Raw genomic sequence first — 123,516 nt, forward strand, 5'->3', positions numbered from 1 at the left:
TAAAGAGTAAAATTCTACCGACATGAATAATAATAAAAAATGCTAAACTACAATATATTATTATCACTGACTGAAATACAGTTCGGCTAGAAACTGTTATTCATAGGAAACCTGTTGAGAATGAAATTTTTGATATAGAGTATTGAAGCTACGTAATTTGTAACAATTACGGACCTATGACACCCCATAATATTAAAAACATGTAGTTTTTTATGCTGCATTTGGTTTCAAAGTAGGATTTTAAAATCATATTTTAATTTTGAAAAAGAGTGGTATAAATAGGGTACACCATTTGACTTTGTATGAGTTATTTTGTTTTGTTGTGAAAAAAAGTGATATAAATGGGGTTCACTCTTTGACTTTTTATGAGTTATTTTGTTTTGTTGTTGGTAAAATTAGGTTAAAATTGTGATTTTAAAATCACATTTGCAAACCAAACAAGCCATAATCATTGGAAAGCACATGCCGCGGTAATTAAACGAACTTATTCATTGTATATATCGTATTATTTCAGTCATAAATAATGGAATAAAATCTTGCGGCTAGCGCAATGAATTGCCATCGGGTAGATCTACCGTTGTATAAGGGAAGAGGTAATCAATTCCTTTCCTCTTGTTTACTTAGTTCAAACACCCACAACCTTCCTTCCAATGGGAGACTGTTCCTGGAATTGGAAGAAACTAATGCAGCTGAGAGCAATGATATCCCCTTATACTAGCTGCAGAGTTATTTCAGGTATTACTATATCTTTTTGGTATGATGCCTAGTTACCAGTTGGCCCATTGATTAACTATTGTTGTCGAGGACTGCAATGTTTTCCCTCACTAAGTGAACACGCAAAAGTTAGCGCAGTCCTGTTGCAAGGACAATGGCATTGGCCACGAAGCTCGGACCCACAAGCTGCTTTGATCCGGGACCAGGTTGTAGCACTCGAACTCTCCAATCATGATAGAGTCTTATGGACCCCCATAAATCCGGACAGTTCTCCATTGCAAATGCCTGGAAGTGTTTAAGAGTCAAAGGCCCAACACTGGAATGGAGTAACGCGATCTGGTTTGATGAACAGCTTCCGCGCTCTTCTTTCGTTAGCCGACTATGTGTACATAATAGATTAGTGACAAAAGACCGACTTTCAACATGGGGTATTCAACTTCAGTCAGCTGAATGTGAGTTTTGCAATACACAGTGGGAGACCCGCGAGCACCTCTTCTTTGAATGTCAAATCACCCAAGGAATTTGGAGGAGTTTGTTAGCCCGAGTTGGCTTGCATCGTCCTATGGTGAATTGGAATACGAAATTCTGTTGGATTTCTTCTCTTCGGGGCAGGAAACTCGATGTTATTTGTTTGAAACTTCTGTGGACTCACCACATATATTGTATATGGCATGAGAGGAACGCGCGGTTTTATCAAAGGCAAAGTTTATCTCCAGTGGCTATAGTTCAGAAGATTTTTGCAGATGTGAAGGCGAAGCTTTGCCTTTACCCTCGACTCTCCCACAAAATTATAAATGCTATCATACTCGGTCACATGTTTAACCCTCCTGATAGTTTCCATAGCTAATCGGTTTGGTAGTTTTATTGATGTGTATTGGGTAAATGGCCTCTTGATGTACGTACATTTTAATTAATGAAAGTCTCCACCATTTATCAAAAAAAAAAAAACTTTCCTTCCAATGAATATGATCCAATCAAACTACACAAAAAAACGATAAATTAGACCTGCAATAACATCAGAGATTCTGACCTACATAAATATTTTAATTGATTTTTACTCATTTAAAATAACCGAATAACAGTTAACTCTCATCAAATATTTAATCTGTTGGGACCCTCCGTTGGTGGGGCCCACGGGACTTCTCCCTCCCAGTCCCGGCTGCTGCTTAGATAAGCCACGCTGATCGACCCCTCCCAATACCTTTTCCCCCCCAACACTGAATTGAAGTCGTCACGGTTCTCCCAACCCGATTTCCTCTTTTTCCTCAACAAAACAATTCAATTCACCACATCATCATCATCATCATCATCATCTCCTCTTTCTTCTTCCTCTTCAAAAGCAGAGGCCTGAGGCAGAGAGGATCAAGCTGGAAAATGGGGAATCCCAAGTTCAAGCTATCAGACATAGTGCCACATGCCTGGTTCTACAAGCTCAAAGACATGAACAGGACAACGTCGTCAGGGTCAGTCCACCCGAACAAGAAGAACAACATGAACGGCTCTCTTCCTTCCTCCAACTCCAAGAAATTAGCCCACCAACAACCCGGCCACCTCACCGGCAGTACAACCACAGCCGCATCTCTCCCTCCTCTCAAGCCTCGAAAGTCCTACTACTTCCCCCGGGACCTCTCCCCGGGACTCCGTGACCCGCCCCAGAGGTCGTCTAAGCAGGGCCGGACCCCCAAGAAGTCCTCGAAGCCTAAGCCTAAGCCCAAGCCCGCTGCCCCCTTCCCTCCCTTGAAGCCTGCCCCGTATAATTCCTCCGCCAGCTTCAGTTGCCGTGCTTCAACGGACTCGGTCTGGACCAGGACCGAGGACGCCAACGCCTCCCCTGACTCCATCTTCGATAGCAGCTCCCCTGAGTTCAGGCTCGACCGGGTCCTCACACCCAAATCGCTTGGTAGCTGTGGCTCCAAGATCGATCCTGTCGCCGGTGATCCTGACATTATCATTCACGTGGATGAGAATTCTTTCGTCAGGAAACCTGCCAAGAGGCTGATGGGGCATCATAATTTCGACTCCTTGCCGAACGTCGAGCTGCCACCGATAGTAACCAAGCCTGCCAAGCCCAAACAGAATTACGGTGTCGATCACGTCCAAGTCATCGAAGACGACCGGTATACCAAGAAACCCATTAGGAAGGTCAGGGAGAACATTAGCAGTAGGAAAAGTGTTAGCAGAAGGTGCTCCATCAGCTCCTCCCCGAGGGTGAGGCTCAAGATAAATTCTCCAAGGCTTCCTAGCCGGAGAGCAGGTCAGGCTCGAAGGACAGTCAGTGGCGGGTCGGACTCCTCCTCGGCAGGAAGAAGGAAGCTGTCGGATAGCTTCGCAATCATGAAGTCGTCATTCGACCCTCAGAGGGATTTCAGGGAGTCGATGGTGGAGATGATAGTGGAGCACAACATCAAGGCCTCCAAGGACCTCGAGGAGCTCCTCGCGTGCTACCTGTCCTTAAACTCGGACGAGTATCACGAGCTCATCATCGAGGTGTTCAAGCAAATCTGGCTCGATCTCACCGACATTGATTCACTCCAAGTCGTTAATCAGTAGTGCCTCACCGAATCAAGATGCTGACTGTTTGTATATGGCATTGAATATGTTGTCAGAACAACAACAATTATACTATGTAGTCGTATTCTTATTAGTGCTTCAATTAGTGTTAATCGGGGCAAAAGGGGACATCGTAGTCCGTTTTTCCATTTTAGCCAACTGAGCAATATGGCCATTTTTCCCCTTGTATGATAAATCAACCTTGCCTTTTCTTTTCTTCTTTGGGCTGGGTATGTGAAAAATTGGTTCCAAATGGCTAAACATATATATATCCATTTTCAGCCATCACATAAATAGAAAACCACCGGTTCCATTTCGTGGCCTCAAAATAGACATTGATTGAGCGAATTTAAGAAGAAGAGAAATTAATTGATGTCATATCCAGACACATATAAAAACAACCTTCTTTCAATATTGTTTATGTTATTAAAAAGTTAAATAATTATATCGGTTGTCCGGCTTCATGATGGACGGACCAAGGGAACCTGAATGGGGCAGCTACCGCCCAAAATTTCAGGTTATAAGAAAATTCATAAATTAATCTTCAATTTTTTTTTTTTTACATTACATGAAATGGTACCTTAGCACCTACTCCGCTCCACCTTGATACAATTCCTGCGTCCGTCCCTGGTGGCTGATTTACTGTTCTGATTTTAATTATTACAAATTGGTTAGACTTGTGGAAACGTATTGGAGGGACTAATCTAGAGTAAATATTTTGGGTTGCAATCTAACATTAGATTTGGTGGTTAATCAAGCTTGATCAAACGCATGTATATATGTTGACCTTTCGGAGAGGTTGAATGCGAGAAATCTTTTGATGGGTGGGGTGGGATTTTCGACTTTATAGTGTAAGTGGTTGAGTGCTACAATTAATTAAATCTCATGGCAACCCCCCAAAAATTAAATAAATAAATAATAATGGATCAAAATTTCGGACAACCTGCTTGGATAAGGACGTTCAACCCTATTTCACATTTTCCTCCTCCGTCTTGTCACTTGAACATAATCTGTACAGGGACGAAAAGGATACTGTTAGTAATTGACATTACAACCTAGCTAAAACGACACATGCTAGCCTCGAATGATCAGTTTTCTTCCAGGAAAACTATATTGTTCTCATAATTAAGTGTACTAATTGTTCCATTTTCATATGGGTTAATTGCACCAATGATCCAAAAAGTTTCATAAAAGTTACACGTTAATCCAATTTTTTTTTTAGTAATTTGTTGATACATTAAGTTTCAAAACCATTTTAATGCAATGCATTCCGTCATCACTTGTTTGACGCGTTAGTTTGATGCTGATGTGACTTATTACGTGTCAGTTTCTAATTTAAAAATAAAAATAAAAATAAATCTTATTTTTTTAGAAACAAAAATCAAGTTAAAAAAATTTCCCTCTCTCCTCTTTCTCCGGCATCCCTCTCCTCCATCTCTTTTCTCAGAACCTTCACGCCTTTCTTTCCCCCATGGGCGACCGTGTATGTCAAAGCTCGAAGCGGTAGTCGGAAGGCTCGTGGTCGCTGGAGACCTCTCTCTCCTCCTACTTCTCCCTCTGCGATCTTGCAAAAAAAAATGTTTTTGAGTGAAAGTGGGGTAGGGTCACCGATCCCAGATCTCTCAAGATATCTGGTGTCAGGGTGGGGCTGCCCTCGTTGGTGACCCCACCCTCCGACCAAGCTTGCCGACAGAGTGAGCCTACCGGCATCCTCGATCAAAGGGTAGGGTCATGAGTAGGAGAGCCCCCATCCCTGACTCGAGAGATATCGAGTTAGGTCTGACCCGGGATCTCTTGAGTAGGGGGTGGGGTCTCCCCTGGCCACGACCCCATTCCCCGACTAAGCTAGCCGGTTAGCTCAAATCCTGTCGACAAGCTCGGTCGAGGGGTAGGGTCATCGGCGGGTTCGGCCCCACCCCGATTCAATCGCCCTTAATAATAATAATAATAATAATAAGGTGGAAGACAGCGAGGAGAAAGAGGTGAGAGGGACCGGACAAGCTTTCAAAGAGTCGATGAAAGCTCTGATAAGGACTTTAATGACCTAGGCTGATAATCTGTGATTTTATTTTGTTGGGTTAATTAGGGTTGGGGAATCTCTTGGAATCGGAGTTTAGAAGAAGAGGTTGGAGAAGGAGATCGGGGAGAGAAGTCAAAGAGCAACCGGAGATGGTTGAGATGGTGATGATGTGATGACGATCTAGGGTTTCTTCAATGGAGGGCGAGAGAAGAAGATGAAGATTTGATTTTTGTAGGGTAAATTGCATTAGTGGTCCAAAAAGTTTTACAAATGTTACAATATGGCACATATTTCACGGGTTTTGGCGCCCTTCTGTGTATCCACCTTGGCCACGTCAGAAAGGTACTGACACGTAGTGAGTCACGTCAGCCTCGGCTTGACGGCGTCAATCGCGAGATGACGGTATGTACTATACTGAAACAATTTTAAAAGATTGTATACCATTAAGTAGCACAAAAAACTGATTGTAACATATTTATAAAACTTTTTAGACCACCAGTACAATTTATTATTTTTATATTTATCACATGAAATAAGTTTTTGCACATTTGGATATGATTTTATGCGTCTAATTGGTATCGCTTCCCATTTCAGCCACCAACTCTGTCAGTGGCACCTCAGGGAACCTGATTGGATTGAGCAACTAAATTAACCACTGAAAGTTCGCGAAGTCATTTACCCTGCAAAGAGGGCTAATGAGAAATTTTACGGAAATGGTAGAGAATTTTCAGAATAATTGGCGTATGATGAACTCCTTTTTGACTCCAACCCCATACGATACAAGAAAAATCTGATGAGTTGACTCTAAGAGCCATATAGACAGAGGTTGTTCTATCAGATTTAATTTTTTTTTTGTCATTTGGCCAGCTAAAAGGCGAAAATGGCACAATGATTTTGTCTCGGTTACTTCCCAGTGAATTTCATTTCTGCCGACTCATATGTACGTGAAGATCAACAAGATGCATGCACGTACGTATAGTTTGTATGACTGAAATGAGAAAATATTGAGTGAATAATACACAACTACTTGATTGTATAAAATTTCATCCTTGAATTACACGTGTACTATAAGAAAAAAAATAAAATTAAATAGTGAGACACTTGTCATTAAGGAGCGAAGTTTTACACAACTAATGGTGTGTTTGGTTTTAGAGTTGAATTTTGATTTTAATTGGGTTGTAATGATTGTTTTGTTAAATTATGAGAAAAAAGTGTGAAGAAGTAATGAATAGTTGAGAAAATTTAGTATTGAAAATTGAATTTAGTATAATGAAGGTGTATGTGAATTGATGTATGGATCCCATCTTTTTTACTTTGAAGAATTGATATATAATTAAAGTTAGAATTAAAATTTTAAAATCCGATTACGAAACCAAATGAAATATAAGTGATTGTGTTACTCAGTCAATATTTTCTCCACTGAAATAACCAAACGGTTAGCTTCCTGGAAGGGATTAACCTCCGCGTGCCCCAACGTCGATGGAACCTACGTAGGGAAGTACTTGTTTTCCATGCCACAAACGAGCAAACAAATATTGTTACTGCGAAGAAAGTGCAGTCCTATTGGATGATTTTGTTTTTTGGGTAAGCGGCGATTGGATGGTATTGTAGGAAGAGAGTTTAATTAATTTTAGTGCATTAATCTGAGATATATATGATTGGTTCTTTCCAAGGAAATGTCGACGTACTCTTGATCATAATGATCGGGCCAGAAGATTAGGATGCTCTTGATATATGCCCTCGAAATATGGTCAGGTCAACGGTCATGTTCTGATCATATAATAATTATAGCATTTCGTAGCGGACGACGAGGGGATCCATTGACTAATAGGCAGTGAAATTCGAATCCCACAGTTGACTAAGAATATTAAACAATTCCATGACTGTGTCGGATTCTTCAAATTAATTTGTTTGAACTTTGTCATAACAAGACAATGTATTGCTGATATATCTATGGGAGGGTTTTCCTATACTACTGATCGATAAGTGACAACGAACCAACCCTAACCAACGTCCACGTCGTAATGGATGTTATTATATATATCGACAGTACCCTATGTATAGTTATGAGACAACAACTAGCTAGCCAGCCCAAATAATATATACACAATATATGATATTGTTATAATAGAACAACAAAGGACACCCTTGTATCAGAAATCAATCCATATATATATATTATATATTATATATATGATTAATTATTATTTTATTTTAGGATTTTTTTGCCATTTATTGTTGTTTCTATGAAATAAATTTACCCATTTCCGTTGTCTTCGGCTGTCTTTACATGATTCATTCATTCATGTATATAGTACTCCATTGCTTTATCCGTATCCCCTCTTCTTCTTCTTCTTTTCCGAGTAATTTGTTCACTTTCTTTATTGCTTTGAAGGGGCTTTTGTGCTCGTTAACCGAGTTAGGACCATGACTATCCACTATCTCAATTGCATCCATAGGATCTCGACAAGCATGTTCTCATCAATTGAATTATTAAAACAACGCCGCATGATCGAGCTGTTTAAATTGGACCACAAATGTAACTGCAAGATTTACATATACAATGAGTCCAGGCCCTACGAGGGGAGACCTTTGCACCCCGATTTTCAATACCAATATATATTTGTACGTACATGTCACTGTATTCTCTACATATATAACCGTGCCCTGAGAGACCGACTAATATATTTCACTCGATTGATTGGCACTCGGTGACGCGTGAGTTGCTTGTCTAGTGACTCTTGGTGGACCCGAGTCCAGGTGATTCTCTAGTGGCTATGGGGGCATCATTAACCGTACGTTTAGTAATTGTGAAATGACAAGGAAAAAACAAAAATCTGCATGATATTAATAGATATAGAGAGGTATGGGTTGGGACTTTAGGGAGAGCGTGTAATAAATCTATTGGGCCGTGGGCAGGCTGCCGCTGCTCTGTACGGTGTCCGGGGGGAGCCGCAAGTATTGACGGCCGGCGGGTGGAGTCAAACCAACATCTTCTGATCCCCAGGCGATCGTCCGTAGATCCTGGGTCCTGCAGTTTCTTTAGACAATACATATACTGATACACAATCGGATAATATAACAAAATTATACGACATTTACCATCATTTGTAAATTATTCTAGATCGTTGTTTTAATTTGGAAATCTCGAAGTGCATCGAAAATGAATGATCACCACGATAATAATTGGCATGCACGTTCCAGAGATCCGTCCCTCTCACCTCTCCATCGCAGAATGGCTTCTGAACCCTATGCTCGACCCGAGAGAGAGAAAAGATTTTGTCAATCAAATGCTTCTTAATCTCGTCGGCAATCTTAATGTATATCATGTTCGTGCTTTAATACAATGTTTTTGTCCACCAAAAAAGGAAAAAAAAGCTTCCTAGGTCACAACATCAACATGAATGAGGTGAAGATTTGATTGATATAATTAGCACGAATATTTTCTTCTTTATAATTTAATTCCTTCGCATATTTATCATACGAGACAACCTCTTCTTATTATTGTTCGATCAATTTTCGGTTTTTGATATATAGTGGGATAAGATAGAAGTGTGCAACCTACCAAATCACTCCTAGGCACTTTTTATTTATTTATTTATAAAGAAAGCATAAATTTTAGTACAATAAAAAAAATTAAATAATTAATAAAAAAATCACGAATAATTCTACTTGGATATCAAATCTACGACCTAAAAGTCCACAGGTAATGACGTGTGCTTACTATACTACTATATTTTTTTATCGCTACTTGGCACTCTTTGACGATGGGGAGGACCCACACGCACCGCTCTAATAATTGCCCTACTAGCACAGCTCCCACGTGTGGTCATAATTTTTAACTCAATTAATTCCTGATCTATCTCCTTCTGACATACGGAAATTATTGTCCAAACTCATATTAATATATTCTGAATTATGAATTTTTGCGACAACATGGTCATATGTCCTTTGCATAATAAATCTTCATGGAAATGACTATAGGGACAGGTTTTTTCTATATAGAACGTGCTTCGAGTTCAGTTGATTTTTAGGTCAAATATCCTTTGAAGTGGTGTACCTCAAAGATTCATGTTATTAGTTAATACTAATTATCTCTACCTACCCGGAAAAAAAAATTATCTCTTGAATTAAAGTCGGGGCTAAACTTGGGAGGGACTTTGTTTCCAGTACAAGGGTTTGAAACCTAATAAAATCGCCTTATGATTACAATCAAGTCAATACTCCAATAGGATTTGTCTAAGCAATAAAATGAGGATATTCGTGAAGTATCTAAATGAAAGAAAAAAAACGTTGAACCCGAGCCACATATATATCCCTCGTCTACTCTAATTTTCATGGAACAAATCCATTCAATAAAGAAAAATAAACCGATCAAGGAATTGAAGGACAATGTGAGAACTTTAGTGGTAGAAAGGAGACCGCGCCCGAATTCTTTTTTATTTATTAATGTTTTAAATGGTATTTAATTTGTATAAAATGTAATATAAGATCAGACTCAAATGTCTTGAAAATTAATAAAAATTTCACATGCTTTTACTGAGGCGACCCACGTACACATGGATTAGAAGGGGTGATCAGAAGTGGCTTAGAAGTGGTGATTTATCCTTTTTTTTTCCCGCTGAATAAAGCACTTTGTTAATAAGTGGTTGCGTTTACATTGAATCCTAGACTTACATCTGAATATTTCTCGAAAGTGCATAATGAGTGAAAAATTAATAATGAGCCATATTGACTCAAGTCATGAGTTAGGGAGTTATCAGTCTTAAGGGTCCATGAACATAACCAATATGAAAAGAGTTTTAGAGTTATAAAAATATCCGAAACTATACTTTTAATTTTTAATGGGGAGTTTTATGGGTGTAAAATGACGTCTACAAGTAGTAATGCATCGCAGCGTAACCAAATCTTCTTCATTCCTCTTTCTGCAGCTATATTTAGGCAAGCAACTGTTCAGACTTTTGCCCGAAGTGGTTTGTCCTCTTGCGATACTTGGAACCATGATAGTGCAGGTGGGCTGTTCAAGGGTTGTAGTATTCCCGCCAGGCATGATCTGCTGCTATTCCAGGATGTATCTGTATATCCCAAGGTGATTCCTTCCAGGCAACACGATAAAAGATATAATCGCCATAGAAATGTTCTAATTTATCGAAGCTGGTTAGGCAAAAAGGACATAGGATTTTTTTTCGATGAATCAGGGGAGGATTTCACTAGTTATTCACTGAAAATGGAGTTAATAGCGTTCATTGATTTTTAGGTTTCATATGGCTTTTCACACGACTCCACTAGGATTTATGAATCTATGCTTCTGGTCTATGAGGCTAAATGATTTGATAAAATACTTTCCTTACGTGTTTGGAGTTAAAATTGCTGAGTCTTGGTAGTCTTTTTGCGGTAGGTGCATGTTGAGCATCCTGAATCCTGAAGTGGTGATTTATCATGCATGCAATCCAATAGACAAAAATCTAGGGAGAATCCTCACCGAAAGATAAAATGAATTTAATATGTGTCAGTGCAGAAAAAGACAGCTTCATACACGTCCAAATCCGTTCATTTTCAAAGGTGCTATTACTAAATTTATGTTCTTTCAGATAAGTCGGCCGGTCGATGTCATTAAGAAGATATATCTTATTAGAATTAAGCACGGTGGGCGGGAGGAAAGATTTGTGGGCATGTGTGAGTAAATACATGATAAGATTTGTTAAAATTATCGAGATGATTTGTACAGTTTTGGAAAGAAGACATACTAATCGTGTTACACAGATCATCAAATTGATGTTCTTCCAAATAAGTCGACTGGCCGATCATGTCAATAAGAGTAGGTATTTTATCATAAGTAAATGTGATTGACGGGAGAAAAAGATTTGTGGGGCTCGGAGTGTTCAATAGCCCATGATAAGATATATGTGGAGATATTCGTATTCAATTTTGAGGAAAAAAAAGTTAATAATAATAATAAAAAACTTTTATATTTTTAAAATTTTAGCACGAATTTTATTTTTTATAAAAAAATTACGAACTTTGATTTTCTTGTTACATTAGGCATCCGTGCCATTTTCCATCCATTTTGCTTACACGGTGAAAAACAGTACTTGCGTTGTAAACAGTATCACGCCGCATCAAGAAATAGCCGGGATTGAGACCCTACCCGCCGAAATAGGAACAATCCCTAGTTTTTTTTTAAAAAATTATTATTTTTGCTGAGGTGACGTGACACCGTTTGTAACGTAAGTACTATTTTCCGCTACATCAAAAAGATAGATGAAAATTGACACAAATACTTAACGTGATAAAAAAATCAAAGTTCATGCTTTTTTATCAAAAAATAAAGTTAGTGTTGAAATTGAAAAATAAAAGGATCAAAAGTTAATATTTTTTGGATGATTAATAAAGAGAAATGAACATAGTATGTTATCCATATCAGCGAACTGATGTCAAACTTTACAAAATACAGTACATTGCCTTAAAAAATTATTAAAAGATGATTAGTTTTTCTAGAGAAAAGAGTGTATTGTACAAAAGTATGTGAAAAATTTTAGATTCAATAGTCCTAGTGAAAATATTCATCACTCTTTATTTATTAGGTAATAAAAATTTTATTTTATCATATATTAAGCTGATGTACCTCCTGTTCAATACAATCGAAAGAGAAAACACATATTCCATCATATTCACCAAATTATGTTGTCGACACTGACAGTACTCATAATTTTATTTTATTTTTTTCAGTGTACCACTAATTTTGTTATGCAACTCAATTATTTAGTTTTCTTCCTTTCTAGAAAATTCACTTTTATTTTATGGGAAATTCATCCACTTTTGCGCACGGGTGGAGGTGGGAGCAAAATCGCAGACTTGGAAGATCGATGTCCGGATTCGTTGTCTGTTTTGTCTGTCTGGCCCACCACTCCCCCAACATCCGCCGAGAGAGAGAGAGAGAGAGGAGGCAACAGTGAGACCAAAATTATAATTTATAATATTTAATGATTAACTAAAAAGTATCCACCAAAGTTTGGTGACCCAGTGATTATGGCTTGAATCAGTTGCCTTAACTTGTCATATGTTCGTTCGAGTCACCTTCTGTGCAAGAGTCTTGCGTATAGCCGTAAAGGTTTGTGAGAGAGCTTTCTCGAACTTAAGGGAGCTCATGTAAGTTTGATCCTTACAGCTCATGCCTGCTTGTAATTATCGGATTCAGAGAGTATGATTGTCCGTTATTCTAAACTTCTTATTTTTTAATATAATTTAAAAAAATAAAAAGAACAATTTCCTCCATAATTTCCACACGTACCAATTTATCAGCATATTGATTCAATAAATATGGATCTATTATTGTCCTCTGCTGACTTCGACAAATAAAAAATTTCCATAGATTAGATTCATAGGATAGATAGATTAGCCATAGGTGGGGTGGGGGCCTGACCTTTTGCGTCGGTGCGATGAAAGATTCTCATAACAACGCAACAAACAAGCAACACTGACTTATTACCAAGTAAAAACAAAACCAACACTGGGCTTGTATACTTCACCACAATTTTATTTATATGTCTCATTTCCTTCTCGACTTGCCAAAATTTTACATATTTCTTCCCCTTGTATAAGGAAAGAGTGTGTGTATGAACCTGCTAATCGATCCGATTCGAGCAGCCGGGAAGTCCCGATATGACGTCAAGAGGATGCATGTTCTTTTTTTTTTTTTTTATTACAAAAGATGTACAAAGCCTAGTACAATGAAGACGAAATCCTAAATAACTAATAAAGGGGTAAGGATGGTCTCATTAAATATCAAACTTGTAACCTCTAGATCGATAGGTGAAGATGTGCACCACCACGTTACACCATCTTGTGACTAAATAATTAATAAATGGACACGAATAGTCCCGTTAAATATTGAATTTGCGGTCTCTAGATGAATAGGTGAGAATGTACGCTATTACATTATATCATCTTTTGATGGTGATGCATGTTCTTTCGCGGGTAGTTTCTTTTGAGTGGAATTCTCAAAAGATTGTGACGTACATTAAGAAAATTTTACATGTTAATTGATTAAAGGTCTTTTTCATTTCCAATGAGATAACAGACATATCGGGTACATATGTGGCTGCATTGGTACCGGATATCCGATAAAAACAAAGTTGCCAGACATAAGTAATCAACTTGGAAGTGCTTGAACATCATGTCACATTGATTATATCTTGAATCGTGATTAGTGAAGCTTCAATTAATCTAGCCATTTTTCCCCTGAACAGGGCCCTATCAACCGGTCTTGTCACTCGGGAAATAAGAGATTCCTCTTCGTACGTACGTCGTCTGTATTATCTAATCTCATGATAATTACTTCACCCAGCTTTAGTATCAGTTGGAAATTGGAAAAACAGACTGCTTTGGGGGCCCACCGCCGGAGTCATCAAAATGGAGAAAAAAAATAAAAGTGGGCCTTTACCAAGCCCAACCATTGGATGTAGCCCATATCTGATTTCCATTTTTCCGGTAAAATCACGAAATGTCCGCGGCCAATATTAACTCCATCCGCACATTGGCTTTGTCCTGTCCACGAGGTGTGATTCCACCCTGTTGATGATCTTTCGTTTGCTTTATTTGGTTATTGTTGCTTTCATCTCGGAGCTTCGCAGTCATATCAAATAATTTAACACTGAGTTAAATGTAAATCGCATCCATTCGTAAAATTTTGAAGTTCTTCCGTCCTTAGTTTGAGTTTCTCTCTGTAGAGGCATTGCCAAGAGACTCCGCGAAATGTAACACAATCTTGATGAGTGACACTTGATCGACCTTCTCGGTTCGAAAAGGGAGTAGCCAGGAGTCTCAAAATAAGCACACCAGGTAACAGTTTTATTAACTTCACAAAATGCAATTTCAGACCCCTAATACATCGCATTTACACATCCGAGATATAATGGCCTTCTTCTTCTTCTCGGATTTGCCAACATATTAGACATATCATCGTATGGAAATGTTCGCAGAAGCATCACTTAAAGACTCACGAAACTTACATGTAAAAAGAGCAAACCGTTTGATGATGTAACATCATGTACTGACCAAACCAGCTTAATAGTTTCACCATTGGAAACGTTGCTTGTCCTTCTCTAGGCTCTTGCCCTACGAGATCAGCACGGGTCTTGAAACCCGATGTTCTCAACTGCCCCGACAGTCTTGAACATCCGCCTTTTGTTAATGACGTCCTCCACCAGAGACTTGTGGAGGAGCTGCCTCCGGATATCTACCATTGACCTGATTCGTGGTACTCCTCTGTGTTTATGATTCGAGCACGAATGATGGGCCCCGGATTGATCATCAGGTGGGCAATGGTATTGATGAGAGTACATTATTTGCTTGTTCAGTCTGGGACAGAACCGAGAAGCAGCAGCAGCAGCCGCAGCAGCTGCTGTAGTCTGGTGGGACTTTGAATTGCAGTGAGCATGACGATCCGGCCCCTTTCTCGGGCTGAGTAGATCAGGATCATCTAACTCGTTCGCTGAGAAGTAGTTGAAGTTCGAGTACTTGAAGGAGTTCATGGAGCTCTGAGAAGCCGTGTCATCATTTATGAACATATCATCTGCAACCAATATTCCGCATTTCATGTTCATCAGCATTAATTGCATCATATATTCTAAAAAATAATCACGATCCATTTGATTATCATTTCACCAGGAAAGAAGAACATATCCTGAAGCCAACTCCGGCAAGAGCCAATGTCGATTCCATCGTTTGAAAGGGTGATGTCGTGATATGAATTATGATTGATGAAAGCCGGAAGGGAGGCTTGGGACGACGAATGCGACGAGGAAGCGTAGAATGGATGCTGGCTCCCACATTCTGCTTCATCTTCTTCTTCACAGTTAAAGCTCTCTTGGCGATTGAAGTTGAATGGAAAGCTCTGTCTTTTCCAAGTCGGGACAAGAGATGCTATCTCCTTCTCGATCATTTCGGCGATCTCGGCAGGGTCCCAATCAGTTATCTCTAACTCCTTCACCATCTCGGTAGCTACATCCATTGTCGTGTCATTCACAATGTCGAACGAGAAGAATATGTTCCTGGCATGACCTGTGCGGCAGAAGGACGATAAAGTGTAAGTCCTTTTCACTTCGAATATATTGTGGCTTTCACTTTTCAACGATTACATACCATCTTTATCGGAGATCTGTACTTTGAGATAGATTATATCGTCCTCTGGGTTCTTGGTCCCCGTGATCATCATGTCCGTATCCCTCGTGGGTTTGGCCACCACTAGCGAGATATTTGCATCAATCAACGTCCGAGTAGGAGATGAGTTCTGAACTCTCTGAACACGCACCAGGATATCGCCATCATCAGTTGCGAGGAAAGGATCAAGCAACAGTTCATTAGCAGGCAATCTTTTTGAAGCAGTCTCCAAGCATCTGCCAATGATCTCCCGAGCTTCGTCATCTTGAATCCGGTAGAAAGCTTCAGGTAATTTTCCCTATATAGTAATTTTAAGAGTCAAGTCAGTTCTTGTGCAGGCACAAGGTTTAGCTGCATCTATAAATATCCATAATCCTCTAGGAATTTAATCGATTTGCCACCATCACGCCTGATTCAGTCAAGCTATCTGATGATGTATCTTTTTCGTACCGAGGTGACTTTCTTGTAAATCTGAGCCGGATTTGTACACTCGCTATATGGATACTCGCAAGTGATCATCTCCAGAACACACATGCCGAACGAGTAAATATCTACCAGCTCAGTGTACTTCTCTTCGTACAGCTCAGGAGCCATGAATTCCGGTGTCCCTGCTTGTCCAAAATCAATTGATCAGTTAGTGCATTTAATATGCAATTTGACAAGCCGCGTGGCAAAGAGGAACGTAATACTATATCACGTGCCTATGACACTGTGAGCGTGTTGGGAGCCACGAAGGATAGCCGCCAGCCCGAGATCGCCGATCTTGATCTGACCAAGATGGCCATTGACGAAGATGTTATCGCACTTGAGGTCCCTGTGGATCACCGGAGGGTCGTGACTGTGGAGGTAGGCAAGGCCCCTCAGGATTTGGCGCGCCCAGTTCTTTACTGCTCTAATGTTCACTCGTAGGTACTTGTGCCGGTACCTGCAAATTGTAATGACAACTCAATCTACGAAGTGATGGAAACGGGATTCTGAAGCAAACACCGCAGGTTCTAGGATAAGCCAATTATAAGAGGACATAGATCACTCAGACATGTTGATCAGTTAATGCGGAGCAAAAGTACAGAGATTTTTATAGAAGATGCAAGGCCAGACTAGTAACTTACTCGCGAAGGGTGCCAGAGGTGAAGAGTTCAGTGATGAAGTTGAAGGTACGGCGGTCAGGGTCGACCCAGGAGGAATGGAACTTCATGATGGAGGGGTGGTTGAGATCCTTAAGGAGATGAACCTCAGAGTAGAGCCGCTGCAGCTCCACCGGCGAATGGAACACGTCGTTGAGCCTCACTTGGTTCCATGCCACCTCGATCCCCATGACCTCATCAAACGCCTTGTACACCGTCTTCATTGCTCCTTTTCCCAGAACTTCTCGAAACTGCAATGATCAATCACCATCACTTAAATCATATTTTTCAGGATTACTGCATTCATACTTTCTCAATTTACAGACATCGAAGGTTACTTTTTTTGGTGTCTGACATTTATTGATGCATAATGTATGTTCAAATCGATATACATCTCGATCGAATATATTAATCTGCCGTGTTTTGAAGCTTAATTGCACTATGTGAAGGTTTCCTACGGCTTACGAGGTAAGGAGAATTCACATTTTACTTGTCAATTATCTCTCTCCAACCATACCTATGGTTGATACTAATTTCATTTAACCGTCAACTGGTCACTAGCTACTAGCCATGACATGTTTTTAGTGGATTTTGAATCATCAGGCTGCAAGTTAAATCAACCACCCACTGGAAATCTAATTACGGTTGAGCCACGTATTGTCAATCAATTCAAGATGAATTCAAGAAAAGATATGTACATCTACAAAGTAGTTATGTTATCATATACTGGCATTTATGTTTATTTATATAAGTAGTATAATTAATTAGTAAGAAATTGTTTAATGGGACACGATGCCTGCAAGAGCCATATATCAATGGTACCGTGAGGTTCACCTATGAAGTACTCCCCTTCAATTGTAAACGAGGGGCTCTACGCGTACTCGATAGTCAATCTATTTAATAATTTCATCGCACACGGTACGTGTCGGCAAGAATAGTGACGTGACTCTTAGACATTTATATGAGCCGATCGATCGAGTTGGGGGGTGGAGAAAGCGAATTGGATGGAGTGCGTCAATTGATGAGCCTATATGAAAGACGCAAGGAATATTAATTATAGTCGAGAGGCCACGTCAATTTGGGGCAGGCTGTTCTTATTTAAAATGTGAAAATTCGAATTGCCACCTTTCCATGACCGTTGACCCAACCTTATGCTAAATTATATAGATATTGGCGATTATAATGAATATTTGTCTATGATGTATATTTCAATTAACCAGAGCTTTACCAAAAGCATTGACATCATTTGAGGGTCCACCTGAATATCATATGGGCACGCTTCAGTGATATTCTAGCAGGTACTCCGGAGTACACATCTAGAAGCAACCAAAGAGTGGACTTACTTGATTAACTAAAACAATAGAGACTAATCATATGTATTTCTTTATGGAAAAATACATATAGATTGATATAAAATTTATGTTTTTCCTTTGGATTTGTTCGACAAATTCAAATCATGTCCATGTTGCATATTAGATTTTAGAGATACTGTTGCTACTTGTGTGTATGACTGGAACGCAAACGCAATAATCCCAAAACACAGGATATACACACTATATATGAACGGGCAATTGATCATGTGAAATGTGAATGAATATTTGCCAAACTAATTCCGATATTTCAATATCTTGAAACCATGAATCGGCTTACCAGATACCTAGCTAGCGAAAAATCCCAAGCTCTATATAAAGCAATTCTAGGGATGTTCATAGGTTTCTGTAAATGGTTTTTTATCGTTCTCAAACCCAAAAAAAAAAAAAGGTAAAGGATTTTGTCCATTGGGTCACAGGAAGGGTTTATGGATTCTTCATCAAAATCCTGGAGAGTTTGGGAACGATTTGGTATTTTGCATCAAAACCCATCCTAAACCAATTAAGTTATAATTACTAAAATTCTCCTATTCCTTTGTTAATTTTTATAAAGTAACCTTCAATTAGTGTTCATCCATCACCCTCGCCCTTGACATCTTCCACCCGTGCCTATCATCTTCGGCCCTCTTTCTCTGCTATTCCAGCCTCTCCACATCGGTCAAGTACCGATCTTTTCGAGCTATCACATAGTTCCATCGAAATCTATTGTTTCCTTTTCATTTTATTGATAAAACTCAATGTTATTGAACTCTTTCGAGTGCGATATTAATTTAATCGATGTTTTTTCTCTTGAAACTCATTTGATATAATATTTGCTTTGTTGTCGCTGCTATTCAGGTTTTTTTTTTTTTTCATATAATGGCTAAGAGTGTATATACGTGAAAAATATGGGCTTCCAATGGGAACCCGTTAACTTAGAGGGAAGGGTTTGGAAATTTTTCTCTAAATTCTTAACGGGTTTGGAAAGAGTTTGGAGGACGACCCTTTTTAAAGGTTTTGGATTTGGGAAGGATCCAGCTGTCCCAAATCCTGTCCATGAATAACTCCAAGCAATTCGATGCGCAACATATAGCAGAACTATGTGAACATCTTAACAATATGATATGGATACGGTACATAGACACACAAAACATGCATGCAAGCACAAATGGAAATGAAGAGAAACTTACTCGGCCATAACGACCCGAGGGGTCAGTCTCAGCATATCCTGGGGATGACTTTCCCCCATCAAGGCAGCCTCCTCTCGAACGAGGCCTCTGCATGGCTAATTCGCTTGTCAACCCGAACGAGTCGAGGACTTTTAAAAAACGGGCTCTTACGTGCAACTTATAACTATATGGAGAACTTGAAGTTGTGTAGCTATATGGAAAAGTATATAGTCTTGAGGAAGCAAACGTAACTTAGGTGAGGGAGAGGGGGAGGAGAGAGAGGGAGGAGAGGAAATCAATCAATCTCGTGCTAGAAGGAGATCCGTGGTTTTCCCTCATGATTTTCGTAGGAGAAGACGCCGAACAACAACCAGAAGAGCCTGGAGTAGTCGATGCTGAGCATGATCCACCCGATCATCTTCGCGCCAGCTGCCCTTGACCTCGTGTAGTTGTCGTAGTGAACCCTATTGTTCATTTGGTCCCTCAAGGAAGAGATTTGCAAAGACAAGCGATATAGCAAGTGAAAAAAAGAAAACGCCAATAAAAGATTTTTTTTGTGGGTGTTGATGGGATGGGATGGGATCGAAAATTTCCTAGCTAGTGTGTGCAACTGTGTGAGATACAGGTGGAAGGATAGCAATATTCCCTCTCACCCAATCAGGGAATTTTTTTTCCTTGAATTTGAGGAGAAATCCAAGCAAAAAAAGCTAATTAATGGATGAAATGAGAGAGAAGGAGATGTGAGCTGAGCTGATTCTGAATTTGAAGAACCTGTGGCCTCTCTTTGGTAGTATCATTTGTGGATGATGTGATGGCTTAGAAGAGAACAAAATGAAATTGAAGAGAAATGATAGGAAGAATCTCAATTTCTGCTTAGGGCTAAAAAGGATGAGAGAAAGAGACTTAAGGAGATGTTCTTGCTTTCTTTCTTTCTTTCTTCCTTTCTTATGCTTTGTTGGAGGCTTGAGAGAAAGAGACAGACGTAAGTGGGAGGAAGAAGAAGATGATGATGATGAGAATGGAAGGGCCAAAAGGGGGAATAGTGGTGGAGATTGTTTGCCTTTTGAAGAAATCAACAATAAATTAAAAAGATATAATAAGAGATTAGACATTAATACAAACTAGCCATTTCACCAGCGCGTTGCAAAGATTTATTTTTTGTAATATAAATTTATATATTTTTATTATAAAGTGTCTTTAAAAAATATTAATTAATTTATATTTATGGAGCTAATTCTTTGATAAATGTCAAAATAACGATGATTCTAAATCAGATTACTAAAAGCATGAATTACATTATTTTGAGTAATCTTAACCTTTTAGTTTTCTAAAAAGAATATGAATTTTCAAATCGATATACTGGAAGATGGATATATATCTTTTGTACAAAAAGCACACCAAAATGTAAATCACTCATAAAATTTAAATGTTTCAACTTTAAGTAAATTTAATAAAAATAGAAACAAATTGGTTTCCTTCATTTTATAAACTTCTAAAATAAATTCTTTAGCATCATTTTTTATTTGTAAGTGTAATTAAAATTAACACAGAACTCGTAATGGTTACTAAATATTTCAAAACTCCTTACAATTTAAATTTTGTAAGTAATTACTTGTGTGAAAAATTTTCAAAAAATATTTCAACATCCTTTTTGGACTAAATAATCCAATTACGATTTCAAGAATATAATTAAGCATTCATAGAATTTCAAAATGAAAAAATAAAATAAATTTAATAAATTGAATTTGAAAGATATTTCTTTCTAAATTGTATGCATTATTAGATTAATTTACTTATATTATTTTTTTAAGGTCCTCTTGATTTCATTAATGTAAGTAAAATTACTTGTGTGGAAATTTTTGAGAAATATTTCAATTTTTTTTAAACTGAAAAATTGAATTTGATTGCAAGAATATATTTAAGCTTGTGGAATTGAAAAATATTAGATTAATTCACTCGTATTATTTTTTTTCTATTTCAATTGCATTTAATATGATGCATTAAATGGAGTAGAGAAGATTCTAAAGTTTTAATATCAAAATTGTAAAAGATATTTTGATTTATATCTTTTATGCAAAAATGAATTACATATAGAAATCAAATATTTCAAATTTAAATAAATCTAATAGAATAGAACCTAAATTTATTCCATTCATTTTATGAACTTTTAAATAAATAAATAAATTATTTAGCATTACTTTTATTTTCTAAATGGATTTATTATTAAAATAATACTTGTAATAGAATTTAAATATTACAATTACGATTTCAGAAATATAATGAAGCATTTGTAGCATTGGAAATTGGAAAAAGGAAATAGTTTAATTAATTGAATGTGAAAAGATTATATTTATTCCTAAATTATACAAATTCTTCAATTAGTTTCCTAAATATTCCAATTACGATTTCGAGAATAAAATTAAGCATTTGTAGAATTCGAAAATGAAAAAAGAAAATAATGTCAGTTAATTGAATTTGAAAATATATATTTCTTTCTAAATTGTATGAATTGTTAGATTAACTTACTTATATTATTTTTTTCTAAGGTCCTTTGGATTTTAATAATGTAAGTAAAATTACTTATATGGAAATTTTCAAAAAATTATTATTATTTTAAACTGAAAAAAATTGAATTTTATTTCAAGAATATATGTAAGCTTGTGGAATTGAAAATTTATTAGATCAATTTACTTGTATTATTTTTTTTCTATTTTAAGTGCATTTGATATGATGCATTAAAGAGGGTAGAGAATATTCTTAATTTCCAATATCAAAATTCTAGAACATATTTTGATTTATATCTTTTATGCAAATATAAATCACTTATAAAATTCAAATGTTTCAACTTTAAATAAATTTAATAGAGTAGAACCTAAATATATTCCATTCATTTTATGAACTTTAAAATAAATAAATTATTTACCATCACTTTTAATTTCTAAGTGGATTTAATATTAACATAATACTTGTAATAGCCTTTAAATATTACAATTACGATTTCAAGAATATAATGAAGTATTTATAGCATTGAAAATTGAAAAAAAAATAATTTGATTAATTGAATGCGAAAACATTATATTCATTCCTAAATTATATGAATTCTTCAATCAGTTTATTTGCATTATATTGTAATTCTTTGAGTTTATTTGATGTTGGTGAAATTTTTTTAAAACGTTCTAGTCAATTTCAATTTTTCATTAAACCAAATATTGAAAAATGGAAATAATTTCAATAAATTGAATTTAAAAAATTATATTTATTCTTGTATTGCACAAATTTTGAAATCTATCAATTTAATGCATTAACTAGGGTAGAGAAGATGCCAATATGGAAATTAATTTGTTTGCATTAAAGAGGATTGAGAAGATGTCATGTGGCAAAATTTAGAGAAAACAAAAGTGACACATGACATATTCTGGTGAAGTCAAGAATAACACTTGGCAAAACTACGTTTATTCTGACTCTATTGTATTGGCATTTATGATTGCACTTAATTATATAGTGTGCTACAGTTGGTAAATTGTGTTTCTAATGGCCATAATTTATCTTATGTGCACCCTGCTGGTTTGAACTCTATTAGACCCCATCTGTTGGAAGTAAAAAGGAACATAGCAAAAATTGACGTCCGGGTAGAGATTAGTTACAACCAGTAGATTGAAAATCTTTATGCTTTCGTGGAAAATCAAAATTAAAAAGTACACTAGGATATATTATAAGAAGAAGAAGAAGAATAAGAATTCTCCAACTCTTTTAGTCCACATATAATGGAGGTGGGTCATGGATTCGACGCGTTAGGTGGAATATAATGGAGGTACCTCCATTTTTTATTTATTTTATTTTAGTTTTTCCCTTGTTTTAATTTGGCACAGAGATATTCTTCATTCTTATCTAAGATGCGAAGAGATTGCAGGATTGGCGCAAGGATTCGATTAGAACCCCGATTACACCGAAAAAGAGAAGAAAAGAGAACATTTTTCTCCTGGCCTTGAATGGTCTAATACGTTTCATGTTTAAAACGAGGGGCGAATAATCTTATTCTAAAGACCAGATTTATGCATATAATAGATAGATAGATAGACATATAGAGGAATCTGGATAATTTTGTATTTTGGATTAGCTTTATCTTGATTAAAATTTAAACGTATCTCATCCAAATAAATTTATATACATACATATGTGTATGTATAGATGTAAGGAAATCCCCATCTTTGTAAATTCACCCATAAGAATAATTAAAGCTTATTCATGGCAATCGTTTTCTATAATACAGTGATGATACGTAAACAAACCGCTAACAATTGCACAGATGTTCCATTGATTTTTATAGGACTTTGTCTATTGGGTGAAAATTTTTTATAAGATGTAAAATACGTAAATAAAGAAATAAAATAAAACATCTAAAATCGGTTCAATTTTGTACCCAAAAAAAGAAATCAAAGAAAAATCAATAATTTCATGGCCCACCAGGAATTTATATTGGTTTGTTTGATTGATTGTACTCTCTCTCCTCTTTGATTGCAAATACTAGATTTATAATAAATTGAGCTAATTGTACCAACAAGGTCAGTGCTTACGCTGATTGTTCAGTTTGTTTAATATGTTCACGGTTAAATATGAGAGTTCGAACATTGCGTAGTGGGAAACAGTAATGTTGTCATCACCGTTGTTCATCACCTTAAAAAAAGATTTATGATAAATTGAGCTATATGATCAAGGTTCTTTTTTTTTCCTTAAAGTGATTAAGTGGACTCCTTATTAATTCACAGCAAAAAGAAAATACCTAATCAAAAATTATAAGAACGGAAATAAACCGTTTATATACGTGCAAGTTATAAAAAGTAATATGAGAAACATCAGAAAAAAAAAATTGGTATAATTACAGCTTACTGTGTCAACTTGTTCGGGGATAGTTCATAATAAATTTGTCCTTTTCTTTGTCATATTACAATTCCCTTTCTCATATATCACAACGGGTGTTTTTTTACCTTTTCTTTTTTTTGGCCAAGGCCAAAATATGTAGCAGACCTTGTTATCAGTTTGCTATACCATTTCAACCTTCGGTATAGAGACGGTACAGTAGCTAGCTTGACAATATGCGGTAGCAAAGAATCACATTAAAAATTTGATGTTACGTATTTTCATAGCATAGGCACGAAATATGTGCAAGTATTTTTATTTTGTAATTATTAGTGGAAAAATATGGAAGTTGTGGAGTGGGCACTTTAGTAATTAAATTGCTCACAGTAGCATTATTGGAGTCAAATGCACTCAGACATTTGCGCACTTCTCTTCGCCTTTGAATTCTAATATGTGTATATATATATATATATATATATATATCTATCTGGGAAACGAGTAATATTAATAATATATATAATAAAAAAAAAGGAAGGGAGTGATATTAATAGTGAGTCTAACTTTCGTAGAAAATGATATCTTGAATTTTTGTGCTTGATATTTATGTCGCCCTCAATATTATCAAAAAAATTGTCGCTATGATTCTACTAAAGACAAAAATAGTTTATCTATCTGGCCAAAAGAAAAAAAGAAAAGAAAAGAAATGGTTGATAATATTCCTGGGCGAAACATCTTGTACTAAATATTAATCAGCTAAGATATTTTCAAAATCGAGCTCGACACCTATTACCTGCTGCATCTCTTGATTTACCCTTTTCTTTTTCAGTTAGAATTATTACTGTTAAAAAGAATATTTCCTTCTTGAAACCCAAAGAAAAAAAGGATTGTTGCAGTGAAAAACGCCACTTGATATGAAAAATATGATTAATTCTCGAATTGAATACAGCCCCGAATCATGTTATTACTCACATATAACAAATTTTCTTTCAGTAACTCACATATAACAAATTTATTTACATGGAAAGATTACAGTCTATATATCTTTGTTGGCAATTAAGACTTAGGAGAAGTATTAATGGAGTAAGATAATTTGTAGGTGACAAACACTAAAACTAGAAATTAACTAAAATAGTATAAATCGTTTTTCTCAAGAAATAAGGGGGGGAAAAAAGGAATAAGAAGACTCTTAACTGCCAAATATTTTATACTTTATATATAAGATGTATCGATGTTACTAACTAGGAATCATCATCATCTAGTGACAAAATAGTGTCACGGGCCTGCTATTTTATCTAGCGTTCCCTACCCGTGCGGCCCTAGAATCACTATTCTAGGCAGCCTTTCCCTTCACAGAACTTCTAGAGAGAGAAACTAGAGAGAGAAGCTCTGGAGAATGATACTTGTATTGCTTTTTCAAGTGTCTGTACAAATGAGAAGGTGATGCTCTTATATAGGCACTCGGTAATTAATGTACATTCAACTACTTCTACCATCTACCGGTATAAATGCAATTGTCCCAACTACCGGTATTAATTACAGAAGACTCGGGAGACTTCTAGAAGGTTCGAGGTCCGAGGCTCTCCAGAAGACTCCATCGCACGCATTTCCTAGCAAACCTCAACAATTTCGGGCTCTCCCGATCATGTTCGATGTTCGGAAGGTTCGTTCGTAACATTCTCCCCCACCTATTCTGGCGACGCCCTCGTCGCATCCTCTGCATAAAAAGCCTTAATCTGCTTTGTAAACTGCCACAAGTCTTCGGCAGGTTCCCAACTTGCCTCATTCTCGGGTAACCCCTTCCATTGGATGAGGTACTCACGCTTCGGCTTGCACCAACGTTTCCTCACGACCCGATCAGCCAAGATTTGCTCGTCATCCTGGTCGTATGCCGCCTTAGCCCCAATTGGTGCACGCGAGGACTCGGCCCTGCTCGGATCTTGCTTGTCCTCCTGGAACGGCTTCAGCATACTCACGTGGAATACCGGGTGGAGCTTTAGCTTCTTAGGGAGTTCCACCTTGTATGCCACGTTACCTACGCGCTGGAGGACTTGGAATGGGCCTTCGTATCTCCGTGTAAGGCCCTTGTGCACGTCCTTGTGTCGGAGAATGTTGTGTAGCTTCACCAACACAAAGTCGCCCACACTATACTCGACGTGGCGACGCTTCTTATCGGCCCACTTCTTCATTCGCTTCGTCGCCCTGTTGAGGCAAGACCGTGCCAAGTCCACCTCTTCTTGCCAACTCTTGGCGAGCTTGTACGCCGCTGGGCTATTCCCCTTGTAGCCCAATGCCACCGTACTTGGAGTTGATGGCTGCTGGCCCGTCACAATCTCGAAGGGATTTTTGCCGGTGGACTCGCTCCTTTGTAGGTTATAAGAGAATTGGGCTGCATCGATCATCGTCGCCCAATCCTTTTGAGTTGTGCTCACATAGTGTCTTAGGTACAACTCCAAGAGTGCATTCACCCTCTCCGTTTGACCGTCGGTTTGAGGATGGAGACTTGTAGAGAAGTTCAAGCTCGTGCCCAAAAGCTTGAAGAGCTCAGTCCAGAATCGCCCCGTAAATCGAGGATCACGATCACTCACTATCGTGGTCGGCACGCCCCAATACTTGACCACATGCTTCATGAAGAGTCGGGCTGCCTCCTCCGCTGGGCAGTCCTTCTTGACTGGGATGAATGTCGCATACTTCGAGAATCGATCAACCACGACCATCAACGTTTGACATCCCTCCGACTTCGGAAGGTTGACTATGAAATCCATCGAAACACTCTCCCAAGGACGCTCTGGAATGGGGAGAGGCTCGAGGAGTCCTGCGGGCGACTTCTGCTCTGTCTTGTCCTGTTGGCACACAAGACAAGTCTTTACGAAAGTCTCCACATCATCCCGCAGTTGGGGCCAATAGTACCGCTCTTCGACGAGTGCCAAAGTGCGGTGAATCCCCGGGTGACCAGCCCACTTCGAGTCATGGCACTCCCGTAGAATCTCCCGTCTGAGATTGTCATAGAGCGGCACGTAGACTCGACGACCCTTGGTGTAAACAAGGTCGTCCTCACACCAAAATTGCCGTGACTACCCTTCGCGAGCGAGCTCTAAGAGAATGCGAGCTTTAGCGTCATGTTGCAGCCCTTCCTTGATCCGACCCAACCATGGACTCTCAAGTCGGCTGATCGTGGCGAGTTCCACCCGTCGACTTAGTGCATCAGCCACGACATTGGTCCTCCCTGGCTTATATTCCATCACGAAATCGAACTCGGCCAGGAAATCTTGCCAACGAGCTTGCTTCGGGGATAACTTCTTTTACGTCTGGAAGTAACTCGTGGCAATATTGTCCGTCCTCACAACGAACTTTGAGCCCAAGAGATAGTGCCTCCAAGTCCGGAGACAATGCACCACCGCCGTCATTTCCTTCTCTTGGACCGTATACCGCCGCTCCACGTCACTAAGCTTCCAGGACTCAAACGCGATGGGGTGGCCATCTTGCATCAGCACCCCGCCGATAGCGAAATCCGAGGCATCCGTCTCTACCTCGAACGACTTCTTATAACAAGGCAATGCGAGAACGGACTCATCCGTGACAACCCGCTTCAAGCGATCAAAAGCTACTTGGCATTCGTCTGTCCACTCCCAGGTTCGAGCCTTCTTCAAGAGGTCCGTGAGTGGCACGGTGATGCTTGAGTAGCCCTTGATGAACCGTCGATAATAGTTGGCGAGACCAAGGAACGAACGCAACTCTGTCACCTTAGTTGGCGATTTCCACTCCATGATCGAGGCCACCTTCGATGGATCCATTCGGACCCGACCTCCACCAACAATGTGGCCGAGGAAAGGGACTTCCCTCTTAGCGAATGCACACTTCTCCCTCTTCACGTACAAGGAGTTCTCCCGAAGCACCTCGAACACCTGTCTCAAGTGCTCGACGTGGTCCTGGAGTGACCGGCTATACACAACGATATCATCAAGATAAACCACCACAAATCGATCAAGGAACGGGTGGAGTACCTTATTCATGAGGGTGCAAAAAGTGGCCGGTGCATTAGTCAGCCCAAATGGCATGACGAGGAACTCGTAGGAGCCGTATCGCGTTACGCATGCGGTCTTAGGCTCGTCCCCTTCCGCGATCCGCACTTGGTAGTACCCTGACCGCAGATCCAACTTAGAGAACCACTGAGCTTCCCCAAGCTGGTCAAAGAGATCTGCAATTAACGGTATCGGGTACTTGTTCTTGACCGTTAGCTTGTTCAGTGCCCGATAGTCTATACACATCTGTAGCGATCCGTCGTGCTTCTTTTGGAAGAGCACCGGGGCACCGAACGGGGCCTTCGAAGGTCGGACATAGCCAGCATCAAGCAACTCCTTGAGCTGCCTCCTCAATTCCGCCAACTCTGGCGGTGCCATCCGGTAAGGAGCCATGGCGGGTGGCTTAGTATCGGGCACCAACTCGATCCGGTGATCCACCTCCCTCTTAGGTGGAAGCTTCTTCGGAAGTTCCATCGGCATCACATCCTTGAAGGAATTAAGGACTTGGGCGACCTCCGCTAGTACGTCGTCTTCCGAGCCCGCATCCTCATCTACCTTCAAGGCCGCAAGGTACGTGATTTCTCCTTTCTGGATCCCTCGCTTCAGTTGCATGGCCGACAAGGTCTTTTGCCCATTTCCCATCGACCGCTTGACCGGCACCACGCATTGGCACTTAGCATCCAACACACAGATGCAATCCGCGAATGGGACGAGTAGTGCATCAATCCTGTCGAGGAAATCCATCCCAATAACAAAGTCGTAGTCATCAAGAGGGATTACCTCAACAGTTTCCTTTCCGCTCCACTGGCCGATCCGGATATCCACGTCCTTAGCAACACCGCATGTCGGGACTTCTTCGGAATTCACCGTCTTGAGCCACCCCCTTGTCCTTTCAACGCGAAGTCCCAGCTTCTTCGCACCTTCTTCAGAGATGAAGAGGTTGGATGCTCCTGTGTCAACGAGAGCACTAAATGCCTTCCCAGCAATTTCAACATCCGCGAACATGAGCCCCTTCGACCGATTGGCCTTCCTGGTCGTAATGGAGCAAAGGATACGCAGCGAGCCTAACCGCGTCTCCTCTTCCTTTTCCTCGTCGGCTTTTACCAACGCCGCGAGCTTGGCTTTGGTAGGGCATTCTCGAGCCATGTGCGGACCATCGCATAAGAAACACTTGAGCATCCGCTCATCCTTCCCCTTTGGCTTGCTCGACCTCGCCTTGTCCTTGAAAGTTGACTTGGTCGTCTTGCCGCCATCGGATCGGTGGAACTTCTCTTTATCTCCCCCACCTTTGGGCTTGCCCTTCTCTTTCGAGTCGGACTTGCTTGATGAGCGGAATTCCACCAGCGACTCCGCCGTCAACATAGCCTTCTGCAGATCTTGCACACCGCGGCGTTGCAGCTCTTGCTTAGCCCACGGTTTCAGCCCATCCATGAACTGGAAGAAGGCTTCTTTGTCAGTCAGCGACGGAATCTGAAGCATAAGCTCCGTGAACTACCGCACATACTCCCGAAGTTCACCCTTATGCTCCAAGCGTCGAAGCTTGGCTCGAGCTTCATCCTCTGCATACTCAGGGTAGAACTGTTGGCGGAATTCAGCCTTGAACTCCTCCCAAGTGTTGACCGTGTTGCCACTTCGGTCGTTGCACCTCCGACGCCACCATAGCAAAGCGACATCCACAAGGTACATGGAAACCATCCCCACACGAACAGCTTCGTCCTCTACTCCCGTCGCGCGGAAGTAGGTCTCCATACTCCATATGAAGTTGTCCACGTCCTTGGCCACCCTAGCTCCCTTGAACTCCTTGGGCCTCGGGACATCTGGACGCGCGCTAAACTGACCCATGCCACCCCCATTGACACGAGTCCTCCGCACTTGCACGAGCTCAGCCCTGAGCTCATCGATCTCAGCACGCATGGCCGAGACAAGGGCTTCCAGCGTCTTGTCCCGCTTGGTCAGCTCGTCCACTGCAGTGTTTAAGGCGCCTTGCATACCCTCTTGAAGCTCCTCCAAGTTCGAGCGGAGCTCCTCCATGCCCTTGGACGCGTCCTCGGTCTTGCCTTGGACGTCCGCCATGACAACCTCCATCTTTGTCATGCGGCCCTCAAACGAACTTAGTGGATCCCTCGAGCTTTCCCGTTGCTTCTTGGACTTTGCCCTCGTCTCATCGATCACCACCTCCGATTGGTTAGAGGCTGCCATCGCCCTAGACCTTCGCTTTGATACCACTTGTCACGGGCCTGCTATTTTATCTAACGTTCCCTACCCGTGCGGCCCTAGAATCACTATTCTAGGCAGCCTTTCCCTTCACAGAACTTCTAGAGAGAGAAACTAGAGAGAGAAGCTCTGGAGAATAATACTTGTATTGCTTTTTCAAGTGTCTGTACAAATGAGAATGTGAGGCCCTTATATAGGCACTCGGTAATTAATGTACATTCAACTACTTCTACCATCTACCGGTATAAATGCAATTGTCCCAACTACCGGTATTAATTACAGAAGACTCTCCCGGTATTAATTACAGAAGACTCGGGAGACTTCTAGAAGGTTCGAGATCCGAGGCTCTCCAGAAGACTCCATCGCACGCATTTCCTAGAAAACCTCAACAATTTCGGGCTCTCCCGATCATGTTCGATGTTCGGAAGGTTCGTTCGTAACAATAGTCTATATATATCATCAAGTGGCAATCCTCATAATGTAGTTTTTGAATCTGGCAAGTCCTCATCCATAACGAAATATGAACTGCTCATCAGCAAAATCGAGCAAATCATTGTAGAGACTTGTGGCATCACAATTTGAAGTAATTATATATGTGGAAGAAAATGTTATTACATAAAGAAAATCAATTAAATAGGAATCGATAAATATTGAATAAAAGTATTAGAAAAGATTACAAATTATCTAAAAAAAGAAGAACAAAAAACAGTGTTTGAATTTTAATCTAAAAAGAAAAAGGCAAAGCCACCAACCACTTCCTCAGTATAATTTTCTAAATTCTAATCTTCCGTTGACGAATACGGTACTGATAAATAATGGACCCTACCTCCTAATTTTGTTTCATATGTGGTTCTTTTAGTCTTGAATCGAGAAAGATGTGGCATCCAATAGAAGTTCACGAGTGTAACTCATGACATCCTTAATTTTGTCATATGCATAATTGAGATTAAATTAATGGTTGACTCCACGCGTCCGACATCCAAACTTTGTATCTTGTTTTAAATTGAGTGGCTCCTCTTTCCTTCCTTGAAGGATCAGATAATTAAAAAATAATTGTGCATCACCTTGCCGAATATTATCAGCCTTAGCACTCAGTATTAGACTATTAATTAGGAGATTAAAGTCTCTTTTTTCATTATTTATTATACGGGTTAACTCACGTGTTATTCATAACTTAATTGTTAGTTGAGTTGTTCATAACTTAATTATTATTTGAGATTATTCCTTAGCGAGACCTTCATCACAAGATGCTTCGCCCACTTATGAGCTCAATTATTACTAGCTATATTCCAGCGGTGAATTTCTTTCGTGATATAGCACATATACTATCTTTCGAAACTCATAATTTTTTGGAGTATTTTCTGGTAAAAGGAATACTCTATTTAACCATAACGTTGTTCTATTTTTCCTTCCTTTTTTGGGAGTTTTTTTTTTTTTTTATAAGAGCAGTACTCTCTTCGCATCTTCGCATTCTGTCACCGAGTTTCGTGTTTCCACTTCTTATCTTGTCTCGGAAATCCAGAAACAATATCCCCGAAGCTCACCTATATACACAAGCATCTTCGGGCATTTTGCGTGGATAAGCTGGAGGGGATGATCAAAAACACCCAATCCCGTGGTACAGAACCTTGGACAACCACAGGAATTCCCCGAATGACATACAGAGCGACGTTTTGCTTGCCCGATCGCTCCCAAGTAGAAGTCACTAGACGTTGTGCTTGCCACTGTAAAATGTTTTGCCCCTCCATAATTTTCAGGCCTTTTATCATGGTGGGAAGAACAGCACAACAGGCATCACTCAAACTTTTGTCCGGGGGCAAAAACATTTGTGTTTAATTTATGTAATCCGACAAGGAAGCTGTGCTTGAGACATCATCAGCAACAACAAATTACACACCAAACTAATAATTCATTCACCTAATTTGATTAAAAATAGAACAGACTGACCAAAATCTAGAAAGAGCTAACTCACAGAAGCTCAAACCCATTGCCATCATCCTATACACTGACCAGCAAACTCGTCGACTAAACCATATATATCGAGGTTTCATCGGGATTTGGGGAGAGAAGAACTTCATTACTGATCGTACAAAACACCTCCAGAGACTATAATGTTAGTATTTCTCTATTTTTTTCTTCTTTTAATTGCTGGTCTATAATTTAGTCATGCCAACATCTAAAATCACATGTAACAGGTCATAATCCCTTTCCGGCAGTCTCCGGCAGAGGCGGGAAATCATCATCATTTTTCAAATGATACGATTGTTCCAGGATCCTGCCATATCGATACCAGGATTATAAGCGCACCCGACTGATATTATATATCGCAGACAATAATTACTAATGAAAAGAGGAGGACATTTCTTGTACCTATCTTGACTAATCCCATCAGAGGATCTTGGCCTCTGGGTTCCAGAAGTTGAAGGGCTCGTTGTGGAGCTTCGGGGCCACGTGGAACCGGCCCCCGACCATGGATTTTGCCCGAAGGAGCTAAACTCAACCTGGTCAGACGGAGGGTGATGCATTGATCCATTTGCATTGGCATGAGATTTCCTTCTTGGAGATTCAGAATCGTTGAGATCTGAAGCAGGCACGTGAGGTCTCCCATGGGATTCAGAAAGCCTTCTAATCCTTTCAGAAAAGACCACCTCAACGGGTACTGGGCCACGGCCATTGTCGCGAGGTGACTTCACTGGTGGTGCTTGGGGCCTTCCCCTTCCCATCGTTGTCCTAGCTCTGTAGTGGTTCTGCAAAAAAGTAAAATTATACAGCAACAATAGATAAATAAGAGCTTTCTGCTTGTGAACTTGTGTTCCTCCACTTCAAGTAAAACAACTGGAGCATATAATGCCATAGCCTTAGGTCCCCGTTCTTAACAATTCAACCAACAAGCAGCAATTTTCCCAGACCAAGTGGAGCATTGTGCAATAATCCAAACAAAGTGGACCAAATTACCGTGCTTGGGATGTATGTTCCAGTTCCTCTAGGTTTCCGCATCTCTTCCACCCCAAAAGGAGGAACTTGCATTACTTGAGAATTCATGGGGTAGAATGGTCGACCGGGAACGAGACCATTACTGTTAATCTGAGAAAAACTTGTATGCTTATGCTGCATGGACCTACGAACAACATCCCATGGACTCTTCCCTTGGAATTGAGAAACGAAGGGTGGAGAAACTTGAGCAGCCTGAGCAGCAAGTGCATAATCGTAACACCACCGTCCATAAAGCAAACTTTTTACGTGGCTCTCATAATCTCCACTGAGATCTGACAAAGAGTTTGAAAGTTCGAGACTACAAGATGAAGCCTGAATGCCAGGGTAAGCAGAGTATGTATCTTCTGAAGACCAAGATATTGGACTCGAGAGCGAAGGACGCTCGTGCAGTCCACCTGTCAATTGTTCCTCATCCCAGTTCTCAGGATGCTCTCCAGCTGCATCTCCATTTCTTCTCTCCTCAGGTCTGGAGGAAGAGCGAGGGAAATAGAGGTGCGGTGCATGATAAGCTTTGTACACGGATGGGGAGAAGCACTCTAAACCATCGGGAGGAGAGGACTTCGCGGTGCCATTTGATGTTGCAGGAGTTCTTGTTGAGGCAAGGTCATTTGCATCACCAGAGAGGCGATCGGAAATGGAAGCTTCATCAACAGATTTATCTTCCTCTGAGATCACTTTCTTAGAACTTTGAGGTGCTTCACTCCCACCTCTGCTGGAAGACTTTTCTGCCTCAGATATTACAACCTTGTCAAATACACCATTCACCGAGAGTTCAAATTCCCCAGAAACTCCGTAATCTGGTAGATGACTAGACTGGTTGTCATGATACATCTCATGACCCAAAAAGTGTGTATCCGCACCAAAATCACCATGTCCATATGGTGGGACAGGATCTTGAACATCTGGCCTCTGTCCACTTACATGCCGATCCATAGTGTTGGAGAACATTTCATTCAGTATCGAAGCTATGCCATCCTTTGTCTCTGATGAAACTCTTTCAAGTTTTTGGACTCCAAACCCAAAGGCACTTCTTATCCGGAAGTAGTTCCCTGTATGGATGAAAAGAGATTTAACAATTTGTGAAAGACTTAACATGCTTACTCTGTTCTAGATCGCGCATGACCAAAAGGCAAAAGTAAGACTCACCTTGAAATAAATAAATAAATAAATAAAATCTCCGTATGAGGAGTTAGCAACTCTATCAACCCCAATCAAGAAATGCACTTGACTTAACCATAATCCCTGAACTACAGCAACCATTAGGCTGATGCATCAATTAACCTAACTTTAAGGGCAAACAACTTGTCTCATACTCTCATCAAAGAAGAGAAAACCAGCTTTCACATTCCACATAAAGAAATAAGTAACATGAATGCTACCTCTGCTTACACTACGGCCGAGGTTATTATTCTCTTTCAAAGGATCCACGATATTTAGGTGCTTCCTGATAAATGTACGTTGGTTTGTGGTGCCAAATCCCTTAGAAGGAACAGAAAATTCTTCCACACATTCTTTGAGGAAATCATTACTGAACAGAAGATCACCACCACTGACTTTCGGTGGCTCAACTGCAACAGAAATCAGAATAGCCATGTCAAGAACAATGATATGCAGCCTCTTATCATGCATCAAGGTGCAGCTCCTACTGCTTACCAACAATTTCTGGCAATGCTGATATAAGGACAGGGCCATTCAAACTGATGCAGTACTTTTCCCAATCAAATTTGCTATAGAACTCCAAAAACTTGTAGAAAACCTATCATCAATATAACATGATTTATGAGTCAAACTCATGCCATTCCATTCACATATATATTTAGAGGGAAACTCAGTCAAAAGAACTCACCGCCAAAGGACTATTTAACGATGAATGGTACAAATGAAAAATATATAATACAAGAGTCTCCAAAGCGTATGTTGAAAGCAAGCCATGATGGGCACCGAGTATACGACTCTCATAATAGCACCACGCCTTGATCAAAAGAATGCTTCGCTTCAAGAGATGATCTTTTCCAATGAGGCGATCTACCTGTAGAGTAAGATTGCATTGAAGAAGTCAATTTTTCCCCCCAAATAATCAAGTTGGCTATTTTCCTCCATTGCTATAAAAATAACAGAATAAGCAGAAACCACGTCATTTTTTTTTTTCGTTGGGGGGTGGGGGTGTTGTTTGGAAGCCAAGAATAAGGTCGATCAGTTTCTGATTTAATTTTGTATATGCATATCAATTGCACCTAGGTGAAAATATATCCATTAACATAAGTTCTGATGATATGTCAATGCAGGTGCCCCACAATCAGCTTGCCATTTAGATATGACAGATTATATATTTTTATGCAACCACTTCTGTGAAGTAGAGCCAGACGACATGAGCGTGTGTGTACATGTGAGAGAGAGAGAGAGAGAGAGAGAGAGAGAGATAGCAATGAAGCATGTAGTTTCAAATGCTCAACATATAGAACAGATACTCATCCACAACAGACATCAGTTATCACTCAGACGAGCACAAATATGACGATTTTAAAATTAGAAGTAGGCTAAAAGAAAGACAACTGTATTTTGTTTAAGGAAGATGGCTTCGATAATTCAAAATTTTGGCATTGTCACCATCATAAAAAACAGGGATACCTGCTCAAGAAAGCACAAAGTACAGAGACCTCCCAGCTGGTTGAAAGAAATATCGACAACAATATTCTGAATGATGCATTTTACCAGCTTAACCTGAAACCAAGAACAACCACAGAAAAATCTGTCAGAGGAATCTTCTAAAAAATCAGTAGATATGTCAGTTAATTGTAAAGACTGAGGATTTCACTTTAATTAACATAATGTAACAAAAGCATGCGTGGGTTTCGATTATTGAAATAGTCAATAACATGCCACATCATTCTGTATCATTGCCATAATCCAGCAAAAATGGGTCCGACAAATAGAAAATTGAGCTCCAGATTACAAGTAAGCCTTATTATAAATCAATCAACTAAACAAGGCAGACAGAATCCAGCTCCAGCTAATGTTGACCAGAAGATACACAAGATAGTAAGAACTACGGTTCTCCCTACATTGGTAAACAAGGTCAAGATTCATACCAGGAAGTCAAGACAGTGACTTTCTGTTACTGATTTATTAACTTGCAAATCGTAAGGAATTACTATGCATCATTTAACCACACAACATCCAGCTTGAATGCACTCAGAAAACTCCAACAAAATTCAGAAGCATGTCCATTGACCAATAACAACCTCTGCGCGAATTAGCTGCACATCCTTCACCACAAACTCAGCATTGCCATTCATATCTTCTCTATCAAGCACAGCAAAGACATCATTGGCCAGTGCCTCTTCAGCGTTCATACCCGCAAAGGCTGTGAGGTCTATGTCACCATCCGGAAGATATGTCTTCAGAGGAACTGAACCAAATGGAAATACCTGTTGCAAGCAAGAGCACAGGTAAAAAGTTTCCCTCTGTCCGAAATTCAATTATCCTCACACTTAAACCAAAAAAAAAAAATGTAACATGACAACTGGAATAATAAGTAATAGAACATATAGCTCGAGGAACATATTTACTGCCCCATTGTGGGATTTTCTTGGATTTTTTTGCAATTTCATTCTTATGAAAATGTTATTCACATGCACAGCTGAATCATTAATATCGAGGGACATTATGAATCCACCAAAAAAGACCTGTTCGGGGTTCTGTGGATATGAGACTATGGGCAGATTATCTAACTAATATCCAATTCTCCCCACAGAGTTCTCACCCATTTTCAATAACTTACCATCCCACAGACTAGCAAAACCAATGTGAGCATTACTAAAACTCAGCAAGCAATCGATTGAACACAATTTCCCTCTGTTTCTCATCACGATCAATGAGATGCATGTGCGCTCAGACGTCGGAGATGATACCAATTGAAACTGATCATCTTAAGCACAATCATCATCTACCTCGCATCCGAGATGATTCCTCAGGAGCCTCTTCACATAATCGATTACGGCCTTCCTCCTCTGCTCGGAAATGGAATTGGGATGAATCCGGGCAATAATCCCCTGCGTGACGTCCTCGGCCACCTGCAGGCTGTCAGCGTTACTCTCCGTAGTCTTGTCCAAGCCAGCGGCGGTAGCCTCCGATAGCCAATCCCGGAGATCGCCCATGAAGCGCGCCAGAGGGACGTCGAGGGGACCGGCAGCTGCGGGGACGGCGGGGTTACGGTTCCCGCCGGCGGGCAATCGGTGGTTCACGCGGCCCACCGCGGGGAATCGGCTGATATTGATCAAAATGATGGATTCCCGGCAATAATCCAAAATACCGTGGATGAGAATTCGGCCAAAAAAAGAGGCAAAAAGTTGTAAAGGAAGGAGGAGGGAGAAAAAGGAAGACGAAGAAGGGAAGACTTGTGTGTCGTCGAGGGGGTGAGGGAGTGCGTGCTTCGGCTCACCGTGAACTCGCCATCCTTGGGCCGAGTTTGGGCCTCATACTTATCCGCAGGCCCATTCTCTTGTATGGACACCGCAAACATATGCATGCGAGTCTAATTGGACCCGACCTAGTTGCGCTCGGCCCAACTACGCCCATAATGTTAAAGATGTGAGCTGCTCTCTCCTAGAAGAATACCTTAATCCTAGCAAATTATATGTTAAGTATGATGGTGCTCTCTTTTTTCTTTTTTTTTTCTTTTTTGATCAGAACTCGAAGAGATCCTTTCATGAAGTTAGAGATCACAGAGAGCAATTAAAAGAGAACTTACGCAGAGAATATTATTCCTAATAGGATGCTCTATTCGCCGCCTTCATTTGATTTTGTTAGATGGAATTGAAGTTTCAGAATCATATATCTCTAACATTGTCTCGTGATTGTGATTATTAATCGATCTCCGCTTCATTAAAGAAGTACATGGCGGTCTTTAAATTTAACTAAACTATGCTTCCTAATCAAATACTGCGTTAGAGTGATGATTATCTCCTTGGCTCTTCCCCTTCTTTTTTGTGAAAATACTGCGTTACGTCCTCAATAATGACGAAGAAACAGCTGAACCAATAATTAATTTATAAATAAGAAGCAAAAATAAATTGCAAATCAATTCTTCTATTTATTTTGGAGTTTTGAGTAAGCAGATTCATATATATTTTTCTAATTGACATACTTGAATTTCTTATTAACAACAAATAAGATATAAGTACTCACTAAGTTCAAATTAAGAAGTAATACAAATAAAGATAATAGAAGGTTAAAACAATAGAACCTCATCTACCGGAAAGGAGAAAAAAAAATGGAACCTAGATGTGGAGACTGATTTCACTTCATTTCAAAAGAGATCGTTTCAAAATTGTATTGTTATTGTTTCGGTTCTTCGCAAGGAAAAAAAAAAAGAGGAAAATTTCTTTTGTTGCTAGTACCAATTAAAAAATTCAAGAAAAAAGAAGTAACCAGCTAGAAAATAAAAGTGAAAAAATAAAGACAACGTTGGATTTCATAAATAAAAAAACAAATTACTGTAGATCATTTGGTCGGAAAAAAAATCAAGAATTAAGAAGTTTGTGCATTATAGTAGGAAGTGATTATTAGTTTGTAGAAATTAAATGAGGAATTACGGAAAAAGTGAGAAATAAATTGGATTGATGAAAAAAATAAGGAAATTTTTCTCTTTTTAGGTGAACAAGAATCATGGTTTTTTTTTTGTATATCCTTTTTTTTTTGTGATCTTTTCCTGTATGTACTTTTGATTTTGCTTTGGGGAAAGAAGAGCCAAACTACTTGAATCAACCATTATTGGTTGAATCATGGTTAATTAATTTGATAGTAATGGATTAATTTTTTTATTACAAAAGAGAGTCATGAGTTTTAGTACAAAAAATAGAATTTTAGATCACCTGAATCCCACCAGTATTATGCTCTCTTTCTTCAATAATAAACTAATTAAATATGTAATAGGAGTCTTAATTTTTTTCGGTGTGTGCCTTGGTATCCAAAAGTCCAATGGGTTCGGACTAATCCAGTTTGAGTCAGGTCGGCCCATTAAATAGTAAAATTCTTTCAATTAAAGATTTTCTTCATGCCTAAAACTTGAACCCGAGACATTGATTAAGGAGAATAAGCGCCAAATCAGTTGAAACAACTCTTATTGATTAATAAGAGTCTTAATTTATTATGTATAAACATCATATTCAATCACTGCCCTTATATAGCTTTAACCAAAGACCTTAACGGTCTTGTGCTTGGGCTGGTCCTCGGCCATGCAAGCCCTTGTTACAATCTAGAGGCCTTCCATTTTTCACAGTGCCAAAAAGTTCAGAGCTGTGAATGAGTAACATTCAATTAATATTATTTCGGCCACAAGGGTATGCTCCACAGGAAACTCTTTTACTTTCACAATCAGAAATATTAAAGAAAAGGTCTTTGACTCTTGAAGAGCAAGAAATGGAATATAAAAGCAGTCTTCATGTCCGTGGAGAGCAAGCACCAATTTTTTTTTTTTATTTGGCTAAGAAGGAGAGCAAGTACCTTATCTTGCTATATAGATAGGAGATTAATTTAAACTCAGAGTTCAATCAGGGCAATGCAGCAGTTTCATCTGGAATGCATTCATAGTTTTTGTCTCGGTTAATCTAAACGGACCCTGTGCTCCCAGAGCTCGACGATCTCTGTCGTGAACGCTTTATGCATGATCTGTGCCATGGCCAAGCACAACCCTGACCTGGTCATGTGCAGGAAGCAGCCAGGGATCAGCATCGGCCGTCTCTGCGAGAAGTGTGACGGGAAGTGCGTGATCTGTGACTCCCTCGTCCGTCCCTGCACACTCGCCCATGTCTGTGATGAGTGCAACTTCGGGTCCTGTATGGGCCGTTGCGTTGTCTGTGGAGGGGTAGGGATCTCTGACGCATACTACTGCAAGGAGTGCACGCAGCTGGAGAAGGACCGGGATGGGTGCCCAAAGATCGTTAACCTAGGCAGTGCTAAGACTGATCTTTTCTATGAACGTAAGAAATATGGATTTAAGAAAAGAATATGAATGATGATCAAATGTTGTATTCGCGTTCGCTTGACCTAGGTGAGTTGAAGTTAATTTCAAAATCATATATATCCCGAACATTTTGATGATTATATATGGTTTACCCTCATGTCCTTAAAGAAAAATATATTAGTCTTTAAATTAAAGTAAGCTTTCCAATCCACAGACCAATCAGCTTCATTTATTCTTAGCTAGCTAGCAAGGGTGATGATGATCCCTTAGGCATCATCCCAACTCAAAGCCGATCTTTTCTCTTCCCTTTTCATAAAACAAATATTACATTACATATCCTTAATAATGACAAAGAAACAGGTTTAAACTAATAATTGTAATTAAATAAGAAGCAAAAATATCAAAAAGTTAATTAGGGAAGACAAGAGTGGGACGTGGTCTTTGAGGGAATTTTGCTACCAATTATTAAGGCATCGACAGGTGTTGTTGTGCGAAGAAGAAGCAGGCCTTTGAGGTTTTGACGCATGTCGAGAGTGCCATTTGTCACTAATTTGTATGCATGACCTCATGTAACAACAAAATCAATTACATGTAAAATATTTATTAGGAGTCCCGTTTCTTAGGAAAGTAGCAAATTAAAGAGGAAAAAAAAGCTTTGAGTCAGATGATATGATCTTAAGTGAAAAGATTAATTTTATTAATTTAATTCTTTTATTTTAATTTGTTAATTGGGCGAGTAAATTAAATTGGACAGCATGTAGGACCCCTCTATAAAAGATTCCTGGTACTTTACGAAGAGTAAAATCATAATATATATATATATATATATGTATGATGTTTTGATATAAAGCGTAAAATCCATACCCAGTTTTAACATATATTGCAGAGTTTTTTTTTTTTTGCTATTTAAATTTGTATCATAATCCGAAAACTATTTACAATAAAGAATGCAGATGACTTTTGCTTGTGAGTTTATTCTCAGCTTTTGGAGGTTGGAAATTGCATTTTATGAATAAATTTCACGTCAGGTCATGACCTTGACTATATTATATCATATTTAGTCCAGTTAAGCATAGTATGTACCAGAATTTGCATGCTTATTTGATTCTAAATTACACTAGTATAAGTAAATTCATTTGATTCCCTCTAAAAGGTGGGATGTTATCAGATGCTCGCAGATCACAGTTTCTTCACGAGAAATCTACAGGCATTATTAGGGTTCTGATGCAAAGTATAATGTAATCAAATCTTCAAATGATAAACTTCGCGGTGGGAAGTGGTCCTAATTAGATAATCTTCAGGCTGTAAAATTACATTTGCAGGTTATGGAAAGCCAAGTTATATACATACGTATACATATTCTTTATTGGAAATTATGATGCAATCAAAAGCTATAGGTTATAACTGTTCCTTTTAAGTAAAGTCTTAGATTGAAGTTATTGTGAATGTAGAAAATTCACAATGAGAAAGTTTTACCCTTTAATGAACTGACCTGGGTTGACTGAATTAGTCGGGATCCGATTGGACTTTTAAATATCAGGATTCACTCCGAAAAAAAAAAAAAGTTGTAGGTTATAATTAATTATTTGACAAGCATGATAATGTTCCCATAACCCATTGGATGTTGGGTAACTTGCTCCGCTATAATTGGAATAACCCAGGAACAAAATTGAATCTTTGTTAATTCACTCGTTTAGTGGATGTCATATGAACAAGTTCAGCCCAAATATATGTACGAGGATTTTGTTGAGGATTTCTTTTTTTTTTTTTGGGTGATAGTGGAGCTGTAGTCCTGAGATTTTTTTTTAATGTATAATGATTCTTAATATTTACTCAACTGTAATAAATGGATCGAAGTTCAGACACATTATAGTTAGGTTTAATTTTGTTATTTGTTAATTGGTGCATGATATTATGAATTAGGGTTAATTTTTTATTGGGTTATAATTTTGAAGCTTAGCCTAATAAACAAATTACGCTAGGAAGTGCCAGTGGCCCTTTTTATTAACAAAATTATCATGATCGCTAAACGGGTGCCTTTTTTTTAATCTTTTTATATATTTCGGTAGGAGTGTGCCTTTTATTTTGCCTTTTGGTCAGAAAGTGAAAGAAAAGAAAATTAAAATGCATCTTCCCATGCATCTCTGATCATACACTCTCACTCTCTCTTTGTGACATTAATGTCTTGTCCTGGACAAATGAAAACCCAACTGATGAGATAATGTATATAATCATCATAGAATGACAAAATTAATAATGTCTGAAAAGTACAAAAATTGTACAGTAGACAGCCTCAAATGATATAATCCTTAATTAACTGAAATACAGCCATAAATTATTAAAAGGCCCCCCGACCCCCTTTATTCATTAAAAAAGGGCACGACGTATGTAAACTAGTTGGAAAAAGAAGAAAGCGTGCATATGATCGATGCCTTCTTTACGGGATTGGCTAATTCAAGGGCAGGTGCCTAAGTGCTGATTGGTCTGATTAAATCTTCAAAGTTCATGCATGTATTTAATGAAATGACTCAAAGTTTGCCTTGTAAGTGGAGGCCATGGACGACTTTTCGAACTTAAGTTAATTAACCTCCTCCTTCCCTTATTAGGGCAATTAGGGAACTCCCTCGTCGAGATTGGACGGTCGAGATTCGACACACCTCTTGAGAAGGGAATGTATGTGCGGACTAAATGGCTAACTGGTCTCTTCTCCTCCCGTTTGGCTGTCACGTATATTCAGCTCCCCGCCACCGGGGATAGCAGCTCCTCTTCTTGGAGACATTGTTGGGGTCCATACCCCGATTTATTCCTTCATCTTAGCTTCTGATATTTGTACTTAAGGCAGCTTCCCTTCCTTCCTTGCAGAAAATAAGAATTAACCTCCTCCTTTTTTATTTGAAAAGCCTTATATTCAATATCGACCGTGAATTAGTTCATGTGATTCAATTGTTTTAAGAAAGGGATTTTGATTTTTCTTATCATGTGAATGATCCTCGTGAATTAGTAGCGATTTATAGGACCTCTGAATAACAGCAGGTATAGAAAGGTCTTTTTTTTTCTCGGTATGAACCATAGTATCAGAAAGTCAAATTGGGTCATGACTAATACAATCGAGTCGAATCAGCCCACTAATGAGTAAAGCTCTCCCATCGTGGATTTTCTGCATTCACAAGGACTTGAACTCGAGACCTTACTTAAGCGGAACAAGCGCTGAACAACTTGAACCAACCTACGAAAGTAGAGACATGTATTACAGGTGTAGAAAGATGTTTACCTGCATTATCATATATGATTAAGGACATATATAAAAATTCACAAATTACTAATGAAAGAAAGAATATCCTCGACTCCCTCACCTCCTATACAAATTAATGCTCAAGTGCAAAATCAGAGTTTCATCCGTCCATGTGGGTTGTATTGCGTCTGCAAATATTCAACAAACTAGTTAATAGTCCTCTGAGATACAAGCTTATACTACAAGGGGGGAAAAAAGATATAAGCTTATACGTACAGCTCAGATTACATATATGTGCTGCATGATGGATATAAGTGACATCTTTATGTCATTCTAAAATAGGGACATCTAATAGATGCGGGCATTTTGTGTCTAAGTTTGATATATATAACGGTAATATGCAAGAAATTTCATAATGGCATAAAACTCATAACGATCTCATATATGTGAACAAGGGCTGGGGATATAGATGGATCTTGGAGGACAACAAATAAGCCATTATTTATGCTACTATTCACTAGCCTACTACCTGTGTGCGATACATGAATTTTTAATATATTTGTTTTATTCAAAGTTTCAATAAAATAATTTTTGAGGACAAATATCATAATTGAATTGTTTACTATTTGATAAATTCGTATTCCGGTAGGTTAATAAAAAAACTAAAAATTCTATACATAATTTAAGGTCATAAAATTCACATGTGGAAAGATTATTTTAAATTGACTTAGCAAATGATTTTTCTAACGAACACATAATATTTTCAATTATAAATCACACATGTTGATAATTGAAGGAGTTAATATATAACTCATCCACATGCATATGAATTAGTGAAAGAAATTGAGAAGGACGTTGAAAGTGTCGGAAAACTTTGCTGATCATAAGTCAAGAAATTGGGCCACATTATCTTTATTACTGTTAATCTCGTCGTGTGTTCAGTACTTTAGATCTGAAGTCTTATTAATAATTTTTTTCATTCTCAAAACTTAAATAGAAAACTCTTTCTTTTTAATATTTTTTGATTAGTAGAACTTAGCGACAGATCTAGATAGCTAGATAGAAGTAAAACTATCATAAGAGAAGAGGGTCCCCCCCCCCCCCCCCCCCCCCCCCCCCCCCAAGCTTTGCTTTTTCTGCTTTTTTTTCCCAAGTAAAAGGAAAAAATATGTAACTTTTTTTGTGTGTGCAAAGCTGAATTGTTGGGGAACAATAAGCATCTTCAGTAATTATCTTTTCCATTTTCTCCATTCTTTTTCGCCCTAATAAATAATTAATAATCCGTATTATTTTGAGTCATCCTAGGACTCACTTTACGTATGAAAATATGGCTTCTCTGTCGGATGTACGGTGGACAATTATTCCCAGCAGTTAGAAAAAGGAAGAAAAGTAGGGTACAAAAAAAAGCTGTGATTTATTAATCTTGACGAAAATCACAATTATTAACGACAGAAACATCTGCATTATGCTACTTTTTTCTAGTCTACCAATTGGCTCTATCTAATCTGGTTATATATATATATATATATATATATATATATATATAGGTACATATTGCAAGTAATTGAATGTGTATATGTATGTTTACGTGTGTATATATATATATATAAAGTTGTATCCTCGTAATTAATAGGATTAGAAACGTAATTTTATATATAGTATAAGCTCATAAAGGTAAATGTTTAAATAAAATAATAATAAATGTATATACAATTAAAATTAAATTAATAAATGCATATAAATCTTTAAATACTTAAATAATTTTGTTATACAAGCACATTCTTAATTTTAAAAAAAGTAATCTCAAAATTTATTTAGAAAAATAAATTTTCTTAAAATAACATGAAATAATTAGTAATTAAAAATAAAAATCTTTTTATATGCAATAAGTATGTTTAAATATTAAACACTTTCGAAATAATAAAAGATAAATTTATTTATAAATTTTTAAAAGTAAGAATTTGTAAGAAGAATTTATGATGATAGATGATTTGCACTTTTTTTTGTACAAAATATATGGAAGTCATCTATTACAATTTTTTAGAATTTGATATTTAAGAAAATGTAATATGTTTTGCAAGTGATATCATTTTCTTTATCCATATTTGGTATTAGAATTCATTTTCAATTATCTCTAATTTATTATTGTATGCACTAATATTTGAATGGTTCCAATTTAAGAATATATATATATATATATATATATAACTCAATGAACATTTCAATTGTGATGTCAACATTTTTAAAATCTAACTAAAAATAATCACTCTAACCAATAACCCGTGTATAGAATGGACAAAAAAACTAGTATATATATATATATATATATATATCCTGGAATTAAAGCTTCTCAAACTCTCGCCTTTATTAATATAATTAAAGCATTTAATGTATTCGCGGCTCTGAGCTGATCGAGAGCATATATAAGATTGGTCCCCATTATAACACTGCCTCGTGTGTGCGCTCCACATATGATGAATATTTGAGCACATATATATGTACCTGGGAGAACTTGTCTGCAGTTGAGACATCAATGGAATAGTTTGGATGAAGTTTTCCTCTCTTCCCTTTCATGATGATGATCTCCAACCCACTTATTACAAGAAAATCAAAAAATATATATATCAATAGAATTAACTGATAATAAATTAGTTAATTATAGTTATGTACTTGTCCGTTTGTGCAAAGCTCAAGTCGAGATATTATGGGAAGATTGACATTTTAATTCCTAAAAGTCGATCAGTAGTCATATATTCAATCAGGTTTATATTTAAGACCTTTTCCTTTCGTGAAAATATATATAGGAAACTTTATTATTATTATTTTGGGAGATTGAGTTTTCAAGATTACTCCTCCTCCTAATAAGTGTGATTTCTGTAATTTAAACTTATGTTCCCTCTTTATGAAGATTAATACTACTTCCATTTCACCAACTGATCGTTCATTGAATGTAAGACCTTTACATATGCATTAATCTCTTTAGGGTTGCAAATATAGCTGAGGGTTTATTATGAATAAATTAACCCTAACACACACAGCTGAGGGAATGCATGTGTAGGGGAAAGCGGGGACATGAGCCATATGGCCATTCATCATTTTGTTCATAAGAAACCCATATTTATAATTGTACCTAGAAGAACCAATGAAAATCAACAAAATATGGCAAACACATTGGGAACATATATGATCCTATGTTTTAATATTGAACTTTCTACCTTTTTTTTTTTTGGGGGGGGGGGGGGGGGGGTGTTGGTTGTTGGTCAGTACTTAATCGAAAGAGAGTAGCTGAAGGTGGTGGTGAGGACCATTTGATAATTGCATGCTAGAGTCATCATTATCATTTTGGTCTATGGCAAAAAGTCTTTGTAATTATAATGCCCTTCACCTTATAGATTCCTAGGTGAAAAGGATGTAATGAGAATTAATTTCTTCCTTTTTTTCTTTCTTTTTAACTTAAAAGCTTCGTCAAGTCCACCATGGACACCCTGCCTCCTGATCGAGCACGGTTCAAAATTTTTCTAATCGTAGAGGCTTCCTATTGGAAAATTCTATAATACAATCGTCTAAAAGAACATACTTTTGTTTTGCTTTTCTCTTTCTACAACTCACGATTATTATTGCGCTTTAGCTTATTTCTGGAGTCTATTGCTACCTAACATGATTGAAAACCATTTAGCAATGTCGAGAATTCTTACTTTTTGAATCAAGGACTGCTTTAGTATTATCGGCCAAGCGCAATCCCATTACTTCAAGGGCACCTTATATCTCAACGAAAAAGTCATGAGAAAAAAAAGTGAGAAACACATTTTTAACCTTATAAAGTTTGGTCTTCAATCACTTTTGGTCATATAAGTTTCAAAAGTGTCGAATCAATCTTATATATTTGCTCCATAAGACACTTTTGGTCAATTCAATAACCGATCGTAATAGAAGTGTTGACGTGGACTTGACACCGACCACGTGGCAATTTCTTATTGGCTGAAATTTAAATTTTAAAATAAAAATAAAAAATGGAGAAATGGGACCAAATTCTGCCCCCTCCCCCCCCCCCCCCCCCCCCCCCCCCCCCCAATTCCTCCTGACGACCTCACTGGCCTGGCCAAGTCGCCGAGAGGGAGTGATGGATGGAAGGAGGAGCCCCTCAATCTCCCTTCCCCCTCTCTGTTTCAACAAAGACAGAGGGGGAGGGGAGGACCAGATTGGGAGGCTCCCCCTTCTGGCTTCTCCTCTCTCTCAGTGACCTCGCATGATACAAAGCAAGGGAGAGGTAGGGGGCCTCGATCGGGAGGGTTCCCCCTTTCGACCACCCTTCCCTCTCGGTGACCTTGCACAGAGGGGTGGCCGGAAGGGGGAGGCCCCCGATCTGGTCCTCCCCTCCCCCTCTTTTTGTTTCAACAAAGAGAAAGGGGGAGGGGAAGGATCGGATCAGAGGGCCCCCTTCAGCCAACAAGGTCGTCGGGAGGGAAGAGTGGTCGGAATTTGGTCCCCTCTTAAATAAATTAGTTTGTTTTTTATTCTTTATTTTTCTTTTAAATTTCAACCAATAAGAAATTGACATAGGTCAAAATTGATGGCGTCAAGTCCACATTAGAGCTTTTGCTATGACCAATTATTGAATGAACTAAAAATATTTTACGGAGCAAACATATAGGACTGATTAGGTATTTTTGAAACTTATAAGATCAAAACTAACTGAATACCAAACTTATAGGATAAAAAATGTATTTCTCCTGAAAGGAAAAAAAACACCTATTTGACATTTGGAAATTCCAAGCACACATCATAATGCTAGATCTAATAAGCAAGGCTTGACCCATATGCACCTAAAATATATGCATTCTTTTATTGCATTATTGCTACGTATATTTGGACGTTCCGTTTTAATTTGTTATAAAACACACACACACACACATATATATATATATATATATATATTATTGTACAAAGAGAAAAAAAAATGCAAGTGATGAAAGAGAATATAAATGGTCTCCAGGCTGCTGAACTGGGGTCTTTCTAGTTGTGGGTAACTCTCGTGAACGGAGATCCAAAATGGTAATAAGCACGATAAAGAGAGCTCGTACCAAATCATTGCTAAGATCTCTGCACATTAATGTGTACATATAAGCTAATGGGGCACTGTTGTGTAATTATTTATTTAATTAATTAATTGATTAATTTAATTAAAGAGGGGAGAAAGTCTTTGTTGTGTAAGAAAAAAGTAAAGTACAAGTTTGTGGAATATGTGCACTGAGTTTTATGGCTAAAAACATAGGAATGTTACAAATTCTTAAAATAATGTGCGCATTAGTTTAAATATTTCATAATCAAATAAATATGTTCTCTATGGTACCACATAGACTGCAATTGCTTGACTCAATAATTGGTGGCATTGGTCCCTCTGCTAGGAGTTAGGTAGAGAGTACATATATTGAACTATGCAATGCATAATACTAATAATAATATTATTATTAATTATAATTAAGACACCAGTTTAGGTTGCCGCAGTTAATTGCAAAATGAAAATAAATCCAAATATTCAGCAGAAAAAGAAAATAAATCGAAATATGCCAAGAAAAGCAGAGATAGAAGAAAACCATAAATTACCGCTATACTCTCTCTCTTCTTCTTTTTTGTTTTTTTTTGTTTTTTCCTGGGGGTTGGTAAACCAAGCTATTCTCTTTTCAGCAAAAGAACGTAGATAGACCTAATATTGGGAGGGATCAAAATAAAATGATGCGAAAGTCCCACTTATAAAGAATTAATAAAATTTAAAATTTTTTGATTTCGAATTGGGAGCAAATGCTATTGCACTACACTCATTTCACAATATTTAATTTGTGTGCAACCCCAAATCTCAAGGAAATGACTTGAGTTGGCCCGTAAGTTGGGTTATTTTACTGAAATCATTGTGAAGAAATGCTCGAGAATTAAATTTTATGAAGTGAAAGTTGAGCTCAATCATTCTATTTCAAGAAGTTGTTTGGCCGGGAATCCAATAATGGAAGGTTTCAAGATGATATGGTCAATTCAATTACAGCAATTTGTTTAACGACTTGAATTGGCCCGTAAGTTGAGTTATTTTACTGAAATCATTGTGAAGAAATGCTCGAGAATTAGATTTTATAAAGTAAAAATTGAGCTCAATCATTCTATTTCGAGCAAGTTTTTTGGCCGGGAATCCAGTAATGGAAGGTTTCGAGATGATATGGTCAATTATCCATGATCTGCATAAAGACCTAAATCACTTAACTAATGTCACTTGCATGTTGATGCTAGAAGAGAGGAACTCCATCACTAGCCTAATTATTCATTACTTAACTCTCTTTTCTTTTTTCTTTTGTTTTTTTTTTGTAATATTAGTTAACTCTCTTAATTACTCAACTACGTACTATATCTAAATAATCAATATTTGTTATACAATAATCAATATTTGTTATACTTTAATCAAATAGGGTGTAGCGCAGTAGCAGACGCTCTCGCCTGATGATCAAGATGTTCCAGATTCGATATCCATATGGAACTAGTCATGCCCCGTTATTACATATTTAATATATCTATTTCATTTAACTAGGTCCATGAGTCTCATTGGTATATATATATATATATATTTGTTATCTTTTATTAAAGAAAAAAACCTTTGTAAATGTTTCAACTAATAACACCCTCTTTGGATTCAATTCTCACAATAAATTATTTCAATTTAGTTTAATTAAGTTCGATTCAACTCAATTGAATTGCAAATGAATTATGCTATTTGAAAAACTAAATTTTACTAAAATGAGCTTAGTAATCTCGTATGGATTGCATTTTAAATAGAGTAAAATTTAAAATTAAGTTTATTAGTTTTAAATAAGTTGAATTTTGGTTAAATCTTGTTGTTGGCCCGAATTTGAACTCCTACATAAAGTTTACATTTTTTTAAAGAAATTTGTGACATTTGCATTCCAAACAACATAATTCAATTGAATTCTTGTGAAATGAATTGAGTTCTCGTAAGTTGAAGGATCCGAACAAACTCAAAATTATGATTAAACAATATTTTACGTGATTTGATATCAATCAATTTAATATAATTAGTGCCCATTTGGTGTGAAAATGGAGAGGGCCATATCCGATATCACAGATTCAAAGCAACAGGTAATGCCGTTCTTAACGAATCTGCAAGAGATCACGTTGCGGGTTTAATATTTAAACTGTACATGTCGGAGCCATGTAATTAACTTCACCATAATGTGGCAAGATTAACGCCCCGGCCCGTAATTTGTGCTATGCACTCTTGTGCATGTATTTTTTCTACGAATTGGATAATGTCAAAGTAATTATCTATGTATAAACTACATGTTCATGAAAAGTGACCGAACTACGAGATGCGACACTGTGAGAAGTCCCAATACGTTTCACCTAGGTAATTAATTATATATGTTATTCGTGACAATGTCGAAAGTGTGGTCCTTCCCATTAATTCAACTGCAGAGTTAATTAATTCATCCATCAAGTGTAAGTTATTTAATCAAATTATACATAAACGGCGTGTTCCATCGCAAGAGACACATCGAAACATGTGGGAGTCCTTGCGAACATAGTTTTGAGGGTTTTCTTTTGTCTTCTTTGTTTTCCGCGGTGAGACAACATGTGGTTGAGCGGTTATTCCTCGCTCCAGCATTGAATTGACAAAACAAGAAGATATTTTTAGTAGATTCCAAATTCATGCACGGGAGCTAGGCGAATGACTCGGACTGGTTCTTAAAAAGTCAAGACGTTTCAAATTGTTTGTTGATATAAAGTCAGGAAAATTACTGAAATTATTTTAATATTAAGCCTTGGACATATAATATAGTTTCGAAGAGTGTTTAAGCCCTAGAATTGGGTCAGGAGAGTCTTTGAATTTATACCGTCCCTTATTTCATATATCACTACGGTCAAATTAAAGTCTGCTATTAATAGTGTATTTAGCTAATTACATCACATCTTGAAATCAACATAATTTATAACTATATTTTTTGAAAGTACAAATTGATAATTTAAGACCGTAGGAGGTTGTAAAAATTAAACAAAGAAACAAATTAAAGACATGATTTTCCTACTGGAAATTGCGTATCTACTAAGGTCTCTTATAATATTTTTATAGTTCTTAGAGGAGGAAAAGGAAAAAAACGAAAGCAAAGACCCTCCAGAGAAATGCAGGACCATTAATTGATCCCTTGATTAACGAGGTTTTGAGATGCAAATAAAATGGGAAACATTTGAAGGATATTACCCAAAAATATATTTTTTTCATGGATGAACCAAAAATTATATTATATTATATTATATACAGAAATGATTTTGGGTCCGTCGAGACAGGGGAGCGAGTGGGGTGGGTTTGCCCACCCGCGGGACCACACCCCCTCTTTTTTTTAACTTTTTTTTCAATTTTTGAATTTTTTAATGTAAGTATATAAATTATTGTTTGTAACACCACTTGATATTCGAAAGTTTTACGAACTCGATTTATTTAAGTTCGAGGGGGGTCGATCTACTTAGGAAAGCTCTTTGTCCAATCACAAGCACCAAATCACTCAAAACCAACGCACGTAAATTAAAAAAATTTATTTTACGCATAGGGATCTCACCATTTTTAAATTTTATTTTTAATTTTTTATTTAATGTAGGTAAGAAACTTTTTTTTTAAAGCGACACCACCTAATAATTGAACGTCAAACTAATCCAATTAATATAGATTCTAGTAGGTTTAGTCCACAAGGGATAAATCTCTCTCCAATCACAACATCAAATCACCTAAAACCAATGCATGTAGATAAAAGGCTTATTTCAATGTATTACCAATTTAAATAGTGTCTTGTTATTTATGATTTTAGAAATATCCTTTTTGTCAGTTAATACAAGTTTAAGTTAATCAATTGACCGAGGCTAATTGTCGCTTGGTTGACTTCGATGTAACAAAGAGATGTTTTTATTGAATATCAGAATTCTATTATTGATACAGTTGGTCAACTTATTTATCCAAAAGAAAATTGTTCACTAAAAATTAGTGGGTTACTTAAGACCTATATATTATATAGTGGTCATGATTTTTAATTACATTATTACACATTCAAATTAAAAATTGTAAAATATTTCTTTGACCCGCGGCATCACATAGGATTGCAACCTAGTATATATGAAAAAGAAAACCCATATAATTTTTAGAAAACTGAAAAACGGGGCAAAAATGTAGCAAGCTTTACTTCTCTAAATATTGCAGTGCCTCTTTCTTTCTCTCTTTTTTTCTTATTGCTTTGTTTTGCAAATAAAATGATTTTGTTCATGTTTCATTCATTAATTTGAAAGAAAGAGAATTAACTGCTGAGGAGACAAGAGCACAGCATGTTTATAGAGAAAGCAACAGTTGTGCCGATTGGCTCGACTGGCGAGCGATCTCACGCCTTCTAAATGTCCACTTTTTCACTTCTATTCCTAACAAACCATGTCACTTTATGTTAGGAGACTTATTTGGGGTTATCATACCCGCCTTTATTTTATTTAGTTTTCATTGGGTTTTGTCCCATTAACCTACAAAAAAAAAATCCTGAGGAGATTGAAAATTGATGGTCGTGTGTGTATCTTGAAGCTTGCCAACACTGCTGTTTTTTTCTTCTTCGTTCTGTTGTTTCTTTTTTTACTTCTCCTTCTTTTCTTTTTATAAGACTTAACAATTTTTATATTCACTAAGTAATCAAAAGACTTATTTTATTTTTATTTTTTCTGTTAGGGATATATATGTTCTTTTTTTTCCTTGCAGATGCCCTGCGGTCCTTAATCCTCGACTCGTAGAGCTACTACCTGACAATTATTAAATTGCGTTCCGTAGGGCAAGTAAGGTCATCAATCATTAATTTTCACGATCAGGTGTTTTTACATCATCCATTACGCAATAAATAATGTCGTCATTTTGCGACAATATTTATCAAGTCGAGAAGTAAAATATGCATTATATTCCTAATTGTCGTAGTGGTCCTGCCCCATAAAGGCTAAAACAATCGCAAACTTTTGAGTAAAGAAGCTCCGAACTGGAAAACGAAAAGAAAAGTTCATCTTGTAATGAATTTGCAGGCTACTACTATTAAACAGAATTTAAAAGAATTATAATGCGTTTGGTTTCAAAATAGGATTTAAAATCAGATTTTGATTTTAAAAAAGAGTTGTATAAATAGGGCCCACCCTTTGAGTTTATATGAGTTGTTTTGTTTTGTTGTAAAAAAAATTGTATAAATGGGGTCCGCTTTTTGACTTTATATGAGTTATTTTGTTTTGTTGTGGATAAAATTAAATTAAAGTTGTGATTTTAAAATCACATTTACAAACCAAACTAGCCAACCACTCGTCGTATGCAATCGCACTTTCCACTATGCTTATAATTAATTAATTTCAAAGAAACACCTCTTTAAACTTCGAATTAGAATTGCTGCAATTAAAAGTTTCTTATGTTTGCACCATATATTTCACATATTAATTTCTATGTACTTGTTCTTCTGGTAGTAATATTAGTTCCAACATGGTACGCAAAAAATTGTTAGCTATAATCGTACATTAACAACACGACCCTGTGCAATATCTCTCAAGTTGTTTTTCTGTACGTTGTAACTCTGAGTAATTTTTGTTTTGTTTTTAGCCAAAAAAAAATGTATCTAGCTATTTATACTTTGATTTTGCTAAGTTGGTTCGAATACATATTAATATAAAAAATTTAAATTAACTTTGTCCGCAGACAGCCAAACCAAAACACTATGTTTATGATACGAACACTTTTGGAAAAGCATATTTCTTCCACGGTGGAAATATATATTCACTAGTCATAAATATACATAATAAAAATATATATAAATCTCGTACTTCATGTTGTAGTAAAATTCATGGGATGAAGCAAAGCAAGAGAGAACTGAGGTGGACAAGGTACTTTGAACATTTAACTATTACACTGATTACAGTATATAAATCTCAAAACCCTCTTGGGAATGGCAGCTTCCTGCCCCAAGTTTTCTTTTGTGGTTTCCCCAAGTTCTTGGCTTCCACTTCCCACAGAGAAAATTTTCTCTCGTCTTAATTAATTCCCCCATCTTCGGTACAGATTAATACGTACTGTATAGAGTCTACGCTTCCGACGCCATAAGCGAGAACCAGAAATTTTGATCTGAGTCTGCAAACGGTGAATAACAGTCGTAGACTTCAGGTAATGCTGTCAATTGATCTAAAGAAATAGGCGTCTTTTCACCTTTAAAGTTTCTTATTATCCATATGGTCGTTTCACAATGTATATTAATTCTAAACCCTCTGATGATGGGTACATTGTTAGATACCGCATCCTACACACCATGTCAGGATATATTCGTGTGTTATGCAGACCTTAATTTGTCACATTACATTAGCTTCTGTCTTCACAAAGTTGCCAGGTTCAATATGGACTGATCGATATGTTTCACTTCTGCTGCAGTTGTTAGGCAAGACCTTGCAGCCATTGTTTATTCTCGAGCATCGTCCTTTGGCCCTTTGGCTGTTTTGAGGTTTGTGTATATCTTATGTCTGCTTGAAGAAACGATTTAAAAAAAAAAAAGAAAAAAAAGGACGGGAGAGAGAGAAAAAGAACATGTGCTCTGAATCTGAAGGCATCGTAAGCAGCTGCAGTGAGCAATGTCTGGGTTCAAAAGAAGTTGGGGAGTGCAGTGACAATGGTGAAGAAGAAGAAGAAGAAGAAGAAGGAGAAGAAGATGGCGACAACGAGTCCACCATGAGAAGCAGAGGCGGCAACAACCTCTTGTCCAGATTACTCCGGCGGTTCCCTGTCACCGAAAATCTCCGCAAACTGCCATTTGATGAGGTTCACTCTCTCTCTCTCTCTCTCTATCTCTCCCTCTGTCCTTCCCTTCCGTGTAAAACTGAAGTGGAGTTCACTCCTGTGTATACCTAGGCCTTTATTTTTGGGGTTACATCTCAGCCTTTGATTTTTATTTTTATTTTGATAAATGCCTTTGATTTACATATGCAAGAGAATAGGATTCTTGCAGATGCCACACATATATAAGGTAATTCTTCGTAATTAATTAATATTACCTTTTTCAATGAGTTTACGAGTTGTTCTCCACCAACGATTGAAACTAGTATGGCTCGGACACTCTCTTCCTAGCCTGGCCATGAACTGTTTCTAGTGGGGTTCCAAATTAAATAATAATCAAGTTATTTTTTTGGCCAACTTATAGAAGAGACATGCATATAATAGAGATCCCTTTTCCATTAAATGATGGTTTTGAAGAATCAAAGAAGATATTCTTTCCCAATTCGAACAATGAAAGTATGCCCATTTTAGGAATGTGATAGTGACATATATAAGAGAGTATTACACTATATATCAAAAAAAAAATTCTCAATCACTATATATCAACTTAAATTCCAAAAGCTAATTTGTTGGTCATGTCATGAATTTCAAAAATCAAAAGAATTATTTGGGGAGGAGAAAAGGTATCTAAGCGCTCATTGGGTCAGAACTGAAGTCAAAGGACTGGGATTGGATTACATCGAATCCCACTTAAAATCGCCCTCTCAATCGGCCATAACCCATAAAACCCTTCTTTTGTTGCCCCACCAAGGAAAAAAAAAATGGGGTTAATGGCCAATTGGCATTCCACGTGGATCCCACACCCTAATTCCAATGGGGTGTTATAATGTTAATTTCTTAATTAATTTTCTTGTTTTCTGCTTTTTATTTGAAGTTTTATTTATTTCTTGTGTTATCATTGGTTCCGCCAAAGAAATTTTTTTTAAAAAAAGAGCCAAAATAGCATGATGGGTAGTAGGGAACAGCTCGCTCTGGTCCTACTTACTATATCTTCATATTGGGTTTCTTTTTAAAAATTTTTTTAGATTTTCAAATTACATTTATTTTATTATCTCTTATTATATTATTTATTTTTTAAATTTCTTTTGTGTCATTGTAAAAAGTACGATAAAATGAAATATAGGATGTCGCATTTTATGCTCATTTTTTTGGCCAAACATTTTATGCTAATTGTTTATTTTTAATATATGACTCGATTTTGGAAATATTGACGCCTTCTTTTTCGTGGGCGTGTTGGAAATGCTGATATTTAATTGTTTCTGGAAAAGTACATACAAAAATTTCATTGAAAGGCAATGCCAGCTAGACAATGGACTCGATCACTTGGTCAAGATTTATAATTGAGTGATGTTTAATCCAACACAAATGTTGACTTGAATGTGGCGATTCGCAAGTAATATTGAAATCAAACTACAATGAAGGAAGGAATCATCGAGCATTCGGATGTTAACTATGTATATGATTATTACAGCCGTTTTAATTATTCATTTGAATAACTTACGTACCCATAGAACATGAAATCTACTTCAAAAAAGAGGTGCTTTTAAAAAATTAATAAAGCTTGTCAATACCACATATGTTATCGTCAATGAGCCCTAATGGCTCGATTGAATTAGTAGCTGAAAAATAAAATAAAATTTCAAATTTTAGCGCGCGGAGTTCTTCTAATTTAAGGAATATTCTTTTTGCCTATTCATTTTTTCTTTCTTTAAGTAGTTCAGCGTGCATGAGATGTTCCAATATTCTCGACAACCCTTAACCCCGCAGAGCACAGTCTGTAGCCCCCACCTAAGTTAACCTTTTCATTAAATTTTTATGCGCGCGTGCGCACACACATATATATATATATATATATTAATTGTTTCTATTAAATTACTCTTCATTTGCCTTTTAGGAATATAACATCCTTAATTTCAATATTCTCAAAGGCCACGAACCTTGCAAAAATGAGATTGAATACCAATCAATCTATATATAACGCCATACTCAATTTCTTGCCTTTTTCTTATATTAAAATTTTCACTTTTTCTCAAACACAACCAATGTGTTTCCATACATGAAAATAAGAAAAACCATCTATTCAGTTTTTTATTTTGCTTCGTTATTATGGATATTAATTATTGAGAAGACCCCTTTTGCAGATAAGTGAAGAGGTCCAATCTCTTGGAAAGATTGCAGGCCCTATAGTGATGACCACACTCCTCATATTCTCAAGATCAGTGATCTCAATGCTCTTCTTGGGCCACTTGGGCAAGGTGGAGCTCGCCGGGGGCTCACTGGCCCTCGGGTTCGGGAACATCACTGGTAACTCCATCCTCAAGGGCCTAGCGATTGGGATGGACCCGATTGCAAGCCAAGCGTTCGGTGCCAAGCGATTTTTGGTCCTAAGCCAGACGTACCAAAAGACCCTCTGCCTCCTCCTCCTCGTATGCGTTCCTATCTCAATCCTTTGGCTCAACATGAAGCCCATCTTCTCGTGGCTCGGACAGGATCCCGAGATCACCAACATCGCACAGGACTACATGGTCTTTTCCGTCCCCGAGCTGTTCGCCCAGGCCTGCCTCCACCCGCTGAGGATCTTCCTGCGGACCCAGGGCCAAACTACTGCGCTTACCATAGCCTGTGTCTGCTCCGTCATCCTCCACCTCCCGATCAACTACATTCTTGTGATTTGCTTCGACATGAAGGTGAAGGGCGTGGCGCTCGCCCTAGCCTGGAACACCATCAACCTGAACCTGGGGCTAGTTGTGTACCTGTTCGTGGCCAGGACGCCCTTGAAACCCTGGCATGGGGCAGGGCCGTCCTCGATCCTCCAGGGCTGGCGGCCCCTGTTGGCCATGGCAGTGCCGAGCTGCGTGTCAGTCTGTCTGGAGTGGTGGTGGTACGAGATCATTCTTTTTCTGTGCGGCATGCTCAGCAATCCCAAGGCCGGTGTGGCGGCCATGGGGATCATGATCCAGACGACGGGCCTCATCTACACGTTTCCGTTCTCCCTTAGCTCCGGCTTGTCGACTAGAATTGGCCAAGCCCTGGGGGCGAACCAACCATCCCGAGCACAGCTAATCTCCATCATCGGGCTGACTGCTGCCACAGCCTTCGGGCTCTCCGCCTCCATCCTCATGACAGCCATGAAGTCCGTATGGGGAAGAATATACACGGACGAGAAGCAGATCCTCGATCTGGTCTCCTCGGCACTCCCGATCTTGGGGCTGTGTGAACTAGGTAACTCTCCACAGACAGCCGCCTGTGGGGTACTGACGGGGACGGCACGGCCCAACGTGGGGGCTCGCATAAACTTATGTTCCTTCTATTTAGTCGGGTTGCCGGTGGCCGTTCTAGCAACCTTCGTGTTCAAATTGGGCTTTCGCGGGCTCTGGTTTGGGTTGTTGGCATCTCAATTTTCATGCGTGGGTTTGATGGCTTACACATTGATTCGGACAGATTGGAAGCATCAAGCCAAGAGGGCTGAAGAGCTGACTTTGGCTGTAGGAATCGCCAATCAGCAGCAAACCGACGACATAGAAACGGGCTTACTATCTGATCAATGATTTTTCCCTTTTTATTTTTTACAAGATTAATTAAGAGCTATTCAAAAAAAATTCACTAAAAGTAAAAGGTACCCTTTGTATGGCAAATTATTTCACCCCGTCATACGTCAACATAGGATTTAATTTGTCAGTTCACCTTTATTTTAACCCTAGTATAGGAGATACAACGTTCGATGTATTTAATTTCTCACATTCTCTTTATCTTTCCTACTTCCCTTCCCCTTTCATTTTCATGGACAAGGTACATAGCATGGATTAAATCGTTGATAATCTCATCTACAATTACGTTTTTTTTTCCGATAACATCAACATGTTATTTTAAGCAATATGCCTTCTCAAATTTGAAAAATTTGGTTAAAGTAAGATTTTGAAAAACACAGTCATCAACTTTTCGTTTATATTACAAAGTTAAATGCATCTAAGGTCCCCCGAAAAAGCTAAATGCACTATACAGGTTCAAGGTAAATCAATTACGGTAAATTTCGCATGCATCCCCTATAGTTTACTATAGTGCCTCATACCCACCCCCATATGAAAATAAGACAAGTATAAACCCCCGGTAAAACTGAAATGGTAGCTTAGGTGCCATGTAAAAATTATTTGCTGACATGAAACTCAACCAATTCTTTAATTTTGGAAAAAGTTGAAATAATATAGTAAAAATTAAAAATATTTGCCAAGAGGGAAGGCAGATCGCAAGGTATGGTGCCTGGTCGAAGGCCACCACAGCCCAAGCGAGATGGTCGACGGACTCAATGCCTTTGGCGAGCTCGGACAGGAGACCCGGACTCATATGGGAAACACTGGTCCTTCCCCTGCCTAAAATTTTTTGATTATTCGTTATTTTAAAAATTAAAAATCAAATAGATAACCACGTACACGGTATTATATCAAGGTACAAGGGGTGCATCCGAAATTTATCCATTTATTCCCATATATACTAAAATATGTTAGCATGGAGAAAAGGAATGTCGGAAGTAGTACACACTCTTGTCTTGGCATTAAGAAGTTTCGGATTCGATTTGCATTAGTGGGTCTTTCATGCTCTTTATTTCCTTTTTTTTCTTTTTTACTCTTACTAACCCCATAAATCTTCATGATAATCAAAAGAAAATTTGGCTAGGTTAAGTGGTATAATATCCAATAATATTGATTGTAATAATCGGATGCATGTAATAGCAAATTGCATTCTACATGCGAACTTTACTTGTAGTGCAAAAGTTGGTTCGAGACTAATAAGCATCTTGTGGTCACAATCAAAGTGGATATCCAAATAAGATTAATCTTAGTCAATAGACGGAGAATATATCATATATTATAAAATTAAAAAAAACATTGATTTTGCACTTGCTGAAATTGTTGTTCGAGTCCTCAGGATCAATTTCATAAAATTCAACACTTAAGACTGATAATTTCTCCGTCAGTTGGTCTATCGTTGGAAAATGATGAGGTCCTCTCTGAAAATTACGAAAGACTTTGGAGTCCTTCCATTCCATCCCATAGTTCTCTCCGGGCGGTGGGCCCCACGCATTGATGAGCCGGGCAATCGGAGTCTTCTCGCGATTCCACGAAGAATGTATGGGCACGTGCACACGGGATGACAACACTCTCGCGACATGTCCGTAGGATCAAATCTATGACTCCCCCGGTCAAAGCCAGCGACCATCCAACGGCCCGTTTCCAAGCTCGCTGACCTTAGACCACATTCCGATCGAATCAAATAATGACAAGTCAATGGCTTTTCGGACAATATATGCGCAGAAATTACACAGTAGAGAGAGAGAGAGAGAGGGAGAAGTTTCTTCCATGGCGATTCTCGTTTAAATCAAAGACTGATTAGGTCTTGGATTGCAGTAGATTTCCTCGAATGCGTTCAGGATTCAGAGGAGCTGAGCAATTGATCTCTCGCCGATTCGAATCTGCTTCGTAGATCTCTCCGATAGTCAAATTCTCGACAAGAGTGAGAAGAAGCGAAGACACAGTCCGCGCATCACTCCATGCTGCTCCGGAAATCGAGCTCGGCAGCTCGAGCTTGAGCTCGGCGGTTCCTTTTGTTCTAGAATTGGTTCCGGATTAGGTTCAATTTCAGTAGTCTATGGAGGTAGAGGCCCGAGCGGTCTAGGTTTTGGGTGATGAGAGATGGGGGAAAATGCAGCAGCCTTGCACACGGCGGTGAATGCGGTGCAGGCGCTGGGGCGGGGCTTCGACGTGAACTTCGACACGAGGCTGCTCTACTGTAAGGGAGTTGCCGGGTCCCGCGTGGTCCAAATCGATGACGAACACAGCAGGGATCTGAGGATGTCCGACTTGTTGATGGTCCCCGATGTTTCGAGAGACATTAACGTCTCTTACCCGTCCCAAGGACGGCAACAGTCCGGCATCTACACCTTTGACGAGGTACCCTGCAGCTGAATTTGCTCAGTATTGAGTGTCTCTGATTCGTCATGTGCTAGCTAGCTTCAGTTCCTCATGCTCGTATCTTCATTTTCTTAAACGCATGAGCAATATATGTTGCTTCTGACGTGATGTTAAGGTTGTCGAAGCAGTAATAATTGAAGTTAAATGGTTGCCGGCTCTCATGTTCAGATATGGAATTTTTTCTTACTTTCTAATATTCAAGAATGGTGGATGGAATGGTTGTCGAAAGCTTCCCAAGAAAGATGCATGTGTTATTGGCACAATTTTTGGCCTGATTCTAGGGAAAAAAATGTGCACCCCCCAACCCAATCATGTAGGAGTTATATCGTGATGTGGCATTAAAGTTGCTTCATTTTTATGTTAAAACATAAGGAATTGATTCTTGGAAAAACCTTGGCAATAGATGCTTATGGGTCTGTGTCACTTAGTGGAAGTTACATGGGAGTAGAATTACAGTTGACTTGTTCTGAGAAATCTTTGGGTGTTTACAGATGGTTGAATACTTCAATAAAAAGGCTAGTCTGTCTGGAAGCCCTCCTCTGGGTAGTTTCAATGCTGCATTTAGCTTAACTGGATCGAAGAGTATTGATGTCGCAGCAACAAAGACCCTCTCCATGGATGGGTTTTATATTCCGCTTGCCAAGGTTGAGCTGACCAGAACCAATTTAGTGCTGCAAGAAAATGTTAAAAGGGCAGTTCCAACATTTTGGGACCCACCATCTCTAGCCAGGTATACACATTTTAGTTTTCAAAATATCATTAATGGCGTAGTTTAGAGAAACCTGATAATATATATATATATATTTTTTATTATTTTGACAGTTTTATTGAGAATTTTGGAACGCATGTAATCACATCTATTACGATCGGCGGCAAGGATGTCATATATGTTAAACAGCATCAGTCATCTCCTCTATCAGCAATGGAGATTAAAAGCTATGTGCAAGAGATAGGAAACCAGAGATTTTGTGAAGCAGAGGTTCATGCAACTCCAGGCCAAAAGTTAAAGGATAAGGCTAGTTCCACCATAGTCCTCATTTTTTTCTCCATGACTTATCTATTACTTATTTCTTTTCTAATGTGACTGAATTATTAACAACCTTTCCCTTTTCAGGGAGTAGATCCTCATTTGTTTAATAGTCAAGGGGTATATCCTCAACCCGGTGCACCATATCTCACCGGAAAAGAAGTAAGAACATGCTGGCAATTTACTTTCTTTTATAAATGATGATTTCCTCTTTTTCAATTGTATGCTAAGCCTGTTGCAAAATTGTAGATGTCAAACACATGCATCTGCTGAAGAGAGTATAGAGGATATAGGAAGGAGATTCAGTTACTACAATGAGGTCAACATTATAAAGATTGGTTCATTTTAATTCTTTTGTATAAGTCTGTCAAGAAGACACATAACACCATAAAATGGTTGTCTTGGTCCAGTTCATACATTTTAGAGTTCTAGACAAGTTTTTTCTCTGTTTACACATTATATGCCTCAAGCGGTTTATGAGTGAAACTCTACATCAAACAGTTGGTGGAGCAAAGTTTATTTATTACCTAGAAGTGATCCAATGTCAGGATATGCTATGCATTGTTACTTATAAGTTATGCGTATACACTGTGAAGCTAATTACTCTGTCCCAACAGTTACTACCGCATCTTGGTATTGTTGACATGCTATTTATCTTGTTATTGCTCAGGACGTTACGGTTATTTTCCGGCGGAGGGGAGGGGATGATCTCGAGCAAAATCATGATCAATGGGCAAGAACTGTCCAATCCTCTCCGGACATCATTGAGATGACCTTTTCCCCTATCTCATCTCTCCTTGATGGAATAACCGGAAAGGAGCACCTAACTAGAGCCATAAATCTTTATCTAGAATGTGAGCAAATTTTGTCCTTTCTGTCATTGTTTTAAAGTCTATCAGGGAAAGAAAATGAAAATACTTCTACAGAGACCATGGAAAGCAACTACTGAATTCTTTGATCTTATTCTTCTCAGACAAGCCGCAGATTGAAGAGCTAAGATATTTTCTGGAGTTTCAGATTCCTCGTGTATGGGCTCCATTGCAGGAGAACATCCCAGGACACCCAAGAAAGGAACCTGTTTGTCCTTCTTTGCAATTTAGCATGATGGGGCAGAAACTGTATGTTAGTCAAGAGCAGGTGGCTGACAATTTCAATTAAAAACTCATCATTGTACTCCTTTATGTATAGACCCTTATCTCTAATCAAACGAAGAATTGACAGTGCTCCTCTTATTGCTCAATTGAATTTACAGATATCTGTTGGAAGGAAGCCCGTAACAGGTCTACGGTTACGTCTTGAAGGTATCAAACATAACCGACTCTGCATCCATCTACAACACTTGGCTTCCCTCCCGAAGATCCTCCAACCCTACTGGGATTCTCATGTGGCGATTGGGGCTCCCAAGTGGGTGGGGCCTGAGGAGCAGGACAGCCGTTGGTTTGAGCCAGTCAAATGGAAGAACTTCTCCCACGTCAGCACCGCCCCAGTCGAGAACCCCGAGACCTTCATAGGAGACCTCTCTGGCGTCTTCATTGTGACCGGAGCTCAGCTTGGGGTCTGGGATTTTGGGTCACGCAACGTCCTCTATATGAAACTCCTGTACTCGAGGCTTCCAGGTTGTACGATTCGGAGGTCCCTGTGGGACCATTGCCCGGCCGATAATTACAGCAAAACAAGGAAGACAGCGGCAACTGGGAACAGCCCCGGCTCTGGCTCAGGCGACTCAAGCTCTGCCTCCAATGAAGGGACCACAGCCAACAAGCTGGCGAAGTTTGTTGACATGTCAGAGATGTTCAAGGGCCCCCAAGATCCTCCAGGGCATTGGTTAGTCACAGGGGGAAAGCTCGGGGTTGAGAAGGGGAAAATCATTTTGAGAGTGAAGTATTCCTTGTTGAATTATTGAGTCGAACCTAGGAACAGTTATGTATTTCATGTGCAGTGACAGATTTCTCAGTCGGGTAGATAAAGGTGAGGATGATGTTTGTCGTCGATAATGCAGATGTATGTTCATTATTTGCGTGGAAATTCTTATGAGTTTAGCGAATGAGAGTTGATGCGGGGGGGTGAGGATGTAAAAGTGGGTTTGGATGTGTTGAAGTTGTAGATGTTTCGGTTTTGTTGTAACCTCTTTGTTCTCAATTTTCTGCAGTAATTTGTGGGGAGAGAAAAGGCGAAAAGTACAAAACTTGCCTTGGACACAAAGTTTTAGTAAGATCTATGCATTACACGATTTCATAGTAAGAGCTACGCATTACACAACGGATATAACATTAGCAAATATTAAGAACAAGGCCACCATTTTGGCGACCCCGACAGTCTTTGTTATATTAAAATCGGTTTCCTTCGAAAGTCTGTCCAAACTGCCACTCCGGTGGGACGGCATTGTTGCTGGTGACGATCTGACCGTCACTGGTGGTGACTTTGAAGGAGAGGGACTGGCCATTGAGGTACGAGTTGCTCTGCCAGTTCTGTCCCCAGTTCCTCGTCATTGGAAGCCAGTTGCGGGTCCGAGACCCCTTGACGGACACAGCAACAACATCACCAGCTCCCCCGACATTCGTGATCAAGACCAAGTTGAAGTAGGAGTGCCCGTTTATCGTGAACCTCATTCCACCTTTCTTCACACAACGCACCCTGTCAAGAAATCATATATCCATCATAAAACATACTTTCGTCATTCACTTTTTGCCTTTTTCACCGTACACAATCCATGTGTTATGTGTCGTCTCACCTTCTGAATAATACAGGAACAATGCCTGCTCGATACCCTGCGATTTGCAGGAAAGCGGGCTCTGCCAGGTCAAAGTGCTTGCGAGGGGGATTGCACCACCCACCGTTGTCGTTAGACAACGCATAGTTCGGCGGGCAGAAGTTGGTGACAGTAACGATAATGGTGCGCGGAAGACACCATTTAGGGTCCCCACTGCACCTGAGCTCATAGCACGCTCCGCAGCTCGCGCCCTTATTGAACATCACAGTGCTCAGGGCTGCAGTCTGTGTCCCGTAACCTTGGCTGTACGGGTTCCCATACCCACAAGCTCCCCCTGCAGAAGAGCACAACACAGTCGTCCACATCTTCATGTAGTTACCAAGCAACATTAGAGCGGCATATGGCTCGTCCTAATTTGCTATTTGGTTAAAGTTGCGCATCAGTTAACGTATACTTGCTTGAAAAAGACGGGCACGAATATTCTTCGTGCCCTTGTAGGGGGTAATGATATATCATTATCAACACAGAAAGAGATACACGAACCCATTGTGCCCGAAATATCAGCACCAACGAACGCGGCGTGGGCACTCTGCCACCCTCCGTAGTTTGATCCCTCGGCACCACCGTAACACATTGCACTACACAGAATGAGGAGGAGAAATGCCATGCTTTGGACATTGCTATTCATGATTAATGTTGGCATTTCAACTTCCCTAAGGTTTATGTTGTCGAACAAATCAAACTGCTTGAGAGAGAGAGGCGACAGGGGAAGCCACTTTTATATACGAGAGAAAAGTGATGAAGGATAGATAATCGAAAAAAGGTGGTGTTGTATTTGATTTATAAATTTTTTTTGATGAGATCACGATAGGCTTATTCAATTAATTAGCTTAAATTAATTTTTATTCGAACATTTATTTTTCTTGACCTCAAAATTTTTTTAATTTGGTTTGAATCCTCTACACTGTAGATAAAATCTATCACTAACATACAGTTTGCCAATTACACCGTACTTGTACCTAATAATTCATTGCATTTCCAAAAATCATGAGGTCCGGCTGAGGTGTCGAACTTATGCTGACGTGGCAGTAGTGAAGGTCAACCCCCCGGGCAGGAGGAAGATTGAAACCGTTCACGTGCCTCTATCAACGTGGATTGGCTCAATCAGTTTAGCACTTGTTTTGTTTAAACAAAGTTTTTTATTCAAATTTTTGTAAATGCAGAAAATTCATACTGGGAGAATTTTATCCTTTAATGGGTCAACCTAACTCAACTTGATTAGTCGGGATTCAATTGAATTTTCAATACCAAAACTTATATAATAAAAAAAAAAAGGCGTTCACGTGCCTCCAGAAACCATGTTGCCCATGAGGGTGCGAGGTTTGATTGCGTGGAGTATCTTCATTGGAAGGTAGAGGACAGCTAGCGAAAATTAATTGGGTGGCGGTTGACATGTTGGCTGTGCCACTTGGCGTTCGGATATTGGTTGAGAGAGGTGAGTTCCTGCCCGTGTCGAAGACCGACTTCTACATCTGAGCTCATTAATTGAAAACAATAGGTAGCATATTTATAAATTTTCGATTTAAAGCCGAACCTCATGCCTTTTTATGCAATTAACTTTTACTAGATCATTGCAATTCTTGGCCGGTAAACTGTCAATCATATTATACTAATCCAGTTTCCTTACAGATGTTTTCGTAACCGAACTGTATAACGCAGACTCAAGTCATCGGCATCGTGAAATGCTGTGGGATCTTGGTCTGGTTTACGCAATTGTTTCTTCAACTACGATTGCCGGTTCTATTATCTATAGAAGGGGGACATGATCAATCGTGCAGGAGGCCCAATTTATGTTTTCGCTAAGATCACCTCAACAAATATATATATATATATATATATATATATGTCGGCATCTGGGCTTGGAGCTTCTTTCTGAATTTTGGCCCAGCCCATTTCTTTCTTTCGCCCATTTCTTCCTGAGAAAGATAATGTCGCTTCACTAGGGAGATTAATTTTCTAAATGAATCAACCTGACGAGCCCAAAAACAATGAGCACTCGCAACCGAGTCGGCCTATACATGCCGGATGGATGATGCGGTGGAAATGTGGTTCCCGACCGATTTCCTGCACAGGCGAATCACGCCCTCAGAATTGATGCGTAGTTTGAGTACGGGGTATCCGGCCTCGGAGAGGAGAGATCAAGCATATGTCCAATCGGACAAATAATTGATTGGCAAGAGACAATAGCGGAAAGGAATGGGCAGGACACATGCAAAAGCAGTGCGCAGGCAAGTTCGGCAGAGATTTCCATCTTCCTGTCCACAATTAGAGCTTCCAACATTTACATAAAACGTACAATGAAAGCAGAGAGGAAACGCGTCTTGCTCAGTTTCCGATTTCAAAATTGGTCGGTGGCCAGTCGGACTTGAAGTCAAATATTGCAGCCAATCAATCAATCTAAACTGCAACCATTTTCACATACATACATACATATATATATATATATATAATAAGGTTCTTCGTATGTAAAATTTAACTCACGATGCAAAGTGCTCGATTTGAGTCATGACTATTTAAATATGGCAAGGCTTCCCTTGACGATCGATTCCAAAATTAAGCTTTAACCCATGAATGCAAAGATCTTTCAACTGAGAGAATCCCAACTCATAGCTGATTATATATTAATTACTAGACCATGCATCATCTAATTAAGTTGGTCGCGGATTAGATTGCGTATTCGTCTTATAATACACCACGTGCATCCCTTCAGAAATCGTCATTGATCGAGATAACGACGTCTCTGCCAACAAATTGTCACGGATCTTCTATTCTCCCCATACTGTTTGAACATGTTGTGACAGCTACATAATATTGTAGCATTTTCTGCACGAACATATGATGATATTTGGGTTGCTCATGATCCATAGATGCAAAGGTTGCATGAACATGTCTAATATTGATTATAAATGTGTAATAATCAGGACTAAACCGCACTCAACTATAATCGCAATAACAGAACCGTGTGAGGAACCGATTTAATAAGACAAATCACTCTAAATAAGAAAGTCTCTGAATCGACTTAATTTATGGTTTCACCCGACCCACCCCAACCCTGTCACTGTCTAAAATTAATTGCTGAACTGTTTTCTATTACCACTGCATGCATGCATGTCCTCTCGTCTTTCTAGCGCTCTTTTTCCCAATAAGTGGAAGATCTATGCGGTGCAGAAATTCCATGGTTTTACTAATAAAGTGTTGATTTAGTGATAAATAATTTTAATTCTCGTGTGAAGGAAAATGCTCCTCCTTCCGATTCGAAGGATGATGTGGCATGCTTACCCTCTCATAACCAAAAATTGCCCTTGGTTTTGTTGATAATTACAAAATTGACATTTGCCTCTATTTGCACCGATTTTCGGGGGGTAGACTTCGGTGGAAATAACATTACTCTTGTGTGAAGTGATTCTAGAGGTAATTTTATAGGTTGTTTTCCTCGGATACTTTTATTTTTATTGAATAAACTATTCTTTTGTTAATTCTCTTGCACATCTGCGGAATCCAGTATATGCTATTAATGCAAACTAGTACGTACATCGTGGCCATTTATTAATGATGCTCAGACTCAATGGTGCTCAATTATATATATATATATATATATATGTATATATCTCGCCCTTGGTGGTTAGAGTAAATATATGTATGTATCTTTGGAGGGAGTATTCCATATAAGGAGCATATCATAAGATAATATTGATGTCAATAAGAATTTTCTAATTTTTATTAATTTTTAAAAATATTGACAAAAATAATTTTTTTTATGTGTTTGGTGTCACAATATCATGTTATATACTCGCTACATACAATACATTTTCATGTTCTTGTTGACAGAGAGGATATATTTTCTATTTCTTCAGTATCCATATAAGGCAAAGGATACAATATTAAGATTGTGTAATTCGCTTATTTCGCTCTATATATATTGACGTCTCTCTCTTTACGCCAAACTGTTAAAATGATCTTACGAAAAAATTCCACCAAAAAAGAAATGAAGATCTTACGAGTAAAACAAAGATGTGAAAATTCATACGACGAGTGGTTGAGTTCACTGATTTCCTTTCTAGAATTCACTTAAAAAATTAATGTCCATATGATAATCATGAAGACATATAATATATGTATATATCCATAAAAGTTAGAACCATATGAGCACTCGAATTAAATTTTACAATTTGTTTTTCGGTAGCCAATCAAATTTTACAGTTAGCATCCAATTCGAACAGTTAAAATGGAAGAGTTAAAAATACATTCACTCCGATCCCAACTACCACCTAACTCAGTGGGCCATGTTCCATTCCCTCTTGTCTAGTATTGTCTTCTGCTCATATAATATTTTCGGTGATAAAAGAGGCTCAGGGATCTATATTCATATAATATTTCAAAATTCTAATTCTTAAATTTTTTTATTTTTCTATAAAATACATAAAAGATCCAAAGCTTCACTACTATAAATAGCTACATTGCATACACTTGATAGATATACACCTTAGCTAGCTAAAGAACCTTACCACATTTCGTTTTATATTACTCAAACCTAATATGGCAAAGATCAGCACCATTCTGGTCGTGTGCGCCCTCCTGGCCTGCATGCTCGTGGCGACAGAGTCAACCGTCACCTGCGGGCAGGTCGCCAGCGGCGTCGCCCCCTGCCTCAATTACCTGAGGGGCGGGGCGCCTCTGTCACAAAGTTGCTGCGGTGGCGTCAAAGCCCTCAATGGCGCTGCTAGGACCACCCCGGACCGTCAGGCTGTCTGCAAGTGCCTCAAGGCTGCCTCCGCCAGCATCCCGGGCATCAACCTCGGCCTTGCCAGCGGCCTCCCAAGTAAATGCGGGGTCAATGTTCCTTACAAGATCAGCCCCTCCACTGACTGCAGCAGGTAGATTTATAACATTAATATCATAGTAAAAGCTTGTTTGGGCTTTGACTGACGAAATGAAGTTTGGTTCAGTGACATTTTATCCCCTCCCGACGATATAAAACCGTCATTATTAATGTTGTCTTACTAATTGCAGGGTGAAGTAATGAGCCAACGAAGGAAGAGATCTTCCTCAGGGAATATGGTGGGCTAGTGAGGAATAAAGATTGGGTTATTGGGAACCCTAATGAGGGAGAAGAGAACTATAACTCTCGTCGTCGTCATTACGTTTCCTATTATCGCTTTCCATTTATGTTAGCTATCAGAGCTGTCATCAGACAGATGTGGAGTCACTGTTGTAACAATAAACATAATCCACCGTGTTTCTCATTTTCATGAGAACTATGTCTCATATATATGGTTCCCCTTCATTGTCCTCGGAGGAAAACCAGTACACTAGAATGGTTTGGCCAGTGACTAACGAATATTAACGAAATTGAACAAATCAAAAAAAAAAAAACTAATATCTATGCCACGGAAACCTCAGAGTGAAAAGGTTTGGAGTCGATCTCTGTCCCCCCCCCCTCATTTAACCATATTTTGGACCCCAACTTGAGGAGTGGACGGATTTCAATTGGAGCAATAATGCATGGGGTAGCAGAAGATCTAAAGTTTGCAGAAGACGACACCGTACCCTTAAATGCTTGCTTGAGCTACTGACTTCTACCATCGAAATTATTGTCGATATATAGCAGATGGGTTTTAATGCCCCGATCTAAAAGAAATAATTTGGTAGGGAGAAGTTAATGATAAAATGACACTTGAATTGTCATAGAGCAGACACTTGTCGGTCGATTTTTTTCTGTTTAGTCATGTGCAATATTTGATGGAGTAACTTGAGAATATTATTTGACTTTTTATCGCCTTATCTTGTCAAGAAACGACTGTTACCCGTGAATTGGGGGAATTTTGTGTTTCATTTGTTAAAATTTAGGGATATTTGATCTTGTGCTAAAAAAAAAATTTAAATACTTGAAAAAGGGTGATAGAGTATATTGATAAGCATGCTTATCTATAATAAAAGATTTCAAGTTCGTCTCTTGCTAAGGCAACTTTTCTTCTCTTTTTATTTATCATTACCCCATCCTTCTACAAAATCCATTGCAATGAACCTTCTTTATCTTATGCGTAATTGAAAAAAGATATAGGAATACTCTCTAGTTGCAATCGTCTAAGAAGTTTTATTTATGTAAATATGCTAATTAAGCACCCGCGAGATGCCACATAAAAAAAATTATGAATTCTTGAAGTGAATGTTATTTTTTAATTTATGTAAAAATAATTTATTATTATATATTAGCTCATAAATTTTGTTATATATTAGCTTATTCAGTATTTATGATAACACTTTTATATTTGATGTATATTAAAAATCATTCGCATTAATACAATAGAAATATTTTAAAATATAAATAATGCGCTTACTAAAAAATATAATACTAACTATTACTTGTTCATATATACAGATTTACCATAGTTTACCGGTATATATAGCATCTTATCTTTCGATAATTATTGTACTATGTAAATATCTTGCTAAAGTGATCCTATTTTTGTATTCTTTTATTTTTCGGTAGGTATATTTTTCTATTCTTTTAGTTACTTCAGTGAGTTAACTAATTTATTAGATTAGATACACATATAGAAATTTTATATGTATTATTTGAGTACGGTAAAATGTAACACTTGAAAATCATGGTCTTTATATAATGATTTTCTTGTTAAGATAAATATTTCAAGATATTGAGACTTAAAAACCAAAATATCATTAACTGGCAGCGCAACATTTATTTTTATAATTTTTATGGTATAAGATACCTTCATTCTTCAAATTGATACATAGTAGGCAAGAATCGATTAAAAAAGGTTTGGAACGGCATATAAAATATTAATAATGGAGCTTTTACAAATTTTTCTCTTTCAAAAGTGAAGTAGAGCTGAACTAAAAAAATACTCAAGCCTCTATGGTATGCAAGAGGCAACATTTTCATAGTAAAAAATGAAAGAAAGCTAGAATCTAGTTATAATTTCCTAATTAAAAATGCATGTGATATTACTTATTTTGGGTTTTTTATTCTAAGTACGCCGAACAAATGATTGAGCTTGGATTTATTTCAGTTAATTTATGTTTCGTCCACTCATTTTTTGTGCCGGCACGACACGAAAGCACAATAAAATCATTTGAAGTACAGTAGAAACATAAGGAAAAAATAGCATAAAGCATAGATCATTATGTCATATTGATAATTATAATCGGTCGATGGTCACATGGGTAAGCAAAACAAAAACAGCGCTCTTCAAGTCTAGTGAAAGAGCACTCTGAACGAACAGAATCATCTTGCCATAACCCCTATTTTATTCAAAGGCCACATTCTCGTACGAACTTAGATATGCTGCTAAATTTTTTCCCTCCCATGCAGCATCCGGCTTCACTTGACTCTGCAAAACAAATTAAACATAGAAATCAAAATGAGGTCAACTGAAAATTGATTTGTTCTGCCTGAGTTCGCTAAAATTGTTTAAATCTTGGATAAATTAATATAGCTTCAAGGGAAGATCAATGACACTGGCGGCAGACAGTGGTAATGTTCGACGAAGGAACAACAATGATATATACAACGATCATCAATTTATGCAGTTTATATTGAAATTTACGTTCAAAATGATGTCATGCCAATGAAACTGACATGCTACGTGGTTGTGGTATATTTTGATGAGGCGAGTTTGAGTGCGTATTAAAATGCCAAATTAACTTGTGGGCAGACCTAGCGCAGTCAGTGGAAGGGCTGATCTTGTATGGGATGTTGACCCCGCACTTGGCCGGAAGACTAGCGACCAGGCCGTAATTGATACCGGAGATGCTGGTGGAAGCACTTTTCAGGCACTTGCAGGTGGCCTGGCGGTCGGGTGTGGTCCTGGCCATTCCATCGAGGGTCTTGATCCCGCTGCAGCAGGCTGGTGGAACCGCCCCGCCAGCGCTCCTAGCATACGGGATGCATGGAGCGAGAGAACTCGCCACCTGACCACACGTGACAGCGGCTTCGGTGGCAATGGGAGCGGCCACAAGTGCAACCGCGAACACGGCGCAGGCAAGCTTGAAGAGGCCGGAGCCAGTCATGATGTTCTTGATCAGTGAAACTTACTACCTTGGTGTGTGTAATCTATTGCGATTGGAAGGTAATTGGTGATCGGTAATTGTGTAAGCCAATGGTGCCCTGTGGGGGCTTTAAATATACGGAGAGGAGGAATCAGAATTGGACGCGTGGAGGTGCAGATGTGGCTGGTCGTTGGAATTCATTCAATGCCCCCCTTCCCCTTGCCCGCTTTTAATTTAAGTTTCATTTAATAGCCAAATGCCCTAAATCCAAATTTTCTCCACAAGTTTTGGCAAAAAGCAAAAGGACTTTCGGTGCAGGGAGTTTTGGTCAGTGTCTTCTTGGCACGTCCAACTTTATCGGTATTGTAGGTGTTGGGAATTCAATGATGGTATTTTGTAGTCAGAATCTATTGATATCCAAATAAGAATTAATTTCAATTAGCACAATAAGAATATACACCATATTCTAATCAAGGACGGATATCCAAATTCTAATTCATCGGTTGTATCTTATGGCATTGTATATGGCCAGCATACTAGCTGCGCATTGAACAATTTTTTTTTTTCCGGTGGGTCTGCGCATTGAACTTATTATTATCGCCTATTTGGTTTTTTTTTTATGCCCCTGCATTTAATTCTCTGGTACAAGCTTAGTTGAAGCCTTGAAGGGCATCGCGTGCGTGTCTCTAGTCTTTGAGTTTGTATATTGATAATGCCACGTGTGGCTATTGAGCGTTTTCATTATTTTCGGTATGCATTTTGGTATTAGGAATTCAGATAGTCCCGACTGACTAATTCAGTTTGAGTTAGTTCGGCCTATTAAGAGATAAATTTATTTTAATATGAATTAATTTTTTTTTATTTATAATATCCAAATCTGAAACCTTATTTAAAGATAATTAGCATCAAATCATCACTTAACTCAATCCATTTTAGTTTGTAACACTCATTAGTCAAACATATATATCAGGGTGATAATGGATGGAAGAAATGTCAGCATTTATGGTTCAAATCCAACACTCAACTAATTTTTTAAACCGCCTGATTAATATGGGGCAGGTGCACGCGTCCCCCTTTTTGTAGGCCTGCCCTTCCCTATGAAAGTTCCTACGTACGACCCCATTAACCTCTTCACATAAATACAAGAGCCTAAGGTTACATTTGGTTTCATAGTAGGATTTTAAAATCAGATTTTAATTTTGATTTTGAGTTGAATAAATGGGGTCCACCCTTTGACTTTGTATGAATTATGTTGTTTTGTCGTGGAAAAAATAGGTATAAATGGGGCTCACTCTTTGACTTTGTATGAGTTATTTTGTTTTGTAGTAGGTAGAATTAAGTTAGAATTGTGATTCTAAAATATTATCATAAAACCAAACAAGTCCTAATTAATTTAGTAGTTCAGGTGAATTCAAGACTCAAACGTACGTAAACGAAGGCCCTAGAGACATCATTAATTGTTGAACAGACATCATTTTCTCTTTAGCTAGCTCGGCCTTCCTGAGGCTTGCTGGCTTGATCGATCGTATATGCATGGTTGTGATCACATTAATTCTCAGTTGGATTTCGGCCATAAACATAGAAATTATGGACGAGAAAAGCTATCATGATCAAATGATCCAGCATACCATGCTTAAGGGAGTTCAAGAAAATCTAATGTCTTTTTTGGCGTGCGTCCTAATATCTGAAAGTTCAATAGGCCCCGATTAATCTAGTCGAGTCGGTCAGTCTACTAAGAGATAAAACTCTTCCAATGTGAATTTTTTCTATTAACAATACTCGAATCCCAGACTTTACTTAATGGAAACAAGTAGTGAATCGCTTGAATCAATTCACGTCGATTAAAATCTAATGTCTTTTGTCCTCGTGTGGCTGCGTGATGGCATGAATAATAGGGATTGCCATACAATAAAATGGGGTGACTAAGGAGGCTCTCTCTTCTAGAAGTTACAATATGCCATGTACACAGCCTATGTATATATGTAGCAAATCAATGATTCCGTCTAGTTTCTAATTCCGGCACCTATATATATATATATGTATGTATGTATGTATGTATGTATGTATGTTAGCATTTAAGTTTGAAATCTAACACTCAACTAATTCTCCGTACCGCCTGATTAATAATAGTATTGTTTCGGGTTGACTCAAGCGTTTTAACGCTTAATTCTCTTAAGTAAAGTATTGAATTCAAATGTTGTAAATGAAGAACATCCTTGATTGGGAAAGTTTCACCACTTATCAAACTCCCATGATCATCGATCATTAATTATTGAACAGACATTATGGCCAGCTCGGGCTTCCTAGGCTTGCTGGGTTTGTGCTCGTATGCATGGTGGAGGCCTCTACTGTGGCTGAGGCCGGCATAACGTGCGATCGGGTGAGCAGCGCTTTGTCTGGATGCACCCAATATGCTCGGGTCACCGGGCTGGGCCTGTGCCGCCAGCATGCTGCAATGGGATCAGGTCCCTCAATTCAGCGGCCAAGACCAACCCCGACCTCCGGGCTGCATGCCAGTGCCTGAAATCCATCGCTTCCAGCATCTCCAGGATCAACTACGGCCTGGTCGCTGGGGCCCCCGGGAATTGCGGTGTCGGCATCCCTTACAAGATCGCCCCTTCCACCAATTGTGACAAGTATGTGGTTTTCGCTCATTTCCTATATGCAAAATGCACCGTATCATCAATCACATGAATATCGGATTCACCGTATGAATTGTAAAGTCCATGTCGGATTTCAACAGTAAATGTATATATATCAAACATAATATTATGGACAAGAAAAGTTATCATGATTAGTTGACCCTTGCCATACATACGCAATTGTGGAAATTATACAGATCTGCTAGCAAATATGTCGTTTTTTTCTGTTTCATCTGGCGGCGTGAAGTGAAGAGATACCCCATGGAAGGAAGAAACCTATCAGAGGCGTGAATAATTATAAGGAGATGCCATATAATGATAAAATGGGAGTGACAAATTTGGAGGCTTCTCTTCTAGAAGTTACATGTTTTGTACACCCCATGCACATGTAATAAATCGATCATGTCCGTCGAGTTATCACAACAAACGATATATATATATATATATATATATGCAATATGCTAATCTGTTCTCTTCCAGCCGTTCAAAATTCCCGATTCTATGACTATTAGCTCAATCGATCTACCGTCGATGAAATTTCAAAACCACAGATATGTTACCGTCGCATGAGAGCTTATTATGAGCGAGACAATATACAATAATCGCTATTCACATTTATCCCCCGTAATGCCCTTGATTTCCATTGGGAAAAATTGGCCGAACAAAACTGTAAAATGGATTAATGAGAAGTTCATGAGAATGGTATAAATATGTAATTCATATAACTAATTATCAAATAATCACACGGCGTAAACGCTGGTGATCAATATTCATATTTTCACATTATATCGTCATGTTAAATGTCAACCTATAGATTTTAAGTTCTATTATTGCCGCGAACTATCCTGTGGCCATTTATTTAAATTTTTTTTCATTTTCTTATATTAGACCCTGCATGAATCTCCTTTGTAATTCAAAAAAAAAAGTTTTCCGGTTACTTCTTATCACCATTTTCACAAAATTATTTTCACACATATATATATATATATCCTTATCATAAGCCTAGCTATAAGAGTACCGTGTCTATAATGAAACAGACATTTACTAAAAAAATTTCGGTGGAGTATAATTTATTAGCTACATGATTCACTTGAATATTGAATATAAGCCTTACACGTGAAGAGTTCAAAAATTCACATTCAGCATTTATATTGCACAGGTAGTCACTGTACCTGCAGGATTTGGATATTGATGATCCGTCGGTGTGGCAATAGACTCTTCCCTTAATTTGTCACTGAGATCTCCTTTTCTTTCTCCATAGCTTAAATTGTATTCATGCAAGGGAAGGGTGCTTGAGGTACTGACACAAGCCCGTTGTCTCAAAATTAAGAGGTTTCGAATTCTATTCTCAATAGTGAGACTTCTGTATTTTTGTTTCGCTTTCTCTAGTCTTGAACTAGCCATATATTCCTTGTATAATCTACAGGAAAGAATTGTATATATGCAAAAATAAATTAAAATCATATCAGAAAGATATAATAATGTTTCGGACTAGCTAATTTGATTGCCGCCTACACTCATCAACAATGGGTGTAACAATGGCGCACGCTCTCACCTATTGATCTAGATGTCAAATTAAATACTTAGTGGAATTGGACTATCTGTGTCCCTTTATTAATTATTTAGAATTTTTTTTATTATACTCGATTTTAAACCTTTTTTGTAATCGAAAAAAATTACTCCCCATATTCCAACTAATTAATAGTATCTCCATGAATAAATGTATATACACGGTAATAATGGACCTGAAGTATATTGGCTTTATATGGTGTAATATTAAAAGGATTCTCCTCACTCCAAAAAAAACAAAACAAAGAAAAAATATTATTCTTTATTCACCCAAAAAAAAACTCTTCAGTGCTATCGACCAATTTCTTTCCGCCATCAGTGCTAATTCCTCCCCCCTTCTTTGAACTGGGCAAATTAAATGCCATTTTCCGCAGGAAAAAAAAGAAGAAGGAAGCATTGCTAGCAATCTCAACTGACAAGATCTTACAACTTCCCCTTCCAAGTTCGATATACTTTTTTTTTCTATTACAAACAAGCCCAAGTCCTAATATAATGAAAAGTCCATATATATTTTTAAGTGGACAAATGCTTTCGATTTGGTTGGGAGACAATTCTTACCGATGGCAAACTCTTTTTAAACTTGGCTAATTTAAGCATGATCTAATCACAGAAAATTTTGTATAATTTTGAAAAAAAACATGCCTTATACCTTTACCTAGAAATAATAATATTCTAGATTCGATTATATTCGTGTCCTTTTATTTCACATTCTATTTTCTTACTGCAAGATTTATTAGACTCTTTTTTAAGGAAAAAGAAAAGACATGTATAATATTTCTTTTAATGCAAATTCATATATAAATTGCTATGACTTTTTGCACGAATACTCACCTTTTTAATCAAGTAATACGTTTATTGCGATTACTAATACTCTTATTTTTATTCATTTATAATATTTGAATTCAAAATTTTATTTAAAAATAGTGTCGAATCACTTAAATTAATTCAAGTTGGTTGTTGCGGTCATTTCAATTAAACGCATCAACCTCAATGCCAGGGGAAGATCGAATAAATTGGCAATTAATAAGAGGAAATATAACACCCAACTAATTTGCCACGCCACCCCTCACACGTGTCCCTATTTTTATGGCCTTTCCAACACTATAAAGTGCCCCCGTCAGCCTCCACACCACACACGCTGATTAAGAGCTATTTTAGGTAAGAAGTTCACTAAATCCAAGAAATTAAGCACATAATATCAATCATGGCTAGCTCGGGCTTCCTTAGGCTTGCTGGGTTCGTGCTCGTATGCATGGCGGTGGCCTCTACTGTGGCTGAGGCCGGCATAACGTGCGGCCAGGTGAGCAGCTCCTTGGCCGGATGTATCCAATATGCCCGGGGCAACGGGGCTGGGCCTGTGCCGCAAGCATGCTGCAATGGGATCAGGTCCCTCAATTCAGCGGCCAAGACCACCCCCGACCGCCAGGCTGCATGCCGGTGCCTGAAATCCCTCGCTTCCAGCATCTCCGGGATCAACTACGGCCTGGTCGCAGGGGCCCCTGGGAAGTGCGGGGTCAGCATCCCTTATAAGATCGCCCCTTCTACCAACTGTGACAAGTACGTGTGGTTATTGTTTTTCGTACCCAATATTGAGCGTGAATATTCATAGATTAGTATGCATGCATCATGCATGTATATATGTCATTTTATTATACTATCTTGCAATATATATGGACTAAAGGTCTCTCGGATTTTTCCTCAAGCTTATAAAGAAAAATAACTAACATATATTTTCGGTTTCGTCCTGCAGCGTGAAGTGAGAGATACGTCTTGGGGCGTGGAAGAAAGAAATCTTCAGAGGCATGAATTATTATTATATGTATGAATTACCTAGCGAGAATGAAATAAAATGTGGTGACAACGTGGCTTCTTTTTAGGAAGTCATATGTTTTGTACACCTTTAATCACTATATATACGAACTGTATGCTATAATCATTTGTACCCTTGGGTGCCATATATGCACCTGGTGCTCTTCTAAGCTCTATAGGTTCCCCAAAAGTCACTCTTGAACCATTAAGCAGAAAATTTCAAATTAAAGGCCCAAAACTTATTGCAAATCATCTGTAGTGGATTAAATTCCAAGACGAGATAAGCAGAAGTACATGATATGACTCGCAAGTGCAAATGATATGTGCATTGATCCCATCGATGAGTCCTATAATCTCTTTAATGATCATCCATGTGATAAACTGGAAAGGTGATAACCTATTTATTTTTCACAAGATAAAACTCATGGACCTAGTTCAATAAAATAGAGATCTTAAGAACTAATAATATGGCACGATTAGTACATAATGAGTATCGAACATGAACTCCTAAGTCAAGAGTTGAAATAGTACGGCACAGTATTATACCCGCTTTGATAAAATATGAGTGTTGCTATGCTACGTCCCGATAATAAATGGGATTAATGATCCACAAAAACATGAATTTTGGCTTATTTTTCAATTTTGGAATGAATTTTATTTTTTGGCCAACTTAACACATTAAGCATATGTGTCATTTTCCATCCATATTGCTGACATGATGGAAACGGTGCTTACGTGAAAAACGATGTCATGCCACGTCAACAAAAGTTATTAAATATTTTTTTTTAAAAAAAAGATAGGCTTTGATCGGAGAAGGGTGGTGATCAGGATCAAAGCCTCACTCGTCGTAATCGAGAGAATTTTTATAGTTTTTTAATAAAGATATAACAACACTCATATTGTATCTAAAAGTACTCTTAATTCAAAATCTTAGTCACAATTGTATGAATTGCAATTTAATTATTCAATAGACACGGTGAAATTTTAATTTAAGAGAATTTAGCATTTTTAATAACGTATTTTCTTGCCGTGATAATCGAATGAAGCTCATCAAATCCGTTACCTTTGTCAGTAATAATCGAGGCCCGAGTGCAAAGACCAAAAGTACTGTTAAAGAATTGAAATTCAAACAACAGAAAGTGATTTTCAAACTACAACCACCGGGGCAGTAAAAAATTTATGAGAGGTCTATTTCCTCCGAATTTATTAAATCACAGAGCAGTAAATTGATGTTAAGACGCATGGCATTTAAGATCCTCGACCTAATACACGTCAGGGCAGTAAATCGTCCCAACGACCATATCCCAAATAATTTGGGGCAGCCATAACACCAAACTTTCTCTATAAATTGCCCTACGCTTGAGCACACATTTGCCCTATCACCCTCCACCTCGATCAATATTACACAAACACGTTTTGCCCTGTAGGAATCATACTAACATGGCCATCTCAGCAATAATCCCTAAGCTCGCCTGCATTGCCCTCATGTGGCTCGTGGTGGGCGCTCCCGACAGGGTGGAATCGGCAGTGACGTGCAACCAGGTGGTGAATTACCTGACTCCGTGCGTGAACTATGTGCTGAACGGGGGCATGGTACCCCAGCCGTGCTGTACCGGTGTCCGCACTCTGTATGCCGCGGCCAGTACCACCCAAGACCGCCAGGGCGTATGCAACTGCCTGAAGTCTGTTGTTAACGGGTCACCAATCTCAAGCTCCAGCACCAACAACGCGGCTAGCCTCCCCGGCAAGTGCGGTGTCAACCTGCCTTACAAGATCAGCCCTTCTACCGACTGCAAGAGGTATAATATCATGCTACGTATAGCTTGAAGTACTAGTTTTTGTATGTATGCATGTATGTATGTATAATAACACTCTACACTAACGTTGTTTTTGCTTTTAATGTGGCAGCGTGAAGTGAACTACATATGCAAATCCGACGGTTCTCTAAGCACAGTATAAGCGGCTAATAAGAGCGTGAAATTAACCTGAAGACGGACCACGGTGCTGTTTGACGCAGGCTCCGTGATCGTGATTGATGAATCTTGCGGCTAGTTTATTATTGTGTTCGATCCCTTAGGAATCAGTCGTACGTTTTAGGACTTCTTTTGTTCGTGTGTGAGGCATTAGTTACTATATATATATATATATGTGTGTGTGTTTTCCTTTTTGGGTTTCTCGCTCGTATCAAGAACCCTGTACTTGAAGGTTGTGCCTTTGTGGCTAATGCAGTAGATGTCGTTTTGAATTATTATTACGAACATCGATCTTTTCCTTCATCTGGAATCTGATTCCCGACAACTGAACAACTCACGGTAATTAGCATCGTGACATCCCATGTCTAATAATGTTTCTCAAAACAACACCCGGTCATATCATCTATATATATTTATTTAAAGTTGTATCCCTATTTATTATAGGGGAATATGATGTCATAAACGTAAGTATCTAAATAATATTCAAGATTAAAAATATACAACCTTGAAGAAAATAAGTACTCTCTTAATGATATATGTGCATGAATTAAATGCAAATTAAGAGTGACGCAAGAAATTAAGAATTATCAAATGTTATTAAATTAATTTAATAATCATTATTACCTTTATAGAAGTTAAATTAAATATATCCGTATACTAAAGCATTCGGCAAGTTTTTTTAATTAACCTAAATTTCTACACACGGGATAACCGGGACGTTAAATTTGGCTAAATTAAATCACTTGATTTCTTTAATTGGGTTGAACGAATTGATTAATAATTTGTAATCGTGTCGACAGTTCAAGAACTGTTAGTCATGCCCTTTTCAAAATTCACAATTCCAAAAGTACCGAGATGCGTACAACGTAATCTTGATTTTCATGCACACACATATTTACCGATTCAAGGGCATGATTACCGGTTCTTGTTCTGCCGTGACCCTAGCGTAGGTTTGTGTTTAGAACGGGTTAAAACATGAAAAACATATTAATCTCAAACTCGGTTTAAATCAAACATGGGCAATAGTCAATTAGAGGGTTAGGTTTTTTTGGGTTTTAGGTGAAAATACTTTTAATCTGTAAAAGTCATATTGTCACGATACAGAATAATCTAAAAACAACCCACACATTCGAGACTTGACTATGGACATCACGTCTGTCGGGTCCGTTAAAATAATGCCAAATGCTACATACCCTATCCATCATCCTGTTTGTTTGTTTTAGGGTAGGATTTGTATGTCAAGATACCCCGGATAATAATTGATTAACTCACGTAAATTCCACGATAACAAAATCTTATTGTTTGTTTATTTGCGCTTACTTGTTACATTTTTACATTTATTTGTTATGCGGGTCGAGCTCGATCCTTTAGGATACGATTCACTGGGTTCAATGCCCATAACCTTCGATCACGGGGTCCAATGCCCCCATACACTGAGTGCGCATTTAATTTAATTTTCGGTCTTTTCCAAAATATACAGTGAGCATGAGTGAAATCATTGCCGAATGCGAACCGACCGGAATTTAGTCATTGTAACATGTCTTTTATTTATTTGAGAGAACAATGTAAGGTTTTATATTATACATACATTTATGTAAAATCCCGGTCGGAGAGTAGATGGTCAGAGTGCTTCTTCGAATTTACGGTGTCAAAACGCATAAGATGAGTGGAACTTAATTAAGCGATAATTAAATTAAAATGGCAAGTCTAGACAAGGTATAGTACCGAAAGGGCGTGTAGGATATAGGCCCACACGTGATAGAACCCCCGAATTCGGAATTTTCGGTTCCGTACAGACCATTGCCTTAGCATTTTAGGTGTACCCCGTACCCCTAGACCTGGGTAATTTGTCGGCCCTCGACCTTCGGGTCGTAAAATGGCAAGTGGCGACTCTTCTCACGTGTGTCCGTCGCGCATCCCCGGGAAGGTGGACACTCCCAAGCCGCGTTGCATTTAGGCGTGCGCATGCGTGCCCCGACGAGACGAAATTCGGGTGCGCACATATATATATAGATATCCATATTAATAATTGTCTTAATATCAAATATTTCGTAATAAATTCTTTATAAAATCCGTGTAATGCAAGGGTTCAATAGCCTAGTCCTCTATATTTCTTGAAACACGTCCTTAATCTATCAACGAGAACTCGATCGAAAAAGAGAACGAACACTAGCGATGGGCTTGGGGTCTCGGCCCAGTTAATGACACTCTGCCTTTGATACTATAGAATGCCCAATGAGCAAAAATAAGCCCACGAAAGCCTCAAGGATCAACCATGGCCCAGTCTCCTAACTGACGTTCACGCACACCTTATCGCACAGAATCATAAAATGGTATTAACTTTCTGACCCAAAAAAAAAAAAGGTATTAATTTTCTGACCAATATGGAAAATCAGTGTAACCGTTCAACTTATTTATGGATAGATAATTCTCCGTGTCATTTGAGGAAATTGCTCTGAATTGATACGCGTGTATATTTCAAGCAAAAAAAGAAAAGAAAGAAAGAAAGAAAAGATGCGTGTGTATATTTTTAACTTTTTTTGGTAAACAAAATTACGAGTTATTATATTGTATTGCTGAGATTAATTCTCTCTCAAGTTCTTCTTGGATATGGCAACGAACAACTCAATAATACAATGTGCTATTTTATTTGGGAACCCTAAAGATAATTATTACTTATTTGATCAGAATATCCATATTTCTGAGTTAGGACATAATTTATCCAAGAAAAAAAAAAGTAACAACATAATTTAGTTTTTTTTTATCGAGATGCATCATACGTTCAGAAGCTCCATGATTTTGATTTTTGACTAGTACAGATTCGTAAAATTCCACCGGACTTATATTGATTTGGACTCATCTTTATCTCAAAAACTCAAACTATTAAGTTGTGAGACCCAATTCTATATAAACCATTCTATTTTCTTTTAATCCCTCCAGTGTGGGATTATCCTTTTTTCCGTTTGACCTTTTATATTATCAGCACCCGCCCTCACGTGGTACCATATGATCTTTCTCACTCTTTACCTACACATATCGCGTGAACCTTTTAACTACCAGCCTTGAATAACTTATCTCGAGCTGATCTCTCATTTCTTCCAAACTCGGGCCTTAACTATCTTAAGGTGGGCTTCCTCTTCTACTCTCGGGCAAGGGGAGTCAACTACTACAAGTCGGGCTTTCACTTCATGACTCAAACTTCACTGCCATGGTGTGGGCTCTAATACCATATAAAATTTCACCAGATTTACATCAATTCCAACTCATCTTCAACTAAAAAACTCGAGCTATTAAATTGTGAAACCCAATTCCATATAAACCATTTTATTTTCTCTTAATGCCTCCGGTGTGGGATTATCTTTTTCCCTTTCGATTTTTTTATATTGCCAACAAGGTTCGAGTAAGATCGATCTATTAAGATGTTAAACTCTTTCAATCGTGAATTTTCTTTATTCACAAGAGTCGACCATGCGATGTTATTCAAGGGCATGAAGTAGCTGAATCAATCCACATGGTAAAACATAATATACTTCAATGAATATAAAAAATGGTTAACAACAAAAATAGTATAAATTTTTTACATTTTAACAATTCTAACACATTTTTTTTTGTTAACTTAAAAATGCACAATCTTTCAATTTAATAACAATTCTAGCACGGAGTAAATTTTTTCGTTAATTTGGATGAAAATTATTGACGTTTAGGTTGAGTAAGACCCATCATATTTTTTTTTGATATAAAATTATTTCAAAAAAACTAAAAAGAAATTAAAAAAAAAGAAAGCAAAATAGGGGAGGATGGACGGTTGCCGGAATCGAGGCCTCCACCCAGTGTAATCGAGAGAACCCATAGCTCATCCTCTCGTTTTTGTAAATTTCTTCTTTTTTTTTTTCAGAAATAATTTTATTATTAAAAAATATAATGGTCCCATTAGACCTACACATCATCAATTTATGTCCAAATTAATGAAAAATTTGATGTCGCATTAGAGTTGTTATCAAATTAAATTTTTTTTATATTTTTAGATGAAGAAAAAAAGTTCGTTTTATAATTGTTAAAATATAAAAAAGTTTGCATCTTTTTTTGTTATTAACCCTAAAAAAAATAAAATTATCATGCCAAAGGAGAAAAATGGATTAATGTATTGTGAATTAAGAAAATTAAATCGGGAAAATTTTATAAATTAGTGGATCATTTTTTTATTTTTATTTTTTGGATAGGGGTGGGCCGATCTAAATTAGTGTGCAGACTCTACAGAGTTCGCACCGAAAAAGGAGCAAAAAGGGAAAAGGTAAAAGAAAAAGAAAGAGGAAAAAGTGAAGGCCACTGCCACTCCTATTAGCCCAAAGCAACGGCTACTCGAGAGCTCAAAGGGAGCGACCTGAGGCTGAAGAGACCTCCGCGGCGCGGCCGGCTGCTGCTATCAATGGGAGCAGAGGACGAGAATCAGCAATGGAAAATCAACGTCCACGCGAAGTCCCGGAGCTTCAGTCTCCGGATTAGAGCCACGGGAACTCCCCCAGTCTCCTCGAAGCGACAAGATCTCTCCGCCGTCCTTAGGCTCCGGGGCTTCATCCTCAAGGTCAAGTCAGCCTCAGCTCCGAGCCACCGCCACCGCCACCGCGGAATCCTCAAATCCATGTTCCGCAGATTCGTAGAGAGGATTCGGCGGCCTCCACCACTTGCTGCTACTGCTGCTGTGCCCGTGACTTCACCGAGTCGGCTCAAGCAACTCGCTCGTCAGGTACGTGAAGATCTGCACCGTGCCCGTAATTCTCGATCAGACTGTTATCGACTGCCAACTGGATTGAGTTTTAATTGGTGTTTGCTCGCAGGAGCCAGTCGGGATCGGGTTTGTCTTCCTGGCTGTCTTCATTCTCGGTCCGGTTGCCGGAATCGGTCTGAGAGAAACCATCGCCGATGGTACATTCGTTCCGGTAACCCTGGCTTTGCTATCATCAGCATCATTATCATTACCGTTAATCAAGAGCAACGTGATGGGAAGGTCCAAGAACAATACGCTGCTGATTCTTTCCATTGTCTTCTTCATCCTGGGCTCTGCTTTCTTGAATGTGGGAAAGCAATGGAATTTCATCGAGAGCTATGTCGCAGGATATCTCCGGAAGGTTTGGAAGTTCGCTCTTTGATCAGCAATGAAGGAAATAGACGAGAATTTTAATTTTATGGACAGGGTTTTCTGTTCTGTTTTATCTACTTCCCCGACAAGATGGAAATGATTTTTCTTTCTTCTTTTTTTTTTCCTCACGACAAATAAGGATTTGGTCATTTGAATTATGAAATGATCGCTGATCCAACATCTTCAGTCTATTTAATGGCCCGATTGTAAGTGACCATAGTAATGTACAAGAGATCGCGAATCAGATCAACTTGGCAAAAAACCATTCCGATGATCTCCTCCTCATCAGCCAACTTTTGGTCTACCTATTTCTCCCAGATGGACCGGCTCGAAAAACCGCTGAGCTCATGCTGCAGAAGGTACAGCTCCACCATGGGGCTTGAATTCGGACAGCAACTTGAGCCACCCCGCTCAGGAGAAGAATTAAAATTGTTCAGTGGATGGAATAGGATACAGTAGCAGGGCCACGGTTGCCCGTAGTGTGGCAGTGCATCTCGATCAGGATCAAGCCAGGAAGCACTGAGGCTTGTGGGATGCGGCTTCCATGTGACTTCTTGCCCAGTACGATAAGATATCGATGGTCTGAGGTCATACTTTGTATGCATATTTTGTATGGTCGATTCCATTCTTTGCCATTCACTTGTATTAAACCTGGCCCAATAAGAAGGAAGGCCATCCACTTCCAGGGGAGTGATCCATTCTGTCATGCTATTATGGCTGCAATGGAAGAGATGGGCCTCGTGATGGGTTGGAAGTCCGATTTATACTCCAACGTTGGATAAGCTCAGTTTGGTGCCTAGTCCCTAATACAATTGGGCTGATTTTGATCAGGTTCGGCCCAACGAGTAAATCTCCTTGAGGCCAGGAATGATGCGATTCAATGGTACGGGCAAGTGATCTTGCAGCAAAAAAGATCATGTATAATGATAGTCCAGTTAGGAAAAATGCGTTTGATTTTGGAGTTAAAGTAACTTTAATTTTAATTTTGATTGTGAAAAAGGACAAATGAGATGGTATTATAAATTGGACTTGAGAAACGTGTGTTTTTGTTGTGTAGTGTGTAGAGTTAAAATCAAAATCATGATTCTAAAATCAAACGCTCAATCCAAACGCAGCCCAAAATGCGGAGGTAGGATCAATAGATCAGCTCGCTCGGAACTTGGCAACCTACTCGGGTTTAGACCTGCCAATTGTCATCGAAGCGCAGGCCATCGCCGTAGACCGGACTTCCGCACCAGTGGTGGTGTGATGGATATTGGATTAAGGCTTATTATGAGCGTTAAGAAATTTTTTTTTTTTTAAAATGAGCCTTAAGTTGATCTGACAATCGAAGAGGAGTCTATTGCTTTGATGAATGGATGGAATCAATTCATTCAAATAGACTTAAAAGGCCGGAATGGTGGGGCCGGAGCGGACCCACAGGCGAGGCGAAATGATGCGAGACTTCTCACGCAGAGGAGGGCGCGTGGATGCTACCCCACTCATTAGATTTTGACAACCTGTCCCCGTCGGTGGGGCCAGCCGTAGTTTGAGGGTAAGATGGATATGGGCCGTCGAGGGGGATCGGACGGACGAGGATCAGAGTCAAAGCCACATCATGACAGGTCTCTTTGACCACACGGGAATTGTGATATAAAATAATTTGGTTTTCTAAACCTTTGACTGGATTGTCACTTCAAACGAGGCCCTTCGTTGAATATTGAGGCTGACGTCCGAATTACCATAATGCCCATCAACCGATTTAAGGCATTTTGCCTAGAATGACTATTTTGTCCTCGACAAATAGTCCTGCGTTTGGAAAGGCGCATTTTCCCTTTTAACCCTTACCTACAAAAAGAAGACTTTACTACCAACGAAAGTGTTGATTAAATAGTTAGCAACTCACTCTCGTAAGGAGGAGAATACAAGTTCGAATTTCGGGAAGTGCACTTGTTGAGAGAGAGAATAACCTTTAATGCTCGATACCCCAATTGGATTAGTCAGACTCTATTGGGCTATAAATATCAAGGTACACATCTAAAAAAAAAGACTTTACTTGAATTCTTCTGAGCAAAATATTAGATTATAATTTTTTCATAATGATGTAGTGATAAAAAATTAATAAAATTATGTCACTATATAAATTCATCAAATGCTCATATAATAAAAAAAAATCGATACATATATTATCAAAAATTGACGAAAACATATGTGGGCTAAATCCAATTTTTAAAAATTGGAAATACATGAAAGTAATAGAGTCTTATGATAATACTCAAGAGTATTTCTATACAATTTGCCCTTTCCTTATTGTTCATTGGAATATTAAAATAATTTTTCCATTAAATTCCACGTGAATTTTTAATTATTCGATCATCGATATATTTATTAAGAAATCTCCTGATGCATTTAGTTTGTTGTTTCTCAAATTTGTTGTCGTTATTGCTTGAATAAAGTCACATCCCCTTTTTTGTCGTTTCTAATTTGTGCGTTACATTTATGGACTCTAACGTATATTGAGTTTGGACAAATTAACTGAAAGATAAGAAAACGGGTGGAAAAGGAGAAGATGCGGAGAAGAACTCTAGTTGAATAAGTACGAATTAAAATTAAATGTTGCATTTTCTTCATCGCATGTCGAACATGCCCGAAGACCGAAGTAAGGAGCAAATGCCCGGAGGGCATTGAGCCTAAGAAACACTCTTTTTTTTTTTTTTTTTTTTTGTAAATTGTATCATATGGTACTGTATATCTTGGTAAGGGTAGAATCCATCCTGGGGGCAAAACCGTCCACAGAGAATGAGATTGGCCATTTATGCTGTTAGAAAACAGAAAGGATAAACAGAGGAGAAAGAAATGGAAAAGGGAAATTAATAATTAATAATTAATAATGAAATCAGAGATGTTGTGAACAATTTTAATCTAAGTAAATTATTAAAAAAGAAAATCTGGTATTCTTTGGTAGGTTTGACCACTGCTCATTGGGCTCTCTCTCTCTCTCTACAAAAATTTATAATATTCCTTTGCCATCATTTGTCTTCTCTCTTCACCTTTTCTTCTTTCCATTTTCAAAGTGAATTCATTCCCTTTCTCTCTCTCTCTCCATCACACAAAACACAATTACACTGACCCTTCTTCATCCTTTCCCCATTCTCGCCTCCTTTGACTGCCCTCGCCAGAAATCGCCAGCCCCCGGAGTCCCCAATTTCAGCTCCGCCCCCAGCTCCAACAATCGGGAAAGCACACAGGTCTCGCTGATGCCCGCTCTCTTTTGATTATCAGTTCATGGGGGTCCCTATGTTTAGATGGATCTGTTGGGGTTGCATGACTTTGACGATTGAGTCCATTGATCGTCTAAATGTTGGAGCTTTTAACCTCTAGATCCGCTTGATGAGCCCATTTCTTGTTTTAAGCATGTTCCGATGATTGTCCGTACAAGTTATAAGCTTTGACGATGCTGCTTTCGTGAATAGCTTATGAGCTGGATAGTTAGCTCTCTAGATGGGTAATTAGGATATTGGTGGCATTCAGGCAATATGGGAAATATTCAAGGGGTCTGATTCTATTTTATTGTTATATTCTTGGCAATCATGTCTCACAGATTGTTTTTGTATTTCTTGGTTGAATATTTCTCTCCATTATTGCCGGCATGAGAAATTAGTAGACGATTAGCTTGCTAAATTGGTACGTGAATATTTGGTAGCAATGATTTATTGGTGAACTATGGTCTTTTCTTAGTATTTCATTTTGGGCGCAGTCCGGTTGAACTTTCAGCAACTTAGATTTGTCAATTCCCAGTTGGCAGTTTATTCTTCTAACTCGAAGGAATCTCCGAATTTGAGATTTTAATATAATATTCGTGTTTACTTTTCTTCTATACAGAGAAATAAAGGCACCATCCTGTTCAAGGTTTCTGGGCTTCAATTACAACATGGGTTGTTTCCCTGTATTGAAGAGTAAGAAGAAGAAATCCGAGCACACGACCTACTTCAAGCCCAATAATAAAGATCATAAAGACCACCCACCTGCCGCGCTACCAGAACCCCAGATACGAGCCCGGTCGCTCCAATCAGCCCCGCCTAGTTTCAAGACCCGAGTGAAGCCTGTTCAGACAGTTTATAAAGTAACCAACAATAGGATGCGCGCACTCTCTGCACCCTCAGCCCTTGATGCAGCGGAACAGGATGCCCTGTCCTCAGTAGAATATGACGAGACTGAGGATTCGAGGTATCGTGTTTCTATCAGGGAACAGCAGCAGCAATCTCCACAACCTCTCCCTCTTCCATCACCACAGAGCACTGCAACCCTGAAGCCTGCCGGAAGCTTCAAATCTGTTTCCAGCAGTGGTTCTCTGTATACCTCAGGGCCTCTGCCTTTGCCCCCTTCTGGGACGCTTCGCAATTTCTCGTACGATGAAATTTCGGCCGCTTGTCATAATTTCTCTTCAGATCGGTGCATCTCCGAAGGCCTTTCGTTCGTGATGTATAATGCTTCGTTTGGGGATGATGCTTCAGGTTCAAAAAAGTTTGAAGCAACAGTTACTCGTCTTCAAACTTCTCACCAGGTACCCAATTGATGTTTCTCATCTGTGCTATGAGTTGAATTCAATGCCCAATATTTTCATTTTTCTATTTAGGCTTTCAGAGAATTAAGTCAGATATCCATGTTCGTATTAATTAACACTTATTGGTACCTGCAATCATACATTAATAAATTGCCTTTCATGTCCTCTGAAATATTGTTTGATGACCACCAAATGATGAATTTCTTACTATATGATTCTGCTTGTCTATCAGAGCATAAAGGAATTGTTAAATGATGCGAACACCCTCGCATCGTTGCAGCACCCAAATCTCTGTAAGCTTCTTGGTTACCATGCACGTGAGGGTTCAGAGCAGAGAGCTTTAGTCTACGAGAGGCTCTACCATGGAAGTTTGGACCGTCTACTCCATGGGAGGTCTGATGGGCCTCCAATTGATTGGAACACCCGAGTGAAGATTGCCTTGTGTGCAGCTCAAGGCCTAACTTTCTTGCACGAAGAGGGCCCATTCCAGGTAATGACCTCATTTAAATAAATTAATGTTCCACATGAGTTCTTTGTTCTAAGTCCATATTGGGTTATTGAAAGTGCCATTCCATCAACAGGCGATGTACAATGAATTTTCCACCGCTAACATACAAATCGACAAGGACTTTAGTGCAAAGCTTTCAGGATATGGTTGCGGGGGCCACATTCCTGATGCTGACATCTCAAATAGCTCCATGGTATGCACTTCGATTTGCTGCATATTCTGCAATTATCATCTCTCGGTAATTTGACTCTGATTAGTTTTGAATTAATGATTTAGTTTGTTGCCTTAAATTGCTTGTAATTTCTAGTTGTCCCAATAAGTTTGTAATAAACCCAAGCTCTCATGGTTTCAATCTTATGAAGTGTAGCATGGCACTTCTTACCTTTTATCTCTTATGTTTCCTAAGGCAAATGATATTTGAAAATTGTCGGTTTCCAGAAGCAGTTGCACATTGCTATTCAATCCGTCTTTTTTCTTCTGGTTATTTGTTATTCATTTTTCTTTTTTTTTTTTATGTGTTGTACTTCAGGCTTTGGGTAACCTCTCGGTGGAGACGCTTGAGAGAGGACTACTCACCCCAAAGAGCAACGTCTGGAGCTTCGGAATCGTCCTTCTCGAGCTCCTCACGGGCCGAAAAAATCTCGACAGTCGTCATCCAAAGGAGGAACGAAATCTTGTCAAGTGGAGCCGACCATTTTTGGCTGATGACTGTCGATTAACTCTCATAATGGACCCACAGCTCAAGGGTCGGTTCCCCGCTAAGGCAGCCCGAACAGTTGCAGACATGGCCCAGAAGTGCCTCCAGAAGGACCCATCGGAGCGGCCCACGATGAGGACCATTGTAAACCACCTCAAGATCATACAGGATATGAAGTATTCGTGTCGATTCCCTCTTCAAGAGCCCGCAGCAATCACGGGGAAGCAAATGTTGAGATCCCCGAGTCTCAATGGGATCATGACCCCCGCCCCGAGGTTGAATTTCTCACCTTCCCCACCCTCACGGGCACTGCCCTCAATCTCTCCAAAGAGACTGCCCGGGCCTACCCTTCCCATGTCTCTTCCTCCCTGTGCGTGCTCCTCAACCCTCTCCATGGAGGAGCTCGGTCTTCAAGAGAGCCGTAAGTCATCATCATCATCGGCTCTCAGGAGAGCTAGTGTTGAAGGTTTTTGAGATTGTTGATAGAGGTTCAGCGCTTTTCAGTTTCTTTTTTTTTCCTTTTTCCTTGTTTCCAATTCTTGGCGGGTATTTGTGGCTCGTATAGAAGATGAAGATGTGGTTTTTCACTCCACCTTCCTCGGTTCATCCCTCTCCGATGATATGATGAAGATAATGATGATGATGGTGAAAGGGGCAGAGAGTGAATGATGGTTTTGTAGATAAGAGTGCTGATTCCTTATCAGTTGGTTCTTTTTTTCGATTTTATAATATTACTATAGGAAGAATGCCCATTTACAAGAGTGTTCATGGCCTTGTTCTCTCCATTGCCCCTATATTGTATGTATATATTACTAGTTTGGTATAATATATAGTAGGGCAGTAGGAATAAGACTCTTTCCTTTGTTCAAGTACAGTGGTAACTGGCAACTGCCCTTTATCGATTGGTCGCGAGCCATATTCCTTCTGTTTACATTATCAAGAACTGTCAGGAATGTTATCAAGATCTGTCCTCCTGACGCAAACTTGATTGTTCAGATGGGTATCGGTATGTGATCAACAGTAAAGTGGTGAAAGGAAGGCAAGTAATGTGATCGTGATTGAGATGATAAATGAAGATGGTAAATGCCGATCATCAGTATCCCTGAAAATTTCCTACTATGATGGATAACTTGACTGATGAGCAATATCGAGCTACTGTCAACTCTACTACACATGAAAAATATGGTACGCAGCATAGATTGTACAGAAACAAGACCGGAAATAATACATACAGGCTCTCGCCCTTGAGGGAAGTACATTGCTGAGCGTGCAAGACATTATTCTTTGCCTCAACTTGATCTCAATGATGATATTGATCATTGAATCATGTTGGACCAGATGATTTCCATTTACGTAAAGCAGCTCCAAGGACTCTTAGTATGAAGACCAGTCTGGACGTGAAATATGCCGACTGAAGCAAGGGAACTCTAACTGGGGAACTGTACAAAAGCCGGGGAAAAAGAACGGTTATTTGGGATCAAGTTTGGCTCTGATCGGGTCCACTCGGCTCTTGCCCCATGTCCTCATCCTGCTCAGGAAGCTTTTCTTGGACCTCAGAAGCACCACAAAGATCTCGATCATGATCCTCTTCGTCATGCCCCTCACTCTCAGCTGAAGCCGGGGCCTGTACCTGGCCTGAGCCACTCTCCTGCTGCTCAGACACCAAGCTCGTAAGCCCGTTCTGCTTCAAGTAGCTCTCCAGAGGCTGACTTGCCACTTGAAGTAAACTCAACATGCTCACTCGACTAGTCCCTCGCGGATCTTCATCCCTCTCAGGCTGGCAGTTCAAGTCTATTGTCTGTCCCTTACTGATGTCAACTGAGTTGCCGGGGGGGTAGTCATTTATCGGGCTCTGAGGTTCAGAGGAATCAAGAAGGGGAGACAGATTCCTCGAGCTGCTATCTGCTTCCGCCTCGTCCTTTGGGGCCCACGTCTTGCGGTTCTTCTGCTGAGCAATCTCAGCTTCACGCTCAGATTGGCGCTTCTTCTTCCGCATCATTAAGGTTTTGAAGCGGCGCTTTACGGTCATGCACACATTGCAGTTGCAGGTCGGCTTGTGCTTGCCTTTCCCGCTAGGGGGTTGGATGCAGACAATGCAGGAGCAACCTGGGCGATGCCTTGGGTGCTTTGTCGTCGCCGCGACAGATGAGGTTGTTGCAGCCCCGCCTGTGCTGTCACCGAGGATGGCAGCATTTGCCAGTGCGTCAAGGCCGGAGGAAGACTCAACGTCTGGGAGCAGCCTGAAGCTCGCTGCTGCTAGTCTCTGTCTTTTGAAGTCTGTGGCACATTCACCAAAATTACCAAAACTGGAAATTTTAATTTGCGTAAATAGATCATAGTGAATAAGAGACATTAAAGATAATGATTGTATTTTCATGAAACCATCAGCAAACTACTACTCCCTTGTAACGCTTGCTAAGCATTCAAAAAAAATTGGTCATTAAGAATAGACATTGAAAAGAAAAGCCCATTTCATCAGGCAAAACAATGCAGAGAGTATAGTACCTTTGTTGAGTCTGAGGAGATTTTCCATTTCCCTAGGACCCAGTTCCTCGGGCGCAGAACATGAACACCTAAAGCAGAGAAGAAATTATCAGTGCTATAGTACGCAAGTTTCGTAAGACAGCCATATATAAGAGACCTAAAATCTACCTGCTTTCATCAGAGGAATTATCAGTGCATGTCCACCTGGCAGGAAGAAGAATATCAACCGGCAATTTTCGCCATTTAGCGCAACCGTCACACTGGGCCCACTGCTCTTGCATCCTGAAGACAGATGAGTCAGCATGAATGCTCAGAGTTAGGAAATTTTCATCATTTGATCAGCTTACCCAGATGATCGGATAACAAAAATGCTCCTTTTCCCGAAAACTGGAGGCTCCTGTTTGACAATCAACACAGATTACCCAAAAGATACAGTAAGCAGCTTTTAAGAAAGCATCAACAATTATGAGCTCAATACTGATGAAATAAAAGAAGTACAAGGTCTTGGATACTGGAATAGGCAAAATCTTCCTTGCAAAACTGCTCACATCATACTCTTCAAATGCGTGATCTTCAACCACAACCACGCTTGGCTGGACACCCAGAGGTGGACGTAGCAAATCCTGAGCCTCCTCCCATGTCAGCTTCAGCTCTAAAGCTTCTTGACTATCAATGAGCAATCTCTTACTGTTCATCCCAATATTCCGAGTCCTTTTTCTATCTGGTGCCAACATTGATGGAGGTAAAAAGGGCTCCCTGCGCCCCTCATTCTTCTCAGAATTTTGCCAGTTTATATCACCGCTCGTTGAAGTAAAATGCTTTGAGAGTGCATTTATATGTGGATCTGCATTTCCCTTAAGCGATTGAAGGAAGCTAGAATAGCCACTTATAACAGGCAGATTCTCGAAACTCCCGGAAAAGAAGGCTTCCGTTGAGTGAGTGCCATTAGTCATGGCAGAAAGTTGAGTTTCCTGCTTAGTGGATAGATATTAATACAGAACCGTTGATTGATGTCAGCAGGCAGGAATTTCAGGGTACAAGCTTACCTGCATTGCTACAGAAGCTGATGCTTTCCTGAATCCCATGATTAGTTTTCCTTCAGGTTCCATGCGGCTAAAGGTAACTGCATAACCCAGTGACAAGTATCAACTACCCGTGTATAAGACTTAATCAAGCTGAAGGTAATTAGGCAAAAATGATACGTGGCAGTTTAAAATGGGGAAAACTATTCAAGGTACGGTGAGAGAGAGAGGGAGAGAGTTATCTAAAAGGTTGAACTTGTGACGGAATGCAACTAATGGTGAAAATCCTTGGAAATAGGTGTCAAAATGGCAATGTCAAGATTCAGTTTCTATGATAAAAGAAACACTAAGGCACATAAAAAATGCTTAAACTTTAATAACCGCACTCCACCTAGCAAAGGAAGCACTGAAGAGTACCAGTATCTCCAGCTTGCAACTGCATAGACTGTATGCAAGGAGTCACACCCTCCAAGACATACATTCTACTGTTGTTATTAGGCCAAAATCTGAACTGAAACACCCATTCCTTTCCCTTGACATCTTGAATTCTAAGAGGAAGGCCTTCAGGTTGAGATATTGGAGGAAAATAAGCCTGCGTAATAATTACATCCCAAGTTTAATCGGCAAAAATTTAATGGTCCTAACTTTCCTAAGGAACGTAACTTCATCTACAGATATTTTAAAAGAATAGCTTCATTAATAGAACTCAAACCCTATCTTCAACAGGGTACCTCTGCACAGGCTTTTGGTAAAACCAAGCGACCAATTCGACCTGCATCACTGGCACTTAGAACCTTCTCAAAAAGTGGGACAATGGTGGAATTTGAGCTAAAGATAACAGAGTCAAGTACTAACAGCAGGACATTCTGAAGAAGACATATTGTCGCAGATTTTAAGACTGCACGATGGACTGACTTTTGCTCAAGACTCCAATGGTTGATTTAATACAGAGATGGATTGAAAACTGAGGAAACTGGAACATGTTACTTATTCATAAAAGTATATTTCGTTTTATGTAAAATATTATTTCTCCAAATAATGTGAGTACTGATGTAATATATGTATCACTTTGGGAAAAACAAAATGTAGGATACTCTCCAGAAATTTGCTGCAACTCTTGATCAGTAATCCTGGGCCAGTATCGAGGAAGCAACTGGTTCCTTCCCCGACCTTCAGCAGGAGGCCTTGCAACACGTATCTGAGGAACAATGCCTCTATTTGCCTCCAAAGCACTGGGAATAGCTGATTTAGGTGGTTTTGGCAAAAGATGCCGAGACTTGGACCCCTGCTGGGATAGTGACAACGTCCTACTCTGCCCTTTCTCATCAAAGACGACTCCAAGAAAAGGATTCAGACTTCCAGAAGGACCACCCAGAGCGATACTCAGGTTCGGCTGGGCCAGTGAATCATCAAGATTGTTTGCCGCTCCATTAGATGCTTTACTAGAAAATTGAAAACGAGATTTTCCTATTTCTTCTGGAGAAGGCAAAACATCTTCCTGCTTCATTTGTGCAGATAAACTGTTGGGGTCATCATGCTGAAGCAAGTATCTCAATCCCGAATTCTCTATGTTACTGCGCGGCTGCATAAGCTTCAATTTCTCAAACCCATCGCCATCATAATGTTTGCCTCCAGAAGCAGACCTCAGCTCCCCAGGACCAGCATTGAGCATGCCGAAATCAGTAGGCTTTTCATCATTTGCCATCTGCATTAACATAGACCAAATACTAATGCACCGTTGCTAAATATATATTAATAAAGTAAAAGGAAAAGATATTTTGTTGAGAATAACGAAGGTCAATGCAGGCATGTATTTGATCATCTTACAGGGCGGAGTCCTGAGCTTCTCGCACAACTCACACAACTTACACCACCGCAGTCAAGAAGCTCTAACAAAAATCTGGAAGCAATGCATCCACAATGCAGACGCTGCCGATTTCGCATTTAATCAGATAACAGAAACATATCATCGATAAGGAAGAAAGTGCAAGAATTGCACAGATGTTCATCGACTATTTGCAAACCTTGCCACAAGAGGTGCACTCCCTCCATCCAGAGTCCTTGGCATGGAATATGTCACAGAAAATAGATTCCTCGTAGACAGACCTAGAAGCAACACGAGCACTTGTCAATGTTACCCGTTCTGAATTACACGTCCAGTAGCAGAGCAAAAGGCCATCTCCTCGTCGTGCAATACATATCGGTGAGAACATTGCGGAGAAAGTAAAACACTGATGCAACACCAAATGATTGGAAACATAATATCACCCCATTAACCCAGCATTAGTAATTCGATAAAACAGCCCTGCAATTTCAGATCAAAGTTCAAATTTCTTCCCCCCCACCACCCCTCAAAACGGATTAATCAACTTTTCAATGCATCTTCAAATATTCAAATATAGCAGCATACATACCGCCGAACATATTAATACAATCAGTCCCCGAAAAAATTTGACTTTCATGTGCAGCCGTTGACACGGAAATTCCGTTAGCAGCAACAGCCTAATATAATAGAAGCACTCACCCATCTAGTTCGTGAATCCATAGACATTGCGAGGTAAGACGTAAGAGTATGAAGCGGAAATATGTAAACTTGATACGATACAATGTCATCACAGAGTATATACATTACATATATTCGAGAAGAGGCAATACGTCGTCTACGGTTCAACGGAAAGTTCGAGGTGAGACCATTTACAGAGGAAGAAGAAGCAAGTAGAGCTGAGTATGCAGTACCCGCATTTATCGCAAAGAACGGCGGATTCACCAGATCGGAGGGGCCAACCTTTCCTCCCCTCGCCGGACGTGGACTCCCCGCAGAGCATGTTCATGCACGTCTTTGATCCCATCCCTGTCCCCACCCGAAATCGCACCGGGGGAGCTCAATCAACCTCGACCGTTGGGGATTCGGAGACTACCGTCAGCTCTTCTGTTTCGAATTCTAACCGGCTCGACCGAGTCAACCCAGCTCGCAGCTCAGTCGACCCCCCATCACGACAGAGCGCCAGAAGCAGCTGCTCGTCCCCAAACCCGACACTGCCTCTGGCCGCCGAAGCGGCACGCCAACTCCGGTTCCGGCGACCGACCGCAGAGAAGGGAGTCGCCGGCGAGCGTATATTATTATTATTATTATTATTATTATTATTGGTTTAGTTTATAGGAGGGAGAGCAGGAGGAGGAGGGAGGATGGGGAAAGGGTAAAGCGTGTTCCATGCAATGCAAATGGGGAATGAATGAAGGAATAATAATTACTAACAATAATAAACTGAGAATAATTAATAATAATTAGAGAAAAGAAAAAAGAGAAATTGATTGAAAAATAATGCATGCACGATGAGGATGGACGATGCTTCAAGTCTCAGCCCCCCCCCCCCCCCCCCCCCCCCCCCTCTGGCTCTGCCCTGTCTCTGTCTCTGACCCTCCACTTACTTACCCCCTACTACCCCCTGCCATTTTTTTAATTAATTTATTCAGAAATTATATTTTTCTAAATAATAATGATGAGAAAAAGATTATAGTATATGGAAAAATGGTATAGAAAAGAAGGCAGAAAATGGTGGGGAAAAATACGGCGGCTCGACTGCTCCGTAAAGTGCGCCACTACAAAGACGCTCTTCTCCCTTTTCTACATTTGGGTCCGCGTCCGCTCGATTAATCTCAAAAATTCACTTACATGTATACGTACATGAGCATATCTTTTTCGGTAGGTATATATGCATATATTTTCCGGTTATTCAAACTTGGTGTTTTTATTGAGATCATTAGGTCAACAAGTCAATTCTATTGGATTAAAGGCAATTCTTTCTCATCCTCGTTATTTATTTTTATTTTTTTTATTTTTTTTGTGAAAATTCTACCGTCCATACTAGGAATGATTACGAGACATTGTGACTCTTCGATAAACATCTAGAAATAGATCCCAGGCTGATTTCCAATCACGGGGTCTCACGAACCATCCAATATATGGACAATAGAATTTTCATTTTTTATTTTTTTCTTCAGTAAGTTGGGGAACGTATAATATTTTTTCGATTATAATAGAATTCAAGAGTTTAGTATAATGAAAAAAAAAAATCTTAATAGTTAATAAAAAAAATATAAATAATTCGATAATGATTATCCAATTTAAAATATCTCAATTATTAGGTATAAACGTACTTCATCATCACTGCACGATTCCTCCTCCATAAGAAAATTCAATGTTTTCGAATGCAATTTGAGAGAATCTGATCGGACCGTACATTTACGCAAATGTCCTCCCTCTGGCAACCCTTAATTACGTTGGCACGTATGGGAGGAAGAAGAATGCCACCTAGCAGATTACGATCGTGGAAAATTCTTAGCATATTAATTTATAAATGTAATAATATTATAATACAACAAGCACAAAATCATAAATTTTCGACAGGGTGTTTAGTATCATTACACCGTTGACGCGAATTCTTGTCCCTGCGATATTTTTAATATAATTTTACCTTTTCCCAAAAAAAAAAAACAAAGAGGGAAGGAATTTTCTCATTACGTAGGTAGAGGAGTGGGGTTTGATAATTTACGATGACGTCAAAATTGCCATAGGATGATGTTAGGGTGAGTGGGACCAGCCGGGCCAACTGCGGGGACACCAACCACGCTGAAAGGGAGTCGCGACCGCACGCGCCGTCCTCTGTGGTGTGGGCAGTCACGTCAGAAAGGGTACAGGCACGCGTGCCGGTTGCGTGTGGTTTTGGTCATCAAAATTACTTAAACCTTGATTAAGAGTTAAGAGAGTGGAACAGAAACAATTAACTAAAACAATTAACAAGACGTGCCACTTGGCAGGAAGGACAGCATGTTTCGATAAATGATAAGTGTGAGCGGGTCAGGATAACCTACTTTTTTTTCTTTTTTTCTTTTTTCACAGTATCCGGATATTTAAGGGACATATTTTAATATTTCGGAACCGGATCCTATTCTATTGAGTCCTGATCTGGATTATACCACAAGTTCGGGATATTATGTTGGAACTTATAATTTTTTTTTCTCGCTAAATAAAACTAAAATGTCTCACCCATAATCAATAATCACGCAAAACAGAATATCGACATATATTTGATTTTTTTAAAAAATTAGTGATTATATTTTTAAAAATAGAAATATTTGAATATAACTATATATATAGAGAAATTATTATCCGGGTCCAGATATTGATTTCGGTTTCGATTTTGGGTATTCTATACACAAGAACTAAAATCGAAATTCGTTTTCAACGGTTCCATATTTTAATACCGAGACCCTATTTCATTTTTAATACTTGCTGTTCGGATTCCACTCTAACATGTAGGTTTCGACTTATTTCGAATATACTCGATATGTTTGTACACCCCTAATAAATAAGGTTAGTGGAAGTTACCTTTATCACCAAAGAGATATGTACAGACCAATATATATATATATATATATATATTATGAAAAATTAACTTGAAAGTAATAAATGCTTCACAGTAAATGATAGATTATTAATAGAACAAAAAAGTATTAAAATAATTTATTGAAATACATAATAAATATTAGAATGAATATCATAGTAAATTTAATTATAGTCAATGCCTAATGAAAAAACCAAAAATGACCCTAATTATAATTAATTTTCAAAATTCTGATAAGGGAAACAATAATATTTGCTAACACAAAAATTTCCAACACCAGAGGTCATTCCATGAATCTAATGTTTAGATATGGACTAAGATAGAAATATTATTCTGAGTAAATATATATCATTCAATATAAGATCCTAACGTAGCTTCTTCAATCGTCTCCAACACCGGAGGACATTTCTTCTTCTGAGTGCTCCGAATCTTCATCATCATATGACCTGAAAAATAAAAGCAGCATCATTTCAATGAGAATAATTTTACATTACATGTAACTTTCGTTTCCTATTTTAAGTAGTTACATATACAGAGGATTTCCAAAAAAAATAATAAAAGACACTAAATCTACGAAATTAGGGCCACATAAAAATTTTAAAATAATAATTGAAAGTAAGGATATAAAAAAATATTATTTCAAATAAAGAAATTTACAAGATCAAATTTGTATACCTACATTTAATAAATTCTCATAAAGCTAACGCTTAAATAAATATTGGAGAATTAGTTACAAAATTGTCACTAAACTATTAATAATTAAGCTAATATATTAGAATTTTTTTTGTTATTATTGAAAATTCTAAAAAATAGTAATAATTACAATTAAAACAAATCCGTGCAGCGCACGGGTTAGAACACTAGTATATATTAATTGATTGTTACTCATTGAATGATTAATAAAAAAAATCAGAATATTTATAAGTATAAATTTGTAAGGTTAGTTTTCCACTTCTAGGCAATATGATTGAATATTACATGGCCAAATGACTACGTAATACGCATCGAATATTTGCTTTTATAGATGCTCTCGCTTGTCTCGAACTTAATAGATGTTGGATTTGTTTTTTCCTAATGAGATTTTCCATGTTCATTTATTTATTTTTTTCCCACTTTCTTATGGTGACGAGTTAAGAAGTTATTGGAAGGCACGACATGATAACTCAGACTATGAGGCTCACATATAGGATTTTTGTCAAGAGAGAACAGTGTATTAGGGGGCAGATAAGGAGGAAGTCTTATATGGAACAAGTATATCACGTGCAATATTATAAATCCATACGGCTCCCCAATTCCTCTTGTTTTTTACTAATATCACCCAAAAAATTACTTTTTGACAAAAATATATTTTTTATGTATATGCTGACATAGTATCACGTACTTTACCCATTACACACAATAATCTTCTCGCAAATAAGAAAATAAACTTGTAATTTAATGAGATGAACATCATTCACTAAAAATTGAAGATTAATATGTAAATTTTCATAGAAAAGAAAATTTAAGGGGATCAACTGCCCTCAGTCCTCCTCGACTCGTCCTTATTCAGAAGAGGAAAGTCGTGAAAAATTATCTGGGCTGAATCTGATTCCGGCCCAAAGACGAAGGGCTTTCTTCCACTAAAATAAGCCCATTGAGCGGCCCAAATCCTCCCCACACCGCCTCTTCTGAGCTTCCCTGTCAAGTTGAGCCTCTCGTCACCGTCATCATCATCTTCGCCGAAGTTCATCTTCCTCTTCTTCCGCCATTATTACAATGCTCCGTACACCTCACCTCTCCCTGCTACCAAAGCCCTCCGTCTTCCCGCTCCGGGCTCTTCCCGGAACCCACCGCCGCGCCATTTTCCTCAGTAAGTCGGAACTGGCAACACTAAGCTCCATGTATTCTAGCTGGGTTCTCAAAATTTGCTCTGTGACGTCTCACAGGAATTTATGCTCTGTCGAGCAACGACATTAAAGTGGGGACCAGCCTTGAAGTCGACGGAGCTCCCTGGAGAGTTCTTGGTACTCAATTCTCTCTACTCCCTCCCGTTTCCCTTTGTTCTCAGCTGATAGCATGTAAGACAATGGCAGGTCAGAATGTGCGATGGGGGAATGAAACTTCATCTTTAGCCTTCTGCAAAGAGAGAGCCTTGGAGAATTTGGTCTTTAATGGCACTTGCTCAATGCAATTTCTAGAGATCTCAATCTTTCCAGGGGAGCTTCCCTTTTCGCATTTTTAGGGGATTATCACCATTTTCCAACTGCTGGTCTTTCCCTGTAGAGTTTCTTCATGTAAAGCCTGGGAAAGGAGCAGCCTTTGTGAGGACCAAACTCCGGAATTACATAACGGGGAACACTGTTGAGAAGACTTTTCGAGCTGCAAGTTCGGTATGCAGTTCCAAAATCTATACTCCGTTTGGATTCGCAATTGGATTTTAAAATTTTAACTCTACTAAAGTCAAACCAAAAAGGTTGGACCCATACATAAATTCACATGCACCTCTATTATACTCAATTCAATTTTTAATACTAAATTCTCTCAATTATTCAATACCATTTCACACTTTTTCTCATAATTCAACAAAACAATCATTACAATCCAATTAAAATCAAAACTCAACTCTACTCTACTATAAAATAAAACACACTTTTATTTGAATTTGACTTCTAACTGAATGAAAATGGACTGTTGGAGGAACGACAAGTGATAATTCAATGCAAACTCAGTATAACATCTCTGATGAGGTTCTCTCGAGACATTTCTCTGTCGCGTATAATATCTGTGATATGGAATTGTCATTTGCTGTTGGTTAGTGCCTGAGTACTTGTGATTCTCAGTCGGCTGGGGGATTTTATAATGTTATTCAAACACCAACTGTTCATCTTTTGCGTGCCTGAGTACGTCAGTTTTTCCCGTATTAGACAAATTCTGTCTCTTGATGGATGATCCAATGCAGCTTGATTCCACGTTAAATATGTTTAGTGTCTTAGTCCATAGATTGTACAGAATAGCCTTTCTGATGCTGACCTCTTTGCCAGATTGAAGAAGCTAATGTCTTCAAGGAAACCAAGCAGTTCACTTACAAGGATGGTTCGCAATTCGTGTTCATGGACTTGGTATGTTGCTTTGCTCTTAGTTTAACTCTTTTTTGTAGTAAGCCAGTTTGTCTTATTATTCTCCTTAGGGTGATTGATTTTGACGTTGGGAAGTTTCTTTATATATCACAGAGTACGTTCGAGGAAATTCGTCTCAATGAAGGTGATGTAGGTGACAAGACAAAGTGGCTCAAAGAGGGTATGAACTGCAATGTGTTGTTCTGGAATGGAAAGGTAACTCTGATCTTTCACCTATGGCTTACTTTGTAGATGAACTAAAATGTGATACAATGCCAATGCCACTTCTCACAATTGAGCACATGGTCGTCGAGTGGTTTGCAGGTTATTGACTTTGAATTACCTATAACAGTCCAACTGACCATTGTAGATGTTGATCCTGGTCTTAAGGGTGACACCGCTCAAGGTAATGTTGTTTCCTTCTTAGCAGAAAATGAATCTCAAGGCGAAAAGGCAATTCATCAAGAACCATTTACTCCATCTGAAAGGAAATTGCTGCTGACTGCATGTATTATTATTGGTCACAGGTGGGTCGAAACCAGCAAAACTTGATACAGGTGCTGTAGTGAACGTCCCATTATTCGTAAACATAGGTGATGAAATACTGGTGGATACAAGAACCGGGCAATACATGAGTCGGGCATGAGTATTTCCCTGAGAATCCTTTGTGTGTATCAGAGCCATGCTGTGTTCATGAGGAGTAGATAGCAGAAGAGATTGCAAACCCTTCAGAAATCTCTTCTCGGAGTAATTTGTTCGTTTCTGTATACATATTCGGGGGTTCCTCGGTGGTACACCATGCCTACTGTAACAATACAGTAAATTGTTGAGGCAAAGAAGGCAAAATTTTGTGCCCTGAAAGCTTACACTGGAGGTTGCGCAATTACAATGGTAGTCGTCTCTAAGACTTTTCAGTTTCTCGAAATTTCGGCTTCTTCTCGGGGATTACTCCTCTCTTCAGAGCAATCCCATAAACATTACAAGCAGAGAAGGCCATTCCTTGCCTGTTAAACTCCTCTATCAGAATGTTGTAAGCCACTCTTCTTCTAGGATACATTCCTTCTTCCTCCATGAGGACCAAAAAAGACAATGCCTTCTCAAGCTTCCCCTCTCTGCAGAGCCCTCTCACGACATCCTCTAAAGTAATGATCCTCGGATGAAACCCTTCACCCATCATCTTCCGAACGCTCACCAAGGCCTCCTCGCTTTTCTTCTTGACCGAGAACAAACTTATCACAAGCCCATAAGTATCATCCTCGACTGCAAGATTCTGAATCTGCATTTTGCTGAATAATTGGCCCGCATCCTCCAACAGATCAGAACCATTACCCTCCTTCAGTGAGGTCCTGCACAGGCCTCTAACTAGAACGTTCATCATCCTCTCATCGACCTCAAACCCGGAATCCTCCATCTCCCAGTAAACCCGAAGGGCAGCTCTAGCCTTCCCCCACTTCAACAGCCCATGGATCAAGGTTCTGTAGCTCACGCAGTCAGGCAGGCAGTTCCTCTCCTTCATCTGCCTTAGCATGCCAAGCCCTTTCCCAGGCCTCCCTTCTCTGCAATACCCATCGAACAGCGTATTGTAAGTAACCACGCTCAAGCTCAAACCCATCCCCACGGCCTCCTCCAGTAGCTCCCTTGCCTCATCGGATCGACCAACCTTACAGAACCCATCCATGACCGCCGTATACGTGTAAACATCGGGCTTCACCGGTCCATTCCTCATTCCTTTCAGCATCTCGAGCGCCTCCTCGACCCTCCCAACGTAACAAAGCCCCTTAACCAGACAGTTATACGTCTGAACACTAGGACTGATCCCGATTCTAACCATTGTGTCGAACACCTCAAATGCTCCCTTCATCCTGCCCTTTCTGCAGTACGAGTTGCTCAACTCAGTCACGGTCGCAACCGTCGGAGACAACCCATTTTCCACCATGTGGTCAAAAACTCTCTTAGCTTCATCGGGTTGGCCCTTCTTGCAGTAGCACCTGATCATGGTGGAATACGTCCAAGAATCAGGGACCAACAGACCCTTTGACGACATGCTAGAGAAAGAGCTTAGAGCGAGGTCGGGCTCGTCGGCTAAGACCAGGGCCATTAGAAGGTTGTTCAGGTCAAGCGAGTCGTCCGTGCCAATCCCGCCATCACGCTGGGTCATCAGGAGGTCGAGGAACTCCGGTCTGTCGTGTTTGGGCACTGTTCTTATCCGCTCCACCAAGTACCGAACTTGAACTCTGCCGCTGCGTCGAGGGTTGACGTTGGGTTCTGGGTGCTGTACTTCTTCTGCGGTTCTGTTGATTTGGGTGGTTCGAGGTTGAATTGAGCAGGAGAGCAAAGGCTTCTGCTGGGTCTTCTTGTGATGGACTCCATGGGTTCTGATGCTCGAGAAGTGCTGATGGTACAGAGGAGGAGGAGATGGAAGGTGAGTCTGATGAAGGGGCAGTGAAGAAGGAAGATAAGGAGTTGGCATTTGGGGGGGGGGGAGGAAGAGGAAGAAGAAGGGAGGATGAAGACCGTGTTTGGATTGAGCGCGGCAGCAGCGGCCGGACGACCGTATATCATGAGTATACATGTGAAAGGGCCAAACAATGGCAAAATCATATTTTCACATCCCAAAGTCTTACGCGCTAACCATTTTCACCTACTAAGCCTGGCAAGTGATTTTCACATCACGGATTGCAAAGTATTTCCATAAAATTTACTATGCCAAGTAAGTGAATTTTCATATGGTTTGTGATAGACATTCGGATTCGATAAAACTTTTAGTCAAAACACAAACCAGCCTAATTTGGTGAGCAAATCGATTCGTGTTCAAATTACCTCTGTCATCTGTCATAAGTATGTTCTTCTGATGGAACTAATAAAACCAATTACATTGTACATAGTAAGAAGAAGCATCGGTCTTTATGTATTATACTTCGTAGAGCAAAAAGAAGAGAAAAAAGAAGAAGAGGCATCGTTCCTACTGAAAATCATCCATCACGATCACTCTCTTCAAAATCCTAACTCCACAGAAACATTATCTTTGAGAGACTTTTTCGAAGCATCCGGTTCGTTCAGAACCGCAGCGATCTGCTAAAAGCTTTGGAATACACAGGAATAGGATTTGGATTAGTGATCGGACTAGGATTACTCTTGGAATAGTCTGCCACCGCACCCTTCTTGGTCTTGCTGCTGCTTCTCCTCCCGAGGAAGGGCTTCAGCAGCTTCTTCAGAACCTTCCTGATCCCCTGCCTGTGGTGCCGCCCTCCCTCCTGAGGCTGCGAGTCCCGCATTGCGCCCTGCAATGGGTTGGGGCGGATGGTGCTGGGCTCAGACAGGCTGCGGCCTAGGATGGCCTGGTTCAGCCGGGCCTCAAAGGAGAGCCTCTCGAACTGGTCCAGCAGAGTGCTCTGCTCGTCCCCGAACTTGTTCAAGACCACAGCTATCTCCTCCATTGGCTGTTGTAGTAGAAAGCTCCTCAACTTACACATATGGAGAGGACAAAGAAGATGGAGGGAAGCTTAAAGGGACCTTGTGTTTGTTTTCTTGTGTATTTTAAGGTTGTCCTCGTGAATGAAGCTTTTATTGCTGCAGGTAAGGCGAAGTTATTCTTCCTCGAATTCTTGGTCAATCCTTGATCAATTGTAAATACTGCAACAGCCGTTTGTATTCTATGCTTCGAGCACGAGCGAAATACGTAACTATTGATGGATTTACAGGACAAGCCTTTCCGTATTCACGTCAAGCCAACATAGAGAGGATTGCAAGGTAAACAGTAAATCATGTCTTTGACGCTCGACACATCTTTAACACATCTGAACTCTCGTGCTGTCTCGAACGCAGGACTCATCGTACATGTACTATACCACGCGTAAAAGGTGTCGGGAAGTTCTTGTTAATTCACCTGCAAAAAGATCTGCCATCTAGACAAGAATAATGTTCTATGCTGTTGGATCAAGCAAGCGCAAAAGTGGAATGTCAAGAAGCATTGCGAATATGGAAAATTTTGGAAATGCCAAAACCCTCCTCGGAAGCAAAATAACTCACCTGCAAGAACATCTTCATTAAATGTTGGAGAAGATTTTGGTCTTTTAAGAGATTAGGTTGGGAGCCGATACGCAAGAACCCGAGAGATTCGAAAAGGATCAACCTTATCGATAAGTCGTATTAGTCCGTATGTATTAACAAAATCGTATGTGCTACGGTTCGCATCCATACTCTGAGAATGTACTTTGCTCTCTTTTCACTTTTCCTTTTTGGAATTTCCTCTTTTTACCAACAAATCTCGCTTGCTCCTTTCTCTTTTTTGAATACAACATTGCCGCTTTTTTTTTTCCTGTTCTTTTTCGATGACCCCCAGACAACGTTTCCTATAAGGAACAAAGAGCTGGAGAATAAATGACGCTGAAGCATTTTTGTCAAAAAAAGGACTTAAGTTGGGACTTTCGGTCACAAGGCTTAAAATGGCCACAATTTATCGCACTCGAGTCATAATAACACAAAAAATAAAGTAATATCACAATCATCTGTCATTAACAGAATCCCAAGCGGGATATCTCAATACGGATTTATCAACAATCAATACGAATTTATCTACAGTGATGTCCGACAATGCAGAACTGTCTAAACTCCTATGCACAGAGACGACATTCAAATATTTTTGTTTCGTTCTTTCGTAAGATAGAGATGAATTTTCACCCTGAAAGAAATTGAGGCACTTATTTTCGTACTTCTAATCCGAGCAAATATCATGTGAAGTTTACTCATTCATTCTCTTATATGTGTAATATCATCCATTCATAATGCTTAAAGCTCGATAGAGGAGATGAGCCTGGCCCAGAAGAAAATCTGGGCCCATAAATCTCGATCCAGTGGCCCGGATAGAGTAACCAATCACGGCCCATCAGCCCATTACTACTCGTTTCTTTCAATCAATTGCGTTGCGCTCCGTCCGTCTCTCTCAATAACTGACATGAAAACCGAGCGAGAGAGAGAGAGAGAGAGAGAGAGACGTTCTGCCATTTGCTCGCATTCGTCTTCGTCCCCCTCTTCGTTCCGTATCGATCGAATCTCCAAAGCCCTGCAATTTCCAAGCTCCTCATCGCAGCCCAACTTCATTCAGTTGATATCTCTGATTCCGCGTCATCAGATACTGTTTTCGTTCAGCTCCCTTTGTTACGTGGAAGCTAAGCTGATTAATATTCAAGTTTTGTCGGATTTTTGCTGAAATTTTTGCAATTTAGTGGTGATTCTCGCGGAACATGAGTTCCTCCGGCCTCCTGTGGCGTCCGGTGGCTGGGGATTTTCTGTTCACGAGTTAAGAGCTGTTGGGATCTTCAGAAAGGCAGCTGAAGTTGCTGCTGTAATGGGCAAGAATGGATCGATATCGGTGCTTTTCGTGTTCTTGCTGATCACCGATGTCTCCAGTACCAACTTTGATCTGAATATCCGGAAGTTAGCAGCTTCAGAGCCTGCCAACAACTCTGCTCCTGCACAGGTAGATTCTTCTCGCTGTGTATAGTATATGCATCTCTTTGTGTGTTTCAATGTGTGTTTTGAGATACGACGTACGAGCTACATCTGAGCTAGATAAAAGTTTTCGGCTTTTGACGAGCTACCCAAGTTGGAAATTATGGTGTAGTTGCCAATTGCCATCCACTGAGCTGCTTATCAAAAAGTTTCCATTAGAAAAGGTTCAGCTTACCTCTCGTACCAGATAGATAGCTTTGTGTTGAGATGACGTGATTTTATGTGCTGTAGGTGCCACCATTGCCAAACCCTGTTCCGAGCGCTGATAAATCAGACTCCATTGCAATCGATAAATCAAGTGGCAATAGCTCGAAAGATGTAGCCAAGAAACCTCCAAGTTCGGATAATGCAAGTCCAAACATTACTGTTTCGACGGGTCCCCAAACCTCAGACCAAACGGATAATAAAAGCAATAATGAGAAGAAGGACAACAGCAAGAAGTCCAGTCCTCCTCAAGGGGAGCAGAGTGACAAGAAACCAAGTCCTCCTCAGAGAGAGGAGACTAAGAAGAAAGCCAGTCCTCCTCAAGGGAAGGAGACTAACAAGAAATTGAGTCCTCCTGAAGCAAAGGAGATTCACCAGAAACTGAGTCCTCCTGAAGCGAAGGAGATTGACAGGAAAGTGAGTCCTCCCGAGGCTAAGGAGATTGACAAGAAAACAAGTTCTCCAACTGGAGTTCTTGAGAATTGTGATGGTAAAGGGAGGAAGTGCCAGATTCAGAGCACATTTACTGGCTGCATTCGGAATTTTGACTCTGGTATGACACCCATTGCCTCTTCCTATTGTAGAGGAAAGGACAGTATTACTGGAATTTATTGTTTCTTGCCCTTGTCACCAGTTTAAGATTAATTGTTTTGTCTCATTTCCTAAAAGTAGAGGAAAGAATTTGTTTCCTGGCTGAAAATGTAGTTGTAATTGATGTTGATTGTGTATGGTCTTATTATCTGAGTAGAGCAATTTTGTCAAAAGTGAAATACATGTGCATGGCAAATTAGTTATTGTCCATGAACTGCAGATTCATACCATGCTCTATCTGCAAGGATAATAGTGTTGAAATCTAGTTTCTAAACTGTAATCTGGCTATCTGGTGATGTTTCAGTATTACATACAACAGTAAGCTTTCTTTAATGGAATCTCATGGAAGGCAGTTGAATTCATTATTCATGCTCTCTCATGCCCGGTTAAATTAACAGGCTCATGGTACGAGCCAGATTTTTGGTTTCATGATTTTGTGTTTCTTTCCATGATTTTATCAACATATTTATTGCCACTTTTGTGGTGCTGTCTTTAAATTCTGAAGTCCTAGAAGAGGCAAATGATGAGGGATGTTGACACTACAGTTTCTGTCAAGCTCTATTGCTGCATAGTTCCTCACACTCTGTCATTGCATATCGTGAATAGCATGAATAAGTGTTTGCTTTTTTACTTAAATGAAAGTAACTAATCCATGAATTTCTATTTAAGTAGATTCTAAGGAACTGGAGATTTTGGTTCAAAATGATGGGCAAGAGAATTTGAGCGTAAACCTTAGGGTGCCAACTTCAGCAAAAGATGATAAGGAGAATGTTGAGGTACCAAACCACCGGATCACCAAGGTATAGATTCTCTCTTTGCTTCCTTATTAGTGTAGCCTGATTTCATATTACCTTCCTTCTGGAATAATGTCCAGATGGTCAGCTAATATGTACCGTCTCTTAAATTGTAGTTTTGGAGCATCTTTGATTATATGGGACTTCATTCCTTTCTATATTAAGATGTTACATTATAATGAATGACAATGCAGTCTTCCTTAATTCAAAATTCGTCACATTATGTGCTATAAGTGCTTATATGGTAGGGGAAGAATCCTCCTGGTTTGGGAAGTATGGCTTCATTTCTTGGCAACCAACAATTCAAACTGTGGACTATTTATACTATAATATGGATAAGAGATAGCTGCTCTGCTAATGAATGTCATCGTTCTTGTTTTAGTGGAGTCCTGCCCAAGTGGTTATTCTTCACTTGTTTCTTAAGTTTTTACCATAATTTTTCTTGAGTATTCTTCTATGTCATTTTACTAGTAACAAAGCAACAATTGAAGCAAAGAAAGTTCTTAAATCAGTTTGCTCATAAATATCCCTTTAAAGTTGATCAAGTATTCTGAAGAGCTAAGAATGGACATTGAAAAGCTTTACGAAGGCTCATGCATCAATGGATCTCAGAGTTCTGCCTTTAACTCTTGGATAGAATGCAAAATGTAGAATACTCGATGCCATTAAATTCTTGAATGATGGAACAGAGCCTTTTTTTTTCCACCTTCTGCAGTGGAGCGTACACAATCCTCTTACTAGGCACTTTGTTCCTTTAGCCGATTGATAGGTCCATCTCCTCTCGATCAAGCTGCTTAGAGGACCTGAATTGAAACTTCTCAACATTAACTAGCTGGCCTCTTGATCCCATCCCTAACATAAATCTTGGAATTTATAATGAAGGGAACTGGCATAAATTGCTTTGGAACCATCACAAATGTCGCGGTGAAGACAATTTAATTACAGTGCTTAGGTTCTTCTGGAATCACTTCTACCCACGAGAAGAATGTTCTAACAAGACCTATTGAACTGGTTCAGTACTTGCTCGTCTCAGTTTATTCTTCACCAGTCTCACTAGTAAATTGTACAGATCAGGTTTGGGCATTTATACAACTCGTGAATATTATTACATTGTTATAGGTAGGTTTTAAATAAAGTATACCTGTCATTCGTTTGCTTCATTTCTGGGCGTTGATGTTGCCTCACTCTTTTTCCTGTGTTTCTTGCTCAGATCAATATCTCCAATGTCATCGGAAAAGCCTCCAAAATTGTATTAAGTACTGGGAATAAAGCGTGCGAGATTGATATTGGATTTCATCTGCCTGAGGAAAATGTTCCCTTCCACCTTCCTACTACTGAGGAGTTACTGACACCCATTAATGGTGCATACTTCCTGATCATTACGGTGATAACTTTCGGAGGGGTGTGGGCCTGCTGCAAGTTCACAAAGAGGAGAAGGCACGGCTCTGTCGCTTATCAAGAGCTCGAAATGGCTTCACCAGAAACTGTGTCCGCAGCCAATGTAGAAACAGCGGAAGGCTGGGACCAAGGGTGGGATGATGATTGGGATGAAGAGAACTCGGTGAAGTCTCCAGTTGTTAGACTACATGCAGGCAATATCTCTGCCAATGGCCTTACTGCCCGACCCACTAACAGGGATGGGTGGGAAAACGACTGGAATAATTAGGAGTTCAATGATGCAGCAGAGAGATTGAAAAGAGAACTTCTACAAGAAAATCACAGAGAACATCCCTTGCACGATGTTCGAACCCGAGCAAAATAGTCATTAGAAAGTTTTGTTCCTCTTGAAATGACAGGAGGTTAAGGTTGCGGTTATCGCTGTAATTCTTCTTGTTATTGGCCTGATAGATTGTATAGTTCATCACCACCACATCTCCAAAAGAGCACATGCGGATACATAACAATACAAATCTAAATTCTCCGGTCCAACTCTTTTGTTCTGAAATGTTCCATGCCGGATGTAAAAAAACACTACTTCCCGAGAAGTTCATCCGCGTTTGTTTTATAGGCTAATTTTTTTCGACAACTTCATCTTCCACATCCGAAATGTCGTTTTGCCTGCCTCTTCTCGGAATTTCCCTGTCTTTACCTTTGCAACGTATTTGTTGGGCTCTACCAAACTTACGAGACCATTTGGGGATGGAAACATCGACTAAAACACAGTTGAAAACATGGGAAGAAAAGCTTTGCAAAGCACTGCACAGAATCAGAATGAATGATCGATTTTATTATTATTATTATTATTATTATTATTATTATTATTTATAATACATGTGATGACAAGTGATGAGAGCAATATATAGATATATATATATATATATATATATAATCAATATGTGTGTATGTGATGTGGGTGTGCTCGTAGATGATGTTTGTGCCATTGCAAAGCGATGAAGGATTAGTGCGTGGATGTATCATTGTGTCCCTGGAAAAAGAAACCAAACGCAGAACAACATACAATATTCATTTTTGTTTCTTTTGCGTTTTTCCATTCTTTCTTTTCTATCCTCCCCGACCCAACCCCCGCATTCCGAGATTGCTTTGCTTTGTTTTGTTTTGTTTTGCTTTTTCCATTCCCTTCTTTTATTTCTTCATCTCATAATTCTTTCCCTTTATTCCACTTTATTAGAATTCGTGGATTGCTTTATCGACTTATCGACATATATTCGGTAGCAGTCTATTTCATAAACAGTTGGGTTTCGATTGTTTCGGTCGGCTATATAAGATCGTCTAAGCTATGATAACTGTGCATTAATTGTTTTTTAAAGGATTACCGAGTGTATTTGATCTTTAACTACTCTCTTATTCTTATGGAACATAATTCCTTGGGTTGCTTGATGCATAAACTACTTGGAGGAAAAGGAAAATCATTGCTCGAGCACTTGCTACTGGAAAAAGAAAAAGGAAAAATAAAATAAAATAGGATCAATTAATTGATATTGAATTTCTTATAAATGAACGAAGTTTACGATTACAAGAAATTTATTTTTCAGTGGATCCAATTCAGTTTGATTTTGGATTAATCATAATTTATTGGACCTTCGAATACTACGTTGTGTACGGCGACACTTGGCACGATCAATAAAAGTTCCAACTTCATGGCCTGACGTGATCGTTAAGCACTATAATGACTACTACCCACAAAACTCACTTTTTTCCTTTTAATTTGCCCTTTTTGGGGCCTCCATGTGATCCTCCTTGATGGTGCCCAAAGATCCATTAATATTTTTTTGCTTATAAAAGTGAAATAATAAGATACGATAAGTTTTATTGGGAGAATCAAACTCTTAATTTTGAGTCAACGACTTATGCAAACTACGCAAGACCTATTAATTAAATTCCATCAATAAATCCACGAATTAAATTCAATTTCTTCTGTTCCATTGAGAAAAATAGCAATTGGGGATAGCTTATATACATTTCCAGCAAATAGAAAACCTTCAGTAAGAATAGACATCTTGATCATAACCAAACATATCAGCATTTGGGTGAACGGGAGCTCAATAATATCGTTAAGAACTTATGAACATCCAATATGTTTTGAAGGAAGACTCGTCATATATTTAAACTCGCACTGCGCATTCGAAATCGAAACTCGAGCATTGCCCTGCCTGTGGTATAGCATCCTGATTTGCTAGCTCCCACGGGGGGAAGACACCATTGATCTTCTTTTCAATGGGAGAAATAAAAAGGCCAGAAAATGGAAGAAACTTGACGCTGAAGGCGTTGAATATTAATTGAACCAACCATTTTTGCTTCAAGGGCACTTAATATAGTTATAGCTTATAATAATACCACATGTGCTGGCCTTTTTTCTTCTTCTTTTTTTCCCCCATTTTTTCATTCCTTCTATTTTAATGGAAGGAGTGGGTAAACAATATAATTGCACACTCACTTGGGTCATCGAGCCTTCTCATGATGTTCTCTCCACATTTCAAATTGTTTCGCTTTCACGCTTCACTCATTTATCTCCCCATTGTGTCATCACTTTTTTTTCCTCCCCCTTGTTCATTCCCCTTTGTCAAGAAACTCTTCGATACGATTCAGTGGTCTCGACATCCCGTGATCAGCATCAACCCCGATGGAGCTGTTCAATATATTGAATGTACGTACGTGCCATGGGGGGAATTTTAAGCGGAACAGTCGATTCAGCCTAAGGCATGCTCGGATTCGATATATTTATCTGCAAGGGATCAGTCATCAGTGAATTGAAAGACATCCAAAATTCTGCCTGTATGTTGCCGGTGAAGAGGAATCCAGTAATACAACTGACAACAAAAATAACCCCCCTCCCCCCCCCCCCCCCCCCCCCAAAAAAAAGGAAATAAAAGGGATAAATAAAAGTAGGAAAAAGAAATAAACCAAAATAATTGAACACTACACTACATCATCATCGCTTTGGTAAAAAACTGGATTACTCTTCCCCGGAGATGCGATCGCGATTTCAATATACTGTAGTTTACGGTACTCCTGAACCTCGAGCTCACTCGATGTCCTCCTGACCTTCCGAAGGGCATTGGATCAGCTCCAAGATGTTCACCACCTCGCTCATATCCGGCCTGTTTGAGGGGACCTGGGAGGCACAGATCAGCCCGAGCTTTACCACTGGAATCACCTCTTCTGCTGGAAAACTGTTCCTGAGCCTCTCGTCGACGCATTCCTCGATCCGGCCTTCATCCAATGCGCTCCTCACTACATCACACAGGACAGCCACGTCGTCCTCCATGTATTCCACGGGCCTCCGCCCTGTCACCACCTCCAGCACCAGAATCCCGAACCCATAAACGTCGCACTTCTCAGTGATTTTCACAGTTCGGCATGCGAACTCCGGGGCCATGTATCCAAGGGCACTTTGGATCTTGCTACTTAGGACGCAGCGGTCCAAGGCCGGTAACAGCCTTGCAAGGCCAAAATCCCCTAGTCTAGGCTCACCAGAGCCATCCAATAAAATGTTCGTCGACTTCAGGTTGTAATGAACCACATTCATTTGGTGCAAATAAGCTAGGCCCTTCGCCATCCCGAGAATTATGTTGAACCGCTGGCGCCACGTTAGACAATTATCTGTACTTGCATCATGGATGAGCCTGTGCAGACTCCCGCTCGGGACGTACTCATAAATTAACAGCTGCAAGGAGGGGTCGTAATAATACCCCTCAAGGGATACAACATTCCGATGCCTGATCTTCCCGAGTGTCTTCACTTCCCGCTCAAAATCTTCCTGGGACTTGATCAGACCAGAGCAAGTGAGCTTCTTAATTGCAACCGATCGCCCATCCCTGAGGACAGTCCGGTAAACCACCCCAAACCCACCCCGCCCTATCTCAGAGTCCTTGTTGAGCAGTGCATGTGCTCCTGCAACAAAGTTTGCGTCCCCAGAGAACATGACGAGTTTTCCATAGTTCGGGCCCCCAGCCGACGGAGAACAGCTGAACTCTTCACCTCCTCCTCCCGAGAAAGTGAGTGGTGGAGCAGCACGGGACATGGAGGACCGAACATGAATGTTGAGGACCGTTACAGCCACCACCCCAATGGCTATTGAGGCAGCCGCCCCAATCGCAATCAGGGCCGAGATGCTGAGGATGATCCCCTTGTGGTGGCGGTTTGGGGACGAAGAAGAGCCTCCACCCGAGTCGGAGGAGGAATTAGGATTGAGGACAATGGGCTTCGGGTGGACACTTGGGCAGGAATCATTCACGACAGACCCACAAAGGGCAGGGTTGCCTGAGACAGAAGAGTGCGGGATCGTGTTGAAGAAGCCGCCCACAGGCAGCTCACCCTCGAGGTTGTTGTGAGAGATGTTAAAATAGAGAAGGTGGGACAGGTTCGTAAGCTCCTTCGGTAGGCTTCCTGAGAGGTGGTTTGAGGATAGGTCCACATACTCGAGATTAGAAAGCTTTGAGAGGGCCAAAGGAACGGGGCCTGTGAGGTTGTTATCTGATAGGATCCTGCAGAATTTATCACGACAAAATATCAAAATCCGTCTTGTTTGAAGAGACGAGACCATGTGAGATATTACAAACATCGAACTCATTGTTCACAGACTACATCTAGTTTGAAAAGAGTGTGTTAAATCCTCTGAAGTTTCTGCTCCCTGTAATAGCATCATGGTATAGCATTGCATTAAATTCTATCCGGTTTAAGAAATATCACACATTCCTGTTTTATTGCAGAAATTCGATTTCATATTGAAAGTCTCTAAAGCAGCAATCTATAGCATATGATAGCATGGCAAAAGCAAGGATAATGCATTGGACTTACAGAGATGTCAGGGAAGAGCACTTCTCAATCTCGGTCGGGATCTTCCCGCTAAGGAAGTTCTTCTCCAGTCTCAGCTCCTCAAGCGAAACCGCCCCACCGATCTCATGAGGAATGGTCCCATTCAGCTTATTCTTGCTTAGATCAAGAAACCGAGTTCGATTCAATGCCCTGATGCTCGTGGGGATAGAACCGAAAATAGAGTTTGCCGACACGTTCAAGAGCCGCAGGTTGCTTAAAGTCCCAATACTGGCAGGAAATTCTCCTGAAAACGCATTAGAAGAAACATCCAAAACCTCGAGATTTCCATAAGAGTCAGCTGCTACAGCTGAATCAGGCCTGAAAACCCGGATGGGGAAATCGCCCGTCAACATATTCTGGCTAACATCCAAGACCGAGATGTCAATGCAATTCGCAATTGATCCAGGCAAGATTCCCGTGAAGTGGTTCATGGAAAGGTTCAGTTCCTTCAGCTGCTGAAGATTTCCAACCGATTCGGGGATCCTCCCAAAGAACGTATTCCCCGAAAGATCCAAACTCTCAAGGCTTGTCAAGCCTCCGATCCAAGTGGGAACCTCCCCTGTGAGCAAATTCCTGCCCAAGCGAATAGAAGTGCACGAAACGAGCCTCCTCATTGACTCAGGAAGAGTTCCCGAGAGGAAATTACCACTCAAATCGAGGGACTTTAAAACGTAACAACCACCTACATCCTTAGGAATCCACCCTGTGAATCGGTTTCCTCGTAAGTTCACAGTCCTTGCATCGTAAAGATTCTGAATCCCTTCGGGGATCGTTCCTTCCAGCCAATTGTCTGAGAGATCGATCGACTGAAGCCCTCTCGTATACCATATCCCCAACGGCAGTTCCCCTGAGAGCTGATTCGAGGAGAAGTTAACCGCAACCAGAGTCTGGCAAGAACTCAGCGAGTCTGGAATCCTCCCCGTAAGGCTATTCCTGGCGAAGGAGACCGACCTTAGAGAACCACATTGCCGGAACATTTCCCCTGGGATCGATCCAGTGAGGTTATTCCCGCTCAGGTCGATGACCTGCAAGGTCCCGAGGCGAGTAAGACCGGGGAGAATGGTCCCGTTGAGGCGGTTGTTGGACAGAGATAGGACCTGGAGGGACTGCACCCTTAAGAGGCCGCGGCCTATGTGGCCGGAGAGGGAGAGCCCGTCCAGGGCGAGCTCGATGACTCGGTGGGACAGGGGGTCACATTTCACGCCATCCCAGCTGCAAGGGCTCTCGGCGTCCTCGTTCCAAGACGCGAGCTTCGACTCAGGGTCGACAAGCCCGGCCTTGAAGACTATCAAGCCCAGAACGTCGTCGTTGAAGACTGGGTCTACGGAATGTGCTAGGAATGGAGCAAAGACGACGATGAGGAAGAGAGCTTTGAGAATCATGTTTCTAGTTAAAAACGGCGGGACTCCATTGGAGAGCTTAAGATCAAAGTTCTAAGCTTACAGAAGATGAAGAAGAGCAACGCCAGACAATGTGATATGGAAAAAAAAAAGGTGATAAGAAGACGGCAAAGCAACCACCTTTCAATTCAAGACGGCAACTTTCCTATTCGGTACAGTGCATAGCTCAACCGAAGGGAAGGTGAAACACAGCTTGCTAAAACTTAACTCGCAGTCACAGAAAAATTAGAAGAAGAAGAAGCAGTCGTCAATTGTTGATCTCGGACCAAGACCAAAGAGAAAAGAGCTGCCCAGCTCAGAGCAGGAGCAAAGAGGAAAGACCCAGAAATGAATTTTCAAGTGGGTTTGACGAGAAATGGTTGCCGATAAGGGCGGGAGCACACAGAGAGAGAGAGAGAGAGGACGAGTACAGTATTATTTGAAACCCAGTCTTCTCCTTCCTCTTCTCCTCCTCCTCCTCCACCAGCGACAGAATATGCATTAAAGAAGAGAGAGGGGGACAGAGAGTTTGGTGGGTGCTATAGTGTTTGATTTTACCTGAGCAGGAAAAGATTATTTAAGGCAGACTGGTTCCTCTGCGTGTGCTTATAGAGAGAGAAACTATAGAGAGAGGAGTAATAATGATGAGGGGAGAGAGGAGGTGATAAAGAAAGCAGAAGAGTAAAGCAGAGAGCATTTAAAGCTCATTTAACGGCTACACAGACAGAGAGAGAGAGACGGAGAGAGAGAGAAACAAGGTGGAAGAAGAAGAAGAACAAGATGAAGAAGGAGAGAAGACGGGAAATTCCATTCCTTCTCTCTCTCTCTCTCTCGTTTTTTTTTTTTCCCTCATCTAATTTATTGAGATTTTATTTGATGCATACGGGAGTACTGAACTCGGTCAAAGTAGAATCCGATGTGTCGCTTTTACCCGTATATATGGCGCGAACAACTAAGCATACGTGGGCCCAGCACCTAATGACTGTGGCCCCCGCGACACAAATGGGCCTACATGCACGCGATGTAGCTCGAGATTTTTACTCCTTTGTTTTTCTTCCCTGTCATGCTTCAATTTGCTGAAATTTTTTCTTCGTCTCCGAAAGTATAATTTTTGACAATTCATCTTCTTTTATGAATATTTTTGACAATTCATCACCAATATAACTTTAGCTTCCATTCACCCAAAAAAAGAAAAAAGACTCTAGCTCCCAATTTTCTATCATTTTCAGGAAAAAAAAAGGTATAATCAGTCGAACCACATTACATCTTTACTCTATTAGCTGAGATTGATCATTACAAAAGCATTGACTCGAATAGACCGACAAAAACCTGAGAAGACGGACGCCCCTCCTATCTTACCAATATGTTACAAGATTCAGTAAGTGCTCTCTCAATTTTATACTTGGCATCCATTTGACTATGATCACAGTATATTTTCAATGCAACCGTCGAACCAAAATAATTGGTCCTGCGTGATTGTTAATTATGTCGTTGGTCAAAGAAATATTAAAGGTTGTTAACATTAATATACTTATTTAGTTGAAGAAATTGTTGAGATACGTTATCCCACATGAAAAAATTTAAAAAGAAATCACAAACTTATATGAGGTTTAGGTCTAGAAACCTATAAGCTTAAGTTTTTGGGTTGCAGATGGGTTCAAATCTGTGTAGGTTCAAGTGGGTATTTTAGATGATATTAGAGCGGGTTATGCTTCCACGCACTCGTGTGGGCTCACACCACTCTATATTCAATTTCGAGGTAGCCAAGAATGCACCTCATGTTAATCGGGTCCAAGAGTGGCCTGATCCAGTTCCGAAGTAGTTAAAGGTGCACCTCTAGTTAAGTCCGAGTGTGGAGCTCGAGGTTAGTTTGATATTTGTCCCCCTTTGTACGAGCACGGAAGATGATGCCTGGCTCGTGATCAGTTATTAAGAGCGGATGTTTAAGAACACGTGGCATGTGTTAGACCACACATTGACACGTGAGAGCGAGTGTTGAGATACGTTATTCCACATGGAAAAATTGATAAAGAAATCACAAGCTTATATGAGACTTGGATCCAATAACCTATAAGTTTAAGATTTTGAGTTATAGATGGGCTCAAATCTGTGTAAGCCAAGTGGATATTTTACTTATGGTATAATAAGGAATATTATAATAGGAATTGTAAATAGGACAAAAACAAAGAAATTTGGGAAGAAAAAATGCAGCATGGTACTGTAGGGATATGAGCGATAAAACGACAGGGGACTCCCGCGTCTTCATAGTTCTCAACAACGTGGGAAACGGTCTCCGAGATTTTCTCTTTCGTTAAAACAAAGCTGCAAGTGATTGTCGTTTCCATGGATTCCAAAACACTACTGAGATCACACCGTCAGAATGAAAACAGAAGGAACAAAAAAAGGAGGCAGTTTATTAATCGTCACTCACCCCTGACCATATGATATGTGTACAACAAAAACAACAACTCGAGAAAAGTCGAGCTTGCGCATTTTGCGCTAAATCCTCGAATTTTAGTACTTTCTGAGGACTCGAAGGTCACGGTCTTTTTTTTCCGATTACTCGATTTCAACGTGTGAATCAAGCATGTAATAATGAATAAAAAAGGATAATAAGTCTAGATATGTCGGCGGGGCTCGTATTCGCTACCCGAAGATTGAGAATGAACTCCTACGTAATTAAAATTAAAGCTCAGACTTTGAGTAAGAGCCAAAGGAGTCCTTTTCATCCGGTCAACCAAAAGAGTCCTTTTTCTTTTTCTTTTGTTTTTTTTGTTTTTTTTTTCCCTTCCTCTGGAAAACAGAAATAGAAAAGGAATTCTCAGTTTTCTAACATTTTTTGGATTTTCTGTTTCCAAGTTCCTCCGTAACTGGCGGGTTGACCGACTCTACCATAGGATTAAGATCTCATGGGGTTACGTACGTAGGGAACCCACACCAACGTTGTTCATGAGGAGATTTTTATCGTAAACGCAAAGCAACAATTAAACCTATATGTTGCACTTTAATCAAGTAGAGAGGAAGACTGTCCGCATGATTACACCCGGAAAATGATTTCGCGTTGTGCGATCTTTGTCCGAGTATAACCACGATCCTCGTAAATTATGAGACAACTGCACAATGAACACGAGTGACCGCACAAATGATGCTGTCCGTATTCGTATGATGGCGTCATAAAGCAGCATGAATATGGGGCATGTTGTCCAGCCGTACGACCGGTAAACACATTGTAGGATTATGCCGAACGCTTGCAGATGTAACATGATTTGGTCTGAACTTGGTATAGAGTCGGGAATTCAGCTTTTGGAGCCTTTGTTCGCATATTCATGACAAAATTATTATATTTTAATGTTTAGGGAAAAAAGAAAAAAGAAAAAAGACGACAATATACAATTAAGGTGAGATTAATGACTCATAAGAAGTGGATTCACATGCATCATATTGCCGTTAACAGAAGAAAAGGAAGCAAATCAGTCCAAGTGACATCACGAATGGCTAATATATTACTTGCTTTGGAGAAGTTTTGACTTGTCATCATAACCAATAGATATGGCCTCGATTGTCTTTCATTACGCAAAATTCTTATCTGGGGTCTGGACTTCTTCCGCCTCGATCATCTTCTTCAATTGCGCGAGATTCTCCACAGGTGTTCGCACGGACTGCAAGTACTTGGTCCTCCTGCACCGAGCATATTCATTAGTAGCGGCGAGCGCGGTGGACTCATGCATTAACGGGGCGTCCTCTTCCGATTTTGGTGGTGAATAACTGAATTGCGGCTGCTGGACCACATCCGTGCTGCTTGCTTTCGAATATTCAATACTGATTTCAGCACCAAGATTGTCCTCAAGACTTTCCATCTCATCATCCAACTCGATCTCATCTTCAAAATCGATATCATCATCTTCGACGCTATTTTGATATCTATATCTTAAAGACTGACCAACAACTGGACCGATTATAATTTCTCCGCCGCCCTTCGACTCGTTTTCCTCTTCAATGCTTTCTGAGAAACGAGGACTCGTCCCGCGCGTCTCCATTAACGGCAATCCTTTGAATGGTTGCTTCCTAATGACTGTTTGATTTCTTGCAAAAAAGAGTCTACATATATATATATATATATATACACGCACTTGGAGAGGCGGTGGATAGGTGGAGTAATATTTCCTATTTGGACTATCACTTTCCTTCGACAAATATAACGCAGTTTCCTAATTTGATTAGATTATTGTCATAACGATAATCTCTGAAAAGATTTTGTTTCATTACTTATGGAAAATCACATGAAGATATTACCAAAAATTCTAAGTACAACTTGGAGAGACTTACTCGGTCAAAATATAACCACGATTTTTAAGATATTAGACTTTTAATCCGATACTCTTCCTTTTCGTCCTCAAATTGGAAAGCTATTTATCCTTTTATATATATTTCTCTCACGCCTTCCTCTAATGAAAACCACAGATTGCAAAATTTTCTTATAGCCTAATTTAATTTTTACAGTCAAACATTCATAGCTGATGACACTTCTATAATTATACTTAAACTAGTTTAGTGCCACGAATTTTATTTTTTAATGCTAAATGTAATAATATTTTTCAAGCAATATCTTGATATTTTTATATATTTTTATCTTGTTATCATATTATTGACTTCTATAATTATGAAACATTCAATCAAATTAATATTATGAAATTATTATTTATCATTTTTAGAATTTTTATAGTTTAGTTAATGTATGGATTAATAAATGTTAATCATATAACAAATGTATGGATTAATAAACGTTAACCATATGACAAATAAAACGATTAAGGATTTAAACGTTTTGACAAATTTCGATTTCATTCGTCATCTTGCACCTTGCCATT

General features: G+C 39.3%; 18 protein-coding genes across 19 annotated transcripts; 11 read left to right on the forward strand and 7 right to left on the reverse strand.

The window, feature by feature from the left end:
* The first annotated feature begins 1,912 nt into the window (after nucleotides 1–1,912).
* On the forward strand, nucleotides 1,913–3,549 carry LOC116193152 (transcription repressor OFP1-like). Its single transcript, XM_031521936.1, has one exon. The coding sequence runs from the start codon at nucleotides 2,089–2,091 to the stop codon at nucleotides 3,262–3,264; it is 1,176 nt and encodes a 391-aa protein (XP_031377796.1). The 5' UTR covers nucleotides 1,913–2,088; the 3' UTR covers nucleotides 3,265–3,549.
* Nucleotides 3,550–14,107: 10,558 nt separating this feature from the next.
* Nucleotides 14,108–19,957, reverse strand: LOC116198602 (probable serine/threonine-protein kinase WNK5). Of its 2 annotated transcripts, none has more exons than XM_031528789.1 (7): nucleotides 19,109–19,957; nucleotides 16,555–16,820; nucleotides 16,147–16,370; nucleotides 15,896–16,053; nucleotides 15,428–15,743; nucleotides 14,951–15,346; nucleotides 14,108–14,858 (listed from the first exon to the last, which is right to left on the reverse strand). In XM_031528789.1, exons 1-7 carry the CDS (start codon nucleotides 19,199–19,201, stop codon nucleotides 14,410–14,412), a joined length of 1,902 nt encoding a protein of 633 aa, XP_031384649.1. In that variant the 5' UTR covers nucleotides 19,202–19,957; the 3' UTR covers nucleotides 14,108–14,409. The 2 variants fall into 2 exon arrangements, with proteins under 2 accessions (XP_031384649.1, XP_031384658.1); XM_031528798.1 differs by lacking the exon at nucleotides 19,109–19,957 and adding an exon at nucleotides 17,798–17,830.
* Nucleotides 19,958–31,990: 12,033 nt separating this feature from the next.
* Nucleotides 31,991–37,558, reverse strand: LOC116213197. Its single transcript, XM_031548049.1, has 9 exons — nucleotides 37,122–37,558; nucleotides 36,414–36,599; nucleotides 35,800–35,892; nucleotides 35,018–35,200; nucleotides 34,825–34,927; nucleotides 34,551–34,739; nucleotides 33,133–34,220; nucleotides 32,548–32,924; nucleotides 31,991–32,452 (listed from the first exon to the last, which is right to left on the reverse strand). Exons 1-9 carry the CDS (start codon nucleotides 37,326–37,328, stop codon nucleotides 32,374–32,376), a joined length of 2,505 nt encoding a protein of 834 aa, XP_031403909.1. The 5' UTR covers nucleotides 37,329–37,558; the 3' UTR covers nucleotides 31,991–32,373.
* Nucleotides 37,559–39,703: 2,145 nt separating this feature from the next.
* LOC116192684 (PHD finger-like domain-containing protein 5B) lies at nucleotides 39,704–40,317 on the forward strand. The gene has a single exon (XM_031521297.1). It carries the CDS (start codon nucleotides 39,836–39,838, stop codon nucleotides 40,181–40,183), a length of 348 nt encoding a protein of 115 aa, XP_031377157.1. The 5' UTR covers nucleotides 39,704–39,835; the 3' UTR covers nucleotides 40,184–40,317.
* A 14,061-nt stretch (nucleotides 40,318–54,378) lies between these two features.
* On the forward strand, nucleotides 54,379–58,879 carry LOC116198069 (protein DETOXIFICATION 53-like). The gene is made up of 3 exons (XM_031528386.1): nucleotides 54,379–54,576; nucleotides 54,838–55,221; nucleotides 57,378–58,879. Exons 2-3 carry the CDS (start codon nucleotides 54,991–54,993, stop codon nucleotides 58,782–58,784), a joined length of 1,638 nt encoding a protein of 545 aa, XP_031384246.1. The 5' UTR covers nucleotides 54,379–54,576; nucleotides 54,838–54,990; the 3' UTR covers nucleotides 58,785–58,879.
* Nucleotides 58,880–60,539: 1,660 nt separating this feature from the next.
* LOC116214780 (MACPF domain-containing protein CAD1-like) lies at nucleotides 60,540–64,368 on the forward strand. Its single transcript, XM_031550242.1, has 7 exons — nucleotides 60,540–61,181; nucleotides 61,694–61,932; nucleotides 62,025–62,217; nucleotides 62,317–62,391; nucleotides 62,900–63,083; nucleotides 63,203–63,366; nucleotides 63,482–64,368. Exons 1-7 carry the CDS (start codon nucleotides 60,924–60,926, stop codon nucleotides 64,130–64,132), a joined length of 1,764 nt encoding a protein of 587 aa, XP_031406102.1. The 5' UTR covers nucleotides 60,540–60,923; the 3' UTR covers nucleotides 64,133–64,368.
* On the reverse strand, nucleotides 64,106–65,806 carry LOC116214791 (expansin-A2-like). Its single transcript, XM_031550254.1, has 3 exons — nucleotides 65,483–65,806; nucleotides 64,961–65,273; nucleotides 64,106–64,863 (listed from the first exon to the last, which is right to left on the reverse strand). The coding sequence occupies exons 1-3, from the start codon at nucleotides 65,640–65,642 to the stop codon at nucleotides 64,557–64,559; spliced, it is 780 nt and encodes a 259-aa protein (XP_031406114.1). The 5' UTR covers nucleotides 65,643–65,806; the 3' UTR covers nucleotides 64,106–64,556.
* A 3,643-nt stretch (nucleotides 65,807–69,449) lies between these two features.
* On the forward strand, nucleotides 69,450–70,266 carry LOC116200048 (non-specific lipid-transfer protein 1-like). Its single transcript, XM_031530715.1, has 2 exons — nucleotides 69,450–69,873; nucleotides 70,010–70,266. Exons 1-2 carry the CDS (start codon nucleotides 69,536–69,538, stop codon nucleotides 70,017–70,019), a joined length of 348 nt encoding a protein of 115 aa, XP_031386575.1. The 5' UTR covers nucleotides 69,450–69,535; the 3' UTR covers nucleotides 70,020–70,266.
* A 1,846-nt stretch (nucleotides 70,267–72,112) lies between these two features.
* LOC116200037 (non-specific lipid-transfer protein 1-like) lies at nucleotides 72,113–73,125 on the reverse strand. Its single transcript, XM_031530705.1, has 2 exons — nucleotides 72,678–73,125; nucleotides 72,113–72,351 (listed from the first exon to the last, which is right to left on the reverse strand). The coding sequence occupies exons 1-2, from the start codon at nucleotides 73,028–73,030 to the stop codon at nucleotides 72,342–72,344; spliced, it is 363 nt and encodes a 120-aa protein (XP_031386565.1). The 5' UTR covers nucleotides 73,031–73,125; the 3' UTR covers nucleotides 72,113–72,341.
* A 5,218-nt stretch (nucleotides 73,126–78,343) lies between these two features.
* LOC116200065 (non-specific lipid-transfer protein 1-like) lies at nucleotides 78,344–79,164 on the forward strand. The gene is made up of 2 exons (XM_031530739.1): nucleotides 78,344–78,777; nucleotides 78,971–79,164. Exons 1-2 carry the CDS (start codon nucleotides 78,425–78,427, stop codon nucleotides 78,978–78,980), a joined length of 363 nt encoding a protein of 120 aa, XP_031386599.1. The 5' UTR covers nucleotides 78,344–78,424; the 3' UTR covers nucleotides 78,981–79,164.
* A 1,221-nt stretch (nucleotides 79,165–80,385) lies between these two features.
* Nucleotides 80,386–81,303, forward strand: LOC116200056 (non-specific lipid-transfer protein 1-like). Its single transcript, XM_031530727.1, has 2 exons — nucleotides 80,386–80,828; nucleotides 80,938–81,303. Exons 1-2 carry the CDS (start codon nucleotides 80,470–80,472, stop codon nucleotides 80,945–80,947), a joined length of 369 nt encoding a protein of 122 aa, XP_031386587.1. The 5' UTR covers nucleotides 80,386–80,469; the 3' UTR covers nucleotides 80,948–81,303.
* Nucleotides 81,304–85,295: 3,992 nt separating this feature from the next.
* Nucleotides 85,296–86,404, forward strand: LOC116195974. The gene is made up of 2 exons (XM_031525451.1): nucleotides 85,296–85,746; nucleotides 85,838–86,404. Exons 1-2 carry the CDS (start codon nucleotides 85,429–85,431, stop codon nucleotides 86,147–86,149), a joined length of 630 nt encoding a protein of 209 aa, XP_031381311.1. The 5' UTR covers nucleotides 85,296–85,428; the 3' UTR covers nucleotides 86,150–86,404.
* A 2,759-nt stretch (nucleotides 86,405–89,163) lies between these two features.
* LOC116195728 (probable serine/threonine-protein kinase PBL1) lies at nucleotides 89,164–92,820 on the forward strand. Its single transcript, XM_031525050.1, has 5 exons — nucleotides 89,164–89,366; nucleotides 90,001–90,682; nucleotides 90,915–91,172; nucleotides 91,264–91,383; nucleotides 91,720–92,820. The coding sequence occupies exons 2-5, from the start codon at nucleotides 90,050–90,052 to the stop codon at nucleotides 92,359–92,361; spliced, it is 1,653 nt and encodes a 550-aa protein (XP_031380910.1). The 5' UTR covers nucleotides 89,164–89,366; nucleotides 90,001–90,049; the 3' UTR covers nucleotides 92,362–92,820.
* A 151-nt stretch (nucleotides 92,821–92,971) lies between these two features.
* LOC116195719 (B3 domain-containing transcription repressor VAL2) lies at nucleotides 92,972–98,709 on the reverse strand. The gene is made up of 12 exons (XM_031525038.1): nucleotides 98,130–98,709; nucleotides 97,418–97,499; nucleotides 97,221–97,322; nucleotides 96,488–97,098; nucleotides 96,125–96,221; nucleotides 95,811–95,985; nucleotides 95,418–95,494; nucleotides 94,920–95,342; nucleotides 94,719–94,768; nucleotides 94,540–94,653; nucleotides 94,393–94,460; nucleotides 92,972–94,164 (listed from the first exon to the last, which is right to left on the reverse strand). Exons 1-12 carry the CDS (start codon nucleotides 98,240–98,242, stop codon nucleotides 93,365–93,367), a joined length of 2,712 nt encoding a protein of 903 aa, XP_031380898.1. The 5' UTR covers nucleotides 98,243–98,709; the 3' UTR covers nucleotides 92,972–93,364.
* A 3,777-nt stretch (nucleotides 98,710–102,486) lies between these two features.
* Nucleotides 102,487–104,759, forward strand: LOC116190756 (elongation factor P). Its single transcript, XM_031520180.1, has 7 exons — nucleotides 102,487–102,647; nucleotides 102,724–102,801; nucleotides 103,061–103,167; nucleotides 103,819–103,896; nucleotides 104,008–104,109; nucleotides 104,218–104,299; nucleotides 104,421–104,759. Exons 1-7 carry the CDS (start codon nucleotides 102,554–102,556, stop codon nucleotides 104,537–104,539), a joined length of 660 nt encoding a protein of 219 aa, XP_031376040.1. The 5' UTR covers nucleotides 102,487–102,553; the 3' UTR covers nucleotides 104,540–104,759.
* A 35-nt stretch (nucleotides 104,760–104,794) lies between these two features.
* LOC116193222 (pentatricopeptide repeat-containing protein At5g41170, mitochondrial-like) lies at nucleotides 104,795–106,363 on the reverse strand. Its single transcript, XM_031522029.1, has one exon. The coding sequence runs from the start codon at nucleotides 106,361–106,363 to the stop codon at nucleotides 104,795–104,797; it is 1,569 nt and encodes a 522-aa protein (XP_031377889.1).
* A 2,467-nt stretch (nucleotides 106,364–108,830) lies between these two features.
* Nucleotides 108,831–113,019, forward strand: LOC116192369. Its single transcript, XM_031520908.1, has 4 exons — nucleotides 108,831–109,372; nucleotides 109,636–110,161; nucleotides 110,872–110,999; nucleotides 112,204–113,019. The coding sequence occupies exons 1-4, from the start codon at nucleotides 109,241–109,243 to the stop codon at nucleotides 112,657–112,659; spliced, it is 1,242 nt and encodes a 413-aa protein (XP_031376768.1). The 5' UTR covers nucleotides 108,831–109,240; the 3' UTR covers nucleotides 112,660–113,019.
* A 2,124-nt stretch (nucleotides 113,020–115,143) lies between these two features.
* LOC116192208 (leucine-rich repeat receptor-like protein kinase PXC2) lies at nucleotides 115,144–119,384 on the reverse strand. The gene is made up of 2 exons (XM_031520683.1): nucleotides 117,252–119,384; nucleotides 115,144–116,938 (listed from the first exon to the last, which is right to left on the reverse strand). Exons 1-2 carry the CDS (start codon nucleotides 118,649–118,651, stop codon nucleotides 115,477–115,479), a joined length of 2,862 nt encoding a protein of 953 aa, XP_031376543.1. The 5' UTR covers nucleotides 118,652–119,384; the 3' UTR covers nucleotides 115,144–115,476.
* Between the last annotated feature and the right edge of the window lie 4,132 nt (nucleotides 119,385–123,516).

This window comes from Punica granatum, chromosome 1, assembly GCF_007655135.1.
Source record: "Punica granatum isolate Tunisia-2019 chromosome 1, ASM765513v2, whole genome shotgun sequence".
Classification (NCBI taxonomy): Eukaryota; Viridiplantae; Streptophyta; class Magnoliopsida; order Myrtales; family Lythraceae; genus Punica; species Punica granatum.

Coding starts and splice junctions, on each gene's coding strand:
- LOC116192684 (XM_031521297.1), top strand. CDS start 39,836: ATGATCTGTGCCATGGCCAAGCACAACCCTGACCTGGTCATGTGCAGG.
- LOC116195728 (XM_031525050.1), top strand. CDS start 90,050: ATGGGTTGTTTCCCTGTATTGAAGAGTAAGAAGAAGAAATCCGAGCAC. Junction 91,173..91,263: donor ACGAAGAGGGCCCATTCCAG/GTAATGACCTCA, acceptor TTCCATCAACAG/GCGATGTACAATGAATTTTC. Junction 91,384..91,719: donor ACATCTCAAATAGCTCCATG/GTATGCACTTCG, acceptor GTTGTACTTCAG/GCTTTGGGTAACCTCTCGGT.
- LOC116190756 (XM_031520180.1), top strand. CDS start 102,554: ATGCTCCGTACACCTCACCTCTCCCTGCTACCAAAGCCCTCCGTCTTC. Junction 103,168..103,818: donor CTTTTCGAGCTGCAAGTTCG/GTATGCAGTTCC, acceptor CCTCTTTGCCAG/ATTGAAGAAGCTAATGTCTT. Junction 104,110..104,217: donor TGTTGTTCTGGAATGGAAAG/GTAACTCTGATC, acceptor AGTGGTTTGCAG/GTTATTGACTTTGAATTACC.
- LOC116200065 (XM_031530739.1), top strand. CDS start 78,425: ATGGCTAGCTCGGGCTTCCTTAGGCTTGCTGGGTTCGTGCTCGTATGC.
- LOC116195719 (XM_031525038.1), bottom strand. CDS start 98,242: ATGGGATCAAAGACGTGCATGAACATGCTCTGCGGGGAGTCCACGTCC. Junction 97,099..97,220: donor GAAGCTCAGGACTCCGCCCT/GTAAGATGATCA, acceptor ATGTTAATGCAG/ATGGCAAATGATGAAAAGCC. Junction 94,769..94,919: donor ACGCATTTGAAGAGTATGAT/GTGAGCAGTTTT, acceptor ATTGTCAAACAG/GAGCCTCCAGTTTTCGGGAA.
- LOC116193152 (XM_031521936.1), top strand. CDS start 2,089: ATGGGGAATCCCAAGTTCAAGCTATCAGACATAGTGCCACATGCCTGG.
- LOC116213197 (XM_031548049.1), bottom strand. CDS start 37,328: ATGGGCGATCTCCGGGATTGGCTATCGGAGGCTACCGCCGCTGGCTTG. Junction 35,201..35,799: donor CTTTGTGCTTTCTTGAGCAG/GTATCCCTGTTT, acceptor CTTACTCTACAG/GTAGATCGCCTCATTGGAAA. Junction 34,740..34,824: donor AGCATTGCCAGAAATTGTTG/GTAAGCAGTAGG, acceptor TTTCTGTTGCAG/TTGAGCCACCGAAAGTCAGT.
- LOC116192369 (XM_031520908.1), top strand. CDS start 109,241: ATGGGCAAGAATGGATCGATATCGGTGCTTTTCGTGTTCTTGCTGATC. Junction 110,162..110,871: donor CATTCGGAATTTTGACTCTG/GTATGACACCCA, acceptor CTATTTAAGTAG/ATTCTAAGGAACTGGAGATT. Junction 111,000..112,203: donor CAAACCACCGGATCACCAAG/GTATAGATTCTC, acceptor TTTCTTGCTCAG/ATCAATATCTCCAATGTCAT.
- LOC116198602 (XM_031528789.1), bottom strand. CDS start 19,201: ATGCAGAGGCCTCGTTCGAGAGGAGGCTGCCTTGATGGGGGAAAGTCA. Junction 16,371..16,554: donor ACCTCTGGCACCCTTCGCGA/GTAAGTTACTAG, acceptor TACAATTTGCAG/GTACCGGCACAAGTACCTAC. Junction 15,347..15,427: donor ACAGATCTCCGATAAAGATG/GTATGTAATCGT, acceptor TCTGCCGCACAG/GTCATGCCAGGAACATATTC.
- LOC116200056 (XM_031530727.1), top strand. CDS start 80,470: ATGGCCATCTCAGCAATAATCCCTAAGCTCGCCTGCATTGCCCTCATG.
- LOC116200037 (XM_031530705.1), bottom strand. CDS start 73,030: ATGACTGGCTCCGGCCTCTTCAAGCTTGCCTGCGCCGTGTTCGCGGTT.
- LOC116214791 (XM_031550254.1), bottom strand. CDS start 65,642: ATGCCAACATTAATCATGAATAGCAATGTCCAAAGCATGGCATTTCTC. Junction 65,274..65,482: donor TGATATTTCGGGCACAATGG/GTTCGTGTATCT, acceptor GCTCTTCTGCAG/GGGGAGCTTGTGGGTATGGG. Junction 64,864..64,960: donor GTTCCTGTATTATTCAGAAG/GTGAGACGACAC, acceptor ATTTCTTGACAG/GGTGCGTTGTGTGAAGAAAG.
- LOC116192208 (XM_031520683.1), bottom strand. CDS start 118,651: ATGATTCTCAAAGCTCTCTTCCTCATCGTCGTCTTTGCTCCATTCCTA. Junction 116,939..117,251: donor TGCTCTTCCCTGACATCTCT/GTAAGTCCAATG, acceptor TAAATTCTGCAG/GATCCTATCAGATAACAACC.
- LOC116200048 (XM_031530715.1), top strand. CDS start 69,536: ATGGCAAAGATCAGCACCATTCTGGTCGTGTGCGCCCTCCTGGCCTGC.
- LOC116193222 (XM_031522029.1), bottom strand. CDS start 106,363: ATGCCAACTCCTTATCTTCCTTCTTCACTGCCCCTTCATCAGACTCAC.
- LOC116195974 (XM_031525451.1), top strand. CDS start 85,429: ATGGGAGCAGAGGACGAGAATCAGCAATGGAAAATCAACGTCCACGCG. Junction 85,747..85,837: donor TCAAGCAACTCGCTCGTCAG/GTACGTGAAGAT, acceptor GTTTGCTCGCAG/GAGCCAGTCGGGATCGGGTT.
- LOC116198069 (XM_031528386.1), top strand. CDS start 54,991: ATGTGCTCTGAATCTGAAGGCATCGTAAGCAGCTGCAGTGAGCAATGT. Junction 55,222..57,377: donor GCAAACTGCCATTTGATGAG/GTTCACTCTCTC, acceptor CCCCTTTTGCAG/ATAAGTGAAGAGGTCCAATC.
- LOC116214780 (XM_031550242.1), top strand. CDS start 60,924: ATGGGGGAAAATGCAGCAGCCTTGCACACGGCGGTGAATGCGGTGCAG. Junction 62,218..62,316: donor GCCAAAAGTTAAAGGATAAG/GCTAGTTCCACC, acceptor TTCCCTTTTCAG/GGAGTAGATCCTCATTTGTT. Junction 63,084..63,202: donor CATAAATCTTTATCTAGAAT/GTGAGCAAATTT, acceptor TATTCTTCTCAG/ACAAGCCGCAGATTGAAGAG.